The sequence below is a fragment of the Panthera leo genome, chromosome D1, assembly GCF_018350215.1.
Source record: "Panthera leo isolate Ple1 chromosome D1, P.leo_Ple1_pat1.1, whole genome shotgun sequence".
NCBI lineage: Eukaryota > Metazoa > Chordata > Mammalia > Carnivora > Felidae > Panthera > Panthera leo.
Genome location: NC_056688.1, coordinates 46,435,647 through 46,571,386, shown reverse-complemented (window position 1 = coordinate 46,571,386; position 135,740 = coordinate 46,435,647). Strand labels below are relative to the sequence as shown.

Genomic DNA, 135,740 nt, shown 5'->3' with positions numbered 1-135,740 from the left:
AATTTATTTAGAGAGAGAGTGAGCAGGGAAGAGGCAGAGAGAGAGGAAGAGAGAGAGAATTCCAAGAAGGCTCTGTGCTGTTAGTGCAGAGCCTGATGTGGGGCTCAACCCCACAAACCATGAGATCATGACCTGAGCCAAAATCAAGTGTCAGACGTTCAACTGACTGAGCCACCCAGCACCCCATATCATTTTGTACAATTGTGAATTTGTGAATTTATGTCTTAAAAAATTTAAATCAAGGGTATAAAGAACAAAAAAATAAAATAAAAATCAAGGATATAATGAATGGAGCATAGGAGGTAATTCATATGATCATCTCAATAGGTACAGCATTTGATAAAATTCAATACTGTGAAAAAAATCATAATAGTATGATAAAATTCTCAGCAAACCAGGAATATCTAAAAAACACTATAGCTAATTTTAATAGTGAAATATTAAATATTTTCCCACTGAGGTCAGGAACAAGACACACATGTTCACTCTCATACTTCTATTCAGCAGTGTTTAACACAAGTGGAGGTTGGAACCAGTTCAATAAAGGCAAGAAAAAGAAATTAAAAGCATAGAGATTAGAAAGGAAGAAGAAAACTATCTTACTTATAGATATCAGGTTTCTGTAAGTAGATAATCCAAAGTAATCTACAAATTAGTAGAATTTATAAGTGAATTTAGCAAAGTCACAGGGTACAAGGTCAATAAAGATCCATTATATTTCTTTAAACCAGCAGCAAACAATTGGGAAAAAGTCAAATCATTTATAATGACATCAAAAACATCAAAATAAATATGTCTAATGAAATATGAGCAAAATTCTATGCTGAAGACTGTGCAACATTGTTGAGAGAAATTCAAGACTTACATAAATGGGGTATAGAGACATATACAATCATAATGCATTGGGAGATTCAAAAGATTCAATTGGAAGATTCTTAACAGAGTTAAGATGTGAGTTCTTCCTATACCTGTAGACTCAGTGAAATCTCAATAAAAATTCCAGCTGATTTTTTTTTTCTTAGAAATTACTAGTTTCTAACAATATTATGGAAATCTGTAGCATAGGCAATAGACCTATGATAGCCAAAACAATCTTTAAGAAAAACAACAAAATTGGAGAACTTATTATCAAATTGCAAGAGTTTTTTTTTTTTTTAAGTTTATTTATTTATTTTGAGAGAGAGAGTGAGAAAGAGAAAGTGCAGGCAGGGGAGGGGCAGGGAGAGAGGGAGAAAATCCCAAGCAGGCTCCCTGCTGGCAGCACCAAGGCTGACACAGGGCTCAAACTCACGAACCATGAGATCATGCATGACCTGAGCTGAAATCAAGAGTCAGATGCTCAATAGACTGAGCCACCCAGGTGCCCCAAATTGTAAGACTTTTAACATTTCAGTAATTAAGACAGTGTGGTATTGGGCCAAGGATAAAGAAAAAGTACAATGGAACAGAATAAAGAATCCAGAAACCAACCCACAAAATCACTTAAATTCTGACAAACATGCCATTATAATTTGGGAGAAAGGAGTTCTTTTCAATAAAAAAATGATGCTCAGGCAACTGTATATCTATATGGGGAAAAAATGAACCTTGACACCTACATCATACCATACCCAAAAATCAATTCAAAGTGAATGAGAGACCTAAATATGGAAGGTAAAACAATTCAAGTAGGAAATAGAGTATCTTCATGTTCCCCTTTATACACCCAACAGATCCAATAATTAAGCCTATGCTTGAATTAAAATCTATACCTGGTAGGTGGGTAAATGTGGATTTGGCAGTGTTCCAAAAGTCCCCTTCCCCAAGCCTACTGCTTCCTATGGTACCTACCTCTTTGGGAGGAAAAAGGGACATAAAAATCACCAATCATAAATTGACAAATTGAATTTCATGAAAATTAAGATCTCTTTTCATGAAAAGATACCATGAAGAGTCAAAAGGCAAGCCACATACTGGGAAAATATATTTTCTATACATATATCTAACAAAGAAATGTCTAAAATATATAAAGAACTTTTACAAATCAGTTGGAAAAAAGACAACCATTTTAGGAAAAAATGGGCAAACGATTTAAATTGGTATTTAACAAAAGAGTATATCCTAATGACTAATAAACATAAAAAGAAGATTGGTATTATTAGTCATCAGGAAAAAGCAAATTAAAACGATTAGATACAACTATACACCCACTAGAATGGCCAAAATTAAAAGTTAAAAATAGCAAACATTGACAAGGATACAGAGCACTTGAACTATCATATAATTGTTGATGGGATTATAAATTGGCACAAACACTTTGGAATATGTTTGGCAGTATTTTATTAAAGCCGAACATATATATTTGTCATGATCCACCACTTCCACTCTTGGCTTAATATGGAATAGAAATGAGTGCTTATGGGGCACCTGGGTGACTTAGTCTGTTGATAATCTGACTTCAGCTCAGGTTATGACCAAGGTCATGGGAAGGAGCCAGTGTCAGTTTCCACGCTGAGCATGGAGGCTTGCTTAAGATTCTTTCTCTCTCTCTCCCTCTGCTCCTCTCCTCTGCTCAAGTGCTCTCTGTCTCTCTCTCTGTCTCTTTCTCTCTCTCTGAAACAAAAACATTTTTAAGAAATTAAAAAAAAAAAGAAATGAGTGCTTCTGTTTACCAGAAGATATGGATAAGAATATTACCAGCAGCTTTACTGATAGTAACCAAAAATTAGAAACAACCCTAATGACTATCAGCAGAATGTGTAAATAGTGACTGATACATGTGTATCAATATATATCAACCTATATACAGGCACATAGTGGAATAGTATACAGCAATGAAAAGGAATAAACAACTACCAAATGTAGCCACATAGATCAATCCTATACACATAAAATTGAGTAAAAGAAGGCAGACACAAAACAGAACATATGTTATGATTCCATTTATGCAAAACAGGACAAGCACACTAACCTTAATGACAGAAGTCAGGATTGTGGCTACTTTTGTGATAGGGAATGCCTAGGATGCTATAGGAAGGAGTTTTCTGGTAATCCTGATCTGAGCGAGTGGCAGTTAACATGGATGGTTCACTTTACAAACATTAAGCAGGACACTTAAGATTTGTGTACTTGACTGATATAATACTTTAAAGTTATCTCTCTGATGGGAATTGAGGAGGGCACTTGGGATGAGCACTGGGTGTTATATGTAAGCGATGAATCATGGGAATCTACCCCTAAAACCAAGAGCACACTGTATACACTCTATGTTAGCTAACTTGACAATATTTTTTTAAAAAGTTACCCCTCCCTCCCCAAATATCCCTAAAATACCCACCTTCCAATCAGTTCCATAAAGTAACAGAATGGAAAGGCCATGCTTATGTCTTGCAGTGTGAACGGAAGCAACAGTGTTTCCTGACTGGAAGGCAGAATACTTTGTTAGGATGGTCTTTCAAAGGTCAACAGAAACAGAAATGCCCTTGGAAAAGTTAGTAACAATATGGAGTGGATTTGCCAATTTTCTTTTTAAGAAAGAAGGGTAAACTTTTTATAGATAAGACTTATCTTTACTTTTCTCTGATAGAGGGGGAAAACTTACTGCCTTTCTCCTGGGACAAATCAAAGAGCTTCCAGTAAACTGACAAAGAAAGGCTATGTGACAGCTTGTTGGTTTCAGTAGGTCAGCAGAAATTGACATTGTTTTTCTATCACTCTTGGAAAGTTCAGACCATGAGATTATGGAAACAAGCCAGGCATAACATGGTAGGACTCCAGCATTAATTTATTAGTTGTGGCAATTTTTACTTTACAATGTGAATTTGAATCGGAAGAAAATATCAAATGGCTAAAAGTCTTGTTTGCTGCCAAGAAGATGTCAGAGTAGAAAAGGCATCCTTTGGAAAAGGAAAGGGAAGAATGTTCTTTCCTTCTGTTAGTATCATTTCTTGCGTTTAGAATTTGCAGAATAGCACTATCTCTAAAAAAAAAAAAAAATCTGCAGGTTTTTTTTTTTTTTAACAACTCAAACTGTAAAACAGTATAGGTGTGATAACTTTCTTAGATGACAACATTCCAGAGCAAATCTCAAAAACGTTGCCTACCACAGCGAACTTCCTACAAGTGTCCCTCATTCAATGAAGTGTTTATTAAACAAGTCCCTCCAGCCACGCACTGTGTGTAAGGCATTCGGGAGGCAAAATGAAATTGTCTCTTTCTTCAAGATGCTAATGGGTGCTGAGAACCGCTTTCGCTCTTCATACCAGCAGCAAAGGAGGAAGCAAGAGAGGTGAGAGAAGACAGGACAAGATACTCTAGATGTGGTGGGTGGTTGTATTTAACTTACAATATTCTATTTTCAGCACCATTAATAATAACTTTGGAAAAGAAATTTAAGATGAGTTTAGGAGGATCTTATGCTTTTTATGTGGTTTCAGTTTTCAGAATAACCAAGCATGTGAGTTTTATATGTTGCTATTCAAGATTTGAGGGGCAGAAGGATAGAGACTGGTGGTCAGCAGCTTTAGCTTCAGGCTGGGAAATTGCTTTTTTGGGGCTAGAGATTAGATAAATCTGGAGAAATTAAGGAGGTGTAGAGATGAGGTAGAGTGTGGGAGAAAACATTTTGTGGAGTCAGGCCAGCTACCTTGAATCTTGAGCAGTCACTTAACTTATTTTAAGCCTGGTTTCTGCCACTTCATTACATGGACCTAATTCTCCTATGGCAGGATTATTTTAAGGATTAGAAAGAGTACATGTAACCTGCATATACTAGACATGCAGGATATGGCAGTTGAAATAATGACTGGCACTTAACGGTAATCACTGGCAGTGAGGCCCAAGAAGTCTTTGCAGAGCATTCACTACAAAGGCATAGAGAGTGCCTGGGTCCCATCCACCGGATGCTGTGAAGCGCTGACCTGTCTCTGATGGTAGCTGTATGAAGGGGTTCATTCTGTCCTGGGTGGCTGGGGACAGGGACTCAGCTGCCACCTGGTGTGAGGGCTCCAAGAGGCCATACCCAGCCTCTGCCAATCAACACCTGGCAGTAGGGACCAGTAGTAAACCCATTTCCAAAATTTTCATGAGTGTGGGGGAGGCAGGGCATGGCACTGTGGGCCAGCGGTTAACATTTTTGTTTCTTTTTGAATCTTCCAGCCAGACACTAGAGCCATTCAGGGAACAAGGAGGCCAGGGGATTTTTGTGGCAATAAAGGGCTGTTTGTTAAAGGCCCGCTTGATCCTTCCTTGTTTTACTAGAGCTCAACACAACAGTTTCTCTGTATTTTTCTTGGAGTAAAACTGGCTTTTGCACTAACTGCAAGGAAATGTGCTCTCAAAGCAACAGAGGCTTTCTAAATATTAGTGACTTTAACTCGGTTAAGTATTTCCATTTCCTATTCCTGGGACTTTATGAGGCTCAAGTTCCCTGAAAGGCTGCTTTTTTTGGACTGTGACTCTGTTGGTTATGTTTTAAGTCATTCTGTTCTTAGGATCTGAGTGTTAAAAACCTTCAAGATGCTTTTAAAGAAGCATAAAGAAATGTTTTCAGATTTCCAGCAGAGTGAATGAGTTTGAAAGGGACTGCAGATTCAGATACCCTCACAGATTCTTAGTAAAATGTTTTGTCAGCATTTCCTTCCTTAAGCTGGGTGCTCAACTCACTGACCTCCTGCCTTCTTGGGTTAGGGCCATCTTTTTGTATAGTCTCAGCTATAAAAATATGCTAGGCCTTGCAACATTTCCCTCCTAAGAGGAATGAAAATAAACTATGCTGGATTCGCCTCTGTATGACTAACTGAGGCCAGCGAAGCATTTTTACCTTAAAGCCCTCACTCCAAATCCAAGTGCTCTGGCCTCATTTGAGGTTCTGGCACAAGTGTGCCAAGCACTTTGGATCTTTGATGTTCTTTGTTCTTTGTTATGTTTCACTTTTGCATCAGTTTCTTCTAGCCACTTCAAAAAGTGACTTCTGTGACTTTGGTGCTATTTATGTAAAACTGTCAATATGGAATCCTGCTGTGCCTGAAATTTGGTGTGAAGGTACACATTTTCAACATGTCTTGTAACACACACTGAGCATGAGCAGTTTGGATTCACTTTTTAATTTTTAAGCATTTGACACTTTTTCTATTTAATTTCTTTGAAATAACTCAATTGTAAAACTATATATATATATATATATATATATGTATTAGTATATCTCAGATCTAAACTTACAATATGTGACATGGGAGGGATTTAAAGTCACTGATCAGAAAAAGGCTCAAGAAATTAGCAATTCTTTTAATGAAAATGAAACGATCGTGATAGTAGCTTCTAGTACTCCTTTGTCCCCCTTACGCTATAATAATGCATTGATTTAGCTATGTTGGCTGAATACATGGTCACCTAAATTAAAGATTATTTCCCAGCCTCCCTTGCAGCCACATGACAAAGTTCTGGCCAATGGAATGTGAGAAATTGTGCACAATTCTTCTCCCTTTCTCCCTACTTTCTCTATCCTGCTGCTTGGGGTGGGGTTATGCTGCTCAGCCACAGAGAACTATGAGATGGAAGGAGCTCCTTAAGCACTATGGAACAGCAAGTAGGCACCTATCAATCTGATGAGCAAAGCTGCCATGCCAGCTCAGACTTTTATGTGAGAAAATAAACTTGTCTTCTTTGAATCATCGTATGAATTTTGTTACACACAAGCCAAATCTAATACTAATACAGAGACTAGCATGAATATTTACCAAACAAGAAGTCAATGTTTCCAATAGTAAAACAGTCTCTTCCACTAAATAAGACTTGGGTAAGTATTTATTCTCTGTTAAAAAGAAAAAAAAGGAGGGGAGCTCAAATGACTTTAGAAAGTATTCTGCTTTATCTGAGGCATCTAAAGCTGCTGACCTAAGTATACTTAGATGTGTGGGGGCTGGCTATTTTCAAAAGTGTGTTCTGTCACACCAGACTCAGGAATTACTGCCGCTGCTTCAGAATCAAGGACTCCTGCTTGTGTGAGGACGTGTGGAGTTAGAGGTTCAGGGTTCTGCTTTGGAATCACGTCATGAGACCTCCAGCAGAGCACTGGGCTAACATCAGCACAATGCAAACAGGGCAGGGTGAACAAGCCCAAAGAGTGACATTTAAAAAGGCTCTTTAGTAATAACTAACAATGGCAAACACCTAAATGCTCTTATTATTGCACTTTACATATATTACATATATTTACATATATATGCACATATACATATATTATATGCACTTTACATATATTATGTATATTATATATTAACCTAATTGATCCTTCTTATAATCCTATGTAGTGGGTCCAGAATTATTCTCACTTTACAGATGAAGAAATAGGCAGAGGGAAATTTAATAAATTTCCCAAAGTCCCCCAGCTAGTAAGGGACAGAGTCAGGATCTGAACACAGATGTTTTGCCTCCAGAATCTAGGCTCTTGACCACAAGCTATTCTGTATTTCAAGAAGTGTACTGAAACTTTATTACATGCAAAGATGTCCTAAATGCCTCCATTTTTAATTCATTAATTACAAACAGCAGTCATATGGGGTAGGCGTTATTATGCCATTTTACAGATGGAGAAATTGAGGCATGGGCAATTATATAAATTGCTCAAACTAGGAGTTAAACCCCCAGCATGGCTGCAGACTCCACACTTACCATCTATGGAGCAACTGTCTCATCAAGCAGCAGGTGCCTCACTCAATGACAGAAATACTCTCTGAAGGGAAGAATGCTCTTCAAAGACAAATATTATGCAAATTGTCTTCTGTATATGTTCATATTCCAGGCTATCCATTTGCTTTTCTTTCATCACTTACCCCATCTCCTCTCCAGTCTGATAACCACTCAGCATTTCCCTTCCTCCCATTGATTTTGCAACCTATCTCATAATGCTACATTTTTTTCATCTTTGAGATATAATTGACAACATTTTAAAATATTTAAAGTACATGATGTGATGATTTAATATATATATATGTTCTTTGTGAAGGGATTCCTCCCATAGAGTTATATACACATCCAACACCTCACATACTTACCTTTTTGGGGGGTGGTGGGGGGAGAGCATTTAAGTTCATTCTCTCAGCAAATCTCTTTTATATGACACAGTGTTATCAACTATATCACCATGTTATACATTAGATCCTCACACCTTATTCTTTTTATAACTTAAACTTTGCACCTTTTTACCAACCTCTCTCCCTATTTCCCCCACCCTCCAATTTTCTGTTTCTATTATTTTGACTTTTTTTTTCTTTTTTCAGAATCCACATATAAGTGAGACCAGGCAGTGTTAGTTTTTGTCTGGCTTATTTCACTTGGCATAATCCCTCCAGGTTCATCCAGGTTGTCATAAATGACAATAATTTCCCTCATTTTTAAGAATAAGTAATCAATATTCCAGTGTGTGTGTGTGTTTATGTATATGTATATATATCTTACAATTTTTTAAATCAATCCATCTGCTGATGGACACTTAGGTTATCTCCGTACCTTGGCTATAGTGAATAATACTTCAGTGAACATGAGAGTAAGGTATCACTTCAAGATCATGATTTTGTTCCCTGCAGATATATACCCAGAAGTGGGATTGCTGGATCCTACTTCTATTTTTAATTTCTTGAAGAAATCCCATCCTGTTTTCCGTCGTGGCTGTACTAGTTTACATTCCCACCAACAGCACACAGAGTTCCCTCCTCCACATCTTCACCAGCATGTTATGATTTCCTGTCTTTTTGAAAATAATCTTCAGCTCTGTTCTTTTCCTGGCCTTTACTATATATCCCTTAATAATGGAGATAATCTCTGGGATTTATCCCTGAACTTGCCCTTATTCCACACTTACACAGTTGTTTCTTTGATAATCTCAATCCCCCTTCCCCAGATATATGGTGCTGATAAAAACAGCTTGTTAAAAGTCCACCTTCTCTTTACTCCAGATCCCTTAATACTGGGATTTTTATGGAGGCTTCTAATGAGTGGCTTGGTTTTTCTAGTGACCAGCCTTCATCCTCTGAAGGCATCCAGGAGCCAAGAGTTGCCTCATTAGAGCAAGACACCCCTGGCACCCAGGAAATTCCAAGAGATTTAGTAATTTTGTGTCAGGAACCAGGGTCAAAGGCCATTTAAAACAAGAGATGCTCCTAGGACTAACACTTAAATTATAAGAGTTTTAGGAACTCTGTGCCAGGAGTAGGGAACAGAGACTTATATTTTCTATAATTTCCTATTATCCTATTGTATTGTTGCTTTTAAGCCAGAATGACACCAGTTTAACCTTTGTAAGATTAAGTGAACCGTCATTCTTTCATTTCTACTTCGGAGCCACTATGTGACGTAAATTCTATCACAAATTATTAAGGTCCACATATGAGTGTAATGGTTGTAAAAGATCAGCTCCGAGCAACAGGTGTTATGAACACCAAACAATGGGCACAGCCATCTTTATTGGGCTTCGTGTCATCTCTGTTTTTCCCCCCCTCCTACCACAGTGCCTCTGCCTGCCTTTTCCAGGCCCTTGGAACCTCCTTCAAGCAATTACATGGAAGCGAAAAGCTTTTCAATTCCTACCCTACTTCAGGACAAAAGTGACCAGAGAAATACAGATTTCATTTTGTGCCTTTTAACATGACCCCTAAGTTAGCTGGCGGTGCCGTGTGGTGTGCCTGATGCTTCCATGTAAAGAGTTCCAGAAAGGCCAAGGAAATCAACTGGAAGTTCTGCATTAGTGCAGACAGCATGGAGTCCAGGTGCAGGTGGGGAGTGGGGATATCTACTTTGTTGATACTTTCTTCCCTACAGTCCCAGTCGAGGGGCAAGGGCATGATAACCCTGTGCTTGTTTAAATGGGAGTATAAGACAGCTGACAAGTACCCAGTCTCAAGGGAGACAGGCAGGGTGCCTGAGTGTGGAAGGCTCAGACTGAGCTAAGGTTAGCTCCCCAGGCGATTCTCACACGGCTATTTTTATTTCAAAACCAACCTTAAAATAATTTTTGGGGGAAGCCTGGGTGGCTTAGTCTGTTGGTTAAGCATTGGATTCCTGATTTCGGCTCAGGTCATGACCCCCAGGGTCATGGGATTGAGCCCTGCCTCGGGCTCCATGCTGAATGTGGAGCCTGCTTAAGAATCTCTCTCCCAGGAACATCTCTTATGCACTGCTGGTGGGAATGCCAACTGTGGAGGAGCTGTGGAGGATAAGCTTAGGAATCCCCAGGGCTTACACCAATGGATTAACAAGGCATAAAGAAGTACAAAGCCATAGGTTGCTCACAGGTGAGTTTGGGTAAACAAGATTAGGTAAGGATAGAGAGAGGGGGCTTAAGCCCCCAGAATAGAGAGGGAGAGGCAAAGGCCCCAAAATAGGGAGGTGCCCAGGCACCAATATAGAACATAGGTATAGGAAATAAACAAGATTAGATATTCAGAGTGGAAGCACCCCCAATTTAGTACTATAGCAGAAAGCTGCTTTCAACAGGAAGAAAGGACTAAGTTAGGTAAACAGGTAAATAGGTCTATAGACCTCTGCGCTGCAGGTGAAGCAGCCCAGAGGAGAGATGGTTAACAAAAGAAAAGGTGCTTTGTCAACCCTGAGGTGACTTCCCCAGTCTCATCCCTTAGGCTAGCTAAGATAAACAGAGGTGCTGCCTCACGTCCCCTGCAAACAACCTTCCGCCAGGCTGCCCGCCGTCAGGATTTTGCTTTCTATTAACCCAAACCCCTAACCCCAAATATCTTGAAGACCCCCTTTCCCTCACGTCCACAAGTTAATGTTCAGAGATTTATTGTCTCTTTGTACACATCCACCGCCATGTTTGTAAGCCTTCTGATCCTAATAAAAACAGGCAAGGACCCTTATTCGGGGCTCTTGTCTTTTCCTGGACATTTAGCCATCTCCTGCTTTTCATCCTGAGTCCTACTCTCTTGCCAGACAAGAGAGAACTTTAGACCCAGAGTCTATGACAGTGAAGCCATTCTGGAAAACATTATGGAGGTTCCTCAAAAAAATTAAAAATAGAACTATCCTACAACCCAGCAATGGCACTACTAGGTATTTATCCAAGGGATACAGGTGTGCGGTTTCGAAGGGGCACACGCACCCCAATGTTTATAATAGCACTATCAACAATAGCCAAAGTATGGAAAGAGCCCAAATGTCCATCGACAGATGAATGGATAAAGAAGATGTGGTGTGTGTATATATATATATATATATATATATACACACACACACACACACACACACACACACACACACACACAATGGAGTATTACTCGGCAGTGAAAGAATGAAATCTTGCCATTGGCAGCTACATGGATGGAACTAGAAAGTATTATGCTAAGTGAAATTAGAGAAAGACAAATATCATGACTTCACTCATGAGGAATTTAAGACAGAAAACAGATGAACATAAGGGAAGGGAAGCAAAACGAATATAAAAACAGGAAGGGGGACAAAACCTAAGAGACTCTTAAATATAGAAAACAGACAGAGGGTTCCTGGAAGGGTGATGGGCTAAATGGGTAAGGGACATTAAGGAATCTACTCCTGAAATCATTGTTGCACTATATGCTAACTTGGATGTAAATTTAAAAATTTTGGAAAAAATACACTAAATGTGATGAGCACTGAGTAATGTATTCGTTTGTTGAATCATTATGTTGTGCACCTGAAACTACTATAACACTGTATGCTAACTATATTTCCATAAAAATAAAAGGATTGTAAAATATGTATTTGTAGCTGAAAAAAAAAAAAACACTCCATCTCCCCTTCTGCCCCTGCCCCACTCGTGCATGCACGTGCACACTCAAAAAAATTACATTTCGTAGCAGATAACTATTCTATAGTTTTTGTGTGTTTTTAACTAGGCTCCAAGTCCAATGTGGGGCTTGAACTCATGACCCTGAGATTAAGAGTCACTTGGTTTACCACTGGGCCAGCCAGGTGCCCCATGGAAGAGCTCTTCAAAAAATTTTTTAATGTTTTTATTATTTTTGAGAGACCAAGTGTGAGCAGGGGAGGGGCAGAGAGAGAGGGAGACACAGAATGTGAAGCAGGCTCCAGGCTCGGAGCTGTCAGCACAGAGCCTGACGCAGAGCTTGAACTTGTGAACAGTGATATCATGACCCGAGCCGAAGTTGGACACTTAAACGAGAAGCCACCCAGGCGCCCCTGGAAGAGGTATTTTAAATAAGAACCTATTGGAAAACAAAGCTTCTATAAAATTTTCCCTTCCCTTTTTTCTCCTGTCTGCCTACCATCAGTGTAACCTACTATTCTGCCTCAAGAGAGTTGTACCTGCTCCCTCCCCCATACCACAGAAAGAACTTTACACAACTTTTGACAATGTGAGTAATTTCATATATGGCTTAAGAACTCAACTTGTATGCTTCAATAACAAATGGGACATTCACTAAATGCTTACATGAAAATTAGACTACAAATACTAGCTGAAGACTTAGAAAACATTTCTAATTGGTGGCACACCGAAATAGATGATGATACTGCAGCTCTCCATTCAGAGCCCAGACAGCAGAATTCCAAGCTAGTCAGACCCATGGAAGGTAGCAAGTATGGCTGAACAAAGAACTAAGCTACTTGGGGAGGCCACTGATGGAAGCTGTGAAGCCATCTTTTCTCCAAGAGTAAGTTCATCTGGCTGTGTGCTGTGACCTCTCCATACAGTCTGTGACCCAGCCACTGCTGAACACATGGAGCCACACTCATCCCGAGTACTAAGTACATCAGTACTCTGAACCTCAGACTTTGAAAATGTTTGGTGATGATGATGAATAAATTATTCAGTTGAAGGAGAAACTTATCCCATAAAGGCCTATTTTTCAGGGGTCATGTTTTGTTGGTTTGTGGAGAAGTAAAAAATTCCTAGTGTAACATAGGTCTTTTCCTAAATATGGACTCTCACAGTCACTGGTTAAGAAAAAGACAGCTTTAAAAAAATGAGTCTGGGTGGCTCAGTTAAGCCACCTGATCTCGGTTCAGGTCATGATCTCGTGGGTTGTGAGATCTAGCCCTACATTGGGCTCCGCACTGACAGTGTGGAGCCTGCTTGGGATTCTCTCTCTCCTTTCTCTCTCTGCCCCTCCCCTGTTCATACTCTTGCTCTCTCTCAAAATAATACACTTTATTTTTTTTTAAAGATTTTTTTAAAGTTTATTTACCCATTTTGAGAGTGAAAGAAACAGCAGGAGTTGGGGAAGGGCAGAGACAGAGGGAAACAGAGCATCCCAAGCAGGTTCTGCACTGTCAGCACGGAGCCCAATGTGGAGCTTGAACTCACAAAACCATGAGATCATGACCTGAGTCGAAACCAAGAGTTGGATGCTTAACCAACTAAGCCATGCAGCAGGTACCCCTAAATAAATTAAAAAGTAAAAAAAAAAAAAAAAAAATTAAATTAAGAAATGCTGAATGATAATAACAAGATGTTAAGCCAAAAGCAAAAGACTAATTTTGAAAATGATTTGGGACGAGTATAGCTGCCCTCCGTAGCTAATAATCTAACTTCACTCTGCAGCCTCCACCAACTTGGTATTTGGGAACTAAGATGGTTTGGGCATGTACAGGTTTATAACCTAATAATATAGTTATGCATTCAACATCTAAGTTACCTCACTTGTTACATTGTGATTAAAGTTAGTATGATCATATATTTTGTATATTTCCTAGTCAATAATGTCTGGGCATCAGAGCAGGAAGCAGGAAATGTGCTTTTCAGAGAGGAAGTCCGTGTGGAAATGAAGAGTAGTCATCGGTCTACACTGCACAGGGATACAAATCTTTGTTTAGTTTATACACCTGAATTAACAACAGCAGGTCATAAAAAGGACAATGGACCATAAAACTAAAGACCAGACTCCTCTATTAGCTTATCAACCTGATCAAGTTCCTTTTCTAATTCCTGATTTCAATTTGTAAAATGGGTAAAATATGGATAATACCTATCCAACAAGCCCAGAAGTTTTTTCAGCAATAGGATGAAAATATTTACAAAGCACCCTCATAAACATACAAAACACTACTGCTGCTGTAATTATAAAAGGAACAAGCCATAGACCTGAAATATGAACATCCACTCAACATAAGACAAATCAAAATCTGTGAGAATGTTAAGGAAGTTAACTACAAAAGTACAATTTCCCAGTTTATATGAAAATGGTTTAATGATAGTGAAACTTAAAAACTAGTAAAGTTAACAAAGTATACTGGCTACAGATGAATTTTTTCCAACCATGGCAAATACTATGCAAATAATTATCAACACAAAGCCTTTAATCCCTCTCTCATGTACTCTGAATCCTACTTACTCTTCAATATGAAACACGATACAGTCAGAGGTTTCCTTGGCACAATAAACACATGCATTAATATGCCAAACATCAAGCATTTTCTCCCTTAAACTTACCTGACTGAAGGCATCTGATCAAAAGACATAAACAATTTTAGTAAGTAGTTTAGATTATCAATGAGTCTAAAAAGTGACACAAAAGTACAAAGAAAAATCCTTAAGGAAATTAAGTTAAAACAAATAAAATTTACATTTTATTAAATCAGCAAATATAATCACCTGGGTATATTTTTATTAGCAAAAAATGATACTAATGATAAGGAAAAAGGAAAAAGGAAAAAAATGCACCTCAGACCAGAATACCATAACAAAAATTTTGTGGAAGCTGCATTTTATTTGAAAATCCACCCATTTTTGCTAACATACATTTTAATATTGTAAACAAAAATAGAATCTGCAGAGACAATGCAACAAGTATGCTTAAACTCATGTACAGAATTGCTTTCCTACAACGAACTGTCCTTCTTAAGGCCCCTCTCAACCGAAACGTTAAGATGTATTTACACAAAGCACCGATCAACAGTGCAGTTTAATTCTTCGTTAACTAAACTCTTGGCTAGACATTAACTTTAAAGATACTATTTCCCCTTATTTAAAAGGTACATGATCATAACATGGCATGAGCCAAATAAAAGGTTTCAAGGATTTTGTCCCCTTCCCTCCCCCCATAACACCTCCTAGAGTTTTACTGAAAAGAAGGAAAGTCTTGAAGTGAAAGCAATTCCTCACATTCATTTTGGAAAGGCCCTAATGTCAAATGGAAAATAATGACATGCCAAGCACAAAGCAGTAAAGTTCCTTCCCAATGCACTAATGCTGAATTTAAAATGTAGTGCTTTTCCTAGTCAGTGAACTGTTCCCTTGCAAAATCCTAGGCACAGAATTGACTATAAGGATTAATGCATTTATAATGCTTCCCTAAATCCCATAGAGACTGAGAATTCTGAAGCGATTCAGACCTATGGACTTGCCTTAAAATATTTAGTGCTCTGTATGTCAGCTGAAAAGCATTCGGAATCAGATTCATTCTTATGGATAAAAATCAAACATACTGTTTACATCCATACTCATTTTCATAAGGAGGTCTGATACAATATTAATGTTACGTAAATTGATAATCATAAATAAATACAAATACTTAAGGAATGTCTACTGCAAACTGAATATATAATTTTTTAAAAGAAAAGTTAATTTTAGTTACTGTTTCTGTGTCTGTGAGGACTGGAGAAAAGAAAGATACTGCATAATTAAGAATTATGATTTTGATCCCCCCAAAAGAGTCCTGTTGCATTACAGGAAAGGACACAGCTCTTCTCTCCAGGCAGCTTTTCCAAATACAAATTTCACACTTTCCAAATAAGGGCTTTTTTCTTGGTAGGTTACTGATTATGGGTATTAATAAGAGTTGAAAGAACTGAAGGGTTAGTCACCAAAAAGATCTTAGTCTGAAATCATGGCAATTCTCGGCTTTATAAACTGTATTGATACGTTCTCCTATATACTAGTCCCAATTTCCTTCATGGGCCTTCACTGGGTTACTGTAGCATTCTAATGGAAGAAGAGAGTTTAAGAGACAGCAGTTTGGATTTTGCTCGAAGTAAGTATTTGCTGCTTGAGCACTTGTCTTTTTGGAGTAATTCCATTCTCTTCCATCTAGTTACATAAACTGTATCTGGAAAAAAAAAAAAAAGAGTGTAAGTTGATTCACTGCATTCTAGGAAGTCTTCTCACAAATAAAAATGCTTTGTGGCTTTTACCATTCAACTGGCCCAGAAATGTTTATAGCATGTTTATCACAACGCTGATCACCAAACTAAGTCAGTATTATCAGCTTATCATGTGTCAAAACTCAATATGTAAAGACTAACTATAGGGACTTCAAATAGATTTTTCTAATTATTAAAAACCAAGAGATGGGGAAGAAAGAATATGAACGAGCAACTTTTCAATAACAAGTTCAGAACATCTCTCCATAAACACAAATATTCTATGTGAAAAATCTCATTTAGAAAAGCAAAGTGTGAATTATTATTTACAAATGATGTCATAAAATTAGAGATAATTGAGGGAACTGTAATATGCTTACTAAATCATTTCTTTACTAACATAAATCAAAATCTCAAAGATCTACACAGGAAAAGATTTCAAATAGGGCATCACTATTTGCTCAGATACTTCACTCATGAATTCCCTTAAACTGTTCCTCCAAAGACATTACTGAAGTAGATGTGCTAATAAACTTGTCAAATCAGAAGAATACAAACTCTCAAAGATCTAGAAGCTATATACCTACACACTGGGGGTTAGAGCACCAAGAAGAACAAATTACACCGTCTTCCAACAAAAAGAGGCAGTGTGAATCAAACACAGAATCCTTCTATCAAAAAGGACAGAAGTGTTCCCTTGCCCTTAATTTAAAAATAAAACAAAAGTCTGTTTTGGGAAAATGTTACTATTTTTAAATGAAAAGGCACACATAAACATAACACTTTAAGAAACTGTTAAAATGAATTCTTCACAACTAACATTCAAGGACGTTATATTAAAACTAGAGATGCTCCTAATCAAGCTCTAATCCAGTGTGTAAAATTATGTTTTCTATGCAAATCTTTTAAGACTGATGAAAATACCCAGTTTTTAAGGGTGGTATTTGATCTCATCCATCTGCTGTGGGCAGTGGATGCTCACATGTAAACATGAAAGATGGTTCTTTGATTTCACACCTTCTAATTATGTTAAAGGTATTTTCCAAAATTGTTTGTCCTTATGTCCTATTTTGATCTATTTTTATTCTTCACCTAAAGAACAGAGAAGGAGGAGGAAAAGAGAGAACCTAGAGTCCTTTAAAGAAACAAAGGAGAAGAGTGAATTGTGTTTAACACTTGATAAATTTTTAAAGTATATAAGTCCCCATCTCCCCCAACAAGCAGCAATAATACCTAAAGTGATTTATAAGAAATCCTCCAAAGAGAGCTCTGCAAAAGGGTCCTTTCCTGAAGCTCTGTGAGGACTGTGACTGGAGGGGCTGGATGCTGCCGACAGCTGGGGGAAAAGAAGACAGAGAGAGGGAAAGAAAAAAAGATCTCTGAATGACAGAACATGAAAGCAGAAAATGTAATGAAAGAAGAAGTGGTTTTTGTTTTGTCATCTTTAATAAATATAAAGGCAGCCTTTAGAGAAAATGGAATTATTAAAACAAAAGTTTCAATCACATGTCAATTTAAAGGGTATCCAAATGGCATGTGTTTTTCAGAAAACAAATTGTTTCTGAAATTCCAGAGGAATAAAGTATCTTATTCAAAAAGGTCAATAAAAGCTGACCCACAGTTAAGACTTCTATTGGGGGTGCAGGGGAGAGAAGAAGTGCTTGTGATTTTTTACTTTTTTAATTGAGGGAAGATGGCTTTGTGTATCCAGGCTATCTGTCAAAAGCTGTGCAAAGTCCAACCTCAGTCCAAACCAAATGCATCTATCTGCCAATAGTCTTTCCTTCCTTCCTCCTAAGAGGTGGAAGGTCACACTTTTTTCACATGGGAGTTGTCTCCTGCCTGTTTCTCTGGATATGCTGTAGTTGATACATATACTAAGAGGTGAAAGTGATCTTTGAGGTCACCTAGTCTAACTGCCCACATAATACCTTGAATATAGGGAATACTTCATATCTTTGATTCTGTTTTCTACTTTATTACATTTGTTTGATTCTTGGAATTAGCTGCTATCATTTAATTTGAGGCAAATCGTTTATTAAACTCAATAACATATCTTTAGTATTCCTTCAAAGAAAGACAGTTCCTGAAGAACAAAGATGTTCATTTCCTTATGTCACCAAACCTACTTTGAGTATTTCAAACCAAACCCGAGCCATTTTAGTTTGGAGTAAACTTTTTTATGGTTTTTTTTTTTTTTTTTTTTTAATGTTTATTTATTTTTGAGACAGAGAGAGAGCATGAGTGGTTGAGGGGCAGAGAGAGAGGGAGACACAGAATCTGAAGCAGACTCCAGGCTCTGAGCTGTCATGGGGCTGGAACCCAAGAACCGTGAGATCATGATCTGAGCCAAAGTCGACATTAAACCGACTAAGCCACCTAGGTGCCCCTAGTTTGGAGTAAACTTTAATTTTTTTTTTTTTTTTCCCTCTCCCCCTGCAAAAGAATGCAAAGGCATGCAAGCACGGGGCTATTATGAAATGAGTCGTCCTTTTAGGGATGTTCAATTGAGTACTAAATCAAAGATGATCAAGTGGGAATGGTTTCAATTCATACTTCCAACATTCAAATTCTATAACAGATTTCAAGCCTCATAATCTGTCTTTGCTAGTTGAAGGTGATCTCATTTCTACCTTTAATTTTTTTTTTAAGAAAAGCACTATAGAAAATGGATAGCCAATGACTTTCAGCAAATATTACATCACAAGTACATGCAATTTGTTATTGTAGATGCCAAAGTCAATTTAAAAGTTGAAAAATCATCCTCAGTTATTTTAGTGGTTGAGTCATTTTCCTGATCCATACTTTGTTCTCAGAAATAAATGTTCTAAGACAATGGAAAGAGACAATGGAAAGATGATGGAATTACACAAGCAGCTACAGACGGGAGGATGGAGCAGCTCTCTGGGTTTGGGGATTCAAATAACATCCAGGTAGAGACAGATTAAGGTGCAGCTTAATTGAAAAGACGTCTCCTCCCCACTTCAATTTTGTTATTATTTTTAATGTTTATTTTTGAGAGAGACAGAGACAGAGACAGAGCATGAGCTGGGGAGGGGCAGAGAGAGAGAGAGAGAGAGAGAGAGACAGAATCTGAAGCAGGCTCCAAGCTCTGAGCTGTTAACAGAGCCCAACGTGGGGCTCGAACTCACGAGCCTGAGATGAGCGACTGCGCCACCCAGGCGCCCCTCCTACTCCCCACTTCAGAGCAATCATGGATGACCATTCAGAAACAAGAATGATTATATGCAAAGTGATCATCAGTCACTGAGCTGGATAGAGTCTAAGATTAACTGGGTTTCTCTCCAAAACAGATTCTTTCACTTGAAGTTAGAAATAAAAACAACAAAAATCCCTGCTTATTGTGGATAGACTGCATCCAAAATATGAAGTCTCCTATGAGAGCCCACAGTAAAATGTCTTCTTAAATCACATGTTTTATGAGGATAGCAGGCAGTCTGAAAACCTGCCAGTCCTAGAGGAAAATGCCCCTTCTATTCTTCTCAATGTGGAGCATACTGATAGGGAGAAGTCCCACAGGCTTACAAATAATGTTTAAGAAGATCAGTATCTTTGGAGGGGGAAAGTGCCAGTTTCTAATACTACTATTAGTCTCTTAAATTGGTAAATTTAACACGTTTATCTTACATTTATAAATATGTAGCTAAATTAAAACATGAGAAAACAAGATCTAATACCCCTGTAGTAAGTTTCAAATCATCAATGCTCATCTCAAGCATATGAAATGATGGCCCAAATTGGTTTGGCTGACTGGAGAGTGCTAAGGGAGGGGCCACGAAGCAGCCCTGGACCACCTGTACCCACCTCTTCCTGGCACCTGTACCAAAGCACAGACACACGATGCACTGGTGAGAAGTAGCCAGTTCTGAGTAGTAAATAAGGATAAAAAAGTAAAGGAAATATGCTGTAATAGCCCAATTACTGCTCAAGGAAAGGAGGAAGAACAAAAGAGCAAGACAGGGCAACAGGATCTGGTGGGAGCACCTGCAAGTAAAAGAGCTGACCCTCCTTTACTTAAGTGAGTAAATCAGAGCCTATGTAGGGCTCTAGTACTAAAATACAACTAATTTAAGAAAAAGAAAAAAATCCAACTATCTTCATTAACTGTAAAATCACCAACTTTTAAAAGTCAGCAAAAAACAAACTGTAGGTGACCATTCCAATTAAGTCCTATTACAAATATGCCATCACAAAAAGACAAAACATAGCCAATTACCCATTTATTTCAAGTAATATTCTCTATACCAATTCCCACAGACCTATAAAAAATTAGCATACCTATCACAGTTTGTTCAAATTAAACTGACCTATACCACAAAGGAATATGCCCTTTAAAGAAAGAGTCATTTACCGTGAGTCTAATACAGACATATTACTTACTCTTCCTTTCTCATTTTATAGGAAAATAAAATACTGAGAAGCAGTCAAAGGGCAGCACATAAACAGAGCACTAAGATTTACAAGTAACTGATGATGGTAACTCTTAGCTGAAATTCTTCTACCCCTTCCCTCCACCCTAATCAACCTTTAAAAAATAATGTTGACATGAAAACAAAAATTCTAATGTTACCAAAAACTTTTGCTTTTATCTACAGAGCAAAGATTTTTTTGGTTGTAGGTGTGTTTCGTATAATAAAGACAGAGTACAGAAAACATAAGTTATCTTTAATAAATGGCAAACACACTTAAAAGGTTTTTTTTTAAACAAAGAATTCTACTGCTACACCAAATGTCATAAAACAAAAATGGTTACTCCCTCATTAGACTCCTGTCCAACAGCAAAGAAAGAAAATTTCAGGTTAGAACAAGAAAATAACAGCAGTCTCAGAGAGAGACTAGTCCAAGTGAAAGCTTTGGAGAGAATGAAGAATTGATATTTAAGGATAAACTTCTGACATATCATTGGCTGTGCTTAAAATTCTTAGAGAAGAAGCAACTTTGCCGCATCTTTTCTTTCCATACGAATTCTGCAGTCACCCCAAAGCCTGGGTAGCAAATAGCAATGCTGTAGAGATTCACTTTGTCTTTGGTGGAGAAGTGAAGTCAACATCTTAAGAGAAAAATGGGTATTACTTCCTTTGTCCAGGATGACAGAGTTTCGAAGAAGGATGGCATTGAATCTAATCCTGGCTTTTTTATAAAATGGAGTTTAGACTATCTAGACCTGATATGCGTGTCTCCCTTTAAGACTATCTTGAGAATTAAAATATACATAAAGCAACCAGTATGTTGCCTGGCATATATTAGTAGCTCAAATACTAATTACACCTACAATCAAATGCTCTTCTATTCTTAAATAAGAGCCCAACTCTTAATCTATGTTGCTCATATTCTTCCACTGTGTTCTCAACACTCTGTGTTTCTCTTCTAATCGTTCTTATTGTACCATCAACCAGTCATTTGTTTGTCCATATTATACTCACCTTAAACGGAGAAAATATACTTTACCTGATTCTTGTTCAGAAACTAGCAACCATTTACACATAGTAAGCATTCTATAACATGTTAAATTAAAATGCTTTTTGGTGATAAAACATGCTGTGTATAAAAATAAAAATGATCTACAAAATAGGACATTAGAAATAAAACCTAGAACTTCTCTCTTAATTTTTACCTATTTAACACTTCTATTTTTGTATATTGCTGTAGGAATATATAATTTATAAATATACATACACTATGGGTTACATGCTTAAAAAAAATATTTTCCCGATAATGCTGTACAATCAAAACACTCAGAGGCAGAAATACCAGTTATAAAACTGAACACAGAGTTACAGAACATCAGGACAGGAAGTTGTTTTTGGATAATATGAACATATGAATATGAACAGAACATGGCCAGGACACTAGTGGTGCAATTGGATCCAGTTGCATAGGAACATAAGTATACAGTGTTGCATTCTGGTATTTTATATTAAAGATAAAGCTATTCCTCCTTTGTCCCTGTGAAGTGTGGCTAAAAGGATTTCTTTACTGTGGAAGGTAGAGGGCCTGCCCTGTAGGTTTACTCTAGTACCTCTGATAACTGCTTCTTGGGTTTGTGCTCAACATAACCCCATCTTGGGTTTCTGCCCATCAGTAATATCACAAAGTTATGCCACCATTATTCCTGTCACCCTCAAAGCACTACTCACCTTGAGGGCATCGGACTACTGCTAGAGTCTATAATAATTTACAACTGTTAATACGGAAGCAATAAGTTATTCCAAAATGGCATCTAATGTCATCTCATTAGAATTAGGGCAACCTACATTGACCAATAGTTAAAGAAAACCAAACTGGAGAAAGGGAAATAGATTACAAGATTTCCTAAACTCTGGGAGAAAATATTAACTGACCTAGCTAAAAATAAACATCCTCTGTATATCATAAGTGCTTCCTAGAGTAAGAGAAGTCCTTTTAAAGTCCTACTTAATGGGTGGGCATCACAGAACACTGGCTCAACTTAGTTGAAATAAGTGCTCACTGCTGATTCCTACTAGATTTCAACTTCTTACTCCTCAAAAACCAAGGAAAATGAAAAGCTAAGGTTTATGTCAACTGGTGCCAGAAGACAAAATAATGAAATGTGCCTATAATGTACTACTTATTTGCCATTTATTGGAAATGCAGCACTTCAGCTTGGCTAAAAAAGTTTTTCCAAACTGTCTTCCATATATGAGCTTGCTTTTGCCTGATTTATATACTGAGTTTCCACTAAAAATTTAAATATTGAATATATATTGAATTCAATATATATTGAATTTCCACAAAAAAGTTTACCCCTCCCCCAAAACAGAGTAGTTTGTTTATTTGGTCCAAAAAAATATTTCAATTATTATAAACTAAAGTTTTATACTTCTGGGTAACACTATCTTCCATAAATGGTGAGCCAATTAAGGTGCTTCTGATACAGTCCTGAAGAATGATGTATCTTGGTTCTTAAGAACGATGTCCACAGTACACTGTGCATGTGGACAATCCATGCCCTAAAGCACGCTGTGCTCAGCCCGACTTCCCCATCTCACCACCGTGGCCTATGCCTGCGTATTTACATCTGATGTTGTCAGAAAATAGTGAGTCGTAATTAAGGTTTCAAAGTAATGAAGTATGAATTATTTACAATCAAGATTACTTGTAATGCATGGAAAGAAATATAAACTGTATTAGAATTAGAATAAATTAAATTAGAATATGGAAATAGAGACAAGCACTGAACATGAAGCAACCTTATAAAATTTCCTTCTAAAAACAAAAAAGTTCCTTATAATAATCAACAAAGAAAAACAACAAACTTCCACATCCCTAAGTCAATTTCAAATATTTTTATCTGATTCTTATGGCAAACATAAAGTACACAAGGTAAAATTACCATTTTACAGATAAGGAAACTGAGGTCCATGCAAGTTACTTAGGCAACTTGCCCTGAAATACCGTTAGTGAGAAGGTGACACTATTGAATTGTGTCCTCCCACAAAAACATGAAGACCTAAACCCCAGGACCTATCTCTGAATGTGACCTTAGGGAAACAGCGTCTCTGCAGATGTCATCAAGTTAAGATGAAGTCGTTAAAATGGGCCCTAATACAATGACTGGTGTCTTTATAAGAGGGAAATGCCACATGCAGACAGACACAGGAGGACGCCACGTGACAGAGGCAGAGACTGAAGTGCCAACCAAAAAGTGACTGGGGCTACATCTTTCCCTCTGAAAAGAAGAAAGGAAGGATCTTACTCTGGAGGATTTGGAAGGAGCATGTCCCTGCTGACACCCTGTTTTCAGATTTCTAGCCTCCTGAACTGTGAGAATACACTTCTGTTTTAAGCCATCAAGTTTGTGGTCCACCTTGTTACAGAGTCCAAGGACACTTAACAGTAGACTCAAAAGCAGATCTGCTGACACCAAGGCAGGTGCTTCGATTCCTCTCTAAAATCTGCTATCCCAATTAATTTCAACTTAGCTAGAATTTATGGCTATATTTAACATACAGGGAAAAATTATAGTGAGAGTAGAGAAATAATTTTTTAAAAGGGACTTCTCTAGTAAATGTTAAACAGTCAATAAACTGTTGTGTTTTCATCTATACAGTGCTGTATATGGTCACTGATGTTCATCACGAAGATTTTGTAGAACTTTACAGTCATTCAAGATTTTAAGAATATGTTCTGGTTTCAAGACAAGAAATTAGATCTCCACTTTTTACAAAGAAAGTCCTCAGCAAAAACCCAGTAAGAAGGTCTTACTCTACAGGTTGTCTTAATATCTTCAATTGTCAGCAGATGGGACTCCTCAAATTTTTGACTGATTCACGTGTGCCCTAGGGACTACAGAACCACTCTCACCTATGGTGCTAAATCCCAATTCCCAAAATAAATTTCCTTACAGTCTACCAGGCAAGAATAAATGAGCATAACACACTGCTGACAAGGCAAAAGGCCTTTTTCACAGAAATCCAGCTGGACAGATCAGCTGACAGAAGAGGCACTGCCAACACCCACAATTAATGCACCAGGAAAGTTTAAAAAAAAAAAAAGAAAGAAATAAAGAAAAAAAGAGAAAGAAACTAAGCCCCAATAACAAAAAGAGTCACTAATTCTGACACACAAGAAAGTCATTAAAAAGGCAATTTTTTGTAAAACTTGAATTATTCCTATATCTAACAATGTTCCTATTTAGAAGGGTAAAAGGCACTCACAACAAGCCTTTGTTTCCTTTCAGACACTTAACTGATGTCAGACTTATTTAAAATTGGCCAAACTGGCCATTACAAACAAAACACAGCATCCATTTTGCATCTTTAGCCATATCCTCCATAAACAAAACTGGCAAGCCTCCATTTAAAAAACAAACAAAAATACAACAATACCAATCAAAACCAATAAAACTCTTAAAAGCTATTTTAAAAATTAAATACCCAAGTGTAACATTCTGTTTCTCATATTGCTTTTAAGAAAATACATTGGTATGGAATCAGAGTGAGTTTCTCATACAAGGAAGTGATAAGAACATAACTAACACAACATTCACTCCCACCTCCCCCTGCCCCGCCCCGCCTTTAGGATCTTCAACAACATCTAAACTGCCTGATATTCAATAAAAGAGTGTTATTTTACATCATAATGACTTTCAAAAGAAAACTGAAACTAACTAGATTAACTGTCTCCATGCTTCTAATAGAATAGCTGCATATTGCAATGCAGGATAAGTTTAACAAACTACTGGTCAGCAATGGACATTTCCATGTATACACCAGTATACATGGTATCAGTAAGTATCAGTAAGATTTACATAAAACACCATTAAGAGAAGGTGTAAGAGTCCCATTCTACTCTAGTTAACAAAAAGGCACACTTGTAACAAGCCATTAAATAGTGAATAAAACTGAGAGGAAGCACAGAAGAGAAAAAAAAAAATCACTAACCACAGGGAGCTGGTATTTTCCATGTAGTCAAACATCTAGGAAGATGCACTAATGTAGAACACATATATATTTTTTTAAGCTACAGTGTTGGGCATGAAACAGAACATAATCCCCATCTTTTTAAGCAACTAACAGTTACACAAAACTATCTAAAAAATACAAAATAAGCCTGCACAAAAAAATGAGATGAGAACAGGGTAAGTGTATAGAAAGTCATAATTTCACTACTATAGTGAATACTACAGTGTAGTCTATTAAAGACAATATACTAAAGAACAGAATAGTCTAGTCTGAGCTAACAGCCATCCGGAAGGTATTAGCTAACAGGCACTAATGCAGCACTTATAACCTAGATATAATGTAGGACACAGAACATATTGTTTGGAATGGCTCATTAAATGTAATAAGATGAACATATCTAGGAGGGCTGAGATACTCTCAAAAATATTAACTTTATTTAGAATAATCACAAGACCAGAAGATACAAGTAACGTTCTGGGTGAGTAACAGGACTCAAAAAGGCACTTCAAGGAGCAGGGAAAGATTTTTGGCACTAGGTGTAGAACTGGGAGTTGATTAAAAGGTTCTATTTTAATGGGATTTCATTTTACATTTAAATTACCATTTCATTTACCACGTACAAAGATGGTGTTGGTCTTCAAGTAAGTAGGAATCCAATTGAAAAAAGGGGCGGAGGAAATAATGAGAGAACTAAAAGGTAATTCATTAAGAAAAATTATTCTGGGGGGGGCACCTGGATGGCACAGTCGTTTAAGGGTCCAACTTCGGCTCACGTCACAATCTGTTAGTTCAAGCCCCATGTCAGGCTCTGTGCTGACAGCTCAGAGTCTGGAGCCTGCTTCAGATTCATTCTCTCTCTCTCTCTCTGCCCCCCCCCACTCGTGCTCCGTCTCTCAAAAATGAATAAACGTTAAAAAAATTTAAAAATGTAACTATCTGGTTACAGCTAGCATTTGAATGGACAAAATTAATTCAAGGGACTACCTAAGAACAATTAAAAACTAAAACATGAAAAATACTCACCTACTTCAAACATAAATAGTTTAATTGTTTTAATTATTAAAAACAGTCAATCATAGGGGAGCCACAGTGGCTCGTGGCTCATGAGTTTGAGCACTGTGTTGGGCTCTATGCTGACAGTGCAGAGTCTGGAGCCTGTTTCAGATTCTGTCTCCCTCTCTCTCTGCCCCTTCCCTACTTGGGCGCTCACTTGAGCGTGCTCTCGCTCGCTCTCTCAGAAATAATAAATAAATAAACTTAAAAAAAATCAATCACAAAATTAAAAGTATCTTCATTCCTTAGGTGACAGTTGTCAAATATTTTAGGTTACAATAACCATTAGCTAACAAATTAAACCAATCTTAAACATTGCTCTAAATTATTACAGTGGTCATAAGTAAGTAAAAAGGTCAATGAGGAACAAGTAAGTTACACAACAGAAAAGGAAAGTTTTTCAACCAGATTCACTTGTTTGACAATGTTCAAAACTATTACGAGTCAGGTACTATTCTAAGAACTAGGGACACAGAAGTAAACAAGCCACATAGAAGCCTGCCTCTAGGAGGCTTACAATCTACTACAGGAGTCTCTTGTTACACTGGATGGATGGATGGATGGACGGACGGATGGATGGATGGATGATGGATGGACAGATGGGACAGATGGGACAGATGAACAGATGTTAGATAGTGGTAAGTTCTATAAAGAAAAATAATACAGGATAAGGAAAAGAACTTTAGATCTCAGAAGTACTGAAAGGGCATGAGAGATGACTAAAGAATTAGTGAAGAACGAACACTGGGACATGTATGGAATTGTTGAGTCACTACACTATATACCTGAAACTAATATAACACTATGTGTTAACTAACTAGAATTAAAATAAAAACTTAAAGAATAAATAAAGAATTAATCTACTTTATGACAGATAAAGTCCTTGTGGCAAAGATAGTAAGTAGCAGCAGAAAACTGGATACTTACGGAGAACTATAAAGGCATGAGAATTGAAGAACCTGAATATTCTGTTTACTCACTATTACTGTTACAAATATGGAGACTTTGTGAGGCAGCTGTTAAGCCAGAAGGAAAGCTAAGGGATGTTCATATGTTGTTATATTTAGATTCACTTCCTTATTTTTAAATATGGAGATAAGACGCTAAAAATACTGCCATATCAGATTACTGGAGTATTTATAAAATAGATTAAATTACAAGGCAAGATACACAGGGAAACTACTGCAAAAGAAACCTGAGATTAAGGGTCCCTGCAGAAGACAAGAAGGGTGGATCTAATGACAGCAGAGGAACAATTAGTAGGGCTTTGTGATGAGACACCTGGAGAACAAAGGGAGAAAAGGAATTAAAAGTAACATTAAAAGATTTAGGATTCTGCCGTTCAACTGATTCAAACTGACTGAAGCTTTTTTGAGTCACTTCATTGCCACCTGATTTGTTTTCCTGGTTATCCATTTGCTTCCTTTATGTGCTTTCTTTAATCTATAATATTCAAAGTTAAGTACTCACATCAAATTTGATTTCTTAACTGGAAGAAATCAGTTAATTATTATCAGCAATAATAGAGCATTATTGCTCTAATGTTTTCATTTCTTTTCTCTTTTGACATAATTTGATTAGGAAAAGGTAGTTCTGCCACTGTCTCTCTTCATGACATGAAAATTCTAGCATGTTTTTTGATGTTTCATGTTTGCATATTTTGGTGTTATGTGGATTTTAGAAGGCAACAGTATATAAAACCTGGATTAAGAGCAGATGCTAGGGAGTCAGCACTTTTTATAAAGGTAGATTTTTACTATGATTTTTTTAACCATATATTTTTTTAAAAAAGCAAAATTCATCCCAAAATGTTTCAGGAAGGTTGAAAGCATTCCCTACAACTATAGATGTTCTTGACATTTATAGTAGTTATATCCTGAAATGTGTAAATGTAGTTTATAATCCAGCAGGAAACTCAAAAGATTGGCAGAGTGGTTCAGTGCTACATGCTAGTAGAATAGCCATATGGACTCAGTCCCATTAGTACAGAGGCAGAGTGATACAAATGAGCACTGCACCAGAAATGAGGGATTCCTGGGGATAGTTGCATTTCACCATTTACTTGGCTGAAGAACGTTTCCAAGTCTCAGCTTTCTCTATCGGAAAAATAGGATGGTTGGCCCATCCACCTTAAGTATTATGTTGAGAAGAGGGTGAAACAGTAAGTGCCTGCAAACAGTCTGGCGTTATCCAAGCTTAAGTTTATGAAGTATTATGTTTCCGAGACAGGAGCCTGCAAGATAAGACCCAGACTGGGGATACAGGGTTTAGTCACACATCAGGGAAAAATTACTGTAGTCAGTAGTTCCTGGGAAATGTATAGCTCTGGACTGTAGCTTTTTCTCTTAAATACATTTCAGGTGCTAATCACTTAGTCCAATCAGCAAAAAAAATAAAAGTAATTTTTAAAAATAAATGATACTGGGGCCCCTGGGCGGCTCAGTTGGTTAAGCATCCAACAACTTCGGCTCAGGTCATGATCTCACAGTTCATGAGTTCAAGCCCTGCGTCAGGCTCTGTGCTGACAGCTCAGAACCTGCTTCAGATTCTATGTCTGCCCCTCTCTCTCTGTCCTTCCTCCCTGTGTGCTTGCTCTCTCAAAAGTAAATAAACATTAAAAAAAATTTTTTAATTAAATAAATGATACATATCTGAAGTTAAAAGTATAGATAACAAAGAAAAAACTGAAAAAGAAAAAAACAGAAAAACAAAATGACATGAGGAAGACATATAATCTCAAGAAAACATCTACACCAACAGTTAGGGAAATCATCAACATTTTAAAAGATTATCAAAATCTAATATATTTCTTTCTTTAGCAAGTTAAGTCAGTACTTAGGCCTACTACTGGTAAAAGAAGGGAAAGAAAGGTATACATATCCATAATCCATCTTATAAAAACAAATACATACGAAATAAGTGACTTATAAAAAAGTTATGGCTGCATCAAGTACCCTTACTCCCAGCAACCTTCATGGTAAATACTCTGATAAACAAACAGGAAGATCACTTTAACATGGAAAAAAGAGGCAAGAGGGTAAATACATGAATTGCAAAGAACATGGATTTTACCTTTTAATCAGAACGAAATTCACTACCCATTCCAAGTTACTGGTACTCCCTAAGATGCTAACTTATGAAATGAGTTAAATTCTTCAAAAGGGCTGAAAAACAAAAGGATCGATCCCCTTGTGATAGAAAAAAAATTCTATCACTTCCTGAGTGTCTCATCCACTAGTATGCCAGAAAGAAGGGACTAACAAATTTCATAGCTCTCCTACCCATAATGAGGAGAAACTTTCAAAAAACAAAACAAAACAAAAAATCCAGATTCCTCTAATGCTAACAAAAATGGGATGAAAAACAAACAGTATTTGGGGTGAAATTTCAGGACCTGGGAGAGGGTCTACGAAACATCTGAAAAGTCTCTCCTTCAAAGAAATTAGGTCAGCATGGCATTTCAAGTTTTTGTTTGTTTCTTTGTTTGCCTTCCTCCCCACACCCCCCCACCCCCACCCCCACCAGTTTGTGTTTAAATACAATCCTCAGTGGCAGGAAGTTATCTAATAAAAAAAAATAACATTCACATCTTTTTGTAGACGTGTCTTGTGGTACAAACATCTCAAGGGCAACGTCTTTCGTGTAGCACCATTCAAACCAAGGCACTGGAGCTCAGTTTCTAGGGTTCACAAAGGAGAGCAAGCCAGAATCATGAACAGAAAGTAGGTTCCTTAATCTCAGAAAAACCACCCTCTGGATTGACCAACTACAAATTATCAAGAATTTTTCATCTTTAATGTTTGTAATCTGCTTGTGCTTTCCTTCCAAATAATATTCTTAAAAGCTCTTAGATGATAAAGAGGCAAACAAGACAACATCCACCATCAATGGGGAAAAAACACTAATAGCTTGTTTCTCAAGTTGTATAAGAGGAATTCTTAGTATTATATTCTTTCTACATCAAGCACATTAAAAGTTACATATGGCACATTAATACCTGTGCTCCTGATACAGGACCAAAGGGGTTTGGTGGTCTCATGACAGGCTGGCTATATATTAAGGTTGGTTGTGTCATTACAGGTACACTTCCCATTTGAGGAGGCTAAAAAAATAGAAAAATATTAAGTTAAATGATGTTGACGGACATCTTCCTTAAGTAGTACACAAGAAGGATGTCAATAATGAAAAATACTAGTACTTTTGCTTTAACTCAAAGGAAAAATTCTTGTAAATACAGCTACAAATTCTTAAGAGCTTTTTTTAAGTCTTTAATGTACTCACTTCTAAAGTCTGTTTTTTTTTTTTAAAAAAGCTTAAATTTAAGAAAAACATAAATCTTACTACAGTATGACAGAGAAAGCAATTCAAACCAATCCAAAATTTCCAAATTTGTCAGTTTTAGACACAGGAAAACTTAAAAAACTGTAAAATAGTGAAGCTATTTCAAAGTAAACTGCCTTTGTATATTAGATCAAGTTCTTACATCATTATGCAAGTAATCACAAGTGAATAGAGTTGTTTCTTTGAAGAGGTTTACTCTCTATGGCTCTTTAACTTTATTTCTGCTACTGTTAGGGAGAACCAAGAAGAGGTTTAAACCAAGAAGAGGTTTAAATAACACATGAAGAGCTTAGTTCATTCTATAACTGAAAACAGAATCACAACCAACCATCTGTTTTTTTAAAAATCACCACTCCATAGTATAAAATCAGCATAAGTAAGTGACCAAACAGAACATACACAGACCACTATGTTATTTTGGTTAAAATGCCATACTCTGAAGTCTTATCTTTCCATAAGTTCTATTTAACCTTTCAACTAAATTCCTATTTATAGCAAGAGCTTCACTTTAACCTGTGAGATTTTGTGCACACTCCTTTCTTCTATAGTAACCACCCATCCAAAAGCTGTGAAACTTCTTCATATGTGGGAAACAAGCTACTTCCAGAAGATGTAAATAAAGAAGTAGCACAGAGTCCGCAGTAACAATACCAAGGAAGGTGGTGCTGTCTCCTACTGGTAACAGTACCTCAAACATGTGGGGGGGGGGGGGTGGGGTTGAAGCCACTACCTCCATTTCTTATCTAAGTGAGTGTATATATTAAGAAAGCTAGGAGAGTAAAGGCACTGTAGAATGTGGATTGTAGGCAGCTTAAAGGTTTAAAGGACTATTTCTGTATGGTAGCAATCACTGTCAAAGGAAAGTTTCTCTGGCCTTTACTGGACTGAATTTGCCCCGATACAATTCAACAAATGTAATTCCTGCCCTTCCCCTACAGTATTAAGGTTTTTATAAGACTTCAATGGTATCAATGTAAGGTCACACAAATGGTTGGAGTTAAAATTAATGTTTAAAAGAGTTTGTAATGAAGTAGAAAATGCTTAGCAAAGTTATGAGGGAAAAAATAAGCTAAGTAATACTGGGAAAATTCATAAACAGTATCAGCTGTATAATGACTATTCTAGAAATATTTATGAAACCAATGCTGTAAGATTCTGTGTTAGGCACTAAGAGTATGTGTGGCACTAAGTGCTTTTTTTAGTTAAGTTTGAATAAATGCATGTTAAACATGAATTAATCTATTTTCAAAATGTGTCTAGAAAGATACTTACGATTCCATATCCTATCATGCCTGTTGGTGTAGTAGCAGGATAGGCCATTACAGGGGGTGCCTGACATGGTGAAGAAAAAATAAACAAGGATGTATATAACTTATGTGTGTCAACTGAGTACATGGAATTAATAGCTTGTGGTTCCACTAAAAAGAATTGCTAAGACAGCTGTGATTAAATGTGACACTTGTGATCATTAATAACTGTGTCAATTAATGCTCAATGAAAAAGAGTGTCTTGAAATTAGCAGAAAAGCAGAATTATTAGAAAGAAAAAAATACCATGTAAACTTAGATACAACAGTGATCTAAAATTTCTATGAGCTTTTTACAGCTTTAAAAATCTTCAGATTTTAAAAAATATTCAAGATTCTAAAAGTTAAAGTCCATCACTATCAGTAGCATAAAAAATGTTTACCTAGAAAAAGTTGTATTACTGAATGTTTTCCTAGGTACTTCATTTTTTGAGCAAGAAAAAATAATTTTTAAAGATCCCCAATCAAATAACCTGATCTTCCAAAAAATTAGTTTCTAAAGACCTCATTTACTCTTTTCAAAGAGCCCCAAAGATTTCAAAACACTACTGAATAGGACTATTTCTATGACGCACACAGTTCTTAACATGGAGTACGTACATTAGCATTCCTTCTAATCTACTCTATAAATTACTTAAACTATCTTCTGCAAAGCACCAATTTGGAGGAGCAATACATTTTTAAATCTGTTTATGCTTTAATGCTTAAAAAAGCCACCTAGCCCTAGGATGTTTAAGTTCCCTTTCTCCTCCTACTTTAACTCATGCTCTGTAAATATACAATCTGAGCACAGAAATCATTTTAGATATATTTGCTGTCTTAACAACATTCCCTGTGTGTATCTTATAATGAAAACTGAAACTGAATACAGGAGAAAGACCAATAACACTGCTGAAACATAAAAAATAACTGAAATTTTATGGCAATTTGAACATATGCATGGAGAAGTTAAATGAAGCATAACTAAAGTGAACAGTTAAAAGTTGAGTATTTGAGTAAGCATGTAGGACTTATTGGTCTCTCCCTACTTAAAAACCGAGAGCTGCAAGAGCAGTAGACAAACTGCCAAGTACAGCAGAAGCCTGTAAGATTTCATGCAATTGTTATTGTCAACATTACCACAATCAACATTTCCCTTCATTCAGAAATCATCAAGTGCATAGTGGCAGCACAGATACACACACAGACACCCAGCCATCTGGCAGCAAATGGCAGAATATTAAGCAAGAAAAAAAAATCTGTATTTCCCATGCCACCATCAGAATCAATTCGGCAACACATCCATGAAATCAGTAGATGCTAGAAAGAATTTTTGGCACATTGAAAATCTGAATGTGAAAACAAGTAATAGCTAGAAGGTTATGAGTTTCGGCTACAGCAGTGGTTAATAGCATGCCAATTTATTGCAAAAAGGCTAGTTTTTGGTCACTTACGTATTGTGGAAAATGCATGCCATTCTGTTTTTCCCAGGAAGAACAATTACATAATGCAATAACACTGGATTAGAACAAGTACTTACACAACAGAAAATACACAGAGCATTTTAGTTCACATGTACATTCACTAACTACCTAAAATCTCTTGTATTTCCAAAATCTAATGGAAGAACACCTAAACTAAAACACTATCAAGGTTACTAGGAAAATTTAGTCTCCAGCATAATCCCCTTACATACCTAATAGTTTACTATTACAAGTATCATAAAACATAAATGCAAAATTCATTGCAGCCCATGAACAGGGTTGCATGTCTACCATAGAAAAAAAGCAAGCAGTAATTAAAAGTAATTAAAACCATATCTATTAATAAAATACCAATGAATTTTTTAATTAAAAAATGTTCAAAAACCTTGACAGTGTTTATGGATTAATAAAAAGGTTAGAAATGTAAAGACATGTCATAAGCAGCAGTTTATCTAAGTTGTGAATCACATCACCAGCCCTATATGTTAGTCATTAAAAGGAAACTCTATGAAATACATACATACAAATTTTAACATTTTAACAAAATTCTTAAGAGATGACACACATTGACACAATACCATAAATATCATCAACTTACATACAAATTCCAAATGGCTAAATGCCTATTCCATTCTGGTAGTCAATCTTAAGTCAAGTGCTGTCTACAAACTTCTAATATTTCATATAGTCTAATACTAATTTTATAACAAAATATTCATTGTATTTTCGTATCAGCATTTAGATTTATATTAGGTCTCATGTATTATCAATGTACAATTCACACCTGAGGCTACAAAATCCACTAAACTAACCTCTTGTCATCCCCTGGTCAGTGAGGTATGTTATAGTGTGGATAAACACTGGAATGGATTTAAACTAAAATCTGCTTTCTAGAGGCTTTGTACTTAAAAAAAAAAACAAAAAAACTGCATAACTTTATTCCTATAATTGGGATGATACCTATTCAAACTTCCTAAGAATGTACTGTTAACAGATTCAAGATAGTGAGTGAATACGTATGTGTAAAAACCTAACAAGCTACTTAACTGCAAGGATATATTAGTAGTAATGGCAGTGAACCTTATCAATGAAAAACTGTTGCCTTAAAAAGGTAGCTAAATTTCCTTGTTATTTTCCAATTAAGAAGATGGATTGGATGGAATGGATTTCAGCTAAAATCTGCTTTACAGATGCTTTGTACTTAAAGTACTTTGTACTTAAAAAAAAATTGAACAACTTTATTCTTATAATTGGAATGGTATCAATTCAAACTTCCCCAAGAATGTACTAGTAACAGATTCAAGACAGTGAGTGTATATGTATGTGTAAAAACTTAACAAGCTACTTAAATGCAAGGATTTATTAGTAGTAATGGCAGTGAACCCTCTCAATAAAAAACTGAAAAATTGTTGCCTTAAAAAAGGTAGCTAGGGGCGCCTGGGTGGCTCAGTAGGTTAAGTGTCCGACTTCAGCTCAGGTCACGATCTCGCGGTGAGTTCGAGCCCCGCGTCGGGCTCTGGGCTGATGGCTCAGAGCCTGGAGGGTGCTTCCGATTCTGTGTCTCCCTCTCTCTCTGCCCCTCCCCTGTTCATGCTCTGTCTCTCTCTGTCTCAAAAATAAATAAACGTTAAAAAAAAAAAAAAAATTAAAAAAAAAAATTAAAAAAAAAAAAAGGTAGCTAAATTTCATTGTTATTTTCCAATTAATTTTCCAATTAAGAAGACTAGAGCTGGGGCGCCTGGGTGGCTCAGTCAGTTAAGGGGCTGACTTCGGCTCAGGTCATGATCTCGCGGTCCATGAGTTCGAGCCCCGCATCAGGCTCTGTGCTGATAGCTCAGAGCCTGGAGCCTGCTTCTGTTTCTGTGTCTCCCTCTCTCTCTGCCCCTCCCCCATTTGTGCTCTGTCTCTCTGCCTTTCAAAAATGAATAAATGTTAAAAAAAAAATTAAAAAAAAAAAAAAAAGAAGACTAGAGCTAACAAAACTTTTTGGGTATTGTCACAAATTTTATCAGCACACTATTTTTAGCTCAGCCCTAGTAATTTTAACATATGATCAACCCCAGGAGAAACAGGGTAGTGCTCTAGAAGGGATTTAATAACAAGTGGCTGTAACAGGGGTAATGGTGGTCTCTAACAACATCAGGAAGGCTACAATGTGTAATCAAAATGCTTCTATTCACAGTTATAAGAAAGCATGTTTTAAATTTTTCTATGAGAAAAATTTTCTATGAGAAAAAATTGGTTTTCTCTGATGCAGGAAAACTTATTGCACTGATGAAAACAGCAGCTGACCAAGGATGGGGGGGGACAGCCACAAAGCTAACTCTGGTACAACCATACTTTATAGTGATTAAAAATATGTGGGGTGCCTGGGTGGTTCAGTCGTTAATGATCTGTATTCGGCTCAGGTCATGATCTCACGGTTCATGACCTCAAGCCCCGCCTTAGGTGAATTTGAGCCACTGCTTCAGGGTAAAAAACAACCAAAAACCAAAAACCAAAAACCAAAAAACACATGAGCCCCTGCCTTGGGTGAGCCCTGCTCCTTCCCCCCGCCTCTCTCTCCCGCCTCTCGCTCACTTGCGCCCTCCTTTCTCTCTCAAAAAAATTAGTAGGACTTCTTCAGTGCTAGATGGTAACTACTTAGCATATACAATTAATCCTCATTTTTCACAGATTCTGTATTTACAAACCTGCCTACTTGCTAACATTTATTTGTGATCCCCAAAGCAACATTTGAGGTCACTGACAGACATGCATAGAGTCGTGAAAAATCTGTTGCCCAATGCCTTTGTTCCCACCTAAAGGTGACCAAGGTGAGGTTCTGCCTCCGAGGGTGGGGAACAGGGCAGGGTACTGCAAGCAGCTCTGACTCTGGCTATGGCTTGAGTCTCAAGTCTGGCACTTGTCAGTGCAGCAGCCTCAAGTAAGTAAGTCACCTAACACTTATGAACTGCATTTTCTTTTTTGTAAAATAAATTTAAAAAAATAGCATCTACTAGAATGAGTTTGATTAGGATTTAAAACTATAATATTTGTAAGGATTGTGTATGTGTTGATTCTCCTTATTTGCTGCACTTATGTTGTTAAAGTAACACAACACAAAATCAATGATTGCTAAACCATTACTAGAGGAAATAGGTATGTATGTGCGTGTGAACCTAGCAATGGTCAGTGCTCAGGGGATTTTAAGAATATAATTACAGCAAATAAGGAAAACCAACTGTATGAACTATTTGACAATATTAACAAAAACCAAGCAATGTATAGTTTCTTTACCAATGGTGAGATCAAAAAAATACTAAAGATTTTATATTCTAGATAAATAATAGATTTGAGACCAGCAGTAGAGGGTAATGTTTAAAAGCATTAATCATTAACTGCTCTGAGGTTAGACTGCCCGGGTTCTAAAAATTCACCCAATCACTTAAGAACTCTGGGAGCCTAGGCATATTATGTAACAACACTGTGTCTCCATTTCCTCATCTGAACACTGGGGACAGCAATAGTTACTACCACGTAAGGTTAATTTGAGGATTATACAAAACAAAGCCACATATTATTTATTGAATGATGCCTGCAACAGAGGAACCTTTAAATATATGTTAGCTACTAAAATGTACTCGGAAAAGATAGTCAAACAGATTCCTTTAAAAACAAAACAAGAACAAGTTTCTTATATTTCTAAAACTGAATAAACCATCTTTCCACTTATAGTTATCACTTTAAAAACATTTTCATGTCACACATTCATCTAAATTATTCTCGTTACTGTGAGCTTTTTCAACTCACCATTGTTGCAGCATTCCAAGCAGTTGTTGGTGCAACCTTTGGTTGCCAGTTAGATCCTCCAGTTAGCTTCTTTTCACCTGGCTGACTCCAATTTACATCACTTTAAATAAACATAAGTGAGAACATTAAATGTCTGTAATTATAAACGTTCTTTCCTATACATTGAGATTGAACAAAAAGATGTAGGTTTGGCATCTCTACACATACTTTGGAGATGAAAGCCAAATCAACTTTTAAATGGTACATGAGAAAATAACACAAATAAACACTCACTTCTTAGTGGTTCCATTTCCAATGCCAAGATCTATGACAGGAGAAAAAGAAAGCATTTAAAAACCAGACTCATTTTTATTACAGCTTATTTTAAAGTAGATTAAAAGAATCCAAAGAATACTTACTGCCCACAAGGTTTGCTAAGGATGAATCCAAGTCATCAGATACTAACTTGTTAGGTGGAAGTTTGGCAACAGGAAGACTCTGGTTCTGAGAAGCCACTGTTGGTTTGAGAAGTCCACCTAGTTCATCAAAGCCTTAAAGTTACAAACAGACGAAATAGGATATGTAAGGGACTTTATGGTGCTACAGCTTTCTAAAGGAGATCTTTGCCTTTTCTACTCGTTTGTTTGTTGGAAAAGTCCACCAGAACATTGGACATTAATAAATGTCCTTAAATGAAAAAAGGGAGAAATGCGTCATTTGATTCATGAACTGATTGAAAAGGCAAATTTGCTTTGATAGAAATCATGTCTTACTTCATGACAAAATTGTATTAAGGTTATAAGGATGAAGAAAGAGGCGCCTGGGTGGCTCAGTCAGTTAAGTGTCCGAATTCAGCTCAGGTCATGATCTCACAGTTCGTGGGTTCAAGCTCCACATCAGGCTCTGTGCTGACAGCTCAGAGCCTGAAGTCTGCTTCGGGTTCTGTGTCTCTCTCTCTCTCTGCTCCTCCTCTGCTTGTTCTCTCTCTCTCTCTCTCAAATACAAATAACAAACATAATAAATAATAAAAAAAGAGAGATGAAGAAAGAAGGATTCAGGTAAACAATTTTTATTCCAAAGTGGTGAAAGAGGAGGGAATAGAATGTAATTCTCCCCCTCGCTTGGAAAATTTTCTGAAGACTCACATACACCTGAAGAAATATAGATAAAAATACATCCCTATAACTTTGAAAAGTTTTTCTTCTAAGAAATATCTCCTAGACCTCTTTACATTCTTCAGCGTGGAGAATGTAAGGTATCTGTAAACCAGTATGTTACAAGCAAGTGAAAATGAACTGCTTGATCATCACTTTTCTTCTATTTAAAACCAGCTAACCTAAATTACACTGAAGAAACCACTAATGCCCCAATTGGATGAAAACATCTAGTAAACAAGAACACTGCTTAGAAATGTAAATAAAATAAAATTCTTTAAGGTTCTCTACCAAAGTGAGAAGAGAAGGTAAAGCAAATCCAAACAAACACACTAAAGAACACAATAATAGCAGGATCTAGGGGGCGCCCGGGTGGCTCAGTCCATTAAGCATGAGACTTGATTTCAGCTCAGGTTATGATTTCATAATTCAGGAGTTCAAGCCCTGTAGTGAGATTCTCTGCTCTATCAGCACAGAGCCTGCTTCGGATTCTCTCTCCCTCTCTCTCTGCCCCTCCCATGCTTGCTGGTTCTCGTTCTCTCTCTCTCTCAAAATAAATAAAGCAAGCAAACACACACACACACACACACACACACACACACACACACACACAGCATGATCTAGAAATAACAGAGAATTTGAAAAAGAAAGTCACCAAAAATGGTGGTTTACAAACTATGAACAGTTGATCTCTACTTCCTTTATCCTTCATCTCAGAAAGACAAACTCAAAAGGAAAAAGTCAAATGCATCAAAAAATATAATTATAAAACAACTAGTACGTAGAAAAAAAATCTTAGTTCATACATATTCTTTATAAGCCTGCTTCCTATTTATACATACAACTAATTATATATAAAATTAAAAACACCTCAATGTTTCTTTAAATGGTATGAACTTAATTACTAACCAAAATCAAAGGTCATCGCGTAGTAAGAATAGTCAATTTTATGGAACTCTTATTAATCTGTACAAACTTCGAATTAACAAGATATTATATGAAAACAAATGGAAACCTGGCTCTACAAATTTACAGAAGTTCTTTTAAGACAAATGAACAAGCATACTATAAAAAGAATCATCCTTAAAATAACAAAAAGCCCCCACAGATCTGATCCATTCTAGCTGTTTATACATGGACTATCTCAACCAGTCAAGGTACCACAGGTTTTCTTTTCCTTGTTTTCAAAAAAGCCAATTTCATTTCAGTAAAGGTAAAAATTGTAATGATTACAAAGCACAACACTCTACATATAGTCACTAACAACTTAACAGTCTAATCTGAGCAAGATTCATTTAGGTCTGGGAGAGAAAATCTTCCCAGTGTCAAACTGCCACTAAGAAAAGGGTAACAGTTAAAAATCTCTTGAAGTTCTCAACTAGTGGTTGAAAAAGAGAAACAACTTCATTGGCTATCCCAATTTAATCTATTTACACCTGTTCAGAGGAGTATTATTATCTGTCCTTACACAGAGTCTATATGAGAACATTATAGTTATGTTAGTAAAACAATTTTTTCTGGGGTGCCTGCGTGGCTCAGTCAGATAAGCATCAGACTCCTGATTTCAGTTCAGGTCATGATCTCATGGTTCATGAGTTCAAGCCTTGCATCAGGACCCATGCTGACAATGAGGAGCCTGCTTGGGATTCTCTCCCTCTCTCTTTGCCCCTCTCCCACTGACACGCGCACTCTCAAAGTAAATAAATTACTTAAAAAACAAATGTTTCTTACCCCCAGAATCTACAATAACGTTGGTAGATTTATTTCCAAACACAGATTCAAAGTCAACATTAAGGCCAGCTGAAGGATGTGGCTGTGCAACCGGAGATGGAGTGAATCCTAAGAAAAACCAAAATGGAAAAAGTTCAATTCTTCACTAAATCTACATTTATAGCTCTTAATAATGATGACAATTGAATGGAAAAAGCAATAAATTCCATCAACAAAAAACAAGGCCAACCCTTCAAGCAAAATGTTTCTTAATATTACATTTTTTTGTGGTGATGACATTTTCTGTAACAAAATCATCCTACTGACAAAGAAAACTAACAAAAGAACAACTGAAGTTGAACCACTATTTTGTTTCATTACAAAAAAACCTTTGCTTATCTTTTTACCTTAATTTTGTATGCTGATGATCTTTAAAAAACTAAACACATCTAAAATTCCAGGATTTTGCATGAAGCAAAAAAAAAACAAAAAACAAAAAACACAACGTTAAGTGATCATTTGGTAATGAGCTAAAGCCTTCTATGGTGCTTAAAAAATACATGAATCTACTTAGTATACCCAGGAGTCTTCCCCTCCCTCTACCTACTCACCTTCCTTCCTTCAATGGTTAATCAAATGTAATACAGTTTAAGTTCATTTGAGAGGTAAAAAGATTCTGAAAGTTACAACTCACTAATCCTTACATCCCTCTTGTGTCTAGGTGCTTTCTGAGTATCAAAAACAATAAAAGAGACCATGTTCAACTCCTGACCACCTTCTAACTTCAAGTTGCTACTTCAAGAGTGAAGTGGCCAACTATACAATTAAACACGCTAATTTACCTAATGCAAATCTGAAATACCAGAACATAAATAGGAAACCTTCTTTCCTGTCTGTGACACTGATGCTGGTGGTACTAAGATAACACCCAGCTCATATCTCTGAAACAGGCTATCCTCAGGTAACAAATGAAGATTTTCAAAAAATTGTGAAAGGTTGTATTTTTGTGAGGCGAGGTTCTGAATTTCTAGGGTTTGAAAAGAAGAATTAAAATCATCTAAAAATAGTTGGGCTGCCACATGATTTGGGGAGTATATTCCCAGCAAAAAACAGTCTAGCATCTAGCAAGGATTACAAAGAAGGAATTCTTTTACTTTGTGGAAGCTATCATAAATGGCTCCTAAGTTCTCTTCAATTCTAAATTCTATAAAGTCAAAATGTGTGTACACATATACGTACGTATATATTATATACAGACATTATATATAACATTATATATGTGTATATATATATATATATACACACACATATATATGTGTGTGTATATATATATATAAATTAGTATTAGAAGATTATCAAATATATCATTAGGGAAAGGTTAACCTATTTAGTCCTCAACACGGCCTCTCTTCCCTCCCTCAACTTTCTGCTAAAGGACTTTCCGTCTGTCAGAATCTCACTTTGAATTCTTAAAATGTATACCATCAGGATATAAAGTACAATGATAATTGTACTAAAAAGACTGATTTTTAAGAAAACTGTAAAAAGTAGGATAAGACTTGGTGAAAAGTCCACGAAAGTCCTCAAAGACAAAGAAGCTAGAACAATGACTTATCAATGACTCACAGAGCTGATACACATCAATACTACTACTTTAAAAGTAGCATTTTATTGCTAGCCTAAGTATTCCATAGGGCACAAATTTTTAAAAATGTACTTATTCCATAATTACTTAACATTTAAACTACTCTTAAAGACACTGGTCATATAATGAGAACACAAATACAATCAAAATACAAAATAATTTAGTATATAAATCTGGCCATTAATCAAAAGGTTCCCAGATTTCTAGTATATGTGCTGCCGAAGCGAGCACTCCCAGATTTCTAGACTTACCAATTTAACAGCATTTTAAAGCGTACAAGCTGTTTAAGAATTTTACCATGGGCTCACTGCTTCTTCTCATAACTCCTTACAACTAAGAACTGATTTTACTACTCAAGAAAGACAAAAATCTACCATATTTACTTATGTGCCCATCTGTGAGAAGTATACATAGTGTTCTTTAAATCACTGTGGAAACAGTATCTTGGCTTTATTTCCAAACTTTAGAAAATACATGGAATAATAATTTATAACTAGGATAGCATATCAAATTCCTATTTTTTCCTGTTATTTTGTCTTAGCTTTGTAGAATTTGGTGATTATCAGAGATAAGCCTATCCTTTATATTAATCCATTCATTACTATGTGTAAAGACAGGAACCATTTCCTGAGGTCCCTAAGGGCATCAATCTGTGTAATTACAATACTATTATTACCTAAAAGTAGAAAAGGTTTGAAAGGATATTAAGTAATCCAGAGCTAGTACTTCAAATTTAAAGTCTCTAGGTATACATAAGCGAAAAGTAAAATGACTATTTTTAATAAATTGTAATAGCTGACAGGCTACCAGGGAAGAAAGCAACATATTTCACAGTAATAATCTTTTAAGTAAGGAATGTATATAAAACATGTTGAAGGTAAGAGTTCTGCATTATCATTTCAATGAACATTATCAACTTAATGGCCTTTTATCCCAAGTCACTTTTGGGGAGACTGTTAGGATTTAATTTTTAAAAGTTACTTAAAGATAAAAAAACTAGGATCACCATTTCAAAAGGAAAATTTAGGGACAAAAAAAAAAGATAAACAGGCTCTCTGAGTTAAGGTTAACTGTATGAAACAATCATGATATTGAACTCCCTACTCTTTCATTTCACCAAGGCCCAGTGAAAAACTCTGCCACTGACCGGCACTAATTCATAGTTTAACATTTAGAAACCACTGCCCTACACGGCAAATCTCAGAAGAACAATAATAAATTAACTGAAAGTACAGGATGAACAAGCTTTGGGGACAAAAAGGCATTCCAAATACCTTCCAGAAAAATTTACTGTTTTGTTAACAGATTTTGGTGGTAGTTCCAAAATAAATTAGACCTCATACTTTTTGTGAAAGTAACTTCTATTTATTAAACCCTATTAAACACTATCCAAAAGCTTTATAAACAGTATTATTATTTAAATCTCACAACAATCCCATAAATAGTTATTATTATTCTCATTTTTACGGATGAGGAAACAAGGAGATTAAACAATTTACTCAAGACCAATGATTTAATAAGTGGCAAAACCAAGACTTAAACCCCAAATTGTCTGATTCCAAAATCTTTTAGGTGTTTTCAGTTTATCCCAAATATTTCATATTATATAAACTAGTTAGTAGAAAATTTTATTATTACAGCTATAATATTTATTCATCAGGACTATTAAAATTGTATGACCTTCTTGAGCTTTTCATAGCAAATGCTGGGCCTAAAAAGTGAAGAACCCATGGTAATTTTAAAACCTGAAAGCAATGAAAGAAGTGTTAAGACTGTATCTGATAATTAAATAATAATGTGGGTAAAAAGTCCATTGCAAATATTAAGGGAGCTGCATACACAAGATGGTTTTAATAGTTTCAATGATAACTCTATGTACCAGGCATAGTGCCAGATGTTATACTGTCATATATGTAAACTTCATGGCAATCCTATCACCCATTATTATCCTATTTTTCCTTGGCTTAGAAATGTTAAATACTTGTTTCAAATCATACAGGTAAGGAAGTAAACTGGAATTCAAAAAGGAACTCAAACGTAAATTCACTGGATTCTAAACACATACTTTCCATCAAATGTCCTCATAAATTTCATATTTATTTATTTAATTTTTTTAAGTAGGCTCTACACCCAGCATGGAGCCGAACGCAGGGTTCAAACTCAGGACCCTTAGATCAAGACCTGAGCCGAGATCAAGAGTTAGATGCTAAACCGAATGAGCCACCCAGGCGCTTCATAAATTCCATTTTTAAATCCTTTAATCATGTCCAACTCTGCCAGTTGTTTAGTTGTGTTAAACATACTTTTTAATACCAACTGACCTAAGGTAATCAATTCCTATGCAAAAAAAAAAAAAAAAAAAAAAAAAAATCAGCTGGATTTTGAGGTTTCATCACTACTGCACTGGCCTAGAATATGTCTGCAAAGACAGAAATGAGTATCAAGTTGGCCATGCCTCTCTGGAAACTGTTTCCCATTTCTACTGTCTTGCATAGTGCTAGAAAAGCACACTTGTTTCCAACAGAACCTCCCCACACCTGTGCCACAACGGATCGAGTCGAAATTACTTAGTGTTTGTTCTATCACTAACATCTATACAAAGGGCTTTAAATTCCATAAGCTTGTAATATTAAAATGTTATAAATTCCTCTGAAAATGTGAACCTTTTGAGTATGGGCTAAAGTAGGAAGATGACAAAGTATCCATTCACAAAACAATCCTGTGTTTAATCAAGGAAAACAAAATTAGGCAAAAAAGCTGTTATTCAAAAGTATTTTTTTCTTACAAAATTAAAAAAACAAACCTCATTTTAAGGCAAACAACAACAGAAACTCCCTCCTGCATAAACAGATGATCTTAAGAGATACCATTACCTACCTCCAAATAAACCAGCTACAGCAGAAGACTCGTGGCACATAAGGGTAGAATCAGGATAAGCCTGAGTGCCACAAAAAGAATCTGACAAGGCATACATGGGGGAAAAAAGAACAGGAAAAGGAAAAAAAAAAAAAAAAGAGAGAGAGAGAGAGAGAGAGAGAGAAATGAGGAGGAACAGTTAAGAGTAGAATGGAGTAATTAAAAACACACAAAACAAAAACAAAAACAAAAACAAAAACAGGAGAGTCCAAGCTCTTAGTGTTCTTTAAATTACAACCTACTTAAAAAAAAAAAAAAAAAAAAAAAAAGCGCCAGTCTCCATTATGAGTGTTATATTTAAAATATATCCACAACAAAATTTTGAAATAACCAACACTGCATTTCCTTAGAGAAATAAAAAGCAGTTGGCTTTTGTCAATATTAACATGTCTTCTTTTAATGGAGTAAGTAGGCCTGAACAAGGTCACAGACATGGGATGGCTAGGATCACAATCCACTCTTCTGGACTTATAATTGCTTTAATAAGGACTAGATAGTACAGCGAGCATCACATCACCAGATCAGTATCCTCCTCTGGAAGGGTTAGAGGGTGTCTAGGTAGCTATTCTGTGATTTTTCTGGGTCATTCTTAATCCTATAAAGCAGAAGCTGGCAAATTACAGCCAGTGGCCTATTTTTATATGGCTGTGTGAGCTAAAAATGGTTTTTACATTTTTAAAGGGTTGTTTTTAAAAATGAAAGAAAACAAAAGAAGAATATACAACAGGGATTTTACGTATCTTGTAAAGCCTGAAATTATTTACTATCTGCCCCTTTACACAAAAAGTTTACTGACCACTGTTCTAGAGCAGTACTATCCTACAGAACTTTCTAATAACAGAAATGTTTTATAAATCTGCTCTGTCCAATATGGGAGCCACCAGTCACATGTGCCACTGAACAACAGAAATGTGGCTAATACAGCTAAGGAAGTAAAATTTTAACTTTAACATTTAATTTCAATTAATTAGAGATTAAATGACATGTAGCTAGTGGCTAATTGGACAATATATCTCTGGGAATGACATATTTTGGGTGGTCCTTTCATGCTCTTAATACTCTAAGAAAACTTAGAATTTTTATTACACAAATGTACTTCTCAGGAACTTTTAATATGGATTAAAAGCCTTCTTATTAAAAAGCCTCTTCTTAGGATAGGCATTAATCAGCAAACTAGGTGCAGGTCTTTGTAAATAAAAATTTATTGGAACACAACCAAGCAACATGTTTACGTACTGTCTATGGCTACTTTCATGCTATAAAGCCAAAGCTGGTAGCTACAACAGAGACTATGTGGTTCGTGAGCCGAAAATATTTACAATCTGACCCTTTAAGAAAAAGTGTGCTGATCCTTGTTCTATACTAATGCCTAACAGTCTAAACCACATGTGTGGTTTTTATTTTGCCATTCTGTAGTCATTTTTACAAAAGGTAAGTACTTACTTTTTGCTTATGAAAAAAATACCTTTTACAAAAAGGTAAGTACTTATTTTTTGCTTATGAAAAAATCTTGGCAGATTTGTTTGTTTGTTTTTTAAAGTATACTTGATACTTTAGTCCGCACATCCATAAGGGAAAGGGCAATGTAGAGCAAAGCTAAAGGTCTCCTGCTTCGAGCTTTTGCTCCTACTAGCTGGGTTGTCTTAGTGTATTAACTTTTCTGGGGACTCAGGCGATCCATCCAGAAAATGACAGTAATTATCTTACCAATATGAGAGTTGAAACTTGACCAAACATTCTCTGGAGGTCTTTGTAAGCCCTAAACCACCAATTCTATCATTTTATCTTCAAATGCACCAACTCACCTTGGCGTACATGGCCATCAAACTTTACTTTCTGTGCTTTCTGGTCTTCCTCTTGCCCAAACCCATGGGCTCCAACTTAAGAAACATTTGGAAAATGACATTTCTAGTATATTCCTTTTGTTACAGACTTTCCTTGGATAGCTTTTATACATTTTTACTCTTCTATTTCAATGTGAAATAGCAATGGCCTTTAGCACTTAAGCTTACTGACCTCCATTCTACCCCTCTTCAGTGAATAGAAGATTGACGGCCTGAAACATATGCACTGCTCTGACTTAAATGATGGAAATGATAGCCCCAAAGCAAAGATACCTTTCATACCCCAAATTAAAGCAACTGACTTAAAAAGACACAAGAAACCATATTTACTAAATATATACTAGTTCACATTCAGTAAGCATAAAGAAAATACAAAGTTATTAGAAAACCTGATTCAAAGGATAACTCTAGTAACCCTTTATTACCAGGCAAATAAGGTACTATATTTCACAAACTTTGTAAAGAGTAACAGAATGTGAAATTTGGTTTCAACCATTTTTTATTTAATTTGTAATGAATTACAATGACATACAGGAATTACTGTAATTAATTATTATAATTTGGAGCTATAAGACTAGTTATATATAACTAGGGTACCTGCCTTGGAACTCTCTCAAATCTCCAACTATTGTTTTCTCGTCACCTCCCTTCTGCCCCATTAGCTATATAGAACAGAATGTTCAGAATATGGCCACATGATCTCTTTAGGGTACACAGATAACTTTCTACATGCTGCTTTAAACAAAGATTTAGGGGCGCCTGGGTGGCTCAGTCGGTTAAGCGTCTGACTTCGGCTCAGGTCACGATCTCAAAGTCTGTGAGTTCGAGCCCCGCGTCGGGCTCTGGGCTGATGGCTCAGAGCCTGGAGCCTGCTTCCGATTCTGTGTCTCCCTCTCTCTCTGCCCCTCCCCCATTCATGCTCTGTCTCTCTCTGTCTCAAAAATAAATAAAAACGTTAATAAATAAATAAATAAAAATTTTTTTTAAAAAAAACAAAGATTTAAATTTACATCACTTTAAGCTGTTTCTCTGAATTGAATAAAAGCAATTTCACCAACTTTTAAGGAGCGTTTATCATCTTTTTGGAGGTTCAAAAACATTAATTTCAGGTTAGTGTATATTCAAAAACTTACATTTTCCTGTATTAACTCTAGAATGAAATTCTACCATTTTATGGATTTTTATACCACAATTAAATGCAATTTAGTCAAGTTGTTTTTCATTTTCTACTTGTCATTTATCTCCAAGCTAACAATGAAGTGAAACCCTTAAGAATGGGACAGGGTGCCTGGGTGGCTGACTCGGTTAAACTAACTCTAGATTTCAGCTCAGGTCATGATATCAGGGTTTGTGAGCTGGGGCCCTGTATGGCGATGACAGTGCGGAGCTGTCTTGGGATTCTCTCTCTCTCTCTCTCTCTCTCTCTCTACCCCTCTCCTGCTCATGTGCGCCCATGTGCTCTCTCTCTAAATAAACTTAAAAAAACACAAAAGAATGAGACATACAGTATGTATTTATTTGAGACAATCTAAAATAGTACTATTCACAGTATTAAAAAAAAAAAAAAAAAGAGATAGCTACTAAGAGTGATTAACTACCCTCTCTCCCAAACACAGAGGGGGAAAAACAGAAGCATGCATAAACATGTTGGTAACTTTTAAGAGATGTTACCCTATAACCAACTCTTCGAATTAATAAAATGTGGCAAATGATGTTAGACAGCTTGAGCATCACACTAATATGATAGATAACAAAACACTAAAAAAAGCACAACTTCAACGGAAATTTTCTTTCCTAAAAACTTGGATTAAATAAAATTAGGGATACTAGTGTTAATTTAAAAATCTCACTACATTAATGCTATTTATTTTATTTTAAAATTTGATATTAAAATCCAAAATTATTGCAGTGCCTTAAAAATAATTGATGAATACGTAAAAAATACTTAGGCAGTATAAACATTAATTGGAAAGAAAGGTTAAATTGTACTTTACCAACAAACATTTCATGAGTAGGTGTCCTAGTAGTAAAAGTGGATACATCTGAAGAAATGGGAAGGTGAACATCACCACTACTTTTTGTGAGGAAAGGATTTAAGCTTGGAATGGCATCATCAACAGCATCTACAGTAGCAGAGAAAGGATCTGTGCAGTCCAAGTGCATTACAGCAAAATGAAGAAAGGAAGTAAATTAATTAGTATTGCAATTAGTCAAAAGATGCAAAGTGAAAAGTAGTAGCTATATTATTGTTTATTAATCTCAGTGCAAAATACCTAATCATCAACATCAAGATGGAAGAACTACATTTAATTATTTTAAAATGAATCCTCAGAAGAAAACATTTATGTATCCAATTAACATTGGTAGCATACTAAGGATAGATCTGCTTTCCAACATCAGGAAGCAAATAGATAGTTAAAAAAAGAGAAAGAAACAAAATGCATCTATAAAAGAGCCACCCACCCTGGACCATGTTCCCTGCCCTAGGTGGGAATGCATTGGTTTTCATGGCATAGCTATGTTTACTCAAATAACAGACATAAACAATCAATATGTGTGTGGTATTGAGTAAAATTTCAAAAACAAAGAGAATCAGGGGTCAAGGGGTATTTCTAACAGGTGGAGGTAACTCGTGTATAGGTTCAGAGGTAAGAAATTAAAAAATACAGATGAAAAGGTCTAATGATTTAGAAAAAGGAAAGGAATTTTAGAAAAATGAAGAACAGAGGCATGAGTGGTGGCCATGTAGTAAACTGGGAACTGCTCTGAAGGTCCAGTTAAGGATTCTAAAGCCAAATCATTAAGCCTTTAAACAATTTGCTGAAGGGACGCCTGGGTGGCTCAGTCGGTTGTTAAATGTCTGACTCTTGATTTTGGCTCAGGTCATGGTCTCACGGTTTCTAGGATGGAGGCCTGCGTGGAGCTCTGCACTGACAGTGCAGAGTCTCCTTGGGATTCGCTGTCTCCCTCTCTCCACACCTCCCCCATCTGCACTCTCTCTCAAAATAAATAAACTTAAAAAATAAATAAATAAATGATTTGCTGAAAAATAACAAAAGTATTGTTCCATTAGAATAGTACAAAATATATATTATTACCAAATCCTACCCTAAAGTTATTTTTAGATCAGATAATTACTTTACCTATACCTCATTCAAGATAATCATCATTCTAATGATTGAAAGCCACTCATCCTACCTTAAGTAAACAAGGAGAGAAAAAATAAAAAGCAGCAGAAATACTTTTAACCTGTACTTCCTGTACTTTTAACCAGCAGCCTGTTCTTGCCTATCCTCGTCTAGTTTGTGATCCTCACTTAACAATGTAGTAAGCACTGTATTTTACCCTAAGACTGACAGAGTAAGACAGCAAAGGGCTTAAGGACCAGCTCATTCACTATAAGCATACTTTCCCTAAAGTCAATAAATTCAAATCCTACAACTGGTTAAAAAAGAATACCAAGAAAATATTGAGATCAGTGGCTTGTACAGAATCTTTTTATGAAACTTTAATTTTTGTATTATTTTTTTGTATTTTGTATAATTATTTTCTAGGAATTAATCATTTTTACAGAACATCAATTCACACCCCAAAATAAAGTCCTACAAATGTATCAAAATTCATTGATGTAGTGTTCAAACTCATATGATCATGTTTAACATCTTTCCCACCCCTCCACTCCTGAATAAATGGAACAATGGATAGAAGAATCCAAAAAAGTAACTGAGAATTAAGAAGTAGAAAACAGATACAAGAAATGGGTTTTCTATACCAAAATAAAAATGTAATGATAACCAATCTAACTCCTTCCTGAGTAAGAAAGGAGATGCATTATGTTTACAGTTGATCAATTTGCTGTAAGTACTATTTTAAAATACTGAATAGTGGTATGGAGTTTTTGAAGTATATCATACATTGTTAGACTCAAAACATCTCTCTAGTTTTCCATGCCTTTGGCTATGAGAGAAGTCTTTCAAAAAAACACATTTTTCTATTACCAATCTATTGGTTTATGAGAAAAGACATGTTTGGGAAAAGTTGTTACTTATCTGCTACTCTAATGAATGCTTAAGTTTTACCTAAGTACTTATTATCAATAATCTTCTATTATATGAAACATCCTAGAGAAGAATATACAGAACCATGTAAAAATGCCGTATTTAGGTCAATCAGACAATAAGAAAAAAACAGTTCTTGGGGCGCCTGGGTGGCGCAGTCGGTTGAGCGGCCGACTTCAGCCAGGTCACGATCTCACGGTCCGTGAGTTCGAGCCCCGCGTCGGGCTCTGGGCTGATGGCTCAGAGCCTGAAGCCTGTTTCCGATTCTGTGTCTCCCTCTTTCTCTGTCCCTCCCCCGTTCATGCTCTGTCTCTCTCTGTCCCAAAAATAAAAAAAAAAAAAAAAAAAAAAAAATTTAAAAAAAAAAAAAAAAAAAACAGTTCTTAATCTACTGACAAAACACGAGGTAATCTAGATGATGTTAATCTGTTAGTGAACACTATACTATCAATAATAAAAACAGGGCGCCTGGGTGGCTCAGTCGGTTAAGCATCCGACTTCAGCTCAGGTCATGATCTCACAGTTCTTGGGTTCAAGCCTCACGTAGGGCTCTATGCTGACAGCTGAGAGCCTGGAGCCTGTGTCAGATTCTGTGTCTCCCTCTCTCTCTGCCCCTCCCCTGTTCATGCTCTGTCTCTGTCTCAAGAATAAATAAACATCAAAAAAAAATTTTTTTAATAATAAAAACAAGTTCATTAAGATAAAAAAAACAATAATGTTTCAGCTATCCCAACTTAAACTTTATTTACCAGACTGGCAACTACTATAAATCCCCTAAACTTTTAAGAATAGTTTTTATCATCATTCATTTGACGGTTTAATTTTGTTACAACATTCAAAAACTAATCCAAAAAGTTGAGGATCAAAATAGTGTTGAGGTCCTAAATACTGGATACCTACATTTACACAAAGACAAATGAGTTTTTCATATAGTGTTGTGTGTTTTGTGCCAGCTGTGAGTAAAGCAAATTAAACTTCAGAAAGGATAATTCTTTTTTGCCTGAATTAAACTTTGAAATCTTGCTTAAAATATACATCAGTGCATTGAACTGACAATATTGTATATTTTTAGATATGCTGTGACACTAAATTTTAAAGGTGATATAAACTTAAATATTCTCACCTATTAGTATTAAACACCAAGTGCTTGTTGAGACTCCAAACCATTTCTTGAAAAATCAAAGGCTCATTAATATATGCAATGAGGGGAACAGAAGAGCTTGTGTTCTCTCATGTTCATTTTTTAGGTGGAATCTTAAATGCCTTTTATATAAACATGCAAACCTTACTTTAACTCTTTAACTCTACATTCCTAACTTATCTGTGGTGCTTGGGATAAGAACTAAGTTAATACCAATTCTGTTTTAAAAATACCAAATTTGTTATTTAAAACCATTTTTAGCAAATGAAAGCAAGAGAAACATAGAATAAGATCCTATCTTTGTTTTGCCACATGGTATAAAAGCAGCATGATGTAAAATGTCACATTATTTCAAATGTTTAGGTAAATGGTTAATTTCAAAAAAAAAATCTTTAACACTCTACTGTTATGATCAAAACATTTTATATACAGTTTAAGATTTATTTATCTTAGTCTAACTTTAATTTTAAAAATACAGTAAAAAATCTTAATCCGAATGTCCTCGATATAAAAAATACACTGAATTAAAAAGTATTGAAAGTCTTCACTTAAAACACTCTTCAGCTATCCAATTAGGCAGAAGCCAAAACTCTAAAATTATCACCAGCTCAGAAACCAAGTATCTTTATATGAAAGTCAAGACTAGATAGAATTCTTAAATTGAGAGGCTCATAGTAAAAATCACTGTCCTTTCCTCATATGTAATAAGCTTTTGGAAAAATAACAGTCAATTGCTATGGCCTCTGTTCCCACTGTACTTGATTTGTATTTTTAATACTTTTAACAGTCTCACTTGTACACAGAAAGCCTAATGTTAAAATATGAAGGAAATTTTGATGGAAATAATACAAAGAGTAAAATAACCTAAAACAGAAAACTAAAACTTGACTACATGTATTCCAACATACTGTTTTCAAAAACTGCTATGAAATAATTTCTTCTGGCAGGACATAAAACAATTCTTAGAGGCTGAAAATACTTGAAATTATTCTCCCACAATAATCATCTACCCACCTTCATGTAAGAGTTCAATAATCCCAAGCAGAAACTTTAACTTTTCATTATTAGAATTAACTATCCAAACAAAACAACTTCACAGTTCAGTTTCTTTGAAGTGTCCTATCAGTTCTCAATAAGCATACTGTAAAATTTCTCACCTATTTTGAAAAACAACGTTCAGCCTTAACTTCGGAAAAAAACAACTACACTGTTTTTTATAAAGCGGGGGAGGGTGAAGCAAGTTAAAATTGTTTAAATGGACATGTCAATTCTATTAAACTTTTCTAAAACAATTCACAGTAAGCGGAAAATACGTGTGTAATTTTGCCGATTAAAAATCCTAAAATTAGGACTTATCATTGGGATATTAAGGAATTACTTTCAGATAAATAGTTCTAAAGTATTTATTGACTTTAAACTAGCTTACCATTTTTAGAAATTACTTCTTAATCATAAGATTTAGCTAAATTAAACTAATCTTCTAAGTTAGTTTTTTAATCAAGTCATGGCTCACAAAATTAGTGTAGAAATCTAGTGTTCTAGTGTTTCACTATTCCTGTTCCCTGCTGTATCTTGAACCAGAAAGAAGCTGTCCAGAAAAGAAAGAAAACATCCACTCATTCAAAAAACATTAAAAATCAAAGCATCTAGGCATTGATAATACAGCACTGAACAAAATATTTAAAAAGCCCTGCATTCACAGAGATTATGTTCTATTAAACTAAATAGAACCTTAAGAATTAACTATAAAAAATAATGAAACAAAAAAGTTAAGACTCCAATCATCAAAATATAGATGAAAAGTCTAGTTCACGTTAACATAAAAACTCACAACAATTAATTTATCTTGCTATGAGAGGTAAACTGATCAATTCAGATTTTACATGAGCAATGAAAATTTTAAGGTAGCTTGCCATTCTCTATAGTTCTGTAGACAGCATCCTCTCAGAATATCTCCCCTTTCTGTCCCAAATAATTTTTGAGTGTCTGTAAAATAATACATATATGCAAACAAAAGCACCAAAACCAAGCAAATGGAATCACTTGAAAACATATTATATGTCTAAGCAAACCTGCTTAAAAACTGACAGGGACTAGGCTCAATCCTTCAAAGATGCCAGGTCAATGATCACGATACAGTCACCTTAAGATCAAAGAACTACTCCAGGGCAGCAAACATTCCTATTGCTATTAGGGGAAAATTCTTTGAATACCAAAGTCTTAATGATCTAAATTAAAAGCTGTAAATACAAGTAGCATAAAGTTTGTCATAACATTCCCAGTCAGAACACAGTTTATTGAGTAGTAACACTGTATGCGTTTTATTAGAATCTTATCATACATTTACATAGCACGAGTTTTCTTCCCCCATTAGTCATTTTATTTTCTATACCAAAAGCACAATAACCCTTATGCATCTTCTGATTATGGAATAGATATTCAACATTGAAAGAATGATTTCATACTTCAATATACATTGGGTCCTTCCTTTTCACCTTCATTAAAACCTCATTTCATAATTTAATTGAACAGAAATTCTAAAATTACATTTACAAATACATGAATGTCTTCAAGGAACAAAATTACCTTACTGCCATTTTAAATATGTTTAAAGTTCACACGTATCAAATGTAACCAAAAAGTACACAAATGAGTGAAACACTACAGAATGCAGATGGGAAAGGCTTACATAACAAATAAAGTAGAATTCATTAATGCTTACCTCCCCATGTACTTGCTACCTGAGAAGTAGATGGCATAGGAAGTACAGATGGGTGAAAAGTTGGCTGTTGTAAATCAAGCAGATCATTTGGTAGCTTTGATGTGCTAGAAAATATTTTGAAAAGATTATTTATTTATTTATTAGGTAAACCTTGCTGTATCGGCCACTCCCTTCTGTCCCAGTAAATAAAAACATTAAAAGTAAGAAAAGGCCCCAGTAATGTAAACCTCAAGAGGAGGAACAGTTTCAGCAAGGTAACAGTTGCATACCTTTAATATATACAACAGCATATCTATATTTATAGTAGCATATTTCTACGGAAGTCTGGAAAAAATATTCAAGTACCATATCTAAAATTTATATAGGATTCAAATAATTATACTGTACCCCTTTTGGAATGTATCAGTGACTATCCTGGGAAAATACTGATTTCCTTACGGAAATGTACCTAAACAACATGATTCTGAAATATGAAACATTATGGCAATTTTAATTTTTTTAAGGAAATTTGTTTTCTTACTTTTAATCTTCAAAGAACTTCCATTATATTTGTAATACTAATCCCTCTAACAAAGCAAATTACCTGTTAATCTCACTTGCCCTGCTTCAATATCCAAACATATCAATAATACAGGAAAAAATTATACATGCATATATGATATAAACTTATAACAGAGCCACCCCATTACACAACTACAGGGGGCATTATTTACATGATATGTATGACTTTTATGTGATAAAGGAATAACAACTAAAAAAAGATACCAGAGGAGTGCCTGGGTGGCTCAGTCAGTTAAGAAGCCAACTCCCGAATTAGGCTCAGGTCACGATCTCATGGTTTATGGGTTTGAGCCCACGTCAGGCTCTGCACTGATGGCACAGAGCCTGCTTGGGATTCTCCGTCTCCCTCGCTCTCTGCCCCTCCCCAACTTGTACTCTCTCAAAAATAAACATTAAAAAAAAAATCACAGAGTTTCCATGAATTGAAGCATTGTGGACAAAACAACATACATCATTTTTAACTTATACTTACTCAAAAACAAAATGTCTCTTCGATGTAAAAAACAGTTTTACAGATAAATAAAAATATAAATGCATTTAGTACTTTGGGGGAGAAAAACAGAATAAGGCAATATGCATTCTGTTATAGGCTGTTAAGATCTGCCTTCAATTAGAATTAAAAAGGTAAAAACTAAGAGTGTATTAAGTGAAGTAAAAAATAGCCAAATTAGTTCTTTATCTAATAATTTTTTTCATTCTTAAACATTCAGCATCTTTTCCATTTATTTCCCGAGACAGAGTTCTTTCTAAGGTCCTCAAGTGGGGACGTTTCATGGGTTCAAAGTTATTTTAATGGGGATTTAAAAAGGCAGCATGCCAAACAACAAACAAAACAAATGAGAAAACAATAATTATAAAGTTGAAAGAAAAACACTAAATTCAACAAACATCTATTAAGACTTTAGGGAACAAGCAGCAACTAAGTAAGTTACATTGAATGATGACAGGTCTCAGGTGGGAGGGAAGACCTTCTAAGGATGAGTTAATAATAAAATAAACAGCAACAACAACAAAATCAAAGATATTGTTTAAGATTGTGTGCTTTAGTATAGGACTGTGCTAAATCTTATGCTAGCCACATGGCAGTCTGTTGGAAACAAAATCTTGGGCCTCACTTTATATCTACTGTATCAGAAACTCTGGGGGTGAGGTTCAGAAAGCTGTGGCTTTAGAATCTCTCCAGGTGATTCTGCTGCTTACTAAAGAATGAGAACCACTGACCTATACCATACAATACCTTATGTGGAAACAGGTTTAAAAAAAAAAAAAAAAAAAGATTAAGAAATAACAGCCAGGATTCAAACCAGAATCTGACTTCCAAACTTCTACTTTAAACCACTCTGAGGTAAAAGATAGGACAAATTTAAAATAAACCAATTATTTGAATTTTCCCGGAAATATTATTATTTCCATTATTAAATAGCTTCAATTATTGACACTGCAACAAGATTATTGATGTTGGCCTGGTAGGCCTCAATACCACAGAAATCTGACAACTAAACTCTTACGGTGTTCCAGAGTACGGAGTTGAACATAAGGCAATAAATAGACATGAAAGACATTTAATATCCAATGAAAGGATACTGTGAAATATATTACCATACCCTTATATGTACATATCCATATATATAAATGACACATCTGCCCCATAGATTACCCACTACATTCCAATTAGTATAAATTTGTAACTTAGCCATTTTCCATTTCCTAAATATGCAAGGTATATACTCTTAACATTTTATATTTAATTATACCATTATCACCATTTATTAACACCACTGTGTGAACTTCTGAATATAAAATCATAAATTAAACTAAATTTGAAAAGCTCTTTCTATTAGAAGCCTTTAGATCTAAGTATTCAAAGGTAATCTTTACCTTCTCCACCTACCTGTTAGAAGAACTAGGGGTAGAAAATATGTCAATGGCTGGTGCAGTCATTATACCCCCTGCAGAGGTGGACACAGGAGAGGCTGCAGTTGTTAAAGAGGTATGAGGTTTCTTTGCAAGTTCTTTTAGGCGCTGTTCCTGTTGAGAAAGGGAACTAGCATAAGGAATCCAAAACCCAGATTTGTTTTATGGCCACTGGAAAAACACATTATCTAATTGTGTTCTGATAGCAGAAAGGTGTTCTTGGTTTCATCAGTCAGTCAATGTCAGGATAAAAAATCAGATCATTGAGTTTCACCCCATTTGGATAACTATCATTAAGTTAGTCTATTTAGAGGTTCCAATTCCTTTATGAACACCTGTACCTGTTTTTCCGAATAAAGAGAATGCAAACACCTACCTTTAAAGCTTTTAAACGAGCCTGTTCTTCCTCTAATGCTGCCTGCTTTTCCCTTTCATCCACTTTGGTTAGAGACAGGCCAGTGCTTGCCAGGGAAGAGACTGCGTTGGAAAGTGTTGTTGCCCTAGGAAATTGGACAAAGGTAATTTGGCTTTCTGCAACCTGGTTATAAAATGGTCTGGCAACACTGCCATGGATTGGTATTACAATTATGAATTTACCTTTTGGAGTAAAAATCAGTACTTCAGATAAAATATTCTACCTAGTGACCCACAGGATTATTAGCAATTAGCTAATTTATACAAATATTCCCTGCTTTTTAAATTGTTAGACTTTGGAAAGAGTTCACAATAAAGGTATGGGACACTGCTTCTTCCAAGCCCCAAGGAAGGGAACTAATGCAATTAGAAAAGAGTTCACATACTCCCAGGAAAACCCTGATGGGTAAAATATATTGAATTTCTCACAGGAAATTACTCCACTAATTTACAGCATAGGTTTTGGCAGTACCACTACAGGAACACTAAAACATTAGTACCAGTAATAAATAATGTGTGTCTAGAGAGGTTTCCATTATAATAACACCCAAAGATGTCATTCCCGGAGGATCACAGGTTCCTTCAAAGACAGATCAATTTCATCAGTCCATCTGGCACCTCCTTTCTATCTGCTACCCTCTTGCCAAGCTAGAAGTTCCTTTCCAAACATAGTACACATGCGCAATGCATCACCATAGCAAGCCACCTCCTTCCCCTTATATCATACCATAAACCCCAACAACATATATTCCCGAATGTCAATTCTAGGCAATATGAACACATCTAGGAAGAGTTCTAACCTGAAGAACTACTACTCATGACCTTCACTCATTTTCCTTTTATCACACACCAATCATCATTAATTTATACTCTAAGCATACAAGTGGCAGAACTACTAATAATTTATGTAAAATCAATTTTTATAAAATACAACTCAGAAGACAAGGGAAGAGTAATACAGTTGTGATAGAAATGCAAGAAACCCAGCAAATTTTATGATAACAAAAGTATGAAGTTAAATCAATGTACCTCAACTACTTGGCCATATTTTTTATTTATTTCTTATATAAGTGCCACATAATTTGGCTTATGCTTCTAAAAACCTACTAGAAAAGTCAAAGAACAAATTTGGAATGAAAAAGTACTAAAATCCAGTAACATTTTCCTTTAAAAATTACTTAAATTCTGCCACCACAAATAAAGTTCTGAAACAAAAAAATCTAAAGAAAATGAAGGTTCTCATTACATTTTACAGAATTTTTTTTCATGCCATTAAAAGGAAATCTTCATAAAGAAACATGAGAATTACTCAAGTCACACTACCCAACATAAAACTCATGTTACAAAGTCAATATGAGATGAACCGTACTATTTTCAGTTTGCTAGGTTAACTGGTTTTAGTCTTGGAAATCCACTCAAAGCCCAACAGACTGATTAAAATATGTCAAATATCAATCCCATGAATTGGTATCAGAGAAAGATAATGATATTTGCTATCAGATATCCTAGGTTTGAGTCCCAGAATTACTACTGCACACTTCACTGGGCCACAGTGAGGGTTAATCAAATTTGTAGACAGGCATCTTATAAGTACAAGACACCACATGAATAAATGAATTATCACTTTTAAGAGAAATACTGACACTGTGAATACAGCTGTAAACCAAGTACTCTGTGTTATCATCTTAAGAGATGCTGACATCAAGGGGCAACTGGGTGGCTCAATTAGTTAAGAATCTGACTCTTGGTTTCAGCTCAGGTCATGATCTCATGATTTTTGAGATTGAGCCCTGTGTCTGCGCTGACAACGTGGAGTCTGCTTGGGATTCTGTCTCCCTCTCTGTGCACCTCCCTTGCATGCTCTCTTGCTCTCTCTCTCTCAAAATAAATAAATAAACATTTAAAAAGAGAGAGAGAGACAGAGAGATGCTGACTTCTATTGAAGATCAGGAACTATTCCAAGAATTTACATGTATTAACCCATCTAATCCTTGGTAGCAGCCCTACCAGGTAGATATCATTAAGTTCATTCTAATATATGATTAAATCAAGATAAGGCAAAGTTAAATGCCTTGACATTTAAAAGGTAGATTCATCAACTCTCTCAGGAACATAAAAACCTGCTCTTTGCCCTAGGAACAGTAATATACCTGCTTGCAGCTGTAGAATCTTTGATTTTCTTTCCTTCCAAGGAAGCTAAATGTTGTTCCAAAGCATCAAGTAGACTGCTGGGGGCCTAAAATTGTACAAATATTAAGATTTTCAGGATAAAGAGACCATTGGTCAAAACAAATTAAGTATCACCTAACATATGAGAGGAAAAAAATAAATAGGTATATTCCTCATGAATTAACAGTGGAGTTTTGTTTTTATTATGCTCTTATTTTTATTACATAAGCATGACCTAGTAAGGGGTATTAATAAACATAATCAAAAAAAATTGAGACTATGTAAACACGAAACATTAAAGAGTTCTTGCAAGTACTTTCATTAAATATATTAACTTATTTGAATTTTAAATAAAAACATACTCTTAAAAGCTAGACATATCGTTGGGAATGTTTCTGGTATTTTAGTAAGTACTTGAGTAAATCAAAGTGTGCAAAGATTATTTTTGAATAGTTATTGATAAATGAAACTACAGACCAGCATCAAGAAAATGCAAATTAAAATCACGATGAGATAAAATTTCTTAACCACTAGAATGGCTAACATTAAATAGATTAGCAACATCATATGTTGAAGATATGAAACAACTGGAACTCTCATATGATGCTGGTCAAAGTTCATCTTAAAAAATGATCTGATTTTTTTTTTTTTATGAAGTTAAATATACATCTAGCTTAACTACCCAATTCCATTCCTAATTATTTATCCAAGGGACATAAAAAACTATCTCTACAAGAAAAGATTTGTTGAAGAATGTTTTAAGTAGCTTAATTTACAACAGTAAAAAATTACAAATAATCCAAAAGTCCATCATTTGGAAAATGGACAAACAAAATTGGGGTAAAAGTCACACAATGGAATACTATTCAGCAATAAAGAAGAATGAATATGAGCAATACATTCAATAATAAGGACAAAGCTCAAAACACTATGATGAGCAAAAGAAGCCAGATATAAGAATAAATACTTGCGTGATTCCATTTATATCACATTTAAGATCTAATAAAATTATGCTATTAGAAATCACATCAGTAATTTGTGTTGGGGACTAGGGAAGGACCAGAAGGGGCCATGAGAATTGCGGTGATAGAACTGATTTAAATACTGAATGGTATGCTGGTAACACAAATGTTAATTATCAAGCTTCACTGAAATGGATACTTCACTCAATTTTGTTTTAAAAAGAAAGACTGGGGCGCCTGGGTGGCGCAGTCGGTTAAGCGTCCGACTTCAGCCAGGTCACGATCTCACGGTCATTGAGTTTGAGCCCCGCGTCGGGCTCTGGGCTGATAGCTCGGAGCCTGGAGCCTGTTTCCGATTCTGTGTCTCCCTCTCTCTCTCTGCCCCTCCCCCGTTTATGCTCTGTCTCTCTCTGTCCCAAAAATAAATAAATAAATAAATAAATAAATAAATAAATAAATAAATAAATAAATAAATAAATAAAAAGAAAGACTGGCCTTTAAAGACTATATATCAAATCTCAACTTAATATGAAAAGCTAGTTACTTTCAAAAGGAAACGTTTTCAGTCAGTTGAAAAGGAATTGTCCCCTATCTTTAAGTGAAACAAATGCATCAGGAGCATTTACTTGCCCCAAATATTCTTTAGGATTTGAGATAAAGAGTTACTGGATTGTAGGCATCTAAATCTCTCTACCAATTATGACTTCAACAATTTCCTTCATTCAGTGTTTTCCCTCTACATGCAAAACCTCAGTATAAGAAAGATACAGAAAACCAATTAAAGCCAAAAATATTAGATTATAATATTAACTTCTATGTTGAACAGAGAACACATGTATACCACTTCCCAATCCCAACATAATGTCTGCTAAGACTCCCAAAGACACTAGTATTATCTTCATTTTACAAATAAACAACCTGAGACAGTGAGAATTAAATAACTTGCCCAAGATCACTTGTCTGATACACAGCAGGAGCCAACAAAGGGTCTTTGGTATATATGACTTGAAAGTCTAGATATTAAGTACTATGCTACAGAATCCTTAATTAAAACCAGGCATTTGATGGGGTGCCTGGGTGGCTCAGTCAGTTAAGCATCCGACTTTGGCTCAGGTCATGATGTTATGGCTTGTGGTTCAAGCCCCGCGTCTGGCTCTGTGCTGACAGAGTGTAGCCTGGAGCCTGCTTCAGATTCTGTGTCTCCCCCTCTCTTTGCCCCTCTCCCGCTCTGTCTCTCTCTCAAAAATAAACATTTTTTAAAAGTTAAAAAAAAAAAAAAAGGCATTTGAACTGTACACATTAAAGGAAATCAACTAAAGGAATGGTATAGTAATGGCTAGCTCCACCAACATAAGAAATGAGATCATAATGTTAGAAGTCAGCAATATATGTTCGAATCTGTCATGAAAAATCACACCAATCCCTTAACAGTAGTAACTGCATATTATTCATCTTTGTACCGTTCACACCTAGCAATACATATAGCAGACAGTGAAATGATATTATAACCATACACTTACCTGTGAAAGGTCTGGTATATCACCTCTGTCAATTCCAACTTGCTGTAAAAAGAAGCAGCATTGTACTTAACAAAATTATAATAAAAAATAAAAATTTAGAAAATGACATTATGGCTAGTACCACGAACCAGATTCTAGATTGACTTCTTTAAAATCAGAAGACTATTTAATCTCCAGAGGGATCATTCACTATTTCCATGGGCTTAGATGTTATTTACATGGTTCTAAAAGTTGTAAAAGGAGAAGAACCAGAGTTGGAAATCCAATTAAGAGTATCCACATCTTCTGAGCACCTAATACTTAAGCTACCTTGTCACAATCTAAAAAAATCCATCACTTTTATGTGTCATATGACAAAAAGACTACAGCAAGAAAGAGAAAGGCTGACCATGAACAAGTTTCCTGGGGCATAAAAAAGAAGTTAAGGAACAAATTTGAGGATAAGGACTTTGTCTTTCTACATAAAGTATGCTTTTCCTGGCAATCACCACAGATAACAGTTTTTAAAACCCATGTTCATGCAAGTAGACCAGGTTTTATACAAATGCCAAGTGATCTTCCAACCAGGATATAACTATCTACACAAACCAATTCTAATACACTTTCTTAATGTTCAGGCATTAGGCAATTTCCAGCAAAAATGATAAAAACCATTCATACTTTTCTCGTGACCAAATTAAAAAACTTTTTTCCCTTCCTGTGGTTATGTTTCATTTTCTAATCATCCTCTCTTCCTTTCCACAGTTCGAGGGCAACTCCCAGAATGGTATCAGAAAATTTGACAGAATAATCCATACTAAGATCTTAATAGCTTATCACTAACTGATATACATGAGTCCCCTCCAAACACATTTGAAAAGGTTACTTGTACCTTTACTCAAAGGACTAAGGTCTCATAATGAAACTGCAACCCAAAGACAAAGACAGCCTCATGAAAGAATATTTTATTCCTCAGATCACACAGAGTAAATGGTCTATTTCATCTCAGACCAGAATTTACCAGAAGGTAAATAAAGGCTTAAAACTTAAGTCAGTAACTATAACTATCAAACGCAAAGAACATAAGAGGCCAAAGGGAAAAGTCAGCAAACTAAAACATTTAAAGAATTTACTGAAAACACAGTGTAAACACTACCTTTTTCTTGTTTTAGTATATGACTAACCCTAAAAAAATGGAAAAAATACATTGATCTCTTGAGGGATACTTTAAATCCAATATAAACTTCAGTAGATTTCATAAGATAGCTAACATAAAGCTCTTTTTTTCAAAAGGTCTTATGATGCTGTTTTATTTCATCTGCTAGAGAATGAAATATCACTATGGTAATAGAGCTAGAATCACCAACTTGCAAGTTCCAGATTAACTACTTTGATATAATTGATAAATGATAGTCATCTTCCAGAATTATCCTAAGGTACAGGAAGGGAAAACAAAAAAACTTTGAGAGTTGCCTCTGTGCAAGCAAGATAGTGCCTTCTATGATCATTTCAGAAAATTATTTAAACAGATTTATAAAATTAGACTGTTCTACAACCTACATTCATGGTGTTCATAATCAATGACAATAAATACACTAAATTCACTTCTGTGGGGTAATGAAACATTGTGGACCATGTGATTCTAGCTGCAAATCTCAGTGGAAGAAAGAGACTTGTACTCACACTGAAAATTCTCTACCATATAATAAGATAAATATGCTAAAATATATGGCTAATGCCAAACACAAAATTCTATTGCACCACTGTGTGCCACCTTCCTTATTTTAGCGAGAAATAAACAATTTAAAAATGGATTACGTTTCAATATTCAATACTGAATTAAGTATGTAAGATATATCTTAGTCAATACCATATCACATTCATAACATAACAAAGAATTCAATATAGTATATGGATATGACTGAATATATACTTTATTTATTATATTTAAGATGTGACTTTCATTTGGATAATGACTTATTTCTCTAAAATCTATACTTAAAGACAAAAAAAGCAAGTTAAAAGACCTAGTTAACTTAAGGACAGTTTACCTCTGCAACTTTGAGAAACTCTGAGATTCTTGTCATCCTAGTCAGGAACTTCTTATAGATGTCCAGACCTTCTTTGCATTGGTTCTTTTTCATATCAAAATATTTTTCTGCCAAAGGTAAATGTAAAAATACTTTTATTCACATCAAAAGAGAAAATTCAAAAGTGAAAACAAGTAATAGCTCCAAAGAGATCATATAGGTGTCTCAGAGAACAAACTCACCCTACAGGAAAAATGTCAGTGTTAAATTAGCTGAGATATTTAAATTGAATTAATACAGAGATGCTATATTAAAAACAGAAAAATCATTTGACTTCACTCATATTACTAGTTTGTTCTATAATATTTCTATAATTTTTATTAACACATTATACTTTTTTCCATTCCAAATATTCTTACTTTCAAATATTCTTACTAATAATGTATTAACATATACTACTTCCAAATATTCTTCTTCCAAATATTCTTACTAATAATATATTAACATATTAATAAAGATGGCAACTTTACCATGTCCAAATGTCACCTGGAAAGCTTATTTAAACTTATTATATGAACAGCAATAAAGAGCTTAATTTATAAGTAATTGTAGGGTGACTGACTCCCAAAATTATGTAGAAACCTCCCATTTTTTTGTGAAAAAAATAATCCCAATTTCCCTATCTTCACAGAGTAAAGCATCCCTAAATAAGTTTGTGAATAAGCCTATAAACAGCAAATTTAAATAATTTTTTTAAGTGAGGAGGGGAGGGAAAACAAGCACATTGGAGTGAACACACTGTGGACATCTGAGACCGATACTTAGGCACTCTTTACAGACTGTTACTCATCTACTCCATCCAAATCCCACAGGAAAAAAAGATCATTTCTAGGCAAAATTAAATAACTAGGAATACACACATTCCTAAAATGCCTCAAAAGTAAAAGGCATCCTAAAAAATAAATTTTTAATCCATTTAAAATAATTATCAATTTTAAAATTAGGCCTAGAAAAAATCTATCAATTTTATAATTACAAAATTGTGACGAAGTAAATTGTGAGGAAGTAAGATTCTTCTGGGAGAGAAAATAACTTTAACTTAATTTTAAAGGGATCTTTATATCTCTAAAAATAATAAAACTGACATAAAAAAACATAAAGATATATCTACAAAACAAGTTCATCCAGCTGAACATTCTAGTTGTAAAAATAAGTATTTAATCTCTTAGCACGCGTAACTAGAAATAAAATCTTTTCTCCAAATAGTTACAATCAATGAATAGCCCAAGGAGTGGTTAGGCAGCTCAAAGTAACAACTCAGACAACAATATTTATCCATATGACACAAGATAAAAAAAATAAAATGTATTCAGCTACAACAATATTTACCCAACAGGTTAATAATTCCTTCATTGTATGCTGCAAACAGTCTAATGGCATCTTTGAACAGGAGCATGAAGGCAGCATTTATTACCCCATTTGTAAGTTCATTGCTATTAACCTAGGGAAAAATTAGAAAAAAAGATGAACTAATCTTAATCTTTTAAATGACAGTGACTTCCTTCAAATTAAAATACAGTAAATGCAAATATTTAGGTGTATTAGAGAAAAATACATTTATTTCTTTCAGAGTTACATCCAAATAGTGCAAAAATGTGCCTAAGAGCTCAGATTTATGTAAAAGCCACAAACAAAAATTCTGTAACATTCAATGTAATTCAGAAGTAAGTCATAAAGAAAAAAATCCCCTCTTTCGAAATTCCTAGGCAATCACCAAGGCACAAAGCTAAGCTAGGTAGAAGAAATGTATTTTTTTTTAAATATACCTTTTTCCACTATTATAAACAAACTTACCTTCAAAATGGTTATGATATTTCTATTTCATATGGTTATCTGGGAGAATTAAATGATACACTGATCGTAAGGAGCTTAGGACAGTACCTTACACATAAAGAATCAATAGTATTATTACTAAATATGCTGTAACAAAAAGCCAGCACCTATTTATCTATCAAGAATACAGGAAAACCTTTAGTTTTATCTCAAGAAATGAAATCAAGAAGATAAACCAATGAACTTTAAGTTATTTTTTAGATTATACAAATAACTACTACACGAAAATTCATTTTTTGGTATAGAAAAACATAAGCACAAGTTAAATGGTAAACAACACATTGGTCAATACATGCAAAATATCTAACAAGGTTGACTTCCACTGTAGAGAATCCTAATAATAAAGCAAATGACAAACAATTCACAATATACAGTTAGTAACATGTGAGAAGACCTTCAATTATCAAGTAAATTAAAATATAATAATCAATTAAATCACTAAACTATCCTTTCTTGAGCACCAGATTGGTAGATACCAAAATAATCAAAACCAAGCTATTATTCAATGCCAACAAGGATGAAGAAAAAGAGGTACCTGTTGACAAGTGACTAGGTTTAAGCCTTCTGTAATGTAAGTTAGCAATATTTATTAAAAATTTTAATGTTTATGGGAATACAAGCTGGTGCAGCCATTCTGGAAAACAGTATGGAGGTTCCTCAAAAAACTAAAAGTAGAACTCCCCTAATACCCAGCAATTGCACTACTAGGCATTTATCCACGGGATACAGGTGTGCTGTTTCGAAGGGACACATGCACCCCCATGTTTATAGCAGCACTATCGACAATAGCCAAAGTATGGAAAGAGCCCAAATGACCATCGATGGATGAATGGATAAAGAAGATGTGGTATATATATACAATGGAGTATTACTCGGCAATCAAAAAGAATGAAATCTTGCCATTTGAAACTACCTGGATGGAACTGGAAGGTATTATTCTAAGTGAAATTAGTCAGAGAAAGATAAAAATCATCTGACTTCACTCATATGAGGACTTGAAGACCAAAAAAGATGAACATAAGGGAAGGGAAACAAAAATAATGTAAAAACAGGGAGGGGGACAAAACAGAAGAGACTCATAAATATGGAGAACAAACTGAGGGTTACTGAAGGGCTTGTGGGAGGAGGGATGGTCTAAATGGGTAAGGGGCATTAAGGAATCTACTCCTGAAATCATTGTTGCACTATCTGCTAACTCATTTGGATGTAAATTTTAAAAAATAAAAAAATAAAAAAAAATTTTTTTAAGTTTATGTTCTTTGATCCACCAAATTCTTTTTCTAGGCATTAAACTTATGGAATCAGGTTTATAAGTATGTAGATACACACATTAACACACACAGTATTTAGTGTATCCCTCATGTTTTTTTCCCATTCATTTTCTGTATTGAAAAAAATCAGAAAAATTCTAAATCTCTGTCAATAGGAAGATTGTTACATACAGTGAAGGACAACACAGACCATGAAAACACATAATTTTATAAAGCATTCACAAAATACTAAGTGAAAAAAGTTTCATGGTTGAATCCTCTAATAAAAACCAAAATGAAGCATAATAGTTACATTAATCCCCTACATCCTCCACACTAGGGATCCACAACTGTTTTTTGTAAAGGGCCTGAATCTGAGTACTTTAAACTCTGCAGGCCTGATAGTCTCCATCACAACAACTCAAATCTGGTTATTACATCAAAAAAGCATCCATAGACAATACCAGTGAGCCCCGCTGTAGTCTAACAATACTATTGTAGAAACTGAATTGAAATTCCAAGTAATTTTCACCTGTCAAAAATATTTTTTTATTGTTCCAACCATAAAAAAAAATATAAAAATCATTCTTAGCTCACAAGCCATACAAAAACAGGCAGCAGGCCATAGTTTGATACAATCTGTCCTAGATGGAAGCATCTACAGAATTCATTCATTGAATGTTTCCTGAACATACACTCTATGTGCCACATATGCCTTGACAATGGAGACACAGTAGAGAAAAAGCAGACCTGGTCCCTGCCCTCAGGAAGTTAAAGACTACCAATTAATAGCAGAAATAAAAGAAAAAAATCTATTTCATCATGAAATTGTCAGTTTCATTCCTAACTTGCACTTATAAGCTCTAAAATAAAATATCTAAAGATAGATGCCTCCAAAAAGAACAAACTTGAAAATGCTAACACTTAACATATTAATAATATGTTAACAAATTACATGTTAACATATTAACAATAACATATTAACAAACGACAAAGCTGGCAACCTAGTTTAAAAAATGATCATTAAAACAAAAATTCCAAGGAACACATTGCTCTTTGACAACAACTATATATATAACAAGCTGTTGTAAGTGTATTTGAACTTCACTGTATTTGTTAACTGTCATATTCTGAGTTCTACGATATAGAGAAAAGTGAAATATTAAGTGGTTTATTCATAAAGAAAATCTTTACACATTTTTAAAATCTAAAAACCTTTATCAAAATACATTTTCAGATCAATCGCTTCATCTCTCCCTCACTTTCTTTAGCTTGGTATACCCTATAATTCTAGAGCTAGAGAAACACTACCAAAGAAATTAGAGTAAATCTTTAAAAATCATATAAATACCAAGTAATCCGATTTGGGACCACATTTATAGAAAATCCTTAGCCAAACAAGATATTAGTATGAAAAAACTAGGGTCGATGGAAACTTGAGAATAAAGACTCTGACCAATTCTAATAATACATATTTTTTAAATCTTAAATTTTTCTAAAGTCATTTGTGTATTCAACTTACATTAAAATCAAGAAGGGCATCCATCTGATTTTGAATAATTGGTACAGTTTTAAGTAGTTTTTCTGTGTTCATTGTTCTCATCACACCATCAGCCCTATTTTAGAAAAAAAAAGAACAAACTGAATTTGTTATTAAATCTATATTTTAAGCTCTCATTTGGTTCCCTATTTAAAGAAAGAACAAGTTGCTATGAAACATCACATGTTTTTAAGTCATTATTGAACCTGAAACCTCCAGCAAAAGACATACAGGAAAAACAAAAACAGGAAACACTGTTATGTCCAACATTGAGGAGCTTAAAAAAAAAAAAAAAAAAGGTGTAAAAATATGAGACATAAAAGCATACATTAGAGTCAGGTTTATTGCGTATTTTTCACATGAGGAAACCATCTGATCCTCACACTACTCATATGTAAAGGGCAGTTCTACAATTTTTTTAATTGGAAAAAAAGACATCATTTGCCTCAAATCACTAAACAGGACATGATGAGCCAGCAACTAAACTCAAGTCTTGGTAAGCACTGCTTTATTTAAGGTATTTTATTCATGACTCAAACAGCAAGACTTGTAAGCCAGAATATTATAACTAAAATTGTCTTATTACAAAATAAAGTCCAATTTTACCAAATCATTTTTAATCCAGCCATTAAAATATGTGATACTTAAGACGAATGTTTTTTAATAAAGTATTCTGTTAAAAGTCCCAAAATAGATTTCTTTAAATATTATTGCTTTGGGGCGCCTGTGTAGCTCAGTCGGTTGATCACCTGACTTCGACTCAGGTCATGATCTCACGGCTCATGGGTTCTAGCCCCTGTCTCGGGCTCTGTGCTAACAGCTCAGAGCATGGAACCTGCTTCAGATTCTGTGTCTCCCTCTCTTTCTGCCCTTCCCCTGCCCACACTCTCTCTCTCTCTCTCTCAAAAATAAAATAAAACATTTTTTAAAATTTAAAAAATAATAATAAATAAATTTTGCTTTAGGTATTTCTAAAAATAGATACAAGAAATATTAACAGTACCAATATAAAGAATTTTACAACAGTGGTACCAAAAACACTAGATAAGAGGTACCTGGGGCTAAAGTACACAGTGACCATCAGGCTCCATACTAAGGGCTTGATGTATGTTTTTCAAATCCTTACAAAAATTATATAGATAGACTTCTCCCATTTTGTAGATGATCAAGTTCTATGATCAGTGAGATTATATGACTGTCTAAAGTCAGAGAACTACTGGGTGGCAGGGTCATTATGTAAATCCAGATGTAATAGACTCTAAAAGAGTGCTGTTAATAACCCTTTGTGAGAGTAACCATCACTTCTTAAAAGTGTGTAGGCTTTCCCTAATTTACAAATGACCTACTTACTTATAAATAGCCACTCTACTCTGAGCCACTACCCCTTCAATCATAACCCCAGATACCAGAAAAACAATTAAGCTATGAAAATCAACAATAGTGTTTTGCAAGACAAAATCACGTTTAAAGAACAAACACTGGACTGCCTTAGGTAGGCAACCATTATCAGCCTTAGTCCAACAATTCTCTCCAATAAGAAGTGTTAACCCATGGATGCCTGTTTCCCCTCCAAGTACTATACTCCACTGGTTGGTACCAGCTAATGCAGTTTGGCATAAGGACACCACTTGCTCTTCACAACCATTTTTTCGTTCTCATACACCTCACTCTAATTTGATCAGTCTCCTTTTAGTCTCCCTCCTCTCCTTGCTGAAGTTATTTTTGACCTGCTGGTCATTTCCTCTTTACCACAGAAGACCTGAATACTGGCTCAATTTTTCTTGGTTGATTTCAACATCTACATGGACAACCAATGCAAAATTTTAATCTCAAAGTTCCTTGACTAAAGATCCTATTCCTATGGTCAGATCATGACCTCACTGTCCCCAGAAACCACATTACCCCTACCCCACCACCAATATGAAAAAAGATAAAATTTATACATCTTATCCTATGACAATAACCTCCCAGCTGCCTTGGTCAAGTACCACCAAGGCAAAACTATTTGATTTCATCATAAACTTGAATGTTTCAACTTCTACCACTATCCTTCACATTTTTACTTCCTTCATCTAGCTTAGAATTCCACAGATCATTATTGTGATAATTACCTTCCAAATACACTCAACTCTCTTATACCTCTCTTCTTCCCTTGCAGTCACTTGGTAAATTCATAATCCTGGCTAAGCAGCTAAGTGCTGGTAAAGAAAACCACACAACAGAGCAAACTGGTAAAACTCTAAATTTCATTATCATCAACCTCAAATGGGCACTCGGCACTGCCAGCAATCCTCTTAGCCTTCTTCAGTAAATTCCTCCAAGTACTTTGAAATCTGATTCTCCCACCCTTTCTTCCCTGCCTCCCCACACCCACACACAAACTCTCAGCTCATAACTCCCAAATATTTCATTCAAAAACAGAAGATGACAAAAAGAGGTTGTCTAGTCAACTCGCCAACAAAACTACATCTATCTGGTCTGGTCCAATTCAATGGTGGAAATCTCTCTTTCTATGAAATATAAATACCATTCACAGAGGTCCTCTGGATCCCACTCTGTCACAGTCCTTTGGTTGTCTTCTTTTTCTCTAACACAGCACTGTCCAACTATCTGCAATGGTGTAAATATTCAATATGTGCACCATTCAATACGGTAGCCACTAGCCACATGCAGCTATTGAGTATCCAAAATATGGCTGATCCAGTTGAAGAAACGAATTTTGTATTTTATTTCACTTTAATCAATTTAAATTTAACTAGCCACATTGGCAAATAGCTACCATATTGGACAGTGCAGCTCATTAACCTCTTCTTTTAAACTAGACCATTCCCATGAACATGCCGGCAAAGTCTCTATTATCACCATTCTTTAAACATACACACTCCACTAAACCCATATGCCCATTCACCTACCGTTTATCTCACAAAGTCAAATACACTTCTCAAAAAGAGTTCCATGCTCATTTTTCATTCATTATTCAGTTCATCTCAAAATCGGCCCCTCTCCTACCACTCCAGTTAAACAGCTCTAGTTTAGGTCATGTAGAAATTCTATGTTGCTTCTCCAATGGGTACTTGTCTAACCTTATCTGACTAGACTTCTCACAGTATTTTCTTCACTATCACTTTTTCAGTTTCTTTTCTTGGCTCCTCATCCTCTGTTCATCCTCTAAAATAAATATTGTATACCTCAAGTGTTCCTGGGCTCTCTCTTCTCATTCTGTACTTACCCCCAAGGTGATCTGTTATTTTCAAGACAGAAACCACCAAGATGCCAATAATGTACTTATACTCCTAAACGAAAACTTTTAAGTTCCAAGTTAGTATGTCCAATTGTCTACTTGATACCTCACCTTGTATAAATCACAGGCATGACAAAACTGGTATTTCCAAAACTAAATTTTTAATTTTTTGCCATTATGCCCAACACTACCCCAATCTAAAATCTTCCCAGTGAAAGGTGCCCATCTCCCCAGTGACTTACACCAGAAGCCATGGGGACAATTTTGATTCCCCTCTGTCACTAGCCTCCACAACATTTCTTTCCAAAGAACTTCAAATTTCTCAATTAAGATAAATCTTAACAGTTACCAAATACTTTTATCAGACTTCAAAACTCAATTCACAAACCCAAATGCTTCAACATGATTTGCACCAAATACATGACAATTCATATTCCAAGAAGAACACAAGTTTTATGACTTCTTAAATACATTTTAATTCAATTCAGACACTTGCTTCTCAAATATAAAAGCAAGAGATTAAAGGCTGACTATCCATGTCCTTATTTACAGAAAATAACTGGATTATTCTCTGTTTTGCTTGTTACGTAACAGTATCTTGATACTTTGAACCAAACCAATTTAGATTTCAAGATAATTCAACTTAATACTATGAAAAAATGGAATGTTAAACAAAAAGAAAATATAGGGACTGATGTTTAACAATCAACTGGAAAGATAAATCCATAGGCAACTTATTGGATTCATTTTTCATAAAGCCATTTAATAAACTATTTACAAACTGAATTAGTTCTTTTTTCAAGAACTGTTAATCACCTAATATAGTAGTTTAGACTGTACAAAGTCCTGAAGATACAAATGTGAGTAATGCTATGTTGACCTTGTGGAAGTGACAGTGCTATGTAAAATCTAACAGCAGAAATAAGGTTTCCTCTGGGGAGCCTGGGTGGCTCAGTCAGTTCAGCATCCAACTCTTGATTTTGGCTCAGGTCATGATCTCAAAGTTCATGCATTTAAGCCCCTCACTGGGGTCCATGCTGACAGTGTGAAGCCTGCTTGGGATTCTCTCTCTCCCACTCTCTCTCTGCCTCTCCACCATATGCATGCATTCTTTCTCTCAAAATAAATTAAAAACTATATATATACAAATATATAAAAGGATGGTCAGAAAGATGCACTGCTTTTATAAGATAAAAACGGAGAGTAAATCAAATGTATATCTAGAAGAGAATCCCATAGCCATCCAAAAGAATGAGATCTGAGTACAAACTGAAAATATCTAAAATACACAAGAGAGAAGGAAAGCAGTCTTCAAATAATGTAATTCAATTGTCGTGTGATTTTCTATGGGTCTTCCTACATATATTTATTTCTATTTACACACAGAAAGCGGGTTACATATACTAAAATGTTAACATTTCTTACAAATTTCCTACAAGTTACAACATAGGTTGCTATGCTGCCTCAGTTTTTAAAGTGTATTAGTTTTGTAAACATAAAAAATTATTACCCTAATAAATACAACTTTACTATTTACTACAAAACTCCTCTCCAAAACTGAAACAGTTCACTGAGGTTCTAGCCACGATATAATAAATTTTAAGTGCTGCCACATTCTCAACTTACATCCCATGTCCTATATTTTTTCTTTAATACAATGATATATATGTGTGTATATACACATACACACACACACACACACACACACACACACATATATACACACATACACGTATCTGTGTGTATGTATCAATTTTGTGCTTCTTGGTTCACTCAATTATGGCTCCTTGATTCACTTTCCCTATCCTCTAAGAGTAATTTCCTCTACGTCAATATTAAATATATTGTGCATTATCAAGGGGTGTTCTCAGCTCTGTTAAATACAGAAATGCAGGGGCACCTAGTGGCTCAGTTGGCTAAGTGTCCCACTCTTGATTTGGCTCAGGTTGTGATCTCAAAGTTCAAGGGTTCAAGCCCCATGCTGGGCTCCATGCTGACAGCACAGAGCCTGCTTGGGATTTTCTCTCTCCCTCTCTCTCTGCTCCTCCCCTGCTCTCTCTTTCAAAATAAACTTAAAAAAAAAAAAAGAAAGAAGGAAATGCAACAACTCCCCTCAATCACAAAACTAGTCCTTCAAAGATTAGCTTTACTGAACACACTTTACACTGAAGTGTTAATATAAGCCCAAGTGGAAAATGGTTCACTGGACAGAATACTGGAATTAAGAACCAGACTTCTAAGATGAACTCCTCTATTATCATCTCACAAATGACAGAGTATTTAAATATATGAAACAAAATCTGTGGAATTTAGTTTTGGTAAGTTCCAAACTAATCACCTCCTGATTACTTTGGAATAGTGACACAGAACATTTAGGTTCAATTTTTAAAATGCTTAAATTAACTAAGGGGTTACTTCTATTTTTGTATTAAATTTTCCATTGCAGTCTAGTAATTTAACATTTCAAGAGACCTACTCATTCATTCATTCATTCATTCATTCATTCATCCTTTTAGAGAGAGAGCATGTGCAAGTGGGGGACAGATGCTTGGCATGGAGCCTGATATGGGGCTCAATCCAATGACCCCCCCCTGGGATCATGACCTCCAGTGAAATCAGGAGTTGCATACTCAACCAACTGAGCCACCCAGGTGGCCCCTTAAAAGAACAATTTAAAGAAACATTAATTGTTTAGATGGAAGCAGGGAAATTCAGAAAGGCATTCACAAAAATATTTCTGCAGAAGCCAGATTCCCCTTAGGGCAGTCTTTCAGACCTACAAGGGTTACCAGTGCCCCTTAAGAATGTCTTTAGTGGCTTCATCCAAGGTCTTCTCATATATCCTAAGAAAAATCTGTATACCAGGCTATATCAGGTAGTGATCCACATTAGAACAAGGATGGTACAACTTGAATATATTTTACTAGGTGAGAAAAGCCAAACTCAAAAGGCCATATAACATATGATTTCATTTATCTAAAATATTCAGAATAAGCAAATCCATAGAATCAGAAAGTATATTTGTAGTCGTCAGGGTCTGGAGAAAGGGGGAAATGGGAAGTGATTGCTAATGGGTATGAGGTTTCTCATAGGAATGATAAAATATTCTGGGATACTTATGCAGCACACAACTTTGTAAATATATGAAAACCCACTTAATTATACACTTTAAAAGGGTGAATTTTATGTTTTGTGAATTGTATCTCAATAAAGCTATTACAAAGTTTGAAAGAGCTTTTAAAAATCCTAGCACAAAGCATATGATATACTTCAAATAAAAAATAAAATTCTTATTTTAAACTGGCCTGAAATCATAATTCATAATCTATTAATTTCTATGGTTCACATTTTAAAATATTTGAATCCATTAGATATCAAAAAAAAGGGAAAGCTTAACTCACCCTCTTTTCACTTTTGTGAAATCAAATGCAACTTGTCTGTATGAAACTGCTTTTTCATTAAGATATCTACTATACCGCCTAATAAATGTAGACATGTCATATCCTGTAAGAAAAAAAATAGAAAATGTTTTCACAAATTATTAAAATCCCACTTTGCTTAGAAAACCAACTCATTTCATCCAAAGGCCATAATATCTTGCTATCCCAACTCAATCTAGTGATGTAAATTAAGTGACTAATAATGAATAGCATCACATTAAAAACTCTAACACTTCACATGTTTTAAGTCAGGTATGTCATAGGTGGTTTTGAAAAATCTTCCCCTTTAAAATTTCACTAAAATAATATTTTTATTATACTTCTGATCAACATTCCTATAGGAATTGGAAAACCATGTTCTCTTAAATACTTCTTGATTAACTTCATAACTCAAACTGAACATCCTATGGAACCATAAGCCCCTCTCTTCAAATCAGTAAGCAATTTTATAATTTTCATACTTAAGAAATCTTCAGTTATATATTATTTGGAAAAACCAAACTTATGTGTGCCAACCTTATAAAAAGTACAAAAATTACTATATAGTATGACGAGAGAAATGGCAATACCTAAGTTTAAGGCATAATAAGAAAGAACTATATGATGTTTTCAGTAAAACTTGAAGATTTTCTTTCATCATAATCATGAGATTTGAAAACTTCAGCAACATAAAACTTAATCAATGTTATTAAAATAACAACTTTTATTTTAGTTACTGCCTGGCTTAGGTAAGTTTACAAATTTTTGCTGCTAATTACGAACCAGGTCCATCTTATTTTAGCTCATCTTCACCAACAAATTTCACTTTATTTGATGATCTCTACTACTTTAAAAAGACAAAACAATAACAAAAATGTCAAATAACTGAATTTAACATCATTACCAATTCATTTATTCAGCACATATTTCTTGAGCCCTACTAAGTGCCACTGGAGAAAAATGAACAAAATAGAAAAAAACATTATCACCCTCATGTATGCTCATAAGTACTACTGTATTTTATAAGGTGTTACATACTCACATTCCTCAGCTCTTTAGTTTATATTGTTCCCTCTCATCAACTTTATTCAATCCTCCTGCTGGGAGAAATACCTACCATCCTTCAGTCTCTGACACTTTCCCTGAACTCTGTGTTTCCACATTATTCTTACTTCATGTACAGTTCCTAGCTATATGATGTACATAATGTCTAATGCACTAGACTAGAAGCTTATTTGTATTTATATATATACCCAGTATATATATTATAAAATATAATGAAATATACCAGACTCCACCCAGCAAATTATATGAGCAACCAGAACTGCCAAAACCACTGAATTACATACTTTTAATTACTGTTTGTTTTATCTTTATAATCTCTTCAGAATGAGCTTCAAGCAAAAGGCCTAAAAAATGTTCTCTACATAAAAGGAATAAAAATCCTAAAATATTATTACCAGAAATGCTTAATTTCCATCTTAAGTGGAAAATCAGTAGCTAATAAGACACCAAAAACTCCATTTGCATATATGCATATACTCTGTTTTAGAGTAGTGGTTTGCAAATTATTGTCCACTGACTCTTAAAGTTGAAATAAACAGAAATAAAAAGATAAGCAAGTAGCATTTCTTCCACATCCCGGAAAACAGATCAGCTCCAGTTTTATCTGTTATATATTTCTGGTTGCTATTTAAGGTTTTATTTGAAAAAGTGATTCCACTGCTTAATTTTTTTTTTAACTACTTGGAGCACTACATCTTTGTCAAAATAAAATCAATCTTACAACAGTTCTATATACAGATTACTGGCCTTCCCAAATCTCTGGAAGATAGGGTATTTGATTCATTCTAATTAATACTTTCATCTTCCAAAAGTGAACAAGTATTGAACCGGACAGCTCCCAACCCAAACAATGTTAGCCACTAAATTCCACTGATGTTACCTCCACAAAAGCCACAATTCAGGTCATTAACTTTCTACTAGATGACGAAAACGTTCTACTAGATGACCAAAAAATGACCAGAACAGTCTCAATGTCTTCAAGACTTTATCACTGTAATCAAACTTGTACTTAGGTATGGCACTCTCACACAGTCCTTCTCCCCTTCTCCCTCTACTCAAAAACATGATGGTTTCTCACTGCATTATAAAATCCCAACTCTATCAAAATTTTCTGTGTCTGATTTTGGCCCCAAACAGCTCTAGAGGGCTATCTGCCACTACCTTTTCTCCAATATATCATCCATACATTCTATTCATATTGATTTGCTCTATAAATCTTAAATATCCCATGCTCTTTCATGTGTACTTTTGCTTAAGCCAACCCATGTTCTCATCTAGCTTTCAAAGCCCAGCAGAAAAATCTCCCTTCTCCAAAAACATTTCCCAGATTGAGCCCTACTATTGAATATTCCCAAATCAGTTAGTATGTTCTTTGTGATGTTATTCCTAGAGCTGGCATTGTATAATGTTAAAGACCTAGTTCAGGAACTAAGTATGACAGATCCCAGTAAGACAGAATGTGCATGGAGTACCAATGTAGCAATCTCAAGTTACTGAATTAAAAGCAAAATAAATAACAGGTCTGAGTATCAATGAGCAATTCATCTGAACAATACACCATACTTACTTTTGCTACTAAAATGTATGATATTCACAACTAAATTTCTTGGAATAAAGCATAAAATGGTAACAATAACAATGAAAGCTCATACTTACATGGATGGTGATTCCTGTGTACCAGACACTACTGTAAGCACTTTATAATTATTAACTAGGTTAAGCCTCATGACAACCCTACAGGGTAGGTGCTATCATTATTCCTGACTTTACAGATGCAGAGAGGTGAAGTAACTTGCTCAAGTTCATGCAGCTGGTAAGTGGCAGAGATGGTACTGAAACAAGGCAGTTTAATTCGAGTCCATGCTCTGAAAGCTCTACCCTATTTTATTTCCTAGAGTTCTAAGTGTCAAACACTGAAATCAATCTTAATCTTCACATTAAAACACAGTTTTTTCTTCCCCTACACCTTTTACTAAAATATGAAGTTCCTCCACAACACATGTTCTAAAAGACAGAGTTCAACTCTACAGTAATCATCATACAGGGTTGATTTTCTATAATGAGTAAGGTGTCTTTACCTTGTAATCCACTTTTATCCAAAAAATTGCTTAAGTTAAACAATGTGTTTCTTGAAGCCAAATACTGAATAAAACGCTGGAAAACAAACAAACATTATGTCAAATTAAGATAATGCCATCTAACAAAGTCTAATTTGAGAATGTGGGGGGTGGTTGTGTTTAATACATTCCATTAAGCTTATCTAGCTTAAATTTCTCATTCTCAGTCCTGTTAACTAGTTACTAAACCTAGAAACATAATCCATATTTTTCACTAGCATACAGGAATTGATTAAAGCCTAATACCCATGGCTTCAGTATCAGCGTCTAAAAGGAAGTAGGAACTTTTAACCTAGAACCAGTAATTTTGGCTTTACTGCAGCATATTAGGGCTACAGCTAGTCACACTCAAGTGGAATCTTTATACAGCTACCTAGTGACCCAAATTTTTATGACCTTTTTAAAAACAAAATTATAATCATACAAGAAAACAGTATTACAGATATCCTCCCTTACCCACTGTCCAGATTAAACACACTGCCATATTTACTTCAGATTTTCTTAGAGAAACAAAACATTAAAAACTCTATTGAAGACACACACCTTCAATCTCATTTCCTTCCCTCTTCAAAGGCAATAATTTTCTAAAGTAGGTTTATATCATTCCCACACACATTTCTATAATTTTTCTATATATATATCCTATAAACTGTACATAATTTTTTCTATTTTAAATTTACAGAAAAATCATACTGTATTCTTTTCCAAAGTGCTTTTTAACAACTTTTTCCCAAGAAAAAGTATTTAATTAATATACGTAGAACCAGTTAATTCATTTTAAATGATGTTCTAGCATTTCAAAGGCCAGTATATCATTACGTATCCATTTCTTATCCAGTTCTTTCCAATTTCACTATTATTAACCATGTTTCATGGACATCTTTGTACTTGGTCTCCATGTGCAAACATACAAAAGTTTCTCATGATATAAACTTAGGCTTGAATTTTTGGGTCAGCATGTATGCAAAAGTTCATCTTCTCAAAATACTGTCAAAATTCTCTCCAAAGTTCTTACCACAGAACACAACCTTAACTTCCCTTTACATACAACCTCTAAAATAGAGCTAATTCCTTTCAATTTCACTTCCCCTTAAGATTTCATTTTTTTTTTTTAATACATGCAGAGGGTTACTATCAATTAGGATATACACCAGCACTCCTCTAATTCAATCTTGTTTCATCTGCGTTCACCCCAACTACCAAGCCAGGATTTTGAAAAACAATTTATAAATCAAATACTGATGTTTCATCACTTATCCTAAAACAACTGGTTTCAAAAAGGTGTTAAAATATCCTAAGACAGTATTAGACCCCATGATTTTCATAACCTGTGATAATTCATTGTTGTGGGAAACCCATCCTGTGCATTGTAATGTTTAAAAGCATTCCTGGCCTCTCTACCTACAGATGCCAATAGCAACCCCATCATTTGCAACAAATGTCCCCTAGCAGGGGCAGGACAGATCACTCTCCTCCTTGCCCTATGGTATTCTCATCACCACAACAGAGTAAAATCCTATGCATACTCTCTCACAGACTACTAAACCTGCCAATAAGAAGAGTATCGAATTTGTCTTAGCTGTTTAAGGGAAATAAACATGAGTTTATCTAAAAACCACAATGAAATACTATCTTTCTCCTCTTATTAGTCAACTGTAAGGAACCGCTGTCAACTTTCTGTTTCCTTACTTTTATCAAAGTTTTGTGTCTAGTATTATCACCTTATTCATAGTCCTGGAAAGCCATGACTAATAGTCTTCCTCTTTATCTGGCATTCTAATTGGTTATACTCGTGGCTTTTTCTTTTTAAAGGATAAACTACATTTTCTTTAAAAAAGGTGAAAAATGATATATAAGCCTGAAATTCTTCACAGTAAATAATCATGATCTTAAGTAAACACAATCCCAATAAAAGCAGAAAACTGTTATCATAGTTAAGATAAAAAAATGCTTCAAGTTATGCTAAAGTTAGTATATATAAACATTCCTACTGACTCCATACACTGGTTACAATAAATCAGAAAACTGAGTCATGTCTGTTGACTGAGACATCATATTTCAGGTAACTTCTGGGAATAACTTTTAAAACTTAAACACTACAAATAAAGTCATCCAATGTGATGCTGCTGTAACAGTGAATAATCAGAAAGCTAAATTTCTAGGAAAGGGAAAGTTAAGAAAATTATGGAATATATGATCCATTAAATTGTCACTAAAGATAATAAATACAAAAAAAAAACAAACACAGAACATGGAAATGCTTATGGTATGACATGATATAAAAAAGCTAAATATAATAGTTTGTCTAAATTATGGTTATAGCTATTAAAAACAAGGACCAGAAGAGAACACCACAATGTGCATGTAGTAAGATCTGTTGCAATGATCAAGTTGAAGGTAAACTCTGGCTTTAATTCTAAACTAATTTAATGATTCTCTATTGGTATCTTCCCAAAATGACAGAAAAGCCTTAGCACTGAAAGCCCCAAATGAGTAACATGATGGATGTCAGAAAGTCATTATGCTCAAAAGTCTAATACCAACACCTGAAGTCTCTCCCCATCTCTCAACAATTGGTGGGCTGCATTTTTCTAAGGTGCACACTAAGTATAGATTTATCTAGTTGCATTCAAGTATTCTTGTAACACAATAAAAAAATCAGCCACTAGCCTATCATGGAAAACAAGATGATTCTCTCCAAACATTAAAATACAAAAGCTTATGCATCTTTTTGTTACCCTTTAGGGCAATGAAGACTTCAGTGAAGGTTTAAGACACCTTTCTGCTTAAGAAGGCACTCTTTAGACTCTTAAACACAGAGGAACAAACTGAGGGTGGATGGGGGAGAGGGGAAAATGGGTGATGGGCACCTAAGGAGGGCACTTGGGATGAGCACTGGGGGTTGAATGGAAGCCAATCTGACAATAAATTATATTTATAAATAAAAAAGGGCACTCTTTAATCAGTCCCTCTCAGCAAATGCCATCTTAGTGCTCAATGTAACAGCTTTGAACTAGACAAAGCGGTTCCAAAGACAACTATATAAAATCAGGGAGAAATCTGATTGGCCATAATAAAGCACACAGATATAGACAAACATACAGTCTATGCACAAGGCCTGCAAAACCTAGTGCTGCTTACGGAATCTACCTCTAGACATTAATCCCTATTTCTTGATCCCATTATTCAAAATGCTCTGGGCTTTGACCCATTATCCTTCCTCAAATTGTAGAAGCTACAATTTTATTTCTGCCTAGCCCCCTTGCCCTTTTTACCTATATAATTTGGTTGCTAAAGCCATTCCTGAAGTTTCCATGAGAGAAGCAAGCTGAATAATCAGTCATCACACCAGTATGCTTGTTAATCAAAAATTTGGCTTACCTCATTTCCATACACCATCAAATGATGAGTTGTAATGAGAGATTTGAAGACCACGACCCAACTACTATTAGTAGTTCTTTCAAATAAACTGTCTGCCAACTGTGGGATGTTCACATTCATCTCATTTGTGCACTGAATTAAGTCTGCAATTAAAAAAAAAAAAAGACTTACTCTGCAGCTTTAATTTATTATTAATGTCGGATGTGCATGCTAACGGGTGAAAAATCTAACAGTGGAGCAACAATAGATAGTTTGGAGAAGTTATTAAAAATCTCTTAGGAGAATAATTGAGACCACTATAATCCACCTGAGAAGTAACACTGATTAGGAAGGATAATATTAATTACAAAGGATTAGGAAGAATAATATTGATTAGAAGGATATTGATTAGGATCATATAAAGGATCAATACCATTAAGTAAATCAAATTTCCTCAGAATAATTCACCCTCAACTATTTTATTGATCTCAAAAAGAACTATTTTAAGGCCCTGTAGAACTTTCAGTTCTCTTATTACTCATAAACCCTCAGAACTACAATGTTAGTATTATTCATCCCTACCATTCAAAAAAACACAAACAAACAGACATATAGAAGCATGAACAAACTGAAGGTCAAATGACCTTTATTAATATTCTCCCTAGAATGTTGTGTTTGTACTATAAGGAAGATAGAGCAGATATGTGGTCTGTGAGTGGGTAGGATCTCGGTTTATATAAAATTTTCATTCTTCTCACCCTTCAGTTTTACCATTAGCTCAGTCATCAGCTGATATCAACTAGCTAACTCTAACAAAACTGGAAATGAACTGAAGCTTCTTGTTGCATACATGTCCAAGAAGCAATGATCCAAGAACTCTATTTGCTATTACTCTGAAAACAGCTAAAACAATCTAAGTTCCAATTTTATATTTCAAGTGGGAGAGCATAACTATAAAATGGTTTAATATACAATTGTTTCAGCCCCGAAACTGGGGGGGGGGGGGGGGGGGGGGGGGAGGCAGCTCTTAATAACCTCAGAGTTTTACCTCCAATCTACTTAAGGGATATTATTGGCAAATTCAGTGAAGAAAATATAAAATACAATCCAATTGAGAGAATAGAAAGGAAGAAATGAGTTGTTTCACTTGTAAAGTAACATATAAAAAATGTATAAATATCTCAGCTATAACTGTGGTAAAGGGAAAGAAACTAAAGTTATTCATGACTCATAAGTAGTTTGTCCATTTTTAATCTTCAGCACATAATGATTAAATAAAAATTCAAGTGACCTAGCTTGGCCTTGATCACTAGCAAGAAACACTAATGTAACTATGACCATTTTATCTGCTTACAATCTTTTAAAAACATTTCTTCTTATAGGTCCAATTATTATACAAAGTAACATTTGATAACAAATGAATTTTAGATAAGCAGTCACCCTAGCCAACAAAGCTTAAAGAACAAAGCACAAAACAGTCCAACAGAGTGCCCATGGAACAGAAGAATGACACAAGGCTTTCACAATTCATACTTGCAACAAAAATTAAACAGTACTTTCACAATTTGGTGTGTATGGTTCAGTTTCTGATAGTAAAAAAACACAATTTGATCTCTGCCTTATCTGAATTTTCTTGAACAGTACTTCATACCTGTCATACAGCACTAAATATATCACATACACCTTATTCCCAAAGTTAAGCTTTCTCTGCCTCTCAAAAAATAATGAGGGCAAGGCATATATATCTGTCTTGCTCCTTTTGAATCCTTTAGAACCTGAAGCTCATTGATCAAGGTCTGAACCCAATTATAAGGAGTTATCTTAATTTTTTTCCTCCATTTATCTTGATATATCTGTATTTTTTCTTTTTTAATGTTTTATTTTTGAGAGAGAGAGAGACAGAACATGAGTGGGAGGGGCAGAGAGAGGGAGACACAGAATCTGAAGCAGGCTCCAGGCTCTGAGCTGTCAGCACAGAGCCCGATGTGGGGCTCAAACCCACGAACAGTAAGATCATGATCTGAACTAAAGTTGGCCACTTAACCAACTGAACCACCCAGGCACCCCAGATATATCTATATTTTTCTATATCCTTCCAGAAACTATCTTGATAAGCTATTCAATTCTTAAACATGTTTACTTCCCCATGATGGTATCATTTTATACACCTCAGAATCTTTTTTAGCTTTCAAAACTGAACTTGTCACAAAATTTGTCACAATACTACCCCAAAAGTGCTCCTACCTGTGTGTTTATATACACTCCCTACAGCCCATCAATAACTAAGTCTCCTAAATCTCCAGCCATTGTACTTGTTCCTCTCCATTACACTGTCATTGCCAAAGCCAGAATTCAAGTCCTATTTATTTCCTAACCAGGAGGTACCACCACTCCTGAAAGTATTCAGAAATTGGGGAGGGGGATTAACACACAGAGTTTTTACTGGCATTTAATATCAAGTGGGAAACTAACCATCCTGCAATGCACAATCAGCACTTCATAATTTAAAACTACTCTACCCATCGGGGTACCTGGCTGGCTCAATAGATAGAGCACGTGACTCTTGATCTCAGTGTCATGAGCCCAGGCCCCAAGTTGGGCACAGAACCTACTTAAAAAAAATTTTTTTTTAAATAAATAAAACTGCTCCACCCAAAATTGTCCCCACTGAGAAATGTTGAACTGACTGGCTGCTTCACTTCTGATTTGGGGTCTCACTCACCTCACACCCCTAAACAGTCTCTAAACTGACCAAAGAAAGATCTACAACACAACACTGTCACTGCCTAACCTCAGTGAGGTCCCTACTACTTACAGGACGGCACACATTCTGTCCTCGTCAATATCCTCCCTTCTTGACTTTTGGCTTCCAAAACAGAACCACTCTCCAGTTTTCCCTGATGTACCTTGCTGTTTCACACCTGAATCTTTTCATTCTTACTCATTCTTCGAAATGAGTCAAGTGTTCCCTTTCACATTCTAAAGTACTCGCCAGTCACTAAAGCTGACACATAATCCTACACTACAGAATTATTCCATACTATAATTATCTACTTACAAATGATTTTCTTCTAACTAGTTTGAAAGACCTTAAAAGGAGGCTCCAAACATTTTTGTTAGCAATTTCCATACTCTTCATCACAGAGGTAAGTAAAATGCTACATTAGTCAGAAAGAGCCTGATCTGGGGCGCCTGGGTGACTTACTCAGTTGAGTGTCCGACTTTAGCTCAGGTCATGATCTCACAATTCATGAATTTGAGCCCCATATTGGGTACCACAATAACACTGCAAAGCCTGCTTGGGATTCTCTCTCTCTCTCTGCCCCTCTCCCTCCCTCAAAATAAACTTTTTTTTTTTTTTTTAGAGTCTGATCTTAAATGAAGCAAAAAGTAGATTTTAGTTTCAACAACTAGAGGATTTTACATATATTAGAATTTATACATTTTACCAGTGCTATGTAATCCCTCTGTGACCAGCTCTCTCCTCTGTATAACTTTGCTTCAGTTACACTGACGTCTCCTTTGCAGTGCCTCCCAAAGGCCAAATACTCTTACCACAGGTGCTCAGGACCTGCTGTTCTTTCTACCTAGAATACACTTCTCCCAGATATCTACACTTCTTGCTCCCACATTTTATTCCTATAGATCTTTGCTCAAATGTCACCTTATCAGATAACTCTTCTGAATAATTATACAAAATTACAAAGCCTCAGGGCACTCTTCTACCTCCAAACCATCACTATCCACCCCCTTAACTCTTGTTTTGTCTCCAGAGCACTTACCACCTAATTCATCTTACTGTATTTAATGTTTTTCTCTCTCAATCAAAATCTAAGTTCCAGGGGTGCCTGGGTGGCTCAGTCAGCTAAGCGTCTGACTCTTGATCTCAGCCCAGGTCATGATCTGACAGTTCGTGAGTTCACAAGCCCCACATTGGGCTCTGCGCTGTCAGCTATCTATTGCTTGGGATTCTCTCTCTTCCTCTCTGCCTCTCCTCCATTCTCTCTCTTTCTCAAAAAAATATAAACATTAAAATAAGTAAATAAAATCTTAGAGCTCTTAAAAAAAAAAATCTAAGTTCCATGTGGGCAGGGCTCTGTTTTGTTCTCTGCTATATCCCTTAAGGTCCAGAATAGTGCCTCATGTATAGTGGTCACTCATACTTTTTGATTCATTTTAATAAGCATATTATTATAAGCATACACAGCCTTAGCATGACTTTTTTTTAAAGGCATCCAAAATGGTATTTTTTACATAGACTAAAACCAACAATTTCAGACTATCTGCACAATCTGCTATTCCCAAAAGAATAAAGAACCTGAGCCCATTACATGTGGAAATTTTCAAATTTCAAATTTAAGAGTATCTAACAAATAAAGGTTATTATTTGCTTATGAAAACAATACTTTAGAAATTTCTACACTTTAGAAATGACCACATAAAAACTGAAGGATAACTCCAGAAACTAAAATATAGCACTTCACATGAAACGGGAAAAAGAAATAAGCATTCATGTAGAGATTAGGAACCCAGAGTAGAGCAAATGCAAAACCAAAGTTATATAAATACTGCTGAGAAAAAATACTGAATCATTACACCAACTCTACAGACTATACTTCCCCCATAGTATTTTAAGCAGTACTCCAGGCAGTAATTTTTCCTCCGCACAATGTTTCTACTACAACAATAACCTGAAAATGCTTCCAAGTCTGAGCTCTAACAACTCAGGAAAAAAATGTTTTCCCACTTCTGACTAACCAAAAGCAAATAATTCCAAATAAGAATCATGCATATTATGGGAATCTTGACAGCTACTGCTTTCCCTATTCTCAATTCAGAAGACTTCAGTTCTTAAAAACCACAAACTTGGTATTAAATTTCCCTTACCAATCGAAAGGGTTCCAAAATAGAAACACATCTTATATTTTCTTTTAGTTATTTCCCTTAAGAATATAAAAACTAAATACCTTCTTGAATTTTACATTATAAATAATTCATAAACCTCACACTCAAAAAAATTACTACATGGGATACAGGATCTATGCTTTAGGTACAGAAGAGAATTTTCAAGAGGATTTCTAGTATTTAAGGTCAAGAAGAAAATAGGCCTACTAAGGAAATGAAGAGCATTTTTCCAGAGACAGTGGAAAAAACCAATTCCTACTATACAAACAAAATACTCTCCCTTTTACTATTTAATATGCCCTTCCAATGTCTGTGGCAGGTAGACATTAATTGTATCAACACAGGCAAGACTTGCCCAAAGGTTAGGTCACACGAGCTCACTACAAAGTAGTAACAAATTTAGGATCAGAATTAAATTTTGTAAAAGATAAGGTGTTTAGAAACATATATACCAAATGAATATCCAAATAGCCAATCTAGTGCAAGTACTAAACTTCTAATCAATTTAAAACGAAAATAGTAAAAAAAAAAAAAAAAAAAAAAAGTAATGAAATGCAGAACAGTATTTTTGTATTCAGAGGAAAACGTTCAGCAAAATATCAAAAATTTAGTAGTAACCAATTACCAAATGGCTTCATTAATGTTACAGCCATATTCCTAGTGCAGGCCACTAGCCTATACACATCTCCCAAGGCAAAGTTCACTAACTTTAGAAACTTAAGCCACTTAGAGTTCACTTTCACAACTCAGGCAAACACCATCAGCAGAATGTATAGGGTCTCAAGTTCCCAACTGTACAGGCATTCACTAGGCTATATCAAAACTATGCTGATACCCAAGTAGATTTTTTTAATAAATAAACTTGGCCAAAAATAATAGTAAAAAACAAACAAAAAAACCTACAATGTATCATAATCACTCAGCCAAATGCTACTATCTCTTTCAAAATGATCACTCTGAAACCTACTGGTTTTTTTGGTGTGTATGTGTATCTACCTCGTAAATTTTGAGGATTAGTTAATGCTACTGGAACTACAAAGGAAATGCTCAACAAATACTGGTAATTAAGTACTACTATATAACATATAATATACCTATGTCACATACATTAATAAACATCTGTAGTTTAAACAATTCAAAATTTCTATGTGTTTTATATCAATTACATTTTCCTACTGTTAACCCCCCTTCACCCATTTCTCCCACCCTCATTCCCCACCTCTTGCAACCACCAATCTGTTTCCTGTATCTATGAACTTTTTTTAGATTCCTCAAATAAGAGAGAGAACATAGTATGTGTCTTTCTGTCTGACTTATTTCACTTAGCATAATGCCTTGGAGGTCCATCCATGATGCTGCAAATGGCAAGATATCATTCTTTTCATGGCTGAATAATATTCCACTGTGCATATACCACAATCTCCTTATACATTCATCCATCAATGGACACTTAGGATGTTTCCATATCTTGGCTATCATACATAATACTGCAATGAACATGAGGGTACATGTATCTTTTCAAGTTAATGTTTCCATTTTCTTCAGATAAATACACCAAAATGGAAATGCTGGATCATATAGTTCTATTTTCAATTTGATGAACCTCCAGGTTTTCCACAGTAGGTACACCAATTTACAGTCTCACTAACTGTGCACAAGAACTCCCTCTTCTCTACATCCTTGCCAACACTTGGTATTTGTCTTTTTGATAAAGGCCCCTTTCCCAGGAGTGAGGTGGTAACTCACTGTGGTTTTGATTTGTATTTCCCTGATGATTAATGATGTTTAGCATCTCTTTACATTCCTGTTGGCTATCTGTATGTTTTCTTTGAAAAAAATGTCTATTCAGATCCTCAGCCACTTTTTAATTGAATTGTTTGGTTTTTGGTTTTGACTTGTATGTGTTATTTACCTGTTAGCCCCTTATCAGATATGACTTGCAAATATTTTCTCCCATTCAGTACATTGCCTTTTGGTTTTGTTGACCGTTTCCTTTGTAGTGCAAAAGCTTTTTTAGTATTATGCAGTCCCACCTATTTTTGCTTTTGTTGCTTCTGCTTTGTGTGTCAGATTCAAAAAGTCATCACCAAAACCTATGTCAGGGAGTTTACCACCTCTTTTCTTCTAGGAGTTTTGTGATTCCAGGTCTTACATTCAGGTCTTTAATCCACTTTTTATTTAATTTGTGTATGGTTAAGACAGTGGTCAAGTTTCTTTCTTTTGCATGTAGCAGTCCAGGTTTCCCAGCACCATTTGATGAAGAAACTATTCTTTCCCTAATGTGTATTCTTGGCTCCTTTGTCATAAGTTAATTGATCATATATGCATGCATTTATTTGTAGGCTCTCTATTCTGTTCCATTGATCTATATGCCTACTTTTATGACAATACCATACTGTTTTAACTGTTTCAAACATTTTTATTTTTTAAATGTTTATTTATTTTGAGAGAAAGAGAGTGGGGAAGGGGCAGAGAGAGGGAGAGAGAGAATCCCAAGCAGGCTCTGCACTGTCAGCATAGAGCCCAATGCAGGGTTCGATCCCACAAACTGTGAGATCATGACCTGAGCTGAAATCAAGAGTTAGACCCTTAACTGTTAGAGCCACCCAAGCACCCCAATACCATACTGCTTTAATTACTATAGCTTTGTAATATAGTTTAAAATCAGGGAGGGTGTGTGATGCCTGCAGCTTTGTTCTTCTTTCTCAAGACTGCTTTGGCTATTTGTGTGTGGTGGTTGTTTTTGTGTAGTTTCATACAAATTTAAGAATTATTCTATTTCTTTGAAAAAATGGCATTGGAATTTTGATAGGAATTGCACTGAATCTGTAGATTGCTGTGGGTACTAGGGATATTTTAACAATATTAATTCTTCCAATCCATGAACGCAGAGTATCTTCACATATGTGTTTTCCTCAATTCCTTTCATTAAGCCCTGTAGTTTTCAATACAGGCCTTTCACTTCCTTTAAGTTTATTCCTAGGTATTTTTCTTCTTTTTTGATTCAATTGTAAATGGGATTGTTTTATTTCCCTAATTCATTATTAGTACACAGAAATGCAACAAAATTTTGTGTATTTTTTATCCGAACACTTTACTGAATTTGTTTATTAGTTCTAACAGTTTTTTTGATGAAGTCTTGAGGGTTTTCTATATAATATCATGTCATCTGCAAACAGTGACAGTTTAACTTTTTCCTTTCCAACATGGATTGCCTTTAATTTCTTTTTCCTGCCTAGTTGCTCTGGGTAGGATTTCCAGTACTATGTTGAATAGAAGTGGCAAAGAGTGGACATTCTTGTCTTGTTCTTTCTTGATTTTAGAGGAAAGACTTTGAGCTTTTTACTGTTGAATAGGATGTTCGCTGTGGGCTTATGATACTTTTTGCAACTGCCTTCAGAATCAATTTCAATAACATGACCAATTTCTTCAGTCATCTGGAAAATTGGAGATACACTGAATCTGGAAGGCAAATTCAGTAAATCATCAAATGTTGCTTCATTGATCAGATCTTCGACATCTTTCCTGGGTAGGAGTACAAATAGGTAGGAACAAATATTCACCAAGAAACAGTAACAAAAATAGCCAAGAAACAGTAGCAGACAAATTTCTGAACTTGTGCTTTTTAAAAATACCAGCAACATTATTCTCATTTAGCAAAAACTTGAAAGTATTTCTAAAACATGCTAGTTGAAATCAGACTTAAGCCCAAAGAATTATACACAGAGGCACATCTGCCCTTGTCATAAGCATCAAAAGTGTGAGAATTGGAATGCATGGTTTTATACCTTATTCCACTCAATTTTTTGTGTAAGGGTAACAAATTAAGATGTAACTTACCATTTTATCTTTATAGTTTGCGGGTACTCTGTGTGAAACACAATGCTACACTTTTGCATAATTCCCATTAGAACTAATTCAGAAATAGGGTCTTCATAGATTAACTTATGCCTTAAGAAAAAAAAAATCTAACCAACTTATTAATTTGATGTGAAGATAAAAAACTGGGGAAAGACTTACATACTATAGAATTCAGTACAAGTAGCAAAGATTGAGTTAATTTGAAAAGAGGATAGAAGGGTGCATTTCAAAGTATTAATAAGGAATAAAGATGTCCGAATGGCTTTGATAAAAGTGCTATGAAGTTAAAGGAACTAAGTTACAATGTAAGAGGACATGTTCAATAATGGAGGAAATAGTTCATTACATGACAGTGGTCTGACAATGAAATACTATGAGGCCAACAAACACAGGGCAAAAAAAGCTGACAAGGGAAAAATGCTGATAGTTCATTAAATCAAAGCCATGTTAAAGAACAATACACAGTAAGATTTCATTTTTAAAATTGTAAGCATATAATATTTTCTGATATATACTGATATGCCTAAATAGGTTGATGCAAAAACAACTGAACACTTTCAAACTTATTCAGCAACTAAGTTATATATGAACAGTAATCAAAATCAATATGTAAAGAACTATATCACTATTATTTAATTTTACAAATCTCAATAAGCACCTCTCATGTCACACATCAAATACCAATCCTGTACCAACTTATTAATTGGATGTGAAGGTGAAAACTGGGGAAAGACTCACGTACTACAGAATGTTTAGTACAAGTAACAAGGACTTAATTTGAAAAGAGGAGGGAAGGGTGCGTTTCAGAGTATTAAAAGTAAATAAAGATATCCAAATGGCTTCGATAACAAGTACTATGAAGCTAAAGGAGCTAAATCAATGCACAAGGACATTCCAGACCCTCTGGGGCATACCATGATCAATGGCAGAAAGGACAGCCACATGTGTTCATTTATTTCCTCAAGCATGTGAGGAAGAGGTGATACACGCACAAGAGTTGCATGGCAAGACAGCTGAAATCTGGTAGCCACTGTTCCATTAAGTAGGCCAATATGGAACAAAAGTTCAAGCTCTCACCATGGTAGAAGGCCCTTAAGTTATCTCCAAAACCCACCAAGTAAGGAAGGCAAAGGCCCACTTTACTAAAAACCAAACCAAAACAAAAACATACAGCAGCTGCAGGAAAAACCAATCTGTGAGCACAACTAGATATGCTATTTCTGTCACTGTGTTCTCTGCAAAATTAACAAAAGATTCACAAATATGAAAACTAAGAAAAATAAAGATAACTCTACAATTTGGTGATAGTACATGTTATATTTAACCTGTTTATTCCATGGTGTTTCTTTCCTTTTAACTGATTTTTTTAATCACCATGTAAAACGAGGTTTTTCTTCCCTTAAAACTATTCAACAGAAAAATTACTATAACCATGCCATTACAAATTCATTATCTGGCTATCCCTATTTATTTTAAACAAAGTCTTTTTAAAGATGCATTAACTCTAAAAGACCTCTATCAGTGCTAATTTCAGGTGCTTATGGAAGCCACCCAAAAAAATCAATTTTTGTAAATAGACGAATAAAAAATTTGACATATTTAGAAAGTATTTCTAAGTCTGCAGCATATGTGGGATATATCACATAAATGTCAAGTGTTGTGTTTTCAGAACACTTTAAAAAACAACAAAAAACAAAAGACTGACCTCCTCTATATCTGCAGGAAAGAAATACAACTAAGGAGGGAATACCTAAGAATTCAGATGAAGCTAGGTAAACAAAGTCAACCCTAAGATACTCTACATTAGTATCTGGCTGAAACTTAGCCTCTTAAGTGATAGTGAAAACAAGCCAAGTTTGCTGAACTGTCTATACTTTAATTTTAAAAGTGCAAAATAAAGTGTTTTAGTTAATGGAATCATTACGTAACAGCTCTAAAATTGTAATCAATATACAAGTGTCTTTTTCAAATCAGTCCAACCTATGTCTCTTAAAATCATCTATCTTTATTTATGCATTTGCCTCTTCACCCACAAATCTTTTATAAATACATAAATCTTATGAGAGCTGAAGGAAGTTTAAGTCATAAAAATGCTCTATAGAAAAACACATACTCTTTGAATACTCTCAGAATTCACTACCAATGATTTATATTTTCCAGCAAAAAAGGTCATTCTTTTTTCCCCCATTATCAAAATGTTTTAGCTCCTATATAAGCATTCTTAATATTAAAAAAAAAAAATCTGAAAACCTACAGCTTCTCCTGGGTGTTCTGGTGTATTCTGCATTCCTACCACTAGATGGCAGACTGTACAGAGAAACAGTAAGACTCTAGGAAGAACACAGGTGGGTTCAGGTTTATCTCAATTTTGAGACTGTTTAGGATTCCATTCTAGTACTCCAAAGTGGTGATTTCCAAACCTTGACAACCTAGTCCCATCCCAGATTCCAAATAAGGATCTTAGGGGTGAGGAAAATCATATGAGAGTAAGTACTACCCCCAAAGGCAACTATTACTTCTGTTAATTTTTAATTTACCAGAAAAATGTAAGATGATAAAGTTACCTAACAGAATAAAACACGTGGCTTGATATAAGAATAAAAAATATTTATTTATAGGAAAACAAAATGAAAGCATTACAGTGATCCAACATATAAAAACACCACTTCCACAATATAAACAAAGGTGTTTTCCTTCCCTTCTTTGAAGATCTGAAGTTTCAGAATCATCATCCTACCTGCAGGAAAGGAAACATGTAAGTATCAAGTAATTTAAGAGTAAATACAAAAATTACAAATTCTGTCTTTTTGCATTACATTTTAAGAACTTAATACTTCATCAGCCCACTTAAGAAGATATAACCAGGATTCTTAAAAATAATCTAATACTGGATCAGAAACACAAAAAATGATTTCCTAAGCAAAATAAAAGGTCAAGTAACAACTCATTGCGAGTACTGCACTTACCGCCATCAAGGCTGTAAACCAGAAGAACAGTCCAGGGGAGCAGGAAAAAATGAAAAGAATTCCTTCATTCCAACAAGACCAAGAAAAAGGAATCAAAGCTTGACAAGTTCCTCAAATGCAGATCAGAGTACTATGTAGGAAAAAAAATTATCTGTGGTCCAAGGAACTGGGACTAAGTATGGAGAAAAGTATGTTATTAGTAGGAGGTGATCAAGTGTCCTGGTTTTCCTGAAACAGTTCTGTTTTACACCTATTGTCTCAGTGTCCCATTCAAATAGCACATCCTTTCACTCTCAAAAGTGACCCAGTTTGGAATATAAATTATATGTCACCCTAGTTATAAGTGACCTAATAAAAGTCTACATGTAGCTAAGGAATTAATACACTACCACCATGTACTCCTAGGGTATTTGTATTTTCTTTCTGAAGTGCTATATTGTCCTTCTCCAGCCTTCTTAAAACACAAACAAGCTTCGATTCTATTTGTTTTGTCCTCTCACCCTCAACCCATGGGCATTTTCCTAACATCAATCTCTGGTTCTATTTGTTTCACCCTGAGAAAATTATCTCCTAACTTGAGCAAAAACCTCTATGCAAAGCATTCTCAAATTTCTTCTCTGAAAACCAGTCTAAGGTTGTCTGGGGAATTGGAGATACTAGAAAATTTCACCTCTATATCCGAAAATATTTGATGCATGAAAAAAGAGTATCATCTCAACTATAATCTGAGTGTCCCTTTTTTGTTTTAAGCAATCAATATTCATCCTTTACTCTGTTAAAATAAATTCAGGAATATTTTGTTTTCCTGTGTCTTCCACAATGTGTGACATGATGGTATAAATATTTATAGATTTATACGTGAAACAAAAGTCTATTTCTCCATTCATAATACTGGTTGCGGGGGGGGAGGGGTGGAGAATAACGGGCAAAAAGTCATACCTAGGTTATACTATAACAGCCCAGCCTATGTCTTAAAAGTAAGTAAGTTAGGTAGTAAGCCCAAAGATTTTCATGGCTTTTCTAAACAATTTAAAGTATGCCTAGTCATAGTGAATAATAAATTGCAGTTAGACTCTCTGGGACTGTGCACCTCATCCAGAAAACACAACATGTTCATGTCCTGGATGCAATTAGAACAATAGATGGAACAATATATTCCATCTTCCCATAGCCTTGCAAACCTTAGTATGAGCAAGTAGAAATTCCATATATTCTACAATATTCATCATATGCCAAATAGTCTTAGGAGTTAGAAATTTGCAATAGTGGACAAAGTTGCTGCCCTCAGGAAGCTTATACACTAGTGGGGAGACACAATCAATAAACTAATGAACAAATATATGTCAGATGGTGATAAATGGCTAAGGATTTCTTAGCACTTAAGGAGTATAGGACACGTGTTTGGGTAGGTTGCTAATTATACATGATAATCAGGAGTCTTTGGATAAACAGATTTGAAAATCACAGTAACAATGCTCATGTGTCACCAGTTGCCTCTATGGAACTGACTACCATGATCAATTACATCTCCCAGAGAGTGGGGAAGTATGAAGGTATCCTATTCATTCTGTATCACAAATGTCTGCTCCACCCTTGCCAAACCACCCTTGCAAAACCAAAGTCTCATTGAACAGAAACCTTCTCTTGTTGATTCTACAAAGCCTCCAGTTTCATGTAGATTAAGTAGGGACTGGGAATCTCATTTATTTATTCACGCACTTCACCATTAAATCAAAGTGACCTTGTGTCAAAATTACACCAGCCTTTTACTACAGTTCATTAAATTCTGCATTTGTGGCAAGCAGGTATCAAAAGACCCTTCTAAACCATTAACAAATGAAGGCCTTTTCTAAAAAATCTTTTTTCAAACCCCTGTAAACAGTAATGACATATACAGCCAGAAAATAGTTAAGCACCAAATAATAAGCTATCTACACAGCTTTAAGTTTCAAAATAATGCTCTGTAAGTGAAAAATATGAGTTACTAATATTATAAATCTCCATAAAATGAAATAGAAGTATTTTTCCTAATAAGCCTTAAACCTAAGCCTTTAAGTTTCTACAAGAAGGAATAATCACTAGGAGTGTTTCAACAAAAAATATCTCCACCCTCACACGTTTCGTAACTATACAACTGTTCTTCTAAAATTCCATTATGGCCCATGTTTGCCTATTTCTCAGCATAAAAAACAATTCATCCTCTGACAAATCCCCTTCTTAAAAGGCATACCTTTTGAGATAAAAATTTGTTTTATAAGCTAGCAAAATCAAAATTGAAGATGTTACTTTTTTTAACATAAAAATTCCATATAAATTATGCCTCAATAATGCTGATTAAAGGAAAAAAAACTCCTACCAGTTTGAATCTAAAAGTTCAAGTTCGGGGGCACCTGGGTGGCTCAGTCAGTTGAGCATCTGACTTTGGCTCAGGTCATGATCTCACGGTTTGTGGTTTTGAGCCCTGTGTTGGGCTCTGTGCTGACAGCTCAGAGCCTGGAGCCTGCTTCAGATTCATGTGTCTCCCTCTCTCTTGCTCTCTGCCCCTCCCCCGCTCACACTCTGTCTCTGTCTCTCTCAAAAATAAATAAATGTAAAAGTCCAAGTTCAGCCATAAAGTGTTTGGTGATCTAAAAAGAATTTTTTTTTTTTTTAAACTTTGTTCATTTAGAGAGACAAAGAAAGCACACCAATGAGAGTGGGGAAGGGGCAGAGAGAGAGACAGAGAGAGAGAATGCCTCCACTGACAGCATGGAGCCTGCTTGGGATTCTCTCTCTCTCTCTCTCTCTCTCTCTCTCTCTCTCTCTGCCCCTCCCCCACACGCTCGCAAGTGTGTGTGTGCGTGCTCTCTCTCAAAAATAAACATTAAAAAATAAGTTGACAAGATCACAACTTATTCTGCACACTGCACAGTTAATTATGGATTTATTTCCCCTAAATATAGGCTTTAAGTATTTCTCAATACAACACATTCCCATAAACAGACTTCTGCTGCTAGAAAATTTAGAAACAAAAAATTTAACACAACATATATTGTACATAACACAGTGGTTTTTTATTTAGTTCTTCTGCTCCTATGTACCAATGATAACAATACTAATAATAAAAGGCTAAGAATAGTCTCAGTTGATTCTTTCATACAAGTAGCTATCTATATTTAGGTAGATAGACAATATCACATATATTTTCAAAATCTATATTCCATCTGTAGACAGACATCTAAATAGTCCCTTAAATTTCTGAGATAATTTATCTTTCTCTTGGTTATGAAAAGGCAATATAAATCTTAAATGGTCTAAAGTAGCAAAGAAAAATTTAACCACCTTTCTCCCTTTCCTATAATATCAACCTTTCACCAATTTCCCTTTTGCTATGATGACAAAAGACCCTCAAATAAGCCTTCTTCTACCCAACTAAAAGGCTACCACTTTGAATACTACTGCTTTTCAAGTATGATCTCTTTCTAAACTTGACAAATATTGGAGAACATTAACTACCTTTTTGTTTCACTGCTATATTGGATACCTTCCAGAATGAATCAGATTGACAGATGGAAAAAAGGGGTGTCTATTTTTAGTTCTTTCTATTCTTTTAAAGTTCATTTCTTCCTATTAGAGCTCTTTTCTGACTTACATTCATTTGATAATCTATCCTAAGTACTATTCATTTCCAATCTCTGCTTCAAACAGTGATGATGAAGGTGCTCATCTCACTATCTCTAAAGCTCTGTTCTAGGCTCTCCCATTTCTTTACATGGTGCCATCCATTTCCATGTGCTAGGACTATACTGTAACAGGATGAAGTGACATCAGAATGAGCAAAGGATGTAGAATCAAATTCCAGATCATTATCATTATGACTTCAGGCAAGTTAATTAGCCACTCACTTTCAACTTCTCTGTATTAATAGGAATAAAATTGCCTTTCACAAAAGTATAGGAACATATTTAGAGTATTTAATAAGCTTTAAATATTACAAATATTGTTAGTTTTACTTAGTATCATATTTTACTGATGAGTTTTCCCTCATCATTTTTCCAATACAGTATTGTGAAACCACTTCCAAATCAATGACTTCTGCACAACCTTCTTTAGAAGGTTTATAAAACTAAACTTCCTCAACTGGAAAATGTAACCATAGTTACATGCATACATGGCAAAATCTTTACACATGCAGATCTCTCTATGCTTTACAAAGTTTCTTCATATCCTTAGTTTTCTATTACAATAGACTTGTGATGATGCAAGGGATGCTCTGTTATCTCCATGGTAAAGATTTAAATACTTGCCTATCTAAGTAACACAATACAGTGGCTGTGTTGGAACTAGATTCTTTAAAACAGTAATCTTTCCACTAGAGGGATAAAGATACACACATATTTTCTCTCAATTCTCTCTCTTCAATCCAAGTAGTCTTGTCATCACCTTATCTTCTAAAATTCATACATCTCTCTTTTTATCTCTCATAAATCTAATTCCCAGTACAGACAGTAACCACTTCTTGTTTGGTACAGTATTTTCTGCTCATTGTCATCATCTTCATTCTGGCTTCATTCTTGTCAACTGAAGATGACAAGATATAAGGAAGGCATCATATCATTCAAACCAAGTTCACAAGGAACAGGTTTCAAGAGTTTGGGACATCTCCAACTCCAAGTGCCTCAGAAACTGTAAGCTTTAATTTACAAACAACCTTTAAAAAGCTGAGAATGTTATAAAACAAAGTCAATTCACCAGATTTCAGGTGAGGAGGCCTAACATGGTTTAACATGAAGAACACATAAAGCAGTTTTCCAGTCCTCTGGCCCAGAGATGTAATCATTACCAATTCTAAGAAATAGCAAAAGAGAAAAACTATGTTTAAATAAAAAAAAAAAAAAAAAAAAAAGCTACAGGTTAGTCACTAAGTTAAGAAAACATAACTCTGATGAAGAAGCTCAAAGAAAAAAGCAATTCTAGGTTAAGTCTACAAGCCCCAAAATAGGAAGCAGCTTAAAAGGTTTCCATCTCCTGTTAAGAAGAAATGCTTTTCGCCCTGCACAGCACCTTCCAGCAGTTTATCAAGGAATGTCTCAGCCTCTGAGCTGCTCTCTAAATAGCTTTCTAACTTAGCTGTCAGTTACAACTCTGTAACTAATTTTTAATTCAGTGTCTATGATTGATCTTTATTGCCACTCAGGTGTGTTGTGGGATGATTCTGGGATGTGCTAGAGAAATTACCTAAAAATAATGCCTTGGTCCACTCTAGGTCACCAATTCAAAGCAATATTTTCCAAGAATATGAACAAAAATAGGTAAGTGTTCATACTGTACCAAGTCTAAAAGTTTGTACTGGATACCTACCACAAATTCCAAACCTGGTAACTAATACACAAGTAAGTAGTTGTGAAATAAAGTTACAAAAGCTGATGTTGAGAAAAGAAAAAGGGGGGAATACTGCACGCTAAACCATAATTTCCCATCATTTAACAGCTGGTTTTACTTCTCAAAGTATAAATTGGCCTAAGGATGATGTGGTTACATCTTCCACATCTGAAAATACAAGACAAAGTGATCATATAAAGAACACACCAGACCTTTCCTCCAGTTTCATACCAAAAGATTAAATGCAGCTATCTTATAACCCTCATGAATATGCAGTTAAAAAAAAAAATTGCAGAGCAATATACTCAATTTTGTATTTACCAACAAATCTTCACATTGGCCTTATAAAATTGAAACCAGACCAATTCCCCCATGACAGCTCCCCTGAAATAAAGCTAATAACTGAAATTAGTGAAATCGGTTTTGTTTGCTACTCACCTAATATAAATGCTACAACTTACCAAAATCCTGCCCCTCTTTCCAAAGATGCTATCTGCAGACAAACTTGGCAGTTATAAAAGGTATCAGCAACTATTAAAACAAGTTTCCTAGATATAATTATGAATTGAATACAATTAAAGATTATTCTAAACTACACCAGTAAATTGCTTATTTAATTTCAAGTCACAAAAGGTTAAAAAAAAAAAAAAATGGCCAAAGAGAAAGCACCACACTGTATTTGAAAGTCAACTCAAAACTAACTACATATACAAGTAATGGAAGTGAAAAGGTTGAGACCAAAAATGAGGAAGCAGCTAGTCAGAAAAACCAATGCAACGTTGGCCTATTCTAGAATTTTAGTATTAATAAGTAGACATAGCCAACCCTCATCCACAATATGTATACAGTATACATATACGTCAGAAACAAAGTCCTTTCAACAAGCAAATAAATTAAGAATCTTTGAAACAATAATGCTTAGAAGAATCCAATGGTTCTAAAGTTAAGGAATAAAAATACAGTTTGAGAAATAATTCACAAACTCATCATGTAACCAAATAATTTTAAGATGGTGTTACTATATGTAAGAGCACATGGTGATGGATTAGTGATGCTCCATTACATACCCATAACTGATCTCCTATTATGATCAACAGCCACCAAATGCAAGATAATTACCCAGCGTAGATCATTCGGTCTACGGCAATAGTTAAGGCATCACCACCCTAACCTTTTTTAGGTATCAATTCATAATCCTGGAACAAACACTATGACCTGATCAAATGATCCAACTAGCTCAAGACCAAGACCCAACATATCTGGATATTTTCAATATAAAGATGAATTCTAACCAAGAAGTATTTCACATTTAAAAAACAAAAAACTGTTAACTAAATAGTACATTAGCTCAGGACACTAAGTCCATTATCTCCATGAAAGATTTATTTAACATTTACTAAGGTACTATTACACAATTACACTAGGCATTACATTCTGGGTACTAGGGATACCAGGATAAATAAAGCTGAGTCCCTGTTTTCAGGAGATAAACATGCACAGAATTAAGAAAGAAAACGAAAAAACGGGCCTCTACAGAAGGACAGGGGAACAATTTGATTACAAATGCTACCCAAGCATGCCTCATTTGGCAGGGTGTAGTGGGAAATAGAAGTGTCCAGTCATCCTTCACCAAACCAGGACATCCAACCCAAATAAACATCCTGTAGTCAACCTGACTGACTGAAGTGAAAAAATGTGGAAAAGCAAGCACGAGACATAGATTGAAAGGCTAGTAGGCAGTCTCTTATTATCAAGTATCCTTTGTATTATTCCCATTTTAAAGAACACTAGAAGAAAATTCTCATTTTTGTTGGCAATTTCCTCCTAAAACGAAGTCACAAAAAAACAGTGCTGCCCCTTCATCCCAATGACAGTAAGATATACAAGTTCAAACTGTTTTTCAAATAATGATGATATGATGGTAGGCGGGGCACTCCAATGGAGATTGAAGCAAAAGCTCATATAGAAACTGTCCATAGTCTTAGTTTTCAAAGCACTAAGCCAAGAACCCAAAAGCTAGAGGGACACAAATATATAACATCACAGAACAGCTGAGCAGGGAGACAATTTAGAAAATAAGAAAAGTAAGTAAGGGATTTCCCTAAGGTCAAATGGAGCTGGGGCAGACCCCCACCCCCAACTCCTCCCATATTTCGGTTCAGGGATTATTCCTTTTGAAGCACATTAATAATTTAAGAAGCAAAGGAAGTGCTGTTTCCAAATGTAATCTTATGTATTTATGAAATTATATTTCTCAAAGAAAGATTTTCTCCTAACAATATCCCATTCCCTAAAAGTCCTCTGTGAGCTAAGAAGTTCTTCAAATCGCCTGACTTCCATTCAAGGTTGTTCACTGAATTTTAATGGTAAAATTTATTCTCTATTTCCTTTTCCTAGTAGAGTCTCAATTTATGTAAGGATTGTGTTATGGTGCAAGACAGAAAGGATTCTTTAAATCTTACTAGCTATTATGCCTATAATGCAAGTTATGCCCTAATTAAATTGATTTGATCAGATTTTGTGAAACACCAAAGACTGAAAAGTCACCTTAAACTTTTATAAAATCTCTATGTCCAGATCAAAATTAGGTATATATCATTTCTGTTTGGAAGACTTTTTCATTCATTCTTGAGCAATCTATGGACTCAGAAATCCAGAAACCTTAGATACTGCCACTATTAATGCAGTCTGTAATAATTAAGGTAATATAAAAAGCATAAAGCAGCAAAATCCCATTTCCAACTTCAAGATCAGCCAAACTCCTTGTCTTCTGTATTTTAGCACTAGTGACAGAAAATAAAGATATAATACAATTTTGAAAATCAGCTCTACAGTAACCAGAAGCTACCTGGAAGTGAGATATATCTAAAGGTTTTATAATTAAAAACCATACTCCACAATCTAGCCTCAAATGCTCCAACTGTATTTCTCCTTACTCCCAAACCAATCTCTTTTCTGGCTCCACAGCACCCCATTCACCCTCTACAATTAGTTAAACAGACTCCTTTGTTCCCCAAACACACTTCCAGCCTTCCTACCTTCAAATGTTTGCTCATGTTGTTTTCCCCACCTCAAATACCTACTGTTCCTGACTACTTCTCATTTAGGGTCCAGTTCTCTCCCTTATCAAAAGCAGTATCTTTGTCTCCTATGATTTTCAACAACATTGACATGAATTTTATCTCACATTACCTGTTAATACAGCTATCTGTATATATCACCTTCCCTACTAGACTGAGGATGTGATCAGCAATTTCACTTTTGGATTTCTCAATAATCTCAAACACAGTAACTCAGATACACAGTAGACACTCACGATGCAATTGCTAATGAGCATATTAATTTCTACAAAACTAGCTAATAAAGTCTTGTTTGGTACAGATCCAGCTTCAGAAAACCTATGAATGACTGATAATTAATATATCATTTGCAGATAAACAGATGTCAGCAATTAAATCACATAAATCAAACATGCCTCCAAGAATCTTGTGACTAACTGGTTTATCAAACCTTTTCTATTCATAGTGGTCATCATCATATGATGATTGTGTTTAAGTTCATTCATAATTTGGAACTCAAAAAAATTCAAAAGCCATGAAGATTGGTGTACCTGATTTTATTTAGCAACCCAAACCACCACGTATAGCAATATTCAGAAGTCCAATTTCATATGCCAAAGTCATCTAACCCCCTGCACAAATGGCAACAGGATTGTACATTCCTTCCTTCCCTATCCCTTTCAATAACCCTACCACAAATTACCTAGGAAAAGGGAAGAACACTTACCCAGTTCCATAGCACTGGCATCTAAAGCTAGGAGAGCAGCTAATAAGCAGGAAGAAAGGGAACTCTAAAAGGAGGATTTGGAGAAAAGGGCTACAGAAGACCAGATCTATCAAAGTAACTCCTGCCCCAATAAGACCTTTAATGGTTCCCTCTCCAGCCTCATCTCCCTCTTACTCTTATGAACACTTCACATTCCACCACAAAGAACTACTCAAAAATTTCCCCAAACACATCATAATGCTCTTTCTCACCTCTATTGTCACTGCACATGCTAAATTATTTAGACAAAACTTTGTCCATCTGGCAAATCACTATTCGTCCTTAAACCCCTTAGGCTCCTCTATGAAGCTGTCACTAACCTTCAAAATTAATTACTCCAGCCCCTACTTTGAAGCTTTATGTAAAAAGTATTATGCAATTATCTCAATGTATTACAATTATTTGTTTACACATTTTCACCATTAGATCTCGTGTTCCTTTTAAAGTAAGGATGATCAAGTGTCATCTTTACATTCTTTTCTAGATCTTGATCACTTTCCCTCAGTACCCCACTTACTGCTTCAGACTAGGGTTTCTGTTGGTACTGCTTGCTACATGTTAAACAGAACTCCATCTCAGGACTTTTGCCCCATATTCTTGCTCTTACAGCAAGCAAAAGATTTTAATGGTTCCCTAAGGAATTTTAATCCAATAACACAAAATTTTTAAAAAATTATATATATTTGCTCTTACAATTTTTTGTTCTCAGATCTTCTCCCAGAAAAAAAGTCACACAAAATGATTAACTCTTGAATCATTAAGTTCACAAATAAATTAAGATTTACCTACATGTCACTTTCAAAAGAAAACTAATTTGGATTTTCACAGGCAATTCACCAGAGTCCTAAAACCAGCAGAGAAAGGGCATAACGGAAGTGGGTAGTAGGAAGAAACCAATCAAGGTCAATGTTTGACTCATTCAATATAGCCTACTAAAGTCATATGCTTCATTTCTGGGTATCTTTATTTGCACTTTAAATGTTTTGCCAATGTTTTATAACAAAGCACACAATGCTTATTTCGCAAACAAGGCCTTACAGCATTCTGCTATAAGATGCGGATTATCATGGATAACACAGAATGTAAAATAAAGGACTGCCTTGGAATTTACTTTTAACAACCAAAGGAAAGGAAATAATAATGATGATGATGATGATGATGATGATGATAGGAAGAAAAGGAAAGCAGAAGTAGTAAACCCAAGATATGACAAGTTTAAACCCATCTGTTTGAAGTTAAATATACCAATAATAGGTAGGTCCTGAAGTGAATAATACTTTGTTAAACTGCTCTAATTTTACATCTAATTCTGGAAACTTATTTCCCAACTTCCATAATTTCTCACATTTTCAACCAATAATTTACTTGATCACAGAAATGGAAGAAGTTGCAACAACCACTACTCAAAGACAACTTCTACAGCAACTATCCTCTTTATTTAAAAAAAAAAAAAAAATGCTGTTTGAATACACATCAGAAACCCTTAATGACAATTTCATTCCTTCTTTATTCACTCGGCATCTTTTTACTGCATATTTGTTACATGCTGTTTGTAGCACAATAAAGACTACACAAGGGCTCTTCATTTAAGAAATTATAATTATAGAAGCTATAAAGAATTACTACATAGTGCAATTATCTCAATGTATTACAATTATTTGTTTACACATTTTCACCATTAGATCTCGTGTTCCTTTTAAAGTACTCCACTACATAGTGTTTATGGAGAAGTACAAGATACTATGGCAATATACACACTACTCTGTGTGGACAAAAGTAACCACCTATCGATACTCAGACAACTAAGTATTATCTCTTCACACATTTAAAAGACTACATTGGGGGTGCCTGGATAGCTCAGTCAGTTAAGTGTCAGACTCTTGATCTCTGCTCAGCTCACGAACTCACAATTCATGAGTTCCAGCCCCACATGGGGCTTTGCGCTGACAGTGCAGAGCCTGCCTGGGATTCTCTCTCCTTTTCTCTCTGCCCACCCCCTCAAAATAAATAAACTTTAAAAAAAAATAAAAGACTACACTGGGACCCTAAAAAAAAAAAAAAAAAAAAAAATGTGCATTGGATTAGAGTAAGCAGTCCATCCAGTTGAAAGGATGTTTGGTTCAAATATTTCTATTTATCAGTCAACAAACTATGTAACTCAGTACTAGAAACTGCCATCAAGGAGATCTTTTTTCTCCCTCACAAATCTCTATATTTATATTATACAGGAGCACAGTAGAGTTATATCCCATGACAACTTCAGAAGAAGGGAAAAAAATACCCTTAATTTTCCTTACTACCACCTTGCCACCTCACACTACATACAAAAATTAAAATCTGATCAAACCTAAAAGAGTGAGCTAAAAACTATAAAGCTCTTAAGTAGTAGGTTAGGCATAAATCTGAATAACTCTGGATTAGCCAATGGTTTCTTAGCTATTATATCAAAAGCACAAAGAAAAAAATTGCAACTTCAAAATTAAAAATATTTCTGCATCACATCAAAGGACACTATCAAGAACAGCGGAAAGACAAGCCATAGGATGGGGAAAAAAATATTTGCAAATCATATGAGGATCAAGCATCAGGAAAATGTAAAGAACTCATCTAGTACTGAAATATATTAAGGATCAAATTTAAAAATGGGCAAAGGATCTGAATGGACATTTTTTTCAAAGACATACAAAGGTCAATAAGCACATGAAAGATGTTCGACATCATCAGTCATTAGAGAAATGTAAACCAAATCACAAGATACCATTCATACATTGCTGCTGGGAATGTAAAATGGTGCAGCAGCCGTGGAGAAGACTAGTCGTGTCTCAAAAAGTTAAAAAAAGTACCACATGACCAGCAATTCTTCTCCTAGGGATATACCCAAGAGAACTACTATGAACATTCCTGTACAAAGTATGTTCATAGCAGTATTCTTCTTAGTGGGTTTCAAGAGGGAACTGACCCAAATGTCCATCAATGGATATGCCGCATTTTGTGGCACAAGGGAATATTATTAAGTTATGGATAGAATGAAGCACTCTTATATGCTACAACATAAATAAACCATGAAAACATTAAGCTAAGTAAAAGATGTCAGACACAAAAGGCCACGTTATGTGTGATTCCATTTACATGAAATGTCCAGAATAGGAAAATCCATAGACAGAAAGTAGCTTAATGATTGCCAGAGAATGAAGGAGGGGAAACTGAAAGTGATATGCTAACAGATATATGACTTCTTTTGGGGGTGACAGAAAACATTCTGGAATTAGACAGTGGTGATGGTTACACACAACATTGTAAATATACAAAAAACACACTGAATTGTATACTTTAAAATGGTGAATTTTATGTTGTGTGAATTACCTCTCAATTTCAAAACTGAAGAACTCACCTTGCCTCATAATCTCCTTTTCACGTTAGATTTGGATTAAATAATATTCCTAATTATTCCATACCCTGCATGAATCAAATTTCTGCAAAGTGTTTCAAGTACATCAAAAATCCTGCCAATCCTGTGTGAGCGGTGTGATGGGGGGAAAACCATCCTTCTACTTAGTTTTTGGTATATACTTGAATTACAGTAAGATTTTCAAACATTGGATGTATTTAAAATATGGTACATTCGTATTAAGCATCCACAAGACAACTGGCTATATCACAGCATGTAACATTCCTAATATCGCACACACACACACCTCTTATAAAGAGCTTATAGTCACATGAAGAGGTATATAATCAGTAGACACATGTACACTAAGTAAAAATATGAAATCACTTCTAAAGTATACCTGCAATCTTTAGTGAGAGAAAACATTTCTAAAGCAATGCTGCTTCAACCACTACTTGGAAGAAGTGTCCCTAGAGTAAAATTAGAGCCCCTAGAATGCTTTCAGGTAGTAAGTTTATGACTACAAATATCAGTACCATTTTGAAAATTACTGCTGGAATTCCAAATGTTCAGAGAAAACTTTCAGTAATCCCCATTAGTTCCTAGAATCAACTTATGGCCTAGATTCAGTGGTCCTACTATCATGACCATCACTACTACTCTCCAATGCTTGCCTTATATCTCATAAAGCTTCATTCTAAAACAGTCATTTCTTTTCCTTTGCATTTTGACATTAAGTGTACTTTATCCTTCCTTACATCTAAAATAAGTTTGCCATACAGTTAGTACTCTGGAGACTCCCTACACAGAGACTACAATGTGATCAGCACCTCCTGGAATTGTGTAAGGAAACAACTCTATTGACAAACATTTCACATTTATTTCTGGTTCCCTGTTTAATTCTTAAAATTAATTTCTACTTTCAAGAACATATCCTCAAAAATATGCCTCAGTATAGTTTTCAAACTGAGCAACTGCAAACCCCAATTTTTTTGGCTATGAAAATATTTTAAAAACATCACCTACTATTTTAACAAAACTAACCCTCTTAATGCCTCATAGGTTCCATGAAACAGAGAGCAATTTTGTTATGTTTTTTTATTGATGCTACCAAATGACTTCTACATTTAATTTTGAAACCGGCTAATTACCATTCATTGCAACTAAGAAAATCACCATAAAATTATTAAATGTTTACTGGAATAGATCTCTATAGTGACTGTGTCCCTAAGTTGTTCATGGAATAGTCTGAGCTGGGAAGGCAGATTATGTGTAATCATCTGAAATTTACTGAGCACCCACAGGGTCACTGATTAGGTACTTTGAGAAGAGATCTAAAACAATACAGAAATGTATAGTTCCTGTTCCACAAACACATGTGAACCCAAAATATATATAAAAGCATGATACTAACCACAGTTTAACAAGGTATTATTCAATAACGTCTTTAGTAAAGACGCTACTTTAACTGTGAGTGTTAAGGAAAGCAAGTTAGTTTTGAGAAGATTTAAAAGGAAGAAGGTATCTGTTTTGACAAAGAAGATGTTTTACGTCCAAAGAATGGTATGTCCAAAGAATAACTGCTAATAGTTTGGGAGTTAGAACTTTTGGCATAATTGGTGACTAACGTGCTTGGCTGAGGGGCGCATAGGTGGCTCAGTCGGATAAGTGTCCAACGTCAGCTCAGGTCATGATCTCAGAGTCTGTGGGTTCAAGCCCGTCGTCGGGCTCTGTGCTGACAGCTCAGAGCCTGGAGCCTGCTTCGGATTCTGTGGCTCCTGCTCTCTCTCTGTCCCTCTCCTGCTTGCACACACTCTCTCAAAAATAAACAAACATCAAAAAAATTAAAAAAAATAATAATAAAGTGCTTGGCTGAAAGGGATAGCTTAGATGTAAAAAACAATGAGGAAAAAATGGACCAGGAGTCCCAATTAATGATGAACTTTATTAAGGCCTTTCAGGAAAAGAATTAGGTATTATTACTGTTAGATTCTTTTTGCCCCCAGCAGTCTCCTTTCCAAGTCACATTTCACTTTCCTTCCAATCTACTTAACAGTATGACCTAAAGGATTATGCCACGTCTCTTCTCAAACTCCTCCAAATGATGGGTCACTGTTACCTACCAAATTATTCAGAGTTTAAAGGACCTCATATATCTACTTTCTGAGTAGCCTTTTTTCCCCTCTAATATACCTTCTTCTTTAGGGTTACATTTTCTAATCTCAGGACCTTTACAATCTTAAAAACTGAGGACAGACCTCAATGAGATTTTGTCTATGTGGGTTTTCTCAATTGATATTTACTGTATTAAGAATTAAAATTAAGAATTTTTAAAATATTCTTTTTAAAATAATAAATCTCATCCAATGCTAACAGCTTTCATGAAAAATAGCTATATTTTCCAAAACCAAAATTTACAACATTGGTATTGTTTTACCTTTTTGCAAAACTTTTTACTATCTGGTTTAATAGAAAGTTGTTGGACTGTCGTATCTGCTACTACATTCAATCTGCTGCACTATCATGCATCACATAGACCCTGGAAAACTCTATTGTACACTCATGAAAGTACAAAAATTAAAAAGACAAATAATGTCCTAATATATGAACATAGTTTTGACCTCACAAATAAGCTGAAAGGGTCTTGGAAACTCCCAGAAGTGCCAGGAATACACTTTAAGAGCCACTGCCATGAATAAATGAATATTGTTTATTCATTCCCTGGAACAGTAAAGCATTATGTAAAAAGTCACACTGACATGAAAACACAAACCTGATGCTAGACTACCTGGGTGCAAATCCCAGTTTTCCTCTTCCTGGCTGTGACCTTGAGCAAATTACTGAACTTCTCAGTGCCTTCGTTTCTTCTTCAGTAAAATGGGGATAATAATAAAACCTCTCTCACAAAGTTGTTAAAAGGAATAAAGTTAATAAACGTAAAGTGTTTAGTGCAGTGAGTGCCCAGCACAAAATAAAGACAAATAAGTATTAAATATAAATTGAATCAATGCATACAGAATATGATTTGCTGTACTGCCACTACATTCTAGTATAACTTGAAAAATTCTTAATACTATACTTCTGATAACCTGGCAAATTACTAGTCTGAACATAAATTTTAATACTAAGGTCTAGGTTCATCAGCATTCCCTTATAAAGGAGTATCGTTAGTAAAACTGACTACCCGGAAACGTTTCTCCATTAAAAGAGCCATACACACAATGAACATACAAAATTCTAAAAGGTCAAACCCAAAAATTGCAATTCTCTAGAGAAATGTATAAAGCAGTTTAACAGGGAACATACTGAGACAGAACACAAAGTAACGGAAATGCCACTTCAGCCACTAAAAGAACAGGAAGAGCAAATACTAAGGCTGTATGTACTTTGAAAATCTAACCCTATTTCTTCTTGGTAAGACTCTAGCCTCTTGCCAAGAAGCCTTTAAGTTTATTTTTCTTACTTCTTTGATTTCTAAAAGGGAAATCACGAACACAAGCATTTTGGATATAAAGAAAATACTTGTCTATGCATCATGGTAAACTTTTACATTAAATATTCTAAATCACAGGGTCAAAATAATTTTATTTAAATTAAAGCAATTCTAGTAATTAATTAAAATAGATTACTTTAACTATTAATGTACTTTTAAAATAGCTAATTAAATATTTCATATAAATGCTTCACAAATCAAATGAGGAAAAAGAAAGCCTAGTCACCTCTTACCAAGTTTTACTTCTCACCTGCCGCTCTAAATTAAACTCAAAAACACCTTTAAAAACTATTCAAATTGATAAAAAAAAAACACAGTAAACATAAAAAACCTTGTTATAAGGATAAAAAATACATGCCTAGAGTCTAATATTAGGTATTTTTAAAAATAACAAGTCCACTAGTGCAGCCTAATTACTTTTCAAAGGTATTTGAGAATAAATTTGCTAATTATGCATAAGGCAGCTAGCAAAATGGTTATATACCAAATTCTCTTCTGAGTTTCCCTTTTAAAACATATACAATTTAGAAACATAACTACGTGTAACAAGGAGGGAAAATTACATCTGTGTAGTTCTACTACATAATCTCAGGCCATGTGACATATTTGACTCCATTACCATTTTCTTTTTTCAGAAGTATTAAAGACTAAATAGTAAGGAACAGAATAGGTCAAATAATGAAAAGTGAAAATATAAATCATATGATTAGTTCTTAAGGGAAAGAATAGTAAGCCCATAGGTCAACTACAAAATAACTACCTCTTTAAAACAAGATCCATCCTCAGTTACTTTATTTCTAAACAAGACACATCGTGGGGCAGATTACCCACTTAGTATCTTCCTCACATGCATCTTCTTGTAAATCAGATCCCAGTTACCAGGTACCTTCTTAACAATATGCAAACTAAGCACCCAATCCATGCCATTAATCAAGACACTGAAAATCAATACATTTGCTTAAAAAGGTAATTATTTCAGGTACTTTTTGATATTTTACATACATTTTCAATAGTTATACAAACCACTAATCCAAATACAAATTCCACCTTCTACATATTCAATACATTCACAAATTCTTCCTCTTAAAATTGTTTCCACAACTAAATTTAGGCAGGATATGGATCCAGCCCACAACACACAAATACCCACACTATATCTACTATAGAGATATGCTTATAATGGATGCTTAATAAGAACAAGACCTCAATTTGTTGTCAAGAATCTAAGGCAGAGATGCCTGGGTGGCTTGGTGGGTTAAGCGTCTGACTCTTGGTTTCGGCTCAGGTCATGATCTCACAGTTCAGTTTGTGGGATCAAGCGCCATGTTGGGCTCTGTGCTGACAGCATGGAGCCTGCTTGGGATTCTCTCTTTCCTTCTCTCTCTCTCTCTGCCCCTCCCCTTCTCTCTCAAAATAAATAAAACAAACAAACAAAAAGAATCTAAGGCAGATGATAGTTGGAATGAAGTGTCCCTGGAAATTTTAACTGGGAAAAAATATGGATGAAAAAGTGAAGCCATTATAGCCATTAACATAAATATTATGTTTCAATGCAACATGTTGCAATGTAAATGCCCAAAGACAATAAATTAAACAAGTATAGAAAAAAGAAAATTAAGTATTCACATCAAAAAACAAAGGCCAACGGTTGTGAAGTTAGATAAGAATGTTTTTTAAATTAAGAATTTATAAATTTAAATATTGTGTTTTATTTACACTTCAATCATTATGGATGTTTTAATGGAGGTAGAAACTACTTTCTAAGCATGTGGCTTGCCTCTCCCATAGCCATGAAAGAGGATTAAATTAGATAATGGTTAATAAGTGCCTGGCAAATTGGAACACCTTCCAATTTAAGGTTTGCTATTCTTGTGCCTTGATTATGACCATTAGAGGCCAGAAACTAAATGCAAATCATGTTTATTTCAAGCTGGACAACTCTTCACACTAAGGACCCTAGTTAATACCATTATCTACAGCCACCTATAAGCAAAGCAAAAGATCTTTCTTAAACAAGTATATAATGTAGTATGAATTAAGCTGTAATTCGTAGATTATAATAATTACCTCCTAATATGGAAAGACCCTGGAGAAGTACACAGAAACCACCTCCACAGTCTAAAGGCCTATAGGAAAAAAACAGTCCTAAGCATATTTTTGTTAAATACTAATATTTAAAAGATGAAATTGCTTTCACTGAGTTGGACTAAGTAGGCAATAGTCATTCAAGATATTAAAAGGTGCAACAGAACTAAGCACTCACTAGAAAGAAAAATTCCTAGAAGAGGAAAAATTATCTCTACATTAAAGCCTGAAGTTCATGGTGTCAAGCCACAGAAATGTCTGTGAAAGCCTTTTTAATATTCTGGAAACATGTTAAAGTGTGTGGAGAAGGAAGGTGTTTAGAAAAACCATTCACTGGCCAAACTTTACTTAATATAAATCTATGTCATTGCTGAAAACTGGCTACAAGCGCATTTAAAACAATATAGGGAAAATAGTATTTCAAAAGCCCGCAGAACAGAACTAGAGTATAAGTTCTAGAGTATACTAGAGTATAAGTATAAATAAGTGGCTCCTTATTTATGTGGATTAAAAAAAAAAAAATCACACAATACCACATATATTCAAGTTCTAAAGTGGGAGCTTATTATAAACACAGCAGTAGTAGAGAACTACAAATGAGAGTTTATCCTCCAAACCTAATCCCAGTTAGCATCTGCAGTAGCTACCACAAGAGAAAAAGAACAGCACTAATAAAACCACAAACAAGTATCACCCTCCTAACCCCATTTAGCCTATTTTCTGCCCTTCTTGGTAACATGTTAAAATAACTACTCCTACATTTGAAATAGGCAAAGCTATACATCTTTTTGTTATAATTTATCATTTTGAAGAGAGGAAAGAGAAAAATAGTTCATACAGTAACAAGTAGTTTCTTCACCTACCCATCACCAAAAAGAAAAATAAAAAACAATTAACAAGAATTAACACAATGTTAGGACAAACCATTAAGACTGGGACAGCAAGCCAATTAGTCACTCGAAGGGAAGTAAACAGCAAAACTGTCCACTTCAAATATCAGATAATCAAAAAAATCGCGTAAGGGTCCACTATACATTTTAAACAACTTTCCATTTATAAGTGTCACCATTTAAATATATTCTGCATTTTCTAAACAGGCAAGGACTGATTGTTAAAAAGCAGCCTGCTCAATCAGCACATTAAAGAACCAAGCAGTATTTTTTTTTCTTTTACTTTTCCACAGTGAAGGAACAAGTCACAATGAATAATGGGTCTGTAGAAATAACTTGTTCTAATAGCACTTCATGAGCAAAGTATCTTGGAAGAATTCACATTTTGTACATTTCTTTTTAAAAATTGCAGACCTTACGGCCAAAGTCCAAATGAGAAATCCAAACAGGACTCCTGTCAGTGAATTCCCTTTCAGGACATGCTCACTCTTGCTTCAAACAGTAAAGCAAAGTAACTTTCATGTAGAATAAAAGCCAGTCAGGCTAATGTGTCCAGTTACCATTTTAAAAAGGAACTTATTACTGTGCCTATTTCCGTGTATTTTCCTGAAAAGTTTTCGGTCACTCCATTGAGTCAAAGCTTGAGTAATCCACTGAGCTATCTGTACCTCGAGGTAAAGGAAAGAAAAATGAGGTATTATACGTGACTTCCAGGTTTGTAAAAAGTTGGGAGGAGTTAGCTCTGGTAATTGTGTGTAAGTTAGTGAATGGAGTAATATTATGCCGTATAAGAGAAGCTAGTCTCCCCACATAACCAGAATAAATTAAAAGTAAATTGAAACTCAAGTATTATCAATCACCTTTTTAGCATTTTTAAAGACATGTATGTAAATTGTAGTTTTAGTTATTAATCTATGTTTTACTCCAATAATGTACACTTTACACTCAACCTTCTAAATTCAAATCGCCAGGGTTAACAGCTCCAGGAAATGATACCAGTATCACCCAATCCTTTTCCAAATCCCCATTAGAGAAACACGGAGGATGGGGGCCTGACATTCACAACTTATCCAAGAAGCATGAAAATAGAATGATTAAATTCCACCAAAGGCAATTAAAAACCCCAACTTCCCACAGAGCGTTCCCTACACCAAACGGAATCCCTTTATTTTCACTCTCACGAAGAAAGTAATTTGGGATAAAAGTCATATTGAGTATGATATATCTAATATAAAATGAGACGAAGGAACCTAACTGAAGCTACAGAAGCAAAGAAACGTAACCAAAACGGGAGAGGAAAGCTGGAAGAGAAACCCGAGAAGGAAAGGGACAGAAGAACCTAGTGGAGCAAAGGAAGTGGAAATCACTTCAACGGAGGTAGCCTTCAGGATTGCAGAGAAATAGGGATGTAGGTCCACGGAACCGGGCGTTTACGGAACTCCAAGGCTAATGGGGAAACAATGGGGCGGTGAGACCGGGAGCAAGCGGAGAGACGCTCAGGAGAGGGCGACTAGGCAGCACGGGACGGGGGGGATGAAAGAGCAGAAGGCTGCAGTAGACACAGGCGGCAGGGAGGTAAGAAGCTAGGTGGAGAGGCAAGTTGGTCGGGTGTTGGTCAGCTATCGTGGCGCACCGGGTTGGAAGCGAGGGTCCCCTAGGAACCCGGGATGGGGGTGGGGGGGAGTGGCTTATCAGGGATTTTTAGACAGGGAACGGAAGCCGTGAAGGCAGGTGTGATGGAAGCGAAAACACACCTCGGACCAGCACAGGACCCGACGTGCCAGACAAAACGCAAGGGAAGGAAAAGACGGCTGAAGGGGGTAAGAAAAGAAAAGAGAAGAACGCCAGTCGCGGGGACATGGGCCGCGGTCGGCTTCACTCACAGTCCAGGTGCTTTTTCTTGGGCCCCATGATCTCGTGGGTCGTGGCCTTGCATACTGTCTTGGATACGGCGGAGCCGGTGACACTGTGCTGGGCGGCGGTGATTCGGTCCGTCAAGCTCTGGCCGGACATCTCTGCGGCTCCTCCGCCACCCTTCCCGCTCGGCAGCCGGCGGGGACTGGGACCCCCAAGCGCCGGAGGACCCCCACCCCCCACCGCACCCCCTACCCCCACCGGCTCCTTCTCCGCCTGCCGGCCTGGGGCGGGGCTGAGGGCCGCGCGCTGCCACCTAGCCCGGAAAGAACCGGCTCGTGTCACCCGCGGGGTCAGGCACAGTGTCGGGCACTCCCCTGCCCCCGCCTCAGCTCAGCCCACCCCTTCCCTGGTCAGCTGGAGCCGGGCTGGGCAAGAGGGACAGGCAGCTGCAGGAAAATGGCGGCGCCAGGCTCCTCCTCGGAGCTTTCCGGGCTGTCCCGGGTCACGTGACTTGGGCGCCGCCCCTCCTTCTTCTCCCGCCCCTTTTCCCTTCCCTTTCCTTTTCGACGCCCGCCCTCCCTCGCTCCGCGAGGGAAGAGCGGGGCGGCGCCCGCGCGTTACGTGATGGAACCCGCCCGGCGGGCGCAACAGGAGGCCCGCCTGGGGGCAGTGCGCTGCCGGCCGCGTCACGTGACGCTTCTTGCCAACAGGTCGCCCGAGGCGGGACGCTGGGGTCACAGAGGGTAGGTGGGGCGGGGGAAGGGCGGGAAAGGGATCGCAAGTCTGGCGCTTCGGGGCGCGCCAGGGAGTGGCATCCGCCTCTCCCCTCTCCCACCCCAAGGGTCTCTTGGTGCCTGTGGTTGAAACCAACATCTTGACAAAGAGGAGGTGCGGCTGCCTTCACCGCTCTGCGTGGGGAAGGGGCTGTCAAGACTCCCGCTGCCCGGACTTTACTAGCTGAGTCAGAATTGAGTTGAGGAACTACCCCAAAGCCGTCCTCCTGGTTTTAAGCAAAAGGAAAACGCTTCAGTTGGCCCATTTTCGGAGCCTGCAGGCAGGCCTCTCCCTACTGTGGAACTGTTGAAGCTCTCCCTTCTTACTTACCCTAGAAGGGTTGGGATTTTTTTCTCATTTTCTTGAAAGGCTTGCAAATGTCACCTGTTTTTGTTTATCTCTCTCCTGTTAAAAGTCTGACGCGTTGCTGCCGGACTAAATTTAGATACTAACCAGCCCGTGTTCTTTTCGTAGGGTGTCAAATAGGACAGGAAACACATAGCTTCACTGGAATTTGAAAAGGGAAGTAGTAGGATGATGTCAACAGAGATTAGCTTGACCCTACAAGGCTGACTCCTGTGGTGATTAAAGGTCCAGACCATAGAAGGAAGTGAGAGGGCTGGTAAATGGAGAAGTCCCATTGAAAGAATTGAGACATCACTACCTGCCATTTCCCCTGGTTTAGTCTTTCTTCCGTTTGGCCTTTTTTCTCTTTGGTAAATCAGATTTTCAGGGAAAGGAGACCTGGACACTGACCTGTGAACATTTTAGAGGAATTACTGTATCCTGTGAATCTGTTCTTTGAGATCTGTATCTTTAAGAAAGCCTTAAAAATGTAATTGGCGGGGGGGGGGGGGGGGGGGGGGCGGAGGGGAACCTGGGTGGCTCAGTTAGTTAAGTCTCTGACTCTTGATTTTGGCTCAGGTCTTGATCTCAGGGTTGTGAGATGGAACCCTGGTGGGCACTGTGTGCTGGTAGTAGAGTCTGCTTAAGATTCGCTTGCATCTTTCTCTGCCCCTTCCCTGTGCTCGTGTGCTCGCTCTCTCTCAACAAAACAAAACAAAGAGCCCCACATTTAACTCAGGTTTAGGGATAAATTTTTAAATCTATGAATGTTAAGTTACTGTGATAGTCCTACATAATCTAGCTAGTTCAAATGAAATGCTACCATACTCCAAAAGTCTGTGTACACCATCTGCCAGCCAAATCCAAAATTTGTGCTTCAATCTGGTGACTCTCAGAAGATGCAAAGCAAATAGTTAACATTTTATGTATCATATCACAGGTTTTGTGGTCTCGTCCCATTCCCTTTCCCCCTTTTTTTCCACCATGGCTGGTGAAAATCTGCAGCACCATGCTTTGCCAAGAACATATAGTCTTAAACCAGCAGGCTTCATCTTTGTCAAGCCAGCCCCAAATTTCCTTCAGTGCATCTGCAGTCCTTCTGCGGTTTGGTGCCCAGTTTGCTGCCCCATGCCCATTGTGCAGTACAGTTACCCCATTCTCAAGACCTGTCTGCCATCCTTGCTACTTTTCTATGGTTCCACGGAGTGAATTACCAGTTGACCTGAGCCTCTGTACTAGTGAACCCCCTGCTGAAGTAAGTAAACATGAGGCATGGCATTTAAGTGTCAATAGCTAAATATTTCAACCTTAAGAAAAGTTCAGAAATTATTCCTAAGTACACAACAGGAAATTTGTATGTTTTGCACTACTATGAATGACATTATAGGATAACATTTCACTGTTACTTTTACCAAAGAGGTTGTTACAAACCACCTTTATTCAAATTGTGATCATGTTCACCTTACTAATAAACTAGCTTCTGTTAGAAATAACACTGTTATTTTTTTTTTCAAGGACACATTTTTACAAATTTGTAAGTAAATAGTCATCATTATAGAAGTTTATGTACAATGGTGAACTGAAAGATATAAAGAAATTTAGAAGATGATGGGAAAGTATTCTGAGGTTAGGAATTACCGACCTGCCTGCCCTGTCTTATATAAGTTTTCTTATAACTTATACGTTTTCTGTGTGTTCTACTTTCCTTGGTCTGGTCAAGAAATATCTTTATTTGAAGTACCATAGATGCTTCAAACTTACTATGGCCAAAAATGACTTCTCTTGCCCTTGCCCATTCCACATCTGTAATCCATATGGATCTTCTTCTTTGTTTATTTTCAGGAATGGCCTTACCACCTGCCTAGAAATCCAGGTCAGAAAACTATGACTCATTCTTAGCTCTGCTTCTCTTATTTCTCTTATCTAGCCTAATCTAGTTGTATCCTTCAAACCCATTTGTTCTCCAACATCACTTCTATTGCCTTAGTTCTAGCCTTTATGATTTATTACCACTTCCCCATGTAGACTGTTCTAATAACTTCTTAGCTGATTTCTGTCTCTCATACCTCAACTCTCCAATCCAGATCTTTCCAAACCTAAAATGTATTCATCTTTTCTTTGCATTAAAACCCTTTAATAGCACCCCCAAGCACTACTCTAGAGGATAAAATCTAGGATTCTCAACTTGGCATATAAAGCCCATCATGATCTAGCCCCTACCTAACTATACTTTGTTGAACCTCATCCTTCCCCATTTCCCACATGCACTCCAGCCAGTATCACATGACTGGCTGTACCTGGGTATGCCATGCTGCTTTGCACCCTTTTAAGTAGTCAGTGGTTTCCTGCTGTTACTCGTGTAGTTATCTTATACAGTCTCCTACTAATTATTTTTGTAATTGTTTTATTGTGCTAACATGAGGCACAGAGATATCTTCTTGCTTATGTTATGGCTGATGCAAAATAGACACACAGTAGAATGCTGGTTGAATGAACGAATGAATGAAAACACTTTGAAGTCACCCATTTGGAAACACCACTCCAAACTTCTCATTTGATAAAACCTGCCTACTTTTTCACACTTACAACATGTCCATTCCATAAGTATCCACCTGGAGGACCATCCTTATTTCAGTAACTTATTAATTCATTTACGAAAATAAATGTATTGAACACCCACTATGGGTCAGGCAGTGTTCTAGGTGCTGAATACTGTTGTAACAGTGAGCTCATCAGTCCTTTGGGAACTAATAAGCTCTTAACTTTGATCATCAACTTGAAGGCCTATGTGCTTTAATTACAAATGAACAAAAACAAAACAGAAGTAAGGAAAAATTTGAATAGCACATGATATTTCCTAGGTTCTCAAGTTAAGAAGTATGCCTTTTATGTGTTTGTAACACTTATAAATTTTTCATTTCTCATTACTATAACACTAAAAAGGATTGTACTGTTTAATAACGGGGGGGGGGGGGAAACAAGTTTTAGAAGTTAAGTGCTTATATAATTTTTCTCTATTGCTTAAAAAAAAAAAAAATTAAGACTTAGAGGTTCCAGAATCCCTCAGATAATGAAGTAGCAGAAGCGAGATTTAAAAACTCATTTTTCAGTTTCTTTATCTAGACCTGTTCACCAAGACTTGAAGCAACTACCCATAAAGATTAAATTTATTCAACAAATTCTTCTTGCCTGCATACTCTATGTTAGGTATTGCTAGGTATTAAAACATAATAATGTATGAGACCAACATGGTCTCTGTTCCTAGAGTCTTACATATTTTCAGTGGCAATAGAGGAGAAAATAAATCAAGTGAAGAAAACTTGAATCTTGAGGATGTCTAAACTTCAAATTAAGACAGTAAGAAAGAAAAAGAATTTGGAAGAGAGGATTAATTTTTTTTTTTTTAACGTTTATTTATTTTTGAGACAGAGAGAGACAGAGCATGAACGGGGGAGGGTCAGGGAGAGAGGGAGACATAGAATCTGAACAGGCTCCAGGCTCTGAGCAGTCAGCACAGAGCCCGATGCGGGGCTCGAACTCACGGACCGCAAGATCATGACCTGAGCCGAAGTCGGACGCTTAACTGACTGAGCCACCCAGGCACCCCGAGAGAGAGAGGATTAATTAACCAGAATTTTTACCTCTTATTACTTCACTTAAGCTCATTCTCAAAGGCAAAGAGTCTACCACTTTACTCTATTCCCACTCTTCTTGGACATTAGAATCTATAATTTAGATTTATAATATAAACTATAATCTTTTGATATTCTGTAAATTAAGCCAATATGAACAGCTTGGCAATCCCTTTCTTCCTCACCTTTCTATGTTTATACTTCCTGATGCTGCCAAATGAATTAAAGATCATAATCTTTAAAAGGTAAGGAATTGTCTTTGAGTGTATGTGAGTTCTCTTGCTAAAACTTCCATGCAAGTACTCCACTTCCAACTGTGTGACCCTTATTCAGGCTCTCAGCATACATACTTGTGATAATAATGGTAATGTAACTTTGTTGGTTACTTACCTTGTGCTAAGCACATTATCCAGTTGAACCCTAAAACAACTTCATGACCTTAAGTGGCAGGTGTCTTCACCAAAGTCTGTTTCCTTTTCTCCTGAGCACACACATTGTATTTCCCAGACTCCTTTGTAATTATTTGGGGTCATGTGACTGATTTCTGTCCAGTAGAATGTGAACAGAAAAGATGAAAGCCATTTAAGGTTTGGTCCACAAAATCTCTAGCACATCCTACACATGCTCCATGTTCTCTTTCTTTCTGTGTTTATCAGGAAATGAAAACTTCAAAGAATTTACAGGAGGGGCACCTGCATGTTTCAGTTGGTTAAGTGTCCAGCTCTTGATTTCACCTCAAGTCACGATCTCACAGTTTGTGGGATCAAGCCCCATGTCGGGCTCTGCACTGACAGCATGGAGCCTGTTTGGGATTCTCTCTTTCTCCTCTCTCTCTGCCCATCCCTTGCTTGTACTCTCTCTCTCTCTCTTTCAAAATAAATAAATAAACTTAAAAAAATTTTTCAGAGGAGGCCAAAACCACAAAACATGAAAGCCTGGGGCCCCCAAATTAATCCTTGCAGAAATGTCCTCCAGGAGAACAGCATGGTGAAGAGCACCTGTGTTGGATTTTACTTGTTTTATTAAATTATGCCTGTGAAATTATGATGCTGTGTTTTACAGTAATTAGCTACCCTGCCTTTTCTCTCCATTTCACTGATGAAGAGATTGAGACAATAGAAAAATTAAGTAACTTGCTTAGCTATTAGATGGGGAAACTAGGAGTAGATCTCAGGTCTGTCTGACTTTAGAGTTTGAGCTGTCACTGCTTAAGTTTCTCATTATACCATTTCATGTATTTCTAAAAATTTCATAAGTTTCATATGGCCTTTAGTACACACTGCTTCACCTAGCATGCTGAAATGACAGTAATATCAGGGTGACCTCAAGGTTCTCTCATATATATAAGGCTCTCTTACTTTTTTTTTTTAATGTTTATTTATTTTCGAGAGAGAGAAAGATAATGGGGGAGGGGCAGAGAGAGAGAGGGAGACACAGAATCTGAAACAAGCTCCAGGCTCTAAGCTCTCAGCACAGCCTGATGCGGGGCTCGAACTCAGGAAGGGCGAGATCATAACCTAGGCCAGAGTCGGACACTTAACCAATTGAGCCACCCAGGTCCCCCTCTTACTTTCTTTAACTCATTCCTACCACACTTTTCTTTCTTTTGAGTATATTAATTTTATAATTTCAGTATATCTTACAGTGTATTTGGATCCTATATGCCTGTTGAAAAATGACATGTAGATTAGTTTTTAAGTACCATTCTTCCCTTTGAAAGGAAGATTTACCACCCCTTGACCATGAATAATCACCAATAACTAATTATGAAACAGAATAAAAATATGATACCTGAGCTGTTAAGATATCTGAGGCCCATTTTCTGTAATCTAAAGAGGCTAAATCAAGTACAAATATACTAGAACATGCAACACTGAGTTAAAATAAGAATAGTTTTAATGTTAATGTTATATACTTATTTAGAGAGAAAGAGAAAGAGAGTGGGGGAAGGGCAGAGAGAAGGAGAGAGAGAATCCCAAGCAGGCTCCGCACTGTCAGCATGGAGCGCATCGTGTTGCTCAAACTCACAAACTGCAAGATCATGACTTGAGCCGAAATCAAGATCACTTAGCTGACTGAGCCACCCAGGTGCCCCTAATGTTAATGTTAAAATTAGGCTATCGAATTTTGGCTGATATGTATCAATAACATGAAGGAGATTTAATTAATTCATTTGACGCAATGGGGGAAGTACTGGAGTAATGCAGTCAGACACACTTAGGTTCAAAACTCAACAAGTTATTCAGTTTCCTCATATATAAAACAAGGATAATAGTACACGTGTTGTGGATTTCTTACCAGGATTAAAATAATGTACATAAAAAACTAATACAATGTTTGACACACAGTTGTCACTCAATAAATAAAATCATACAACAAACCTTTATTCAGAATTCACTATGGGCAAAGCATTCTGCTAGATTTCCAGGATACAGAGATCAATCAGACAAAATATTAACGAATGTATTAAGTAATGTGATAGAGATATGCATAGAGTGCTATAAGAATAGAGAAAAAGGACACCTAGTTCTTCCTGGAGGGATCAGCAAGGTTTCTCAGGGGCAGTGACACATATGCTGAGTCTTGAAGGATAATTAGGAATTGTGAGGGAACCATGGGACATCTGAGTGGCTTAGTCGGAGGAGCATTCAACTCTTGCTCTCAGGGTCATGAGTTCGAGCCCCACGTTGGGTGTAGAGGTTACTTTAAATAACTTTTAAAAAATGAATTCTGCGGGAATCAGGGAGAAGTTATTGTAGATAGAGGAAAACCGCATATGCAAAAGAAGTAGCAAATAGTTTTATATGACTGAAACATATTACGTGTGAGCTTTTTATTTACTTATAAGATCAGCAGGTAGTTGTTGAACACCTATATATGCCAGATAGCATGCTAAGTCCTGAAAACACATCAGTGAACCAAAGAGAAAAGTCTTTTGCCTTCTTGAATGGTGCGTACATTCAAGAGGGGCATGTAACTAACAGATAAATATGAAGAAAAATTAAGCAGGGTAAAAGAATCAAGAATGACAGAGAACTTTAGATTAGATGAAGGGAAAGCCTTTCTAAGGAGGTGGCATGTGACTTAAGTGGATTGTGGGAGTCAGCAATGCAAATATTGGGGAGAATCATTTTGCAGAAAAGGAACAATAAGTACAATGGCTCTCAGACAAGAACAAGATTAACTTGTTTGCAGAACAAGGCAGCCACTGTAGCCAAAGAAAGAGTGAAGAAGGGAAAAGAGAATTAGGAGGTTATCTCAGAGATATGACTAGATCATGAGGGGCATATTGAGGACTCTTAAATAATATCTAGAGGTAGATAACCCATGAAAATGGACAGCTAGCCTTAGATCCTTGGAACAAGCTGATGACTGCCTGAAGTAGGGTGTTTCCCACCAAGACCTCTGGAACTAGACCCCCACTGATTGCCATGTTCTTCATATGCATATCCCCTTGGCTTTTCATCTTTATCCTCTTGGCTATTCCCTCTCTTCTGGATTAAGGTCCTAAATTATTATGGATACATTTTTTTTTTTTTTTTTTTTTTTTTTAGTAAATACATATTATTCCCAAGACCTGTATCCTTGAAAACTACCAGATACAAGATTAATTCTTCATTCGCTGGTAAGGTTGAACAAACCCTACCCAAATTAAAGGAAAAAAGAAACTTGATTGTATAAGGAAGATTATGTCACATGTCCAATTTTTTAAAATTTATTTTGAGTATAGTTAATGTGCAGTGTTATATTAGTTTCAGGTGTAACAATATAGGGATATAACAGTTCTGTACTTGTCCTATTTTTAAAATCTAGGAATATAGCTTTGAAATGCCTTGCAAACTCTAATCATTTTTGTCTTAGTGTCTGTCTGCATTGCAGTTACCAGATGTATGATCTTCAGAGTCTTAAATGCTGCTGCACAGCTACTGCTACATTTGATGATTTACAAATGATCATCCAACAAAAAGAACAAGAAGGCGTGATATTTACAGAGGTTAATATGACTACCATGAAAAACTCAATACATAACTACAAATTATTAAATAGCAGTGCAGATCTGATCACGTTCTCTGAAAAATAATGGCCTTTCTTCTAACTTAGGCTAAAGAATGACTAAGAGAATGGGGACTGAGAAATGAAGCAAAAACTAAATCAACTATGCTATTGATATGCCACACAAACAATTCTAGCTCCTGTTTTAACACCAATTTGTGTAGACTCCTATGTTACAAGACCACAAACTGATTTAACTGTAACTCTGAGCAGACTCAAATGTTCTAGTAATTCACTCAGCTTACAAATTCTAATCAGTCCCTGCCGAAGCTAATAATATCTACTATAAAAGCACCCTATGATTAATAGCAGTCCCCTCTCAAATTCCTGTATCTTTCCCTAACTACTCCCTTTTGAGACATTATTGAGACTAGGTTACTGTGATTCTTCCCCTTACCAGCAACTTTAACAAATCCAGATTTTTATCATCTATAGGGTTTCAATAGTGCTATGTTTAGGTCTCAGTCTTTGGGTGAGCCTGTGGCCATGGACTGTGAACTTTACCAGTGCTTCTCAGTTTTTGTTTTTGTTTTTTATTGAAGTGTAGTTGATACATAATTTTACATTAGTTACTATGTACTATGTGTACAACATAGTGATGCTACAACTCTATATATCATGCTATGCTCACCACAAATATAGCTACTATTTGTCACCATATAGTATTATTACATCACCATTCACTGTATTCCCTATGCAGTACCTTTTATCCCCATGACTTACACATTCCATTATTGGAAATCCAGTACTTCTGATTCCCCTTCATCCATTTTACACATCCCCCACACTCCTGCCCTCAGGCAACCACCAGTTTATTCTCTGTATATATGGATCTCTTTCTTCTTTTATTTATTCATTTGTTTTATTTTTTAGATTCCACATATAAGTGAAATCATACGGCATTTGTCTTTCTCTGACTTATTTCACTTGGCAGTATACCTTCTAGGTCTATCTATGTCATCACAAATGGCACAATCTCATTCTTTTTTATGCCTGAGTAATATTCTATTGTGTACATATATATGTATATAGATAGAGATGTATAAATGTGTAAATTATATATATATATATATACATATGTGGTATGTATGTATATATGTATGTATATATACCACATATGTATGTATATATATTTACATACATATGTATATAAATATGTATATACTTATGTGTGTATATATATGTATATGTGTATATATACATATATACATATGTATATATGTATATGTATATATATACATATATATGTGTGTACCACATCTTCTTTATTCATCTATTGATGTACACTTGGGTTGCTTCCACATTTTGGCTATTGTAAATGATGCTGCAATAAACATAGGAGTGCATTTATGTTTTCAAGTTAATGTTTTCATTTTCTTTGGGTAAATACCTAGTAGTGAAATTACTGGATCATGTGGTATTTATATTTTTAATTTTTTGAGGAACCTCCATACTGTTTTTCCCAGTGGCTGCACCAGTTTACATTCCCACCAACAGTGTATGAGTATTCCTTTTTCTCTACATCCTCACTAACATGTGTTATTCTTGTCTTTTTGATACTAGCCATTCTAACTGGTGCAAGGTGATATCTTGTGGTTTTGATTTGCATTTTCATGATGATTAGTGATGCCAAGCATCTTTTCATGTGTCTGTTGGTCTTCTTTGGAAAAGTGTCTACTCAGTACTCAGGTCCTCTGCCCATCTTTTAACCAGCTTATTTGTCTTTTTGGTTTTTTGTTTTTTGCATTGAGTTGTATAAGTTCTTTATCTATTAGATTTTAATCCCTTATCAGATTTATCATTCACAAATATCATTTCCCATTCAGTAGGTTGCTTCTTAGTTTTTTTTCTTGCTTAGGCAGGACAGGGTAGACAGAGGGGTCTGGAGTTGTCTATTTTTCTCCCACCAGATACTTTAGCCTCTGATAAAACTTCAGCAGAATAGACTCAGGCAAAATAGTTTCTACTGAGGGTAGGCCATGTTAAGAACAGAATACTCTGGCATATATTGAAATGGTTCCTTTCCCCTCCTCCTGCTGGAAACACTAGGGGAATTTTCTCTGGTATTTACTGAGAGGGCTTGGTAGAGTTCCCATAGGTAGAGCTAACAAAAGTGTGGGAACCTCCCCCATACCTTGTCTACACTGAGCCTCCAGCAATTTGTCAATCACAGTTTAGGCTTCCCCACCCTGGGACAGTTCTGGTGGTGGTTTCTGCTTGTACATTCTGCCATTTTAAGCTCTGATTCTCAGTGTTCACCTATTTCTCCAGTATAGGGAAGAACAGTGATTTGCCCTGTGACCTCACTTCTTTGACAACTAAGAAGAGTTGACTTTCAGTTTGCATAGCTTTCTACTTGTTCTTATGTTGGAGTGGTGCTAAGGGACAAGAAATCAGAAGACTGGACATACTGATTTTGGGTGCCCATGAGACACCAAAATGGAGCTGTCTAGTATACCAAAGAATATAATATGGCTTCGGTAAGCTAGAGATACAGATCCAAATGATATGAGTGTACAAGTAGTTGGCAAATCTTGGAGTATATGAAGTTAAATTGGGAGTTAGCTCCCAAGAGTGAAACAGAATCCTGGGGAATTCCAACATTAAAGAGGCAGCATATAATTTTATTTTATTTTTTTATTTTTTAAATGTTTCTGCTTTATTTTTGAGAGAGAGAGAGAGAGAGAGAGAGAGCGAGCTTGGGGGGGGGGGCGGGTAGAGAGAGAGAGGGAGATACAGAATCTGAAGCAGGCTCCAGGTTCTGAGCTGTCAGCACAGAGCCCAATGTGGGGCTTGAACTCACGAACTGTGAGATCATGACCTGAGCCGAAGTCAGATGCTTAACTGACTGAGCCACCCACGTGCCCCAAAGAGGCAGCATATAATTTTAAAGGAGCACTGAAGATATAGTCACTCTCTGATAAAACTAAATTTTCACAGGTACCTTGTTATTACTCATATAAATTTATCAAAGTTCATTACCTTTTATTCTTTTCCACCCACACCTCCCACACCCCAATTAACTAAAGCAATTATATTACATAATCTGCTCATCCTGGGACAATTGTTAACATGGAGACTTTTCAAAATTAAAATATTTCAAACTACCTTTTAAATAAGGTTCTATAGATTGGTCTATAAATCTTCTTCTGTTTAAAAAATATCATCTTAAAGGAAAGATGTTTTATTCCAGTAGGCAGTCCAGAGAAAGTTTCTGAGTACCAAATTCTAAATCTCCAAAGGTAGGATTAAAATTTTAGATACTGAAAGATTCCAGGAAACGTTTGCATTTCTGCATGCTACAGTAAAATGAAGGCAGGAGGGACACATCTGCCAAACTTTATATTATAATTAAATCACTTTGTACTGACATAGCTTTACTTTAGAGGAGAATGTTTGTGGGGATTTTTAATCAGATAAAAATAGGGCTGCTGTTTTCTCTATACCAATTAACATAGTTGACATTTAGCCAGATCTGCCCTGGACACAGCAGGGGATGTACAGTTTGTCCTGATTCTGTGGGAAATGAAAAATGCAGTACTTGGCACAAGAAAAAATATGTGAACCCAAAAAATATTGTCAAATATAGAAGTCAAATTAAGAAAATTGATTTACTGAAGGGCAGTCTATGCTTTCTAGAGAACAAAGGAGAAGAAAGACTCTCTGGACTATTCAACAACATTATGGACCTTGAGTTTAACTATAAATATGATATGCCAGTGAATAAATATATCTGGTTAAAGATATTTTTCCACAACTCAATTAAATATGCAATTATTACCGTGAGTTTCAGAAAGAAACTGCTCACAGCTCACAGATAACATATAAAGACGTGTTAAAAATATTTGCACAGGGGCGCCTGGGTGGCTCAGTGTGTTAAGCGTCTGACTTCAGCTCGCATCATGATCTTGCAGTCCATGGGTTTGAGCCCTGCGTGGGGCTCTGTGCTGACAGCTCAGAGCCTGGAGCCTGCTTCGGATTCTTTGTCTCCCTCTCTCTCTGCCCCTCCCCCATTCACCCTCTGTTTCTCTCTCTCTCTCTCAAAAATAAACAAACACTTAAAAAATTATTTTTTGCACATTAAGTCTGCTTAGATATCATCTAATCAAATTCTTTCATGTATGGATGAGGAAAATTGGTCCCAAGGATGTTAAATTACTTCCATAAAATCACACTGATGCATTGCCCTCATAGATCCTTTGGTTCTCAAAAACTTTATGGGAACGTCAAAGCTATTGAAGCATTTCAAATTTATCAGAGTGCCTGAAGGATAGTCTTCTGGTTTATTGAACTTATGATTAACTAATGATGTAAAAGAAAAGTGCCTTTATATTTATAATTTCTTAAAAATTGATCTAAGGCAGGGGCACCTGTGTGACTCGGTCAGTAGGGCATCCAACTTCAGCTCATGTCATGATCTCGTGGTTCGTGGGTTCAGGCCCCGCATTGGGCTCTGTGCTGACAGCTCAGGGCCTGAAGCCTGCTTCAGATTCTGTGTTTCCCTCCCTCTTTGCCCCTCCCCTGCTCACGCTCTGTCTCTCAAAGACTAATAAACATTTAAAAAAATTAAAAATAAAATTGATCTAAAGTATTTCACTTCATAGTTCGACCTTTATAAGTAGTAGATTGGAAACATAAAATCGCTGCTGTTGGATATTTACCCACAAAAACAGCAAAATTCATGTATTTCAAACTAAAATATGAAGGTGAACTGAATATTTGAATAACTTGTAATAATTCAAGTTCATAACTGCAAAGAGCATTTTATATACTTAGGGTTATGGCTCCAATACAGTAGTTCAGGTGACTGTGTAGAAAATATTTTGACTCCCTGTATACCCTGAAAAATTTGTGGCCTGTGCTAGCTAGCCTCCCAGATGAACTTCACTGATCCTCATCTTCTGGTTTTTGTGCCATTGTGTAGTCCCCTCTCACAATGAATAGGAATGACCTGTGTAACCAGTACAATATTGGGGAAATGATGGTGTGTGACTTCTCAGGCTACTCTCTCTTGGCTCTCTCACACTGGCAGAAGTCAGACACCATGTTATGAGAACACTCAAACAGTCCAACGGAGAGGTCCACATGGCAAAGAACTTAGGCCTTTTGCCACCAGCCTGCATTAACTTGCCAGCCTTGTGAGTGGGCCATCTTGGACGCAGATCCTCTGGCACCACAGCCAGGCCTTCAGAAGCCCTGACCAACATCTTGATTGCAACCTCAGGAGAGACCCTGAGCCAGAACTACTCAGCTAATCTGTTCCCAAATTCCTGACCCACAGAAACTGCGTGAGATGTTGTTTTAAAGCCTCTAAAATTTGGGATAATACATAACTATATTGGACTTTTAAAAAATATATATGCCCTATGTGTTAGTTTTCCTAGGGCTGCTCTAACAGATTACCACAAATCTGGTGGCTTAAAACAAGAGTTTATTCTCTCACAGTTCTGGAGGCCAGAAGTCTGAAATCAAAGTGTTGGCAGGGCTGTACTCCCTCCAAAGGCTCTGAAGGGAGAATCCTCCCTGTGTCTTTCAGCTTCCGGTGGCTCCAGGTGTTCCTTGGCTTGTGACTGCATAACTCCATTCTCTGCCTCCATTTTCAGGTGACCTTCTCTTTTCCATGTGTCTCTCCTTTATGTGTGTCTAACAAGGACACTTATCCTGGGTTTAGAACCTACTCAGATAGTTGAGGATGATCTCATGTCCAGATCTTTAATACAATTACATCTGCAAAGAGCTTTTTTCCAAATAAGGTTATATTCACAGGTTCCAGGATATGGACATATCTCTGTGGGGGGGGGGGGGGGGGGGAGGCGGGGGTCACCATTCATCCTACTACACACTGTAAGAGTTTATATATAGTTTGAATATGTAATTTACTTAAGTCACCTAAAAGAGTCATGAAGGCAAACTAATGATAAGATGGTAATAATAATGGGGCACCTAGGTGCCTCAGTTGGTTAAGCTTCCAACTTCAGCTCAGATCAGATCTCTCGGTTCGTGGGTTCGAGCCCCACCTCGGGCTCTACACTGACAGCTCAGAACCTGGAGTTTGCTTCAGATTCTGTGTCTCCTTCTCTCTGCCTCTCTCCTGCTGGCACTGTCCCCCCCCCCCTTTCTCTCTCAAAAATAAATATGAAAAATAAATAAAAAATAAAAGATGATAATGGTGGTAATAAAAGACCTGGTTAATTGAGTGCTCTAGTGGACGGGTTTGATTACTCAAAGCTGCATCATAGCATCTTTTTTATGAACAGGAATCAGGAGTCCTGGGATCCAGCCTCCACTGGCTGTATGGTCTTGCAGGAGACTTTACTTCTATGATCTTTCCTGGGGGGAGGATCTTTTCCCTTAGCCTCTGTGTGCAGAGACATCTACTAGAGTAGCACCTCTGGCCTGTCTTTGCTTCCTTACTCATTCTCCCTAGTGACTTCAGGAAAAAGAAATGAATGTTCTTTGCCAGGACCAGGACTAGTATAAGGTCACCAGGACTAGGGAGGCACCAGGGGCACAAAATTTAAGAAGACCCTCACTCTCGTGGTGCCTGGGTGTGTCCATCAGTTAAGCATCCAACTTTGGCTCAGGTCATGATCTCAAGATTTGTGAGTTCAAGCCCCACGTGGAGCTGTCTGCTGTCAGTGTGGAGCCTACTTCGAATCCTCTGTCTCCCTCTCTCTCTGCCCCTGCCCCTTCCCTAAAATAATAACTAAATAAACAAACAAAAAAAGACGATCCTCATTCTCAGGGTCAGGAGGCAGACACATTCCAGGTATTACATTATGGGCCTCACTCCAGTGCCACTCTAAGAAGCTCTCCCTGCCAAATGATTCAAGATCACATCAATCCTTCTCTACTTTGATGCTCCATAATAGTTGCCTGTATCTCACAGTTCACAGTTTTTATAATCTGTTCTCTAATTGTTCCAGTATACATCATTTAGATTGTAAACACCCTCCCTTTAATGTTGTCTAACCACGTTGGAGCACATTATGTGCACATCACTACACATTTATTGGTTGACCAAATTAATAGACACACTTCTTCAAGAAAAACCTACTTAACATGTTTTTCCTCCTTGAAAATCATTTTTTCTCAAAAATCATTCATTATTTTAGAACATAGTACATTTTCCATTTGGACTATTTTCTTCACAGAAATCATGTAGTTCTTAAAACATCTGAATCCATTGGGGCGCCTGGGTGGCTCAGTCGGTTGAGCGTCCAACTTTGGTCAGGTCATGATCTCACCGCTCGTGGGTTCGAGCCCCGTGTCAGGTTCTGTGGCTCTGTGCTGACAGCTCAGAGCCTGGACCCTGCTTTGGATTCTGTGTCTCCTTCTCTCTCTGCTCCTCCCCTGCTCATGCTCTTTCTCTCTCTCTCTCTGTCTGTCTCTCAAAAACAAATAAATAAACATTAAAAAAAAATTTAAAACATCTGAATCCATCATGCAGTCTTCTGCAAGTTAGTTATATTTTTAAAATGTGTTCAATTCTTGGTATTAATTTGTTTTCCCAGTTTCTTAATTTGTGAGTCTATTTGTGAGGCTACTGATCTAATTGTGTTATTTTAGACAGGGTAAAATACCAGTTACGCCAAAAAGAGCTTGCTTGGGTAACTGTGTATAAACTCTGCCTGAAAGTCCCACCGCTAACATTGTGGAGGTAGAACCAGACCATACACAGAGCCCGGTATCATGTGCCTACATATTTAAAAGTTATATATCAAGCTCTTAAACTTTTGGAGAAGTATGTCCTATCCTTCTACTTTGATAGATTTTTTTTTCTTTCCAGAATTTCACTTTTATATTTTCCATTTCTATTTTGGCCTCAACGTGATCTCATTCTTAATGCTCTAAAAGATTAAAAACCAAATGTAATTACATTGAAAGTATTCAAATTGTGAGTATATTTTCCATCAAAAAAGGTAAATATAAAAGACTGAAAAATTACAATTATTTTTGGGTGAAGATGGTCTAAAGTACAAACTTCCAGTTATAAGATATATAAGTTCTGGGGATATAATGTAGAGCATGGTGACTATAGTTAATAGTACTGTATTGTATATTTGAAAGTTGCTAAGAGAGTAGATCTTAAAAGTTCTCACCACAAGAAAAATAAATTTGTAACAATGTGAGGTATGGATGTTAACTAAACTTATTGTGATAATCATTTCACTGTATATACATACATCAAATCATTACATTGTATATCTTAAACTTACACAATATTATGTCAGTTATTTCTCAAACTGGAATAAAATTATAATTATTTTACATGTTTAAAAAATGACTTCTCTAAAGAATTCAAAGTTATATCTCAAAATTGAAAAGGAAAAAATAAATTATAATTATTTAATATCAAAATTTTAAATCAAAATCATAGAGAAAACTTAAAATTTACCTGCATCTATTTAAATATATTATTAAAAAGAAAACTATTCTTTATTCTTGCATTGACCATCTGGTAGTCAGTGGGAAGAATTGATATCATGCTTCATGCATGTTATGTCTAGCTTACATATTTACACATGCAAGAGTAATATGAATTGTTTTATATTGCAAATGTTCCTCAGCAGTCATGTTTAATTATTACAAATAATATACTAGTTCATGGGTACTCTGGAAACACAAAATGTAAAGAAAAGCAAGAGGGGCGCCTGGGTGGTGTAGTGGTTAAGCATCCAACTCTTGATTTTGGCTCAGGTCATCATCTCACGGTTTGTGGGTTTGAGCCCCACATTGGGCTCAGCACTGGCACTGCAGAGCCTGCTTGGGATTCTCTCTCTCTCTCTCTCTCTCTCTCTCTCTCTCACTCCCCTGCTGCTGCACTCTCTCTCTCAAAATAAATAAATAAACTTAAAAACTTTTTTTAAAAATAGATACTGGGTGAAATGGAAAATGATACTTCACTGTGCAAAAATCTTTTGCACTCATGCTGAGAGGAAGGAAATGAAAAGTTAGTCCTTTCTGCTCTCTAGGTACTCCTCTTATTCAAACCCACCCACATCACTGGTGTTCATCTCCAAATTTGGTGGCAGTACAATCCACAAGACCTTATGGCATTTAGACACAGTTGCCTTTTCACTCAAGAAATAGGACAAGAGAGGTAAAGAAGCGTTTCCCTGGAGGCTGAATGCTGTTAAGCATGAAAGTGGATGTTTAAGGACACATGTGCCAGTGCTGAGCACCAAATCACAAGTGCCAGAGGTACCCATGTGCTATTAAACAGATTTATTTTTTGTGTTTGTGATATGTGGGGCCTTCTAAAACAGAGCCTAAAGCGGGGCCACCTTGCTTGGGTGGCAGGGTTGATTGTATCACTGTGCCAAAAGTCAATCACTGAAGGTCAGAAAGTTCCTTCTAGTCCCAATAGGGTTCATGGGTTAAAGAATTAAGCTATTTGTAGTGATATGGTATAATAGTGAGAACACAGACTCTGGAGACATAGTGATTGGGTTCACATCCCAACTTTGCTACTTAGTTGTCTAACCTTGGACAAGTTAGTTAACCTTTCTATACTTCAATTTCCTCATCTGTAAAATAGGGATGATAATAATGATACTACTTTGAAGGAGAGTTGCAATGTTTAAAAAATATTCATCTCACTGAGTAAAGTGAGTAAATATATGTGAGAGAAAATGTAGTGAATATATTTTCCATCAAAAAATGTAAAATGGGGCGCCTGGGTAGCTCAGTTGATTGAGCATCCAACTCTTGATTTAAGCTTGATTTAAGCTCAGGTCATGATCTCACAGTTCATGAGATAGAGCCCTGCATTGGGCTTGACAGCATGGAGCCTGCTTTGGATTCTCTCTCTCCCTCTCTCCCCCTCCCCAACTCATGCTCTTTCTCTTTTGCTCTCACAAAATAAATAAATAATTTTTTTTAAATGTAAAGTAAATATAAAAGATATTTTGCAATATAAAATTACTCATATTACTCTTAAATGTGTGCTACATAGGCTAGCATATGTAGGCTAGCATATGTAAGCTAGACAAAGACATATATCAACTATGTGCACCCTCCAAATCATTGTGTAGAACCAATTCACTCTTGGAAAAAGTACAATAATTAATTTTAAAAAAATAACAACAACAACCAGCTTTTGGATGCCTTTTGTGGCCAAGCACAACATTTACATTATATCATTTAATCCTCAGAACAGTCCTCAGAGATAAACATTATTTTCAGTTTTCAAGGAAGAAATTAAGAAAGGTTCAGTAATCTGTTCAAGGACACAAGTAATAAGCAATGGTGCTAAACTTCAAATGGATGTTTTCTGAGTACTAAACCTAAGCTCTTTTCAGTTTGTTCTTAGTGGACCAAACCATGTCTCTTAATCGCAAATTCTAAATTCTAAGATCATACAGTGGTAATGTTATCGGTAGGAATGGAAATTATAAATAACTTGCCATCACCAAACTTTGAGCTCTTTGAGGACACAGGTTGTTTTATTTAGCTCTTAGCACAATGCCTGGAACACTGTAGACACTCAATAAATGCTTGTCAAACCAGTAATGATTAATCTGGGGCCAAAAACAGGCTAAAGAAGTTAACATCATATTTTGTTAATTGACAGTGTAAAATAGATTCATTGAGACAACTACAGTGCTCCCTCTACTTCATATAACAAAATTTTACATGATTAATATTTTTTTAAAGTTTAGTCATCTCTGTACCCTTAGATCTTGTTTTGACATTTTTAACCATGGCATATGGAGCTTGACTTTGATTCTTCCATGAATCTTTTTAAAATGAGGACTCAGTTTATTCAGATTTATCTGGATGGCACTATTACTTCCCTGATCCTTGCTAGAAAATAAGTTACAGAATATTTGAAGATGTTTTCCTTATTTAGATTTGAACTGCATGGGCTTTTTATTGTTTTCCAGAAAATTCTCATGGGCCACACAGGGTTCATACCAGTCTGGAATATGGTTGTTTGGCCCACCCACCATTTTCAATAACATTTAAACTTAGGTTTGTATATTTAGGGATACAATGATGATGCTACGGATTTTTATCCTGAGTTTCAGTTCTTTTGGTGTTCCACAAGGAGCAACCACATCTAGTACTGAACAACATCTTAAAATACATTTCCTAGCAAATTGTAAGGGAAAAAAATGAATTCCTTCAAGTTTGTCTCTCTTCTACTAGACCAGAAGCATCAGCTATTTATTTATGCTTTAGTCCAGATTGGGAGATAAGAGGAGTTCAAAGGGAGATCATGTAGCCTTCTTCATGTCTATTTTCTTCAGTTGGGCTGAAAAAAAAAATGTGATGACTGAAGCTCCAGCAATAATTTTGGGCCACTAGGTACAAGCTACATACTGAGGGTAGCAGAGCAACAGGGTAAAAGAGAGTCTGTGTCCTTGATGATTATAAATCTGCCCTACCAACCCTGGACTGTTTACTTCCAGACTTCACTTATGTAAGAGAGAAATGAATTTATATCTCATTTAAGCCACTGTTATTTGCAGCTTTCTGTCTTTTTCACCTCTACCTAATCCCAACAAAGAGGCTGTATTAAAGTCCTCATATGTTGTTTTATTGTGGGCAAAGTAAAAAGAAGGATGTGACTTTATCTCCATGATCATCTTTTTCTACTCCCAATACCAAATATTATCCCATTTCCATCTGGCCCATAGAAGCCAGACACCTAAACAATTCTATAAGAAGACGGAACTTATTAATTTATCCTAGCATATGAGTGTAGTAGCAATTTCTCAAATAACATGCTTATATTTTCCAAGCTGGCCTAATTAAATACACTGGATTTTGTTCTATGAAATTGATTTAAATGATTCTCCTGCACTTTACACAGTTCATTAATTATATACCTTTAGGGCTCTAGAACCTTTTCCTAGAGTACCAAGAAATGTAAACTAGCCAAATGTGACTTTTAACCTCAAACTTCAACCTGCTTTATATGTCACATTGAAAAGTACTGCACAGCTGTTTTCCCAGAAAGACTAGTTTTTCTTTCAAATCTTCCTTCATTTTTATAATCTAATCTCTAAAATGTTTCAACGTATGATTATATATTGAGTCCTATATTATAAGGCTTAAATTCATTTCTTTTAAAGTTTTCTTTTTACCCTTGAAAAGGTATGCATTCTCAATAGTGAATAATTATTGTGAGATAAAGAATAGAAGGGAAGAAAAAAGAAATTGAAGATAAGATTGGGCTTTAACACAGAAGAAAACTTACCTGGGTGCACATTAAACATTTGGCT

The 135,740-nt window shown here is 35.8% G+C and overlaps 1 protein-coding gene and 1 long non-coding RNA gene across 12 annotated transcripts; both read right to left on the bottom strand.

Moving 5' to 3' along the window:
- Positions 1-14,662: 14,662 nt before the first annotated feature.
- On the bottom strand, positions 14,663-115,273 carry PICALM (phosphatidylinositol binding clathrin assembly protein). Of its 11 annotated transcripts, none has more exons than XM_042907074.1 (22): positions 114,730-115,272; positions 82,094-82,236; positions 78,674-78,749; positions 75,513-75,615; positions 68,853-68,946; positions 65,577-65,688; positions 64,209-64,315; positions 62,179-62,220; positions 59,678-59,763; positions 57,490-57,613; positions 57,091-57,227; positions 54,639-54,742; positions 48,712-48,861; positions 40,334-40,441; positions 37,868-37,999; positions 37,743-37,773; positions 37,470-37,569; positions 33,648-33,671; positions 32,181-32,240; positions 30,565-30,669; positions 17,302-17,404; positions 14,663-16,034 (listed from the first exon to the last, which is right to left on the bottom strand). In XM_042907074.1, the coding sequence occupies exons 1-21, from the start codon at positions 114,857-114,859 to the stop codon at positions 17,312-17,314; spliced, it is 2,061 nt and encodes a 686-aa protein (XP_042763008.1). In that variant the 5' UTR covers positions 114,860-115,272; the 3' UTR covers positions 14,663-16,034; positions 17,302-17,311. The 11 variants fall into 11 exon arrangements, with proteins under 11 accessions (XP_042763008.1, XP_042763009.1, XP_042763011.1 ...); XM_042907075.1 differs by having other exon boundaries at positions 37,868-37,984; XM_042907077.1 differs by lacking the exon at positions 33,648-33,671 and having other exon boundaries at positions 37,868-37,984.
- On the bottom strand, positions 90,770-96,257 carry LOC122201140. Its single transcript, XR_006194100.1, has 2 exons — positions 93,805-96,257; positions 90,770-93,575 (listed from the first exon to the last, which is right to left on the bottom strand). It is a non-coding gene; the product is annotated as an uncharacterized LOC122201140 (long non-coding RNA).
- Positions 115,274-135,740: the final 20,467 nt, after the last annotated feature.

What these genes read in the sequence shown, in the direction of transcription:
- PICALM (XM_042907074.1), bottom strand. Translation starts at nt 114,859, where the DNA reads ATGTCCGGCCAGAGCTTGACGGACCGAATCACCGCCGCCCAGCACAGT. An exon ending in GGATAAAAGTGGATTACAAG is followed by an intron (nt 75,616 to 78,673) that starts GTAAAGACACCT and finishes TTTTTCTTACAG; the next exon opens with GATATGACATGTCTACATTT. An exon ending in AGGAATTATTAACCTGTTGG is followed by an intron (nt 64,316 to 65,576) that starts GTAAATATTGTT and finishes TACCTTTGGCAG; the next exon opens with AAAAATATTTTGATATGAAA.